We start from the raw sequence: 144,179 nt of genomic DNA on the forward strand, positions 1-144,179 counted from the left end.
TTACCAAAACTGACCATTTTGGGAGGTGATGGGGTGGCAGTGTAATGTATACCAATGTATTTACAGTAGAGGGAGCTGATGTTCAATGAGTATGTGTGTGAGTTTTTACTGCCGTGCCAGGCTTTGTACAGTATGAGCCATTACCAGTGCGTGTGTAAGCACTGCTGAAGAAGTATCTTCTTCTCTCACCAGTTTGAGGTGCAGTACCTCTGCATCCCTTGCCCACTGGCTGCAGTCATGACGGAGCTCTCTGGCAGGGCAAGTGGCCTCAGAGAGCACTTGTTAGAAAGAGGCATCTCCCTGGATATTTTCCATGCATCAGGTTTGACATGAGGGAGAGACTGGCAATAGTGTTAGTGTAACGTTGCAAACACCGAGCCTCAGTGCATCTCCTCCTCTACCTACAGAAGTCTGATGTTTCCATCTCTCCAAATATCATAACTCCCTAATACACTGCAAACAATCTCTTTTGCGCTCTTAGCTTTGCTCTGCTCCCTGGGTTTGGCCTGGTTTCTGCCTGACCCATCTCATGAATAAGTGCTCAAGAAATTCTTTGATTTACAGCACTCTTTTTAGAAGCCAGAGATCTCTAGTTGTCTGTCAGTGCCTGGCTGGAGTATGCGAGTTATTAAAAGTTAATTGATCAAAATTAGTTAAAATAGAGATAAAGTAAGTGTGAAACAACAGAATACGTATGCATTCAAAAATATAAAGAGATACCATTCTTTTAAGTGAATTTCATTGGGTAGTGCAGGCTAAGGGATTGAAGGGTTGGGGTTCCAATTAACTTGAATTCCTGTTCCTGGCTTTGCTTTGTGGGTGAAAGCTGTCCTCCTGGTGAGGCAGCTTTCCTGGCTGCAGTGGTTCAGCTAAGGTGATCACAAAAGAATGAGTTAGGGAAGGGACATTGTCCTGAGACAAATGTAGGATATATACTTAAAAAAGACAGGACTCAGACAATTGCAGACCCATCTAACTTGTATAACCAGAAAGATCCTCAAGCAAGTTGTTAATTTGCCTTTGTTAGCACCTAAAGCCATAGTTCTCAACCTGCATCTGTCTGTGGACAAAACCTCTAAGCACGTAATGTGCTGTAGTACCTTGCTTTTCCAGACAACTTGGATTATACCACTGGTGGCTTTCTTTAGCCGTGAGCAACATTGCTGCTGACCTAGTCATTCTATAAAGTAGTACATTTTGAGAGTACCGACTTCATCCTTGGAACCACACTTAAGAAATGAGGATAGACTGGGAAGAACCAGCAAGAAGAAAGTTAAGATGTTTAGAAAATAAAGGATATGAGTAAAGATTGAAGAAAACTTATTGGCATAGAAAAGTGGAGATTAAGATGGGACATCTTTGCTTAAACATTTTCTATAAATAACGTGACAGTCATTTGTTGGCTATGTAGCCAGCACTGGGGCAAAAAAAAGGGGGTTTAGAAAAGAAATCCAGGAGAACTTTAGCACTATGCAGTTAATGAAGCCCTGAAATCCTTGTAGCTTGTACCATTGTTTTTTTAAAAGAAAATGTTAGATAAACGTTTGCCAAGGCATCTTAGGCGTGTTCATGCTATCTTAGTGACATGGGATGGACCGAGTGATCTCCTGACATTTCTTCCAGCCCTATATTTCTGTGCAAGTGCTTTGAAATCTATTGATGAAAAGCACTCTCTCCAAACTGGGTAGTACTATTCATTATACTTCTTCTTAGCATAGTTACAAAGGAAAACTTATCTCCAGAACTGTTTTTTTTCTGTTCATTCTCTGGTCAGCTTTCCTTCTCAGGCCTTGGTGCTAGGCATTATCATTGCGGGCTGAAATTGTCACTAGCTGTTTAAACAGAGGAGTGTTTGATTAGAAGCATCACTAAAGGAAAAAAGGAGGCTTTTACAATGACATTTCTGTTAGGGAATTCTCCCAATGTTTCAGTATTTCCTAATCACGAGCAATTTTGGTTTTAACTTCCTTAACCAGCCCTCCTCAGAGTGATTGATTTTTGAGCTGTATGCTGTGGTCCATGTTACTGGTTAGTACCTTTATGTTGGACAATGTACTGATGTTATCTCAGCTGATCACAGAGGTAGGATGGGTTTGCCTCTTTTTCAACAGCCTTTTATCAGTTTTCCCTTGTCTTGAAGTATAAATTATTGTAGACTGAGGAACATCTCTCATATTCTGTAAGTGTAGCTTGGCCCTGTGGGAAGATGTATTATATATTCAATCTGTATCTAAAGAAAACTCGCTCCACAACATAAGCGTCTGAAGTTGTGAATACCTTTCACGTACATGAAAAATACAAGGCTGGCATTGCAAAACATAGATAAGCCAAAGCAGCAGCACTCCTCGTTCAGATCCCCTGTATCTGACTGACACAGCTTACCTCTCAGTTCTGCTTTACCACTAAACAGAAGTTCTCTTGCAACTGTGCAAGTCTGTCACTTTATGCTTAGATATTTGGAGCTTGCAATACATCTGGGAAACGAAAAAACACTGGGAAACCTTTCAGATCTTGAAGGAGTTGAACGCTTCAAACAGATGGCTTCTTTCCAGAGAAAGCTCTTCCAGCTTTCAGAAATGCTCCTCATAAAATTTGACCTAGATGTTAGGGGTAGTATATAACTAAGTAAGGGGGGGTGGGGAGAGTGATATTAAACTTGTAGAAAATAGCATTGGGTACCTTGAGCAGTAAAATCCTTTCATCTCATTGCAGCCTCTAATTTCCTGATTGTGGCTGAATGTATGAATGATGGGCAAAGTTTCTGTATTCTCATTCAGGTGGTAAAGGAAGTTTTTTATTTTTAGTTTTCACTGAAATGAGACCTTGTTTGTCTGAATTCAGGTTGAAAATACCAAGAACGTTGTTCCTGTATGTTGTACTTTCTGAATGAGTCTGTTTTATAATACCTGCTTGGCAGACTAGTGCATAAATACAGTATGACAAATGTGATCTAAATCAAGCATTTCGTTAAGGAAGGACGTTTGTTATTGGCTTTCAGTATGGGCCATCAAAGTTCATGGACACCTATTTCCCTGCAATGAAGTTACTATTTTAACACCATTCAAGGTTTTATGCAGTAAAATACAGGACTACATAAATTTTAATGCAGTCTTGGTAAGTACTATAGGGACTTTGGAAGGGGGTACATGGGAAAAGTGCTGTGTTGATAATGATTTGTTCAGTGCAGCAGTAAGGTTTGTTTATATTGATCATCACCATCCAGACATTATCTTCCTATTCAGGATTGTCTGCAGAAAATAATATTGGGTAGATATTTGCACACAGAGCCTCTGTATCGTGATGTTTTCGGGTAGTGTGAAGATACTGGAGACAAGAAAAAGGGTGAAGTGTTTGGTAAATCAGTTCTGGTGGACAGAAGAACCTTCAAGTACTGCAGAGAACTCTAGTTTCTGCCAAATAATCCAAAATCAGTTTCCCTGGACTCCTCCCCAACCCACTCAGCTTTGAGAAGAAACAAAACCTATTTCAAGATGCCTAGAATGGCTAATAGAAGAGAATGCCCTTCATTTATCCAAATAGGCTGGCAAGTCTATTTTGAAGACATTCACTGTCCTAGACATATGACAGAGACTTAAACATATTTAAAAATAATTTACTTTGTATTTGTGTGATGGTCTTAAGAAAACCCTGCTGCTATAAATTAATATCAAGATACCTAGCAAATATATTTTACCATTGTTGTTGCAGAGATACAAATATTTTTCCAGGATATTTTCAGGGAAACTTAATATTCACAAAAAGAAGTAAAAAATAGTCCTGTCATAAATGCCCTTTATTTACCTGCATTTCATGCAGCAGCCCAGGTTTACACTTGTCAACGAGGTGAGTTTGCTTTCATCACTTCAGTGACATGATTCAACATTCTTGGGGACTCGCATGGGCCTGACAAACTTTTACCCTCTTCCCATCCGATTCAGAGTTGCTGTTCAAAAGTTCTGCCAATAGCTGCAACAATTTGGTGCTCAGAGGTGTATGGAGGACACAAGCAATGCTGGAGCGTTTTTACAATTGTTGAGCTGTTGACCTTTGAGGGAAATACTTTGAATGCTGTTACGGCTCTTATGGCCAGGTGGCAGGTATATTGCATAAGCATGGCTAGTAATTTAATAGACAAGCTAATTTCAATAGATAAGTTTCCAGTAACTGAAAATGAGTGAAGAAGCCATTCAGATATTTACATTTCTCTACAAAGTGCAGAAGTTACATGGTGAGAGTGTTTTTGACTTCTGAAGATGGTTGTCCTTCCTGTAGCAATAAGCTCTTCTAAGAAAGAGCTTTTCTTAAGAAAATAATTAGCATTCAATTGGGGTTGGATGTGACTCACTCCTTGTTGTGTCCCACTTGCTGACTATGGGTCAGGGTATGCGTATTGTCACATCATTGCACGTGTTTGCCATGAGTTCTGCACCATGAGCTCCAACAGGTTGCAGCTCTGCTGTCTTTCTTAAATTGCTTTTATTTTTTTGAGCTGCACAAAAAATAAAGAATATACCACTGTTGTCTGAAGGCCTTTTTTCCTTCCTGATTAAAGCTCAAGCTGTATTTTTAGCATTTGTGTTCGGTTTTGTTGCATTTGCAAAGCATGCCAACTGCCCCAGTGAGCTGCGACCTCATGGCAGCTGAGGTGTCCATGTTTGGTCATGCACCCTAAAGCTTTTGGCAATAGCACTTTTCACATCCTAAAGGAGGATATTCAGCTGTCATTTGTACCAGAGAGGGGCTCAACATGCGCTTGGTAATTCAAACTCTGGCAAGCATTAATACCTAGTGTTTGTAGAAATGCACAGGGCCTCAGAGGCCCGAGCGAGGATGACTTCCCTGTTAAATTGTCGTAATGAATGTGAGAAGACATTCAGCAGATACTAATGAACCTCCTAACGGCGCTAGGCTGTGGCAAAGTACTTACTACTGAAAGAGAAAAGCTCATGGAAACCAGATGAAATAAATCACCCTTCTTTGGTGTTCTACCTTGGATTGTGCAAACAAAATCCTATCAAGCCCAACCTACAGCTTCTTGCTATATTCACTCAAATTCCTAACTACAACCATGGTCCTTTGTTGAACTTGGGAGCCCTGTAAGGCTGGGGACCCAGAAGGTCAGTCTGCTGCCCTGAGGCTTCCTGTGCAAACACCAGACCCAGGGAGGAAGGGATGAGGTGATAGCATGGGGAAAAGAAATCAGAACGTGCCTCTCCTCCTCCCTCTAACCCCAAATTAACAACTGAAAAACTAAAAGCCCCGCGTGGTCTGCATGTCAGAGTCTCCTGTTCAAGCCTGATTCAGCTGGACTGCACCTGATTGCCGTTCAGCCCGGAGGGTCTCCCTGGGCTGACCCCTGCAGGGCTTTGCCCTTGGCTGCGGGTCTATCCCCAGGCATGGAGTGTTGTGAGGAGGCTGCCAGCTCTGGAAAGGAAAGCACCAAAGTTAATAGTAACACCAGCCAGGGAAGCAGTGTTCCTCACAAAACAAACCTTTTCTCTCTGTCCCCCAGGAGGTCGTGGAGTGGCTACAAGTGCTTGACCTTAGTCAGAAAAAGAGTCTGTGGCATCCTCATTGGAGTGATTACACCTTGAGCGTTAGCAGGTGGGTGGGGATTTCAAAAGGCAAATTCAGGTTTAATGTCAGAGCACAGGGTTCCAGTTCCAGGCGAGAGACTGATCTCTGGGCTGGTGTCTGCTGGATCAGTCAAGTTGCTCTGAATTCTCCCTGCCGCCTGAGAGATCACAGTTTCTTGTAAATGTTTTTACTAATCGGTCTGGCAAAACCCTAAGATTTCCTCTGTCTTTCTTCAGTGCTTGGAATACTCAGTTCATGACCTATTTGTTAAAAACAATGGAAGTTGGAGTTTCTCAGGAATAGATGTTTTGTTTAGTGAGTAAAAAACCCATTAGGATTTGTATTTCATTTATCTGCTCTGACCTTTTCCTGTGATATAATGTTATGGCTGAATTCCAGAGAAGAAATTTCTAAAGTGAGAGTTTCATGTTTAGGTTTAAAATTATTTTTATGCCCTTTTGCAGTTGCTCACCTGTACTGCTTCTGCCACTGTTAGAAGAATTCAAACGTACCTTTCCTCTTCATTTATTTACATAAGGCGTTTAGGTCCATTCTTCGTGACTGAATTTAACACGAGAGACTGAAGTTTAGCAATATGCAAACCCTTAGCAACCCAATGGTACAGTGTACTGTTTCCCTTGATTTTTAGAAACCTTTAATATTGTTGGATATATTAAAAGTCTTAATATAGGCCAATTATTTAAAATGTTTAATAGTGCGCTAAAAAAAGCGTGTGTGAAATAGACAGGAATTTCTGTGGGGTGAGGCTATCCTTCCCTTTGATTTTTAAACTCTTGGCTTTTGTGTAGGGTGTCTGTTAAGCAATTTTTGACCACGGTCCATGTCCACTGTAAATGTTTGTGCTGGGGGAAGGCTGCCAGGGTAGGTCAGCTGAAGATCTGCTGCAGTGTGTACCTGGTATAAACAAATTTACCAGGATGAAAAACTGAGCATGGGAAGCTTGTGATTCTGTTGACCCTTTCAAAAAGGCGATATATAGCATCCCTTAGAAATCATGAGAAGTAGTCAGAGGAATGTGTTACAAATCTGGTATTTAAGTTCAGACCATCATTTGGCTGTGTATGATGCTGCTTTAGATTGAAGACCCTGGTATTAATAGCAGACTGCAGTAAAACCTTGGAGGTTTTTAACTGATTTTTCAGGGAAATCCTGAAAATGTATTGGAAAATAAATTAGATGTAAATAATTAGAATAAAAAAAGTCATACCTTTTAGCTGGATTGGGCTTGTGACACAATAGAAGAATGTTTTCATCCTTACCTGCTGTTTTTGATGCCTTTTTTCCCCAAAATACACTTTGAGTTGAAACTGAGCATATACATTTTCTGCTAAGAAGTAAATGTGTCTGGGTAAAAGGTGTTTTGATGTTGGTTTGCTTGATATTTTGAAATGAGTGTATAAATGCTGTTTTTAATCAACTGAGACTTTGTGCATTAAAATATTTCTGAGTGTGTTACGTATAAAATGTCCCCCTGACTGGAGAAGCGAGCTTGTTGTGTCTTTTGGCTTAAGAGTGGCACAGGACAGTGTGTGTTGCAGTGTCTGTGGGGTATCTGCTTAAAATACACTTCACAGAAGTGAACTTGTGAATTCAGTGGGAGGCATTTAATGCAACTGGGATGAAATGCATGGCAGAAGAGTGGGGCTGGCTCCTGTTCCCCCAGCAGAACCAAGACCCCTGGGGACTGCAATGTCTTCTCTCTTCAGGTGTCACAGATACAAAGCACCTCAGAGATGAAACGCGTGTTAGATGACCATGAGGGACATGGCTTCAGGTGCTTGAAGTTGCTTGTGGATCATGACTGATTAGGGAGCTTGGATGCTGAACGTAAGCACTGGCATCCTTGTTGGGCCAAGCAGCTACTCTTTACGATGTCCAAATTAGGAGCTTCGAATGTCACCCCCAACACTGAGTGCACGAAGAATTTTAAGGCTCTGCATGGGTGCAGCCTGTGGTTGGGCAAGAGACTTTCTAACCAAACGGGCTATGCCATGGTTGTTCACGACAGAATATTCTGCACTTTTCTCTGAGGCATCTGTTAATGGGTAGGAGGCTGATGAACTCTGTGTGCTTGATTTATTGGTGCACTCTCCATATTTTTATGTTTCTGAGTTGTTTTCTCCCTCTCACACAGTTCCACAGGTTGCTCTTACCATGTTAGTCAGAAAAAGCATACAGACTTTTATCAGCTTAACAGTCAAATGTTAACAGTAATTACAGCACTCGGAACATAAAGTATTACAGTAATTCATTTTAATAACATGTTTATTAGGTCATAACAACAACTATAAACATAAGTACCATTCAGCTCTTTTGCAGATATATGAACTTACTAACATCAAATCTTTATCAGAATCACGTATTCTTACAGGTGTTCCAGACACAACATTAACTTTATTAAGCAAAAGTTCATAAATAGTAAAAATGTCCTCTGTTTCACATTGCAGCGTTCCTCAAGCATGTATGTACAAGTTTTGGAGTATCTTCTCCAAATCTTTGTGTCATAAACTTCCCTAGCTGTTTTAACAACCATAGAGATGATTTTTCTTTTTTTGCCTGCAGCAAAGCCTTTTGTCCTTGAGCAATCTACAATTAGTATTGCTCTCAGCAGACCTGAAAGTTTGTTTCTGAAATGAAAGTGGTGATGAAACACAATACAGTATTATCTGCTCATAGTCTGCCTACACACTCTGCCCTCATTATAAATCTTTCAGTTATAACACTGTCTCCCAAGAACAATATGTCTCCCTTATATCAGTTCTTTATCTGCACTACCTCTCTTTGAAGATCTTAAAATGGTTGGCTTGCAGCAACGGAGATATTATACTTAGGGTGGAGTGTGTTTACAGTCAGTTCTTTTCCTTTTTAATATTTACACAGTATTTTTTTAAGGTTGCTACAACTTATGAATCATGTACGTTGACATACATTTTCTGAAATGTTCACAGTGCAGTATTTTGTGGCCTAACCAAACTTTGTAAATGTCATTAAAAATAAACATTTTTTTTAATATAAAAATAGAATACTTTATGTGTTTACACCAACAAACCCAGTTCAATCCTATACTAAACAAGCTATACAGTAGTATGCACAGAATTCCACAGGAACAGGAATGACATGTGATGCTTGCCCTAAAGCTATAGTACTCTTCTCTAATGAATGAAAGTTTTATTTAATATCTCTTTTCAAAATTGTTTTTCTGGTCATAATTTAGAAATAAAAGTAGGTATCATAATTCACTGGGTTGTGTGATCCAAGAGGAGGCTAGGGGGGCCTAAAGCTGTTTCTTCTTTTGATCGGTCTTCTCAGCTTTTTAGGGCTGGCATGAAGAAGTTATCAACGTTCCTGCTATAGCAGTCTTTTTAGGTCAGGGCTGGCGGCAACACCTCCGCTCCTTACTCCCCTTTGGCGGTAGCTCCACCCAAGGGTAGGTGGCAGAGCTTCAGCTACTTGCCGTGTGACTCACCAGACAGCAGCTCCATAAGGTTGCCAGCCTGCCTGTCTCCTCTTCCTCTAGAGTAATGCAGCCCATATTACTACATCCCAGGGATGAGCCTGGCATTTAACATGTATGCCTTCAAGTTTTTATTCTCAGAGGGTGGTTAATTCTTTATTGAAAGAGATGGCGGCTTTGCATTTTTCAGCAAGAGATCTGTCGATATAGGCTGTTACTCGATGAAGTGGTTAAACGTTGGAATAAAGTTGACACTGGGAATGCTTTAAGCTAGATGATTTTCCCTTCATTTTATGTACCGTCTGACTACATCAAGAGGACTGGCAAGGCTGACATACTTATTTTACCGCACACTGTTTTTGGATGTTGATTTCTGTTAAGACATTTACCATGAAGCTGGCTATGTTCTAAGAAACCTTGTTGATACAGTGCAAAAATCCAAAGTTTGGACTGTGCAGGAGGAAAATACATTTTAAACGCTTGTAACTCTCATTGTTTGTCTTAGCCTTTTGTGTGAAAACCATTTCTGCACTGCTCATTATCCTAAAGTACATGCAACGCTAACAGTCCTTCCAGCCGTACTCATTGGTATTCTACTTTCTCCTTCATGGTATTAATGATGAATCTTTGTTCTTGGGTCTGAGCACGCATTATTGAGAGCTAGTGGGAACTAGCTCTGGATGGTAGCGCACAACATTTCCATTTGGGAAATTGATGAAGTTGTCGAAATACCTGGAAGATGGTTTACAGAATCCCATAGCCTTAAACGATATGATATCATGTCCTTGTACTAGTGCAACTTGGGCAACAATATAAACATGTGCAACAGTGTTCTCACAAAGACCGGGCAGTAAAAACTAGTGGACAAAATGTTTTGCTTTTTGTTCATACAACTAAGAATGAATTTTCCTCTATTTCAGGCATACCCGTCATGTGTCAACATCCATGTCTGTGTTGTTTTGTGATGATAAAAGAGAAGGATAGGGAGCAATGCACTTCACGTTGACATAAGTAGCATTGACATGAACGTAGTGTTCCCCAATAAAAGTGGAGAAGATTGTTGATATTTTTGAAACAAGTTCAGAAAATGCTGGACGCATCTCAGGTTTGGGATGCCAGCACTTCAGCATGACTTCATACCTGCCATTCAGATAAAAGAAGTGTTCAATTACGAAATCATGTAAAAAGGAAAAAAACCCCTCTTTCCTCCCACAGTCTCTCTCACTACAATATCAGAATCAGCAGCATTTGCAGAAGGCTGTGCAAACTATTTACTTACAGTGGGTCGGGGCAGTATTCAGGTTGTAGCAGCCTTCTTCCTTGTAATAAGTAAACAGTTATATCAAAAGAATTTACATCAGGATAAGGTGGTGCCCCTCTTGTCATAAGTTCCCATAACAACACACCGAAGGACCACTAAGAAAACAAAGAAATAAATAATAAGTGATAGGGTTGGAGGGCTTTACATTCTAGTTTTAGAACATGGTTTCACAGATTTAAGCATTCAAATGCATGGATTTTCCCTTTGAAAAGTTACTTTACTGCATTCAGCTTTCTTTTAAGTGGGCTAATAAATGTTGTAGGGACTTGAGGAGCCACTTAAATTAGAGCCAGAGAAACTGAACTAAGTAAATGAAAGAAAATAAAAGCCCATAGGCCTGCTACTTAGCTGGTATAAATTGGCAGACCTCTTTTGAGGTTAATGGAGCTCTGCCAATTTACATGAGCTGATGATCTGACTAACCCTGGGTAAATACATACTGAAGAGAATATACATGGTGAAAATTCTATGCATCACAGGCTAATTTGAATCTGGATTGAAAGGAGAGCTAAAATACAGAGTGATCCAGCCAACTAATGACTTCATCTTATAATTTTTTTCTTCATAAATGGCCAGGTAATACTTGAGATTGCTGTAGGCAGTCAGCAAGTATTTATAAAGCAAATAAAGTCTTTTTGAGAACTGTTAAATTTTCCAAGTGTCAAAGTTAACCTGTTTTGTCAAGCTTTCCAGAGCCTCTCCTACAGCAGGGTTTGGCTCCAACTTGGCTTCTTGGAATGTCCTTAGTTTCCCTTGGAGTGGGATTAAACTCCTAATTTTTTCCTGAGCAGTAACAGATAATCAGGTCAACAACTTGTTGCTTTGTGATTGGGACAAATACCCTTTCTGGATGTACAAACAGTCTCTTATTCTTACATGAACTAAAGTTAGATTCAAATACAAGTTTTGGTTTGGAGTTAGTCCATTCATTAAGTAGTAGAGAGATGCCTCAGGCAGTATAAGAGAAATTAATAAGTGATACAAATATGTTTGTACATTACCACATCTGACTTTGTTGTGAACTTCTGAGTTTGTAAACTTTCTAAAGCCATCCATTTCACTGGCAGTTTAGCTCCTGTTTTATTGTGCACACTGTAGTATTCTTTGTCATAGACATCTCTAGCAAGACCAAAATCAGCAACCTTGACGGTGAATTTTTCATCCAACCTAGAGAAATGACAAAAAGTATTATGTGCAGCTGAGCAGGCGAGATTTACAGTGACAGTGGATTATAATGAGTGACTTGCATTTTTGAGACTGTGAGTTTGGAAGGCAGTACTTTATCTTGAATCTATTAACTAATGTAACAGTGAAACAAAAAGTGCAGCAAAGTATATTTGACACCCATTTAACACAGTGAATGAACTCAGGAAATTACTGATATTGTTTTGATAATATAATTTGAATTACAGTTCTTTTAAAGCAATTGCTCTGTATAAAAAGATTTTTCTAATAGCCTGTACATCCTGATTGAGTGCTACATCATTTCTTCCACAGCTGTTTCTTCTTCCATATCCTTAGAAACCTCTCATTTTTATTTCCAAGTCAAGGCATCACCTTTCCTATTCACTCTCAATTTTGATAAGGAAGGACCCATCATTATCTCAGTGATTGCCCATATGTAATAATGTAGTCCTCTAACTAAGGATGTGTTTGGTGTCTGTACTGGGAAAGAATGGTGACGTAAGGAAAGTTCTGCTGGGGTCACAGCTCAGCCATACCAGAAGATCTTCCTAGCTTTGCTCCTCCTAAGCTTGGCATTTGTCCTGATAAGCAATATCATTGTCAGAAAACAGACAGAGCATGGGTGTTGGCATGCTTAAGCCTATCCTTCATTATATGTGCAGACCTAGCCACAGCAAATGCCTGCTTTTGGGCCTCTTTACAGAATCACACAATCACAGAATGGGTGAGGTTGGAAGGGACCTCTGAAGATCATCGAGTTCACCACTACCTCCCCCACTCAAAGCAGGGTCAGCTACTGCAGGCTGCCCAGGACCACGACCAGTTGGGCTTTGAATATCTGCAAGGATGGAGACTCCACAACCTATCTGGGCAACCTGTGCCAGTGTTCAGTCATCCTTACAATAAAAGCGTTTCTTCCTATGTTTAAATGCAATTTTCCCTATTTCAATTTGTGCCCACTGACTCTTGGCCTGTCCCTGGGCACCACTAAGAAGAATCTGGCTTCACCTTCTGTAGTCCACCATATCACGCAGTTATACACATGAATAAGATCCCCCTGAGACTTCTCCAGACTAAACAATCCCATCTCTCTCAGCCTCTGCACGTGGCATTTCCCTGTCTTGAATTTATGAGGTTTCTGTCTGGAAAACTCTCTGGTCTATTGAAGTCCCTCTAAATGGCATACAACCCTCTGCTGTATTTACTGATATAATAACTAAACCAATACCAATGAAGGGAGTAGGAGGGAACCTTGATGGGTCAAGAGCGGACAGTTTATGCTATAGCAGCTTCCTGCACCCCTACCAGGTTAGGGGAATAGAGTCAAGAGTCCACAGGGACTGTATTTGCATCCTGGCTTCCTTTCTGATGGACATGGCAATTGTGGCAGGGGCTGGGCTTCTGAGTGCTGTATTGCACATGGCCACTGGGGAATGTGGGTCTTCAACCCTACATCTTCCTCTCCCGTGGTAGTGGCTCTCCAGGCTCTGAAGTGCTGAGCCATATAGAAGTACAAAAGCGGCCATTCAGTTGGCAACATGAGACATCCTGATAGCTGTTCCCTCCTCACCTAAGGAATAGACAGTAGGCCAGAGGGAATGTCCTGTTGCCACTATTTGGACTTCGATTAGATTAACCAGGACTTCTATCCAGTAACCCAATTCTTCTTTGGAAACCTGAAAATCATGTTGCTTCTGGCTTTTTTCCTCCCTTAAAAAACCAGCAGCTGTAAGAAAACATTCTCTTTCGGAGGCTGTTCAGCTGCAGAAGTGCGCAGTCTTTGAAAAAGAATAAGAAATCTGATGTCACAGGTAAATAACCTTCTTGCAGCCAGAGTTCCAGATTATGACGTGCTAAAAATAAACTCTAACGTTTAATCCTGTACCTCATTAATTCACAACATAGGTGATGAATCAGCATAGTAGTATCAGCAGCTCCTGTATCAGTTAGTCTTTGTGTGAACTGAACTGTCTGGCTACCCAGACACTAGTAAGATTCTTTGCATGCTCTGATTTTTTAATGTTAATTTGTGTGCGCAACTGAGCCAGAGTAAGCTCATACTCATGTAATGAAAGATTACTGTCAATAACTCTCACTGGTGTTTCTTTATGTTTCTGTTTTTCTCACAAAGTTCCCCTGTGTTCCTCTCCCTCCTGCTAGGTGCGGCAGCAGAGACATGCTGCTTCTGAAGAGGTTGGGTGGAAGCACAGCAAGTTGAGACAACAGCAGTTTAACTTCCCTTAGGAGATGCCTTTTAAACTCTCTAACCAATGGTTTGGAGAGACTACACTTTCACCTCAGCTTTTCTTATTTCCCACACTCAAAAAAAGCTTATGTATAAGAAGTGAGCCCTTAGCAAGCTGAGTAGCTCATCAGTATGCAAGACAAACATCAACATAATTATGGAACAATGAGAAAAACACACATTTTGACTAAAAAGGGAGAATCCTGGAAACTTTCATTTATCTCATCTCACTGTCTTACACAGAAGAGTGTGATAACGTGGCTGGAATTAGTTGTACTTACATACAGTTTCTTGCTGCCAAGTCTCTATGGACAAACTTTTTGCTTGCAAGGTATTTCATCCCTTTTGCGACCTGAAGGCCAAATCCAATTAAATCTTTTACTGTTGGGTTCTGTAAAATACAAACATTTGTGATTTACAATGAATGCAGAAGTCCAAGGAGCAGACTGTTTTTGACACATCTATCCTACGACCAGAATGATGATGACATGAAATGGGTGAAATACTACAGTATAAAGTGGGCTTACACTACCTGAGGCAAGACCTGTGGCCTCATACTTGAGAGAGAGCAGTGAGGCACGCTTGAGAACGCTACAGGCTTTCAAGGAAAACGGGGAAAATCTCTGCTAAGAGAGTACTCATAGTTTGTCTAACAATTGCTGTTTTTCTCTCTTACGATAGGAAGCAAAAATATTGATAATAATGGGACTGTGTCTCTAGCTGGACATAAAGATCCCCTACCTAGGAGTTGGAATAGCAGATGGTGATGACTGGCACAGCTGTGCTGAAGTCAACAGAGATATGCCAGTTTAAACCAGCAGATGGTTGGGCCCCTTGACTTAGATCTCATAAACACATTTGTTTATAAAGAGGCTTACGGATGGGAAATGAGAAATACTTATTGCTGATAATTTCTGGGAAACATTCTAGAGAGGAATTTGAGGGGGAAGGGGAGGAGTGGCAGCACTGTGGTCGGGCTCGGTGCCAGCCTAGGAAAGTGCTAAAGGTTAAGGTGTAGTAACAGCAGCAAGTGATAGACGTAATGTAATTATCAGAGCTTAGAACCTATGGTGCTGGAGCAGGGTGTGGCTAGACTTGCATTACTGTTTGGTAGACCTTGCCATGTACTTACATGAGTCTCATTCCTAATGAAGTTTCGAAGATCTCCGTGTTTCATGTATGGAAGAACGACTAAGGGGGATCCTTCATTGGGCAAACAAATTCCCAGGAGCGACAGAACATTGGGATGAGTGAAATCTTTCATGATTATTCCTTCTTTCAGAAACTGAGCTACTTCTTCCAGGTCTGTAATCCCTGAAAAATCCATTAATAAAATGAATTAATTAAAAGAAACCCAAACAAACTACAGTTCATTTCTGTACAGCATGTCATTGCACAACAAAGTGATAATGAGAAGCTACAAACATGATCCCCACCTCCCACATGACAACTAGGTTATGTGCATTGGTTTTCTTATAATGACCAAATACAATTTGTCAGTGATTTTAATTCTGTTTCTCCTTTTCTTATTATGAATTATTTAGAATTGAATAACAACACTTGAGTAAAGCCTTTAATAAATGTTGTTACAGTCTCTTCCTGTTTTTCCAGCAGCTTTGCCTGCTCTTTAGCAATTTAACTTCCAAAACCAAATCTTCAGTAGTTAGTAGAATAAAAAATGACAGTGCCTTTCCCTCATTTCCCTCTGTCCTTTTCTTTGTAGAGGAAATAAATGGGCATTTCATTGGATGCAGAATATATACCAATGCCTTGTGGTAATCTAAAATCATTGGAATTGCTCCAGCGATAAATCTGATCCAGCTGCAACTAAGAATCTTTATTTGTGAAAGTACACTTCACTCTAATTAATTAGTTCACCCTGGTTATCTTTGGAATTATGGTAATGTCTCACTATTAAATATGTAACTCACTATTCAGTGACTTCACAGCACAATGAATTTGAATTTTCCTGCCATCGTTATCCAGCAGTGTCCCATGGTACACACACCCAAAATGTCCTGTGTAAAAAATGAGCAAGATTAGCTTTAATAAGTAAAATTAGCTTTCTGGCATTTTCTACTGGGTAGCAATTATGCTTTAAGAAAGTGATCACACTCCATTTCTGTCCAATTCCCCAAACTTGTAATGTATACTTCATAAATAACATATAAAACCATCATTACATAAAAACATCATTGCATAAAATCAAAACCCTTATTTGCAGCATAACTGATTATTTCTTGACCTAGATGGAGAGTATAAATAATGACAAGGCTGGCGCCACAACTGCTTCACATTCTTGTGATGACTGTGCACACAAAAACCATGTCTGCCCATTCCCACCATGCTCTCCTGTTAGATACATGTCAAAGGAGGGCACTGGAAGGCACAAGGGAGCAGTTAGAAGGAGGTGACATGTCCACTGGATCGGTGGTTCCCATTGGTCTGTAAGCCCATGCTAAGTGGTCCACTGGATTGTACAGCCTTGATGGCTCTTCAGTGGAAATCTGTATAAGGAGGATCACTCTGGGCTTACAGTCTCTCAGGTCTTGCTATTCCATGGAAAATGCTGAGTGTTAAGAGTTGTGTGTTGGCCATGAAAGGTTTGGGAGTTGCTCTACTGATCACAGACTGACCACTTCACTAGCCGGCAGTCTATGGTCTCTGCTGTGGCCTAGTTCCTAGTGCAGAATATCACTAAAAGATGATGAGTGAAATTTGCCTTCTTGCTGATGGTCTAAGCAGTGAAATAAACTGCCAGTGACACAGAAATCCTTCTTGATCCTGTGCTTTTGGGGTATGTGCAAATGGGGTAGTCTGCAGTGCGGGGAAATGTACTATGAGAAGTCAGCTTGACCTGTTTGGGGCACACAGAGAAATTTGAGCTCCAGCCATATGCATTAATTTATCCAAATGAAATTATGTACATGTAATGGTGGCTTTCCTTCACAGATGTACTATTTACTGGACACTTCTAAAATATTAATATTTGCAGTTAGAAAGCAAAATAGTTTTTTTGTCAAGTGTGAGTTCTGCAGAGAACAAGACTATCTGATTAATTCTACTAGGTTCCAGTCATAAGCTCTGGTCAGAGCCCAGTTGGCTTTGATTTTGGCTTGGGGTAAAATTAATACAAAGTTTGTTTCCTAAAAGCAACTAAAATCCCATCAGACCACAGATTGTTTGGAGCCTGGGCACAAATCCTAAAGCTTGGATTGGGTGTGTCTGAAATATTTTTGGGTTTGGCCCATTTCTAGTTATGGAGGAGAAAATTAAAAAAGGTTAATTGTATCAGTGTCATTCCTGATATTTTTCAACATTTAAAAAATGGGAAATTACTTGGCCTTTTCTGAAGCAAGAAAGAAAAGAAAAAGGCCCACCCTTGCTTTGGGGATAATGAAGTGTAATGCATGGAAGGGAAACACACTGACTGTTTGATTTGTGGCTATTTTCCTGCAGAACAGGCATTAGGAATATCATTTATAGCCAAATTTTTATCAGTATTCTGATACTCAACAAGAAACCTCTCATGCATGATCTGCAGAAGAACTGAAAATCCAGTTTCTACTTGGGTTACTAATAGGTACTCAATAGTACAGAGTTTAATAAATGTCCCTAACAGAAATACTGGCTTGGGCTATGAAAGAAGGAGGGAACCTGCTTACGGAGATGTAGAGGAATAGGAGTGATGGGAGAAAGTCAGAAAAATAGGAGTCTTGCTATATCAGGGATAAAAATAAGGGGAAGTGAATCAGGAGCTACGCATTACTGCAGCTGGGATGAGAGAGGAATGAGGGGGAATGGAGAGACTTCAGCGGGCGGAAACAAGCAGTGAATTCCTCAGAGCTGGGGGAAACTTGAGGAGGGAAGAGGGCTGTGTGCATTTCACCTGGCCCATCGGGACTTCTATTGAATGCACTGCAGGAGTTTTCTTTGTCGTGTAGCAATCCTGCTAGCTCTCAGGCTCTGACTTTAAGGTCTCTGGTGCCCCCGACTCAGCATACCCTGTCATTTAGGTGTGTGCTTTAGGCTCATGCAATATTCTGCAGCAGCCTCACTCCGGCACCACAGCCTCATGGATCAGAAGCCCTGGCTGAGCTTTTCAGTAGCTTGGAAGAGGGTGAGAGTGAGGTAGTTGAGGAGGAACCAGCAAGTCTCTGCGTTCAAAGGAGCCCCATTAATTGGCAGACTCCTTCCTCCCTCTGGTGTCTTTGCCAACTGATCAAATGCACAACCCTTCATCTGACTTCAAAGGAGAGCTCCTTGATTCTCCCCTTGATTCGGTGCATGGGATGCAGTGCTGTAAGAGGTGGAAAGCTTGAAAAACCTCCATGTAGACACCTTATTCAGAATGGTTTATAATGAACGGGTGCACAAAAAGAACAGCAGTTTGAAGGTAAGAGTCGCAGTACCCACCTCTTCCTATTACTTCACTGAAGTGCACAATCAGACTGTCAGCACCAATAACCACATGCTGCACTTCTTTGACCAGGTCAGGGTTTAAGGCACTGATGTCAATGTGGACGTTAGTTTGGAGAAGTGGACTGGCTAAATCTGAGTCCCCGCTGGACAGAATTGGGGAGAGGTCAGAGTGAGGATACTGGGCAGGTCTGCACGATCCATTCTGAGACATGCTTGGAAACTGATCTGCAAGGTGAACAGAAACTGTTATAATACTTTCAGACTTCTCCTTGGAAAATGAAGAGTTTTATTTCATTGGTGAGCAAGGTTTGAGTTTATCAGTTTGGAAGTGGCTTGGCTTTGCAGAAGTTCTGGTCACAAAGGGAAAATGAAAATATGCATTGCTAATCTGCCAAACTTCAGGGAAACCATGTCACTATAAACTTATGCTTGTCTCAGCTCTACTTTTATGAAAGTAAATGGCAAAACTTTCACTTTGCTGAGGGGATGGAATGAAGCCTTGTAACATCATGCCAAGTGTCGGGTTTAGCATTTCTAGTAATTGGGAGTAACAAGAGTAAAATGGAAAAATGACAGAGATACGGGTGGAGGAAGTAGTGAACAATTAAAAACATGAAACCTTTTCTTATTGTCATGTTCTAATTTGGTAGGGAACTTTACATTTCATGAAGGTTTCCAAACTGCTGGTGACTAGCTATATTTATCCAATGGTAAATATTCAACCAGGGAAATGCCTAGAGGTGATTCATATCCTGTAACTGCTGAAGATAATACAGTTGGTGCTACTCATGAAAATAACATGAGCCAGCTGATTTAAAATAGGAGAAATTAAAATGTTTCAGTGAAACAAGCAGCATTTATTTGAGAAAATTATTTTTGTCAACAGCATGTTGTTCAGGTATTTTAAATTGCTGTTGTTTAAAAGAATTTTTTCTAGTATTTCATGTAACAGAATCAAGGAATTAAGTTTAATTTACACCAATTTCAGTCTGGAATGATTCCAGTGGAGTGAATGAGCAGAATTTAGCCCAAGGTCAAAAAGAAAAAAAAAAAGGAATAAATTTAACAACAGAAATTATCAGATATTTTATCACAAAGAGTAAAAGGTGTTGCACAGACATGCTTTATATATTTATGTATAAAACCTGGGAAGTTTTTGTATAGTGCTGTTATCACTCTAGGTGCTGAGAAAAACTCAGTGCTGCTCTACCTAGAAGCAAAAATACTAACTCTTCTATTTACAAAGCCACGTTTATGTTACCAAGGGCAAATATCTATTTAATAATCATGGTAAAATACTCTAGCCGTGGTTGCAAAATAATTTTTACAGCTGCTACATGCAATGCAAACCTGCATATTTTCTAATGCTCCTGTCATTTTATTCTTTGATGGTAATTGAACATTCCTACAGGAACATTAAATGAATGCACATCGTTTTTTGGTGCGTTCTTGGCTGTGCTTTGCCAGTGCACAGTGGCCCCAGGACCACTGCAGATTTACCTTGCACCAAGGATCTTTGCATAGTTTTGTCTTGTGTACCACTTTTCCTTCTAACCAGTGGCACAGGCTTTTCTTTTCCTTTGGGAATCTTTCAATCAAGAAACTTCCTGTGCGAGCTGGTGGCAGCAATTAAAGAATCATAAAGGAAGCTGGGAATGGGCCTGCCTCTCAAACAGCTCCGCTATTGGGGATTACAAAGGTGGAATAAGGATTTGGAGTGATTTCTATTGAGTTGTATGTGACAGCACCTGAAATAGTACAAGACTATGTCTATACCAAGACTAACAAATACCTGTGATACCTCAAATATCACAATATGGTAACTCCTAATAAAGACTCTTTAATGGTAACCACAGAACATGGGCTGCACAGGTCTTAAAGGACACATTCAGCCTAAAGTGGTATGGTAAGTGCAGCAGAGTGCTCTTCTGGAGAATACCCACTCTAAAATGGTGTTATAAGGCACAAAAATGTATTCAGCATAGGCTTATTCTTCCTTCATGCCCACAGCCCTAGAAGTGAAGAGTGTGTTTTTTGAGCCTGGCATCCCAGCACACATGGACCTCCACTCGATCTGTCACAGTTTTCACATCCCTTTAGTGTAATTTTTGAAATTAACATTTCTGCGTCATACAACATGCCATTTTATAGGAAATGCATGAACAAACAAAAGAATATCAGTTTACAAAACTTCATGTCACATGTTGGGCTGACAGAACTGCTTTATAATGACTGCATGAAGTCACTGAGACATACTAAATCTACAGCCACTTGATGCTATCCTTAAAATCACTTTTTCAGAGTGGATTTGTGCATGCTGTGATGAACCCCATGATAACTCAAAATCATGCTATCCACCAGCTCCTAGTTAATTGTGGAGTATACTTAAAGTGATTTTTTACTAATAGTATTTCATCTATTCCTCCAACCTGAGTAAAAATAAAAATCCTTTGCATATTAATCTTGGGAAGCACCTTAGAAGCTCAGTTCAAATAGCAAACCTGTGAACACATGGAAGTCCTAAAATAATGGAAACACAAACAAACCAGATGAAAAAGTGAAATTAAGATATTGATCAAAATACCTATAATCTGAAAACATGAAAAGCAAGATGTATAGAACAGTATCATCCATACAGATTCATAATAGAGGCATACCTTCTAGAAAAGTTGATCTGTAGTCTACAGATTCACTTGAAACCATTTCTGTTGTTGGACTTACACTCCTCGCACTCACCAGCCTGTCTAGGTGAGGAGTGTGCACTCTGCCATCATAGCGCACTAGGTCGCTTCCCAGATCTGAAAAGGAAGGAGAAAAAAATATTGGAAAACCCTCATGTTTACTGTGTGCCAACATTCATTTCGGTATTTATTTACGTTTAAGATGTTCTGCTCTGCTGGGAAGAGGGTCAGGTTGCTGCTGAGACATACACAAGCAGGACCTGAACTTCAGCTACTTAACCAGCACAAGAATTGCTGTAACTTGTGTTAAAGCCCTGCTCTTGGCCACAACGGAAGACCCAAGAGAGCTTTGAAGCCTCTGGGGCCACCTTCATGATCCATCTGTGATGCCACATTGGAACAAGACCTGGTTATACACTAGCTTTCCTCCTCCTTCCCCCTTGTGCAGTGCAGTGGTTCCCACTGGAAGGAAACCCACACGCAGGGGTCGGAGAGGAGGCACACTCTGATCAAGTTTTTGATTTGGGTGAACAGGAGACCGGGACACCGCAGCGGTCTGTGTCTTGCACAACCTAGGCACAGCCTGGAGGACTACAAGGCAACTGGATGAAGCTGAAGTACTTCTGATTCCACACATGTCATTTACTTGTCTCCTCTTCCAAGGCTGATTGGGGAAGGGACTTTACTAAGTTTTCCTAATAGCTCAGAGTTCCTCCGAAATCATTCTCCTTTAGGCATAGTGTGGCCCTTCACTCAGTTCAGGCAAGAGCCAAGGGCTGAAATGCAGCTAAACATTGGACTTAATTGTGAAATGTCTGCTGACAGGTTACAACAGGGCATGGCACGGCAGTTAAGCAAAGCATAAATTGATGTCAGTTTTAAAAATCTAAGATATAATAATGGAATTATTTGATGGAATTGACTATGATGGACCTTTAATTTGTTTCTTCTTCCTTCTCCAGAAGAAAAACACCAAAAAGATCAAAATTAAAACTGATATTGAAACAACTCCAGCAATTAGTCCTGTGAAATTCTGATCTTGCCGGATCATCACTTTTCCTATAACTGTTGACAAAACTTCTTGCTTCCACTGAAAAACACAAAGAAAAAAAATTGTGTGATGATTTCAAAAGACAAGTTAAGAAGTAGATAATTAGTACTGAAGTATGAGCTGATATGTCCCATATGTATTAAATCTTGATTTTGTGATGCCATACTGCGGTAAGACACTGGGAGTGGAGAAATTATTATATCGGTGTACATGAAAGCAGATCTATGTTTTTATGATTCATTACATGCCTTCAAGAGCTCTGGTAGTGACTCAGCTATGTATGTGCTACACCACACACACGGCACGCACTCACACACGCACTCTGGATAACAGGGTCCCACTGCTACCAGATGTTAATTCAAAATGCTAAATTCATACTTTTACTCAAATGGGGCAGGGAAATGTATGGGCCTATAGACATATGGGCTGAGACATATGTTAAAAAACCTAGCCCAAATGTCTTTAATATGTGTCCTTCTGGCATAAATAAGCTGTAACATCAAACTCTCTCTCTGTTGACAGCGTGCCTGCATTTTAGTTCCCAAGGTCACGTGAGCCTGTCCCTTGCCAGCTTCTAGCTTGTCAACAGTTTAAAGAAACAAAACAAAACAAAAAACAACCCCAAAAATCAACAACTAAACAAACACCAAGCAGCTAACAGGGAAAAACTGTTTTAGGTCACACGGCACTAGCTCAGTCAGTTGGAATGCATTTGGCCATCTTTTCTCTTCCTTCTGTGGAATTCATTCCTCTGGGTACTGTAATGATGGATTTGCCCGTCAAAAGAACAAATTTTCTTCTTCGCTGGCAGGCTGCAATTTCTGAGGCTCCTTGCCAGTAAACAAGCAGAAACCTTATTTAACCCCTTTATGTTGTGTTCTTTTCTATGTATGAAATACATGTCACGCGTATTTGTTTCTTAGAGGTTCAGGAAACATCACATAGTAGAACTGATTGAATGTAGTGCCAGTCCCGGGTGCATATGTAAAAATATGAACAGGTACAGAATGCAACATATGCAGAAGTATTATATGAAACTAGGCATTTACAGGTCTGGGAAACAGATTTGCCAAAAGGAGAGCTGCATCTAATTTTATAGTTCCCCTGATACATCCATGAAATTTAATTTGTACTTTTCAAAGTATATTAAAATCAAAATAAATTAATATTTACTGTATCAATAAATCAAATCAGTTATTACTATTTACTTGGATTGCAGTAGCACATAGAAATACCATTCATGGCCCAGGATCCTGTTGAGATGAATGCCATAAAGACATAGAAAAAATATATGCTCCCTGCTCCAAAGAGCTTACAGAGACTTTGATCCTAGTCACACTTACATGACTGGCAAAGTTTCCACTGTTTTCAGTGAATCAGAGTCCATGATCATCAAATTTCATAGTTTAAAGGTAATTCCCTTCCACTGCGATTTTCCTTTTTTTATATTTTACAAAAATACAAAGATACTGAAAGATTTGTCTTACTTGATGAATCAGTAGGTCAAAACTGTCTACAATTTAAATTTTCAGTAGCACTCTGAATGACTCTAGTGAGATCACCTTTAGAACAATAATTTTAGAACTCACACATTTGTCCCAAGTGTACGCATCTTACAAAAAGAATTGAAAGGAAATCATAAAAAGCAGACAAAAAATGCTTTCAGAAAGGATCTGATCCTATTCACTGCAGCAGAATTTTTTGCTGAAAAAAGGACTTGTGAGCTCCACAGTCAACCTACTCCATTATAGCTTCCCATTCTTCCCCATATGTTTCCTCTTGTGTTTGGATTAGTAACTATCATTTTATTTCTGTGCTTAGTTTAGGTCCTACTTTGTGCCTGAGGCTCCAGAAAGTCTCTGTACAAACACGTAATAACAATAATGATGATAATTTTTTCAAATAGTCGATATTATTTGAATTTCCATCCCAAACAAACAGGGTAGAGATATCTTGGTAAACACAGGCTTAGGCTTAAATTTAAAGTTTATAGGTTCAATAGTGACATTGTGAATGATAATAAAAATGGCATTAATATCTTATATGTGGTGTAGCTGCCTCACCTCTATATTTAGCTCGCTGTTGGATTTCAGGAGATCGCTGGGAACTGTACACAAAATTGATTCCGACTGTAGGAGAAGGTTTTCGCAGCTTTTATTTCCAACTTTTAGCACTTCTCCTTTAACGGCTTCTGAATCAATATAATTTCCCTTGGAAAAAAAAAATCAATTTCATATTACATAACCATCTCATAAAAGTTAAGGAGAAGTCTTTTTATTACCTTGGAAAATGTTTTTAATGGAAAAACAATTGTGAAATAAAAGACTAATGCAAATTTATATTGCCCTGTCAATATGAATGTATCAGATTTTTTAATGTAAATCAGAGTTTGACAGACAGGCCAGAGGGGGATGATAAAGTTTACAGATAAAATTTGCTGTCACTAATACTCATACAGCCCATGCATCTAAAAATGTAAATGTCTGAGGGATAATTTCTGTTGGTCCTGTTTAGATTTTTGCATAATTTGCACAAGAAAGGAAGCATTATGTGACCCTGTTGCATTATATTATCCACAAACTAAAGGCATCTCAAACATTTTCTTTTGCAAGTGGTTATGGTAGCAGGAGTGAAGCTTTCAAAAAGAAAGCTTTCAGAAAGAACTAATTAATTATAGTAATAAAAATGCACAAATCTGTTAAAATCACGTTCCACAGACCAAGGAACAAACCCTGGTAAAGATGACAGCATGAAAAGTGCATTCCCTACTCAGAAAACATGCTTTCACATCCCAGACTTGGATGAAATATTATTCCTTCTGGTATAGTGATATTAGTGTCCAAAGACCAAGTTCAGGATCTTCTGTGCTCAGAAGAGCATCAGTATTTAAGAAGCTGCTGTACCTCATGTACAGCCCAGCTTAAGATAAGATGAAAGAACAGGCATATTAAGAGGGAGTAAAAGGGGAGAAGGGAGGATGGGGAGTAACACTAATACAGGCTATTTATGTGGGTTGGATCTGGGAGTTTCTCACAAGAAGGGAGGAAGGCATCATGGCTGACACTGCTATGAGACCTCATACACTGGAAAGAAAACAAGAAGCCTATTCTGAGGAGCAGAAAAATCTTACTTGGCAATATGTTTTGGGTCTGCTGCAGAATCAGACTGAGCCCTGGGAAAATGTTAATAAAAACATAGAAGAGACAGTTTAAAGTCCTTTTTTGACTGGCAAAGCCACACCCCAGGTGAGTGCTTTTTAATTGCTGGCCAAGGAAGTCCATTTTGCACTCTTACCTTCTGTCTACTTGTCTACAACCATTCTGTTCAGTGTTAATTGAGTAAATATTCAATGTTTATTGCTCATTAGTATGAAGGCTTGCTGCAGATTGTGAGCTATTCATGTTCAAATCTTCCCTTTGAATGATGTACCTCAGAAGACTTCAATGTTGGTCTTCCATCTCCAGGATAAATGCACTATCCTGGAGAATGTCAGTGAGTGGCCTCTCTTTTTCTTTTACACCAAATCTTAGAATTTTTTCTCCGCCACACCTGACACTTACCCAAAGGAAAAAAAATTATCCTGTCATTTCCTAAGGTGGTCCTTAGCCAGTTATAACGAAGACAGCAGTTTTTACTTATAAACATTACCATATTACCTTTAATATATTATAGTTTCAAATACATTCAGTATCCTATCTCAATATATTAAGAGTTTCAATACTCTTTCAGCAGTGGTTTCGCTCTTCTAAGGACCACAGAATTTGCCTATTGTCGTGGTTTAACCCCAGCCAGCAACTAAGCACCTTCAAGAAAAGGAGGAAACTGACTCCTCTGAGAACTGGGAAACAATATTTTCTATTTTAAAACGCATATTACCCTCTTCTTACTAAGCAATGACCTTGCACGCAAGCTGGAGAAGCTAGTTACTGGACTGGGTAGCTGTTAAAAACCAATCTTATTGACCAACTACCTCACAGCTTTAGAGAGATAGGAATAATTTGGGTGAAGGTCTAGAAACAATAGAAGGACCACAAACCAAGGCGTGGCAATTTTGAGATTGGTGTCAGAGTATTTTTTGAGGCTCCTAAGCAGTGCAAGTTGATTTGGGAAGAATGAGGAGTTACTGCAGCTGCAGAGCTTCCATTTCAGCTTGCTCAGAAATACCAGGGTTTCCATATTGCACTTCTTGGACCAGACATTGAGAAAAACATAGTTTTCTATGTGATCTGGAATAAGACTGAAAATAGAGTGCCCTATAAATAGACAAGAAGAGTTACTTAAGATTGTCTCATAAAGAATGTGTTGTACTGGCTTAGGAATAGACAATTGACTAAGTCTTGTCGTACTCTTAAGTTTTAGGGGAGATGTGCCAGAGGACAGCCAAGATCTCAGATGTAATGTGCAACATGAAATGACAGTTGTGCTACTGTGGAAGATTTCTATTTATAAATACAACTTAGTCACCTGGCAGCCCATTGCTAGGCCTCCTCTGGAAGCACGCAGAGTCCCCTCACTAGCTTGGTGCACAAGCACAACCCCAGACCAGGCCAAGCCTCTGGGCAGACTGAGGTAAGAAGCTGTTTCTTTCCTTATTTATTTGTTGGTTGGTTTTTTTTTCACACCTAGGACACACCAGCAGGCCAGCTTGCAGGTCTGGGTCAGTGGCTCCCACAGGAGGCAGCAAGTAGACTCTGTCCTCCTTAGCAGGTCTTCGGTCATCCGGTCATCATTCGGTAACAGCGAAACACCAGAATTTCTCCTGCTCTGAGAGCTTCCCGTGTTGGTAGGAGATGGGAGCACTTCTGAAGTGGTGTCTTCATGGTGTTGAAGCAGAGAAGTACCTCAAGCCACTCTGTCATGACCCCTTTGACTGGGCATGGTGGGCACCGAGAGACTTCAAAGAGCCACATACTTGGCAGAGGAAGACAGTGATGATGTGGGACCTTGAGAGGCTCAGTAGTGGGGAAGACAAAAGGGCTGGCACTGAAGACAAGAAGGGCTGGCATTCATGGCACACAGTGCCCTGACTGTGTTTTAGATTAGATTTAATGTTTTCTCGCGTGTAACATTTTCTTACAAAAACATCTTAGGGTCATCAGGGGAAACCAAACAGAACCTTTCAATCGGTACCCACCGTCATTTGATGAAAGACAAATATGTCACACTAGATTAGTTTGATTGAAAAACTTGTGATAAAAGCTCCCTCCACCCCTCTGAAACTAATTAAGAAAAAGATAAAAGAACTTTGGTTTGGTAGAACAGGCTGTTCACTGAAGCAAGCTGCCATTTAATTTCATGCTGAACTTGCTTAATTACTGCACAAAATATGACCATGAGGCATGTAAACTTGTGTGTGTGTATTTTTGAATGCGGGTACGGGGCGAGGGAAAAGTGTTGCCAATATGGCTTGTAATGATCTTTTGGCTCCTGACTATAATTTCTGAAAGTCGCCTCAGTGTTTTGATAGAAGCATCCCATTATAACTAATTCTATTTAGAGGAAGATGTTAAATTGGTGCTTGTTCATGCTTTGTTCTAGGAGACCAGCTTTCACTAATGTTATTCCCCAGTCGGTTGCCAGGAAATAACCAGAGCATTAGGCTTAGGTAGACATCTGCCTTGGGTGCCATGACTACAGGTGACATCAATACTACAACATTATGACTTTGGTCAGTTGTCAGTGGGACAGTCCTCAGCCAGCCTTTCTCATCTGAATGGCTTCTTCCCAGTGATAAACAGCACTAGGAACTTCTCCTTCAGGGAGAATAAAAGGTTCAGGAGTAAAAGAAAGAAGAGAGTTAAAAAAACAACTAATTTTTAACCCTCAGTCTCAGGGAAAATCGTGGAGCAAGACCTCATGGAAGCACTTCCAGGAAGAGGAAGGACAAGAATGCTATTGGGATCAGCCATTCCCAAGTGTGGGTTTTGCCTGAGCAGCCTGATTGCCTTCTATGCAGAGATGACTGACTCTGTAGATGAAGGGAGAGCACTGAACAATGCTTACCTTGATTTTTGCAAGGTTTGGAACACAATCTCTCCTAGCAATGAAAACAAATCGGGATGATATGGACTGAATGGGTGGACTATAAGGTGGGTGGAAAACTGACTGGCCATCAGCTCAGATCTTAGAAGTCAAACAAGCAGCATTCATCAATAGCTAATACTGAGACCAATACTGCTTAAAATCTTTATCCACAGCCTGGACAAAGGGACAGGATGCGCTGTCCTTGTGCTTTCAGATGACATCAGATTTAGGAAAATGACTGATATACTGGACCACAAGGTGAAATGAGACAGCAGTGTGCCATTGTAGTGATGAAGGCTCAGCACATACTTTAGCAGCAGCAAAGCCAGTAGATTGAAGGTGATTGTTCTCCTCTGCTCAGCACTTGCGAGGCCACACCTGAAGAAGTGTAGTAAGTTTTGAACCCCACAGAACAACAGAGATACTGACAAACTGTATGAAGGACAGCAGAGGGCTGCTGAGCTAGGAAGGGAGCTGAAGCACAGGATGCACAATGCAGGTCTAGTGGAGCTGGGCTTTTTAAAGCTGTAAAATCTGCATTCTTGGAGATTTTCAAAACTCATCTAGACAAGGCCATAGGCAACCTGACCTAATTTTTAACTTAGCCCTGTTTTGAGCAAGGGGGTTAGACTACGAAGACCTCCAGAGGTTCCTTGCAATCTAAGTTATTCTATGATTCTACTCAAATTAGTCTTCTTTCCAATTGGTTGATATGCATGACCTGGAAAATACTGGAAAACACTGCTGTTACTGCACAGAGGCACTGAGCCATGCAGCAGCTCTCCGTTGACCCGCACACCAGAACTCTCTCTAGCGCTTCTCCATAACTGAACAGAATTGCTCTGCATTGAGGAAGGCATGATTGTAACGGCCACAAGTACCAAGTAGAAAAACTAAACAAACAAACAAACAAATCAGACGGATTAGTCTTTGGAATTTTCCCAAAACACTTTGTGGAGACAGATCAATATTCACAGAATTTGACTGGAACCTAGCATTGCTGACAGAGGCTCTGAGGTAACTCCCTCTGATTTCCTGCAGCTCAGGAGCTGGCGCAGTGGACCATCTTGGAGTCAAAGACCTCAGAGCTTTCAGATTTCATGGCTGTCATAGGGAAAAAGAGTTTTGGCTTACAGAGCTACAGAGCAGCTACACAAAGAGATGACCCCAGCATTAAGGCTCATTCTCTTCTGTAAAGCATTTTTTATAGAGTATATTCTATGTAAATTATAGATATGCTATATAAATTACATGTACATAATAATAAATTTTCATAAACATTTACTGTAAATCAGAAATACCTGTATTTACACTGTTTCTATTTGAGACCCTAACTCAGAAAAGCACTGGATTTCAAAATTGATTTAACTTTCTCTGCAGCACTCTAGTAGAGAGCAGCCTGTGCCTGTGAGGGCTCCGAATTCCTAACAGATGTTTCTCAGTGCTTTGTAGGCTATTCTCAGTGCTCTTTTAACAGGCACTCAGCATCACCTTTGCATTTTTCATGGATCCATAAATATTTAAGCTACAGTGATGACTGATCCTCATGAGTGACTTTGTGCACAGGCCAGAGTTTCCCTCACGTCTGCAGAGCCAAAGCCGCTAGGCCACTTTCTAAAGGCAACTCCAGGTCTTCTGTAAGGAAGGACACAAAACCATGTGATAGTAAGAGCCAGGACTTGCGCGCAGACCACACACTTCACGTTCTGGGCTGCTGGCCATGTTTAATCCTGAACTGGTGATGCAGCTCATTGCAATTGGAAGCTGACGCCATGCGGTCCTCCCACGAGGACGAGGAAAGCCCCTGTCCTAGCCCACCTGATGCCAACAACCACCCTGGTATATCTTTATTTTCAGCTCTGCATCTTTTAAGTTTTGACAGCTGGGGGCTCGGCTGAATGCAGTACTGAACACACTGCTCTCTCTGCCCTTGCTTCCTTGGGGCTTCCTTTATTTTGTCAAAATATCTGTTCCACACTATGCCGCTGATGTGCGCTTGCAAATAATTGAAAAACTTACTTCAACAGTTCTTACCTTAATTTCCAGAACGTTTTGGTTGCCTCTTGAGATGAACACTGGCTTTTCAAAGCGCTTAAATACAGGATTATTTACATAATCGAAATCGAAGTACAAAGAGCTGACACCATCAAAAATAAAGAACACTTTGGTTACAAAGGGTGGTTGAAGATCGAAGGCTTTCAGTGAAGGAGTTGTACAGCAGATTATCTCTGAGCTAGAGCGGTGGCTACATGCCTATAGGAAAGAAAGAAAGAGGTAATTGGAGTAAGTACGTGCATAGGAAGTCACTGGTGAACGTAACCATTCTTTAAAAATACGCATATATTGAAAAAATAAGCACCAGAGGTCTTGTTCTTCTTTAACCAAAGCAAAATCCCGATCAGTCCTACACAGCGTTTATTTAGAGCTGGGAGAAAAGTATAAAAACTTCATGTCAATGGTGTTTGCACTCTTGTTGAGGAAATGTTCAAGTAAACAAGCTTCCTGGCCTGATTGTTCACAGCACTTTTAAAGTAAATATTTTGCAGATAATTAATGGAAAATTATTTCCAAAGCCAAAGACCATCAGGAGGCTATCCTGATGTACTGAGCTGTACTGGAACACAAAGCAGCCGTAATTCAGTTTATCCAGCCTATGCCAGAGTGACTGCCACATGGATTTCTCTTCCTTTTACACTACCAAAGCATTAGCAAGGGACCAGAGAAGGTAAAAATAGGGCCAATGAATCTGACTGAAATAGTGGAAAACAAAAATAAAGCACCATTTATTCATAGCGTAGCTAAGCTGCTGTTTCCAGAAAGGCATTACAGATGCTGTGAGAAAGCGCTTTAAAGCCAAAGCCACTGTGGGATTCTGGGCCACGAAAGCTCAGCAAAGCATATCTTCTTTCTCAAAACGTATGTGTAAGACCCCAGATGTGCGGCATTTGGTGCTTAGGTACACAGGTGTCATGCAAGTCCCTCTTGGGAGGGGCTTGGGAGGACTGCGGGATGTGCTTCACGCTGTACCTCCTTGGAGCAGTGGGGATGAGATGTTTGTCCCCCACTGCAGTGCAAGAGCTGCCTGACAACAGGCACGAAGCCACGCTTGCCCCTACTCTGCTGTTATTCCTCGTGAGGGCCTGCTCTAGAGGTTCTTCCTGGGGGAAAGCTGCTGGTGCACCCTACACTCCAGAAGACCTGCCAGAGCATGTTTTGTGCTGTGGGGGTGCAATCCAGTGTGAAATGTCTGGCCAGGGTGCTTCCCTCTATCCCATACCACCTTGACGCAGGACTCGTGAGACAGACAAAATGGACCCAGGTCCTTCCTAAAAGGATTGCTGTGTTGCAAGCTAGGACAGCAGGGATTTGCAGGCAGCCTGATCTGAAGCTAAGTTTAGGCAGTTTGCAGGGATAATATGAATCCTTGCAGATGGGATTCATCCAGCCTGCATCCAGAAACCTGAGTTGGAGTTAATTGTCTAAACTGCCTTTATAGTCAACAGAGGGAAACAGGCTCACCTAGAGTGGGATTCATCTGGTCCATTTTAGACAACAGCTTTAATTAGATTAACAGTGCTCTAGAAGGGTCAGCTTCTCTCTCTTGACTGTGAAGGTTTCTACATGACTAATTAGATTATAATGTCAACAGCACATCTACAAGCGTCGATGGGAGGCACAGTGGGTGCTGGGCAGCATCACGCAAACTGCAGAGTGGCTTGTTTGTGACTGTATCATGTACTCCCTTCACTGTGCCTCCCTTTCATGCTGCCTACCATGGATATGGTTGAAGGACTTCTGGCACAAACAGAGTTGCTTCAGCTCCACAGAAGGATTTCTTTTCCTACTGTATAAACCTTCTGTAAGTAGTTCCCTGTACACTGTGCCCTGACAGCAGAGATTACACTTTTTTTTTTTTTTTTATAAATAGAGTGGCTGACATGTGGCCTGCTAAGAATGGAGCTTAGGTCCTAGTCATCATAAATCTTACATCTGTTCTCAAGAAATTTCCCTGGAAAACCAACAGTGCTGTTGAATACCTTTGCACATCTAGAGAAGGCCAAAAAATATATATTTTTCTGTTTTGTTTTTCAAATTAAATTGGTTCTCATTATAAAATGCTGCCTGAAGGAGCTGTGAAATTAGTTTACATTTGTCTCTAATATGCTAAATTAATGCAATGTAATTTTGCTGTTTCAAATCAGTGACATAACCAAGCTATGTCAGTTGTATACTCACATTAGCTTGAAAAGTGGGATTAAATTAGCTATCTACAAATCAGCACTTTTTCTTATCACCACAGCAATTCATGTTTCTGTGCATAATATTGTGAAATCTTGAATCTGCCAAGGGAAACATTTTCAAGGCTCTGAAAGTGAGCACTAGAGTTTTAGAGGTCTACTAGAAGGGTTACATTTCTTTAAGATGTGAGTTTGGCACTCAATTAAATAACTTGGTGCAGCTCTCAGTGATGCTAATGGGACTTGCACCTCTGTAACTAACAGCCCATTTAGATTCCTAGCACAAATTTAAAATATTTGTGCATCCTCCATGACAACAAGGTAATGTGTGGGACACAAGTCAAGGCAGAATTTCGCTCCATTTGCTTACAGTATTAGACTGTTCTTCCTCTTTTGAATACCTTGTTATACACCATTTACCATATCTCAAGCTTCTCACATGGATCTAGAAATTCATTTGAATCAGTATGGTAATAATAAGATGCATCACTAGTATAATGTATGATCAAACCATACTTTTCCATGATATATGAATATTCTTAAAGATATCTATCATATTGTATCGATTCTAAAAAGGGATTACTAAAATATATATAATTATAAAACCAAATATACCCCAGGTAATCATTATATTTATTTGATTAATGTAAATTCATTAGACTTTTTATCTACTGTAGAGTAGTGATGTCCTTTAAATGAATAGCAGTGGTATTCATAACTTTGTTTGTGGCTATCTATTAGAATCAGATACTTTACTTTATCAGGCTGGTCTCTGAAGAGGAAGCTTTCAGAAAATGATAAAAATCTAATAATACTCTTTGGAGGGGATGCAATGTGACTGATTGGTAAGGTCAAGAAAAATCTTATTTGCAATGCCCTTATTGGTACATGATTTGACATGACATTTTTACCTTGAAATTGGTTTTAGCAATTGAAGAATATGACGGTTTAGTTTTCAAGAAATATTGGATTGAGGATCTATAAGAAAAAAACTCTAATTCAATCTGTTGCCTTCTCAATTAAGATACTGCCTATCACCCAGCACCTTTAACTTTTATTAGGCCTTAAAGTACATTCACTTTAAAAGCTAAACCTACATTCTTCTTGTGACTCTAATCTACATCTGAAGACAATATGGAAGAAAAGATGTAAAATTATGGAGCATTTCACAAGCATAAGTAAATACTATACCCCAAAGGGAATAATAATCCATTGCGCAATGCATATGACTCATCACTTAAAGGTATATGTATTCTTGTTTCATTTGTAAAATGTGACCCTTGAGGCAATTAATTCAAACCTGACCTACAGAATCTGAACTTCAGTGCCCAATTCAATTTTTTTTCATCTGATTGATAGAACAACAAGGAAAGTATGAAGGAGGATCTCTGAGCTCCAGAGATCTCTGAGCAGCTGACCCAGGTAAGAGAGGGGCAGTTGGATGTGTATTACAGGATCTGTAGCAGTCAGAAGGGAGAAAAGGGCCAATTTGTCCTTTCATAAAAAGTAAACTTTTGGAGTTCCAGTGAGGAATGAAAGATGAATGAGGTTAAAGTGAGACTGGATGACTCTCCAACCGTCTTTGCCAAAGGATGATTTCTCAATAGAAAGAGGTGAGAATTCAAGTCTGACTTGAGGAAAACCTATTCAGAAGGCTTTTCTGTGTAGGTGAGAAACTGAGCAGTGACACTCAAGCAGGGTATCTTGAAGATTTTTTCAGAGAACTCATTGGTTTTTGCTGCCATTTCAGGTAGTGAACTGAATGGCCCTGATGGATTGGTAACATTTTTATGCTAGTTGTCTTCTTGGATGAAGGCATGGGAGATGATACTTCCAATCTATCAGATCGTTGGACCAGAAGGTAGAGTAAAACCTCTCTGGCTCCCGTGTCTGAAAGCCAGCCCTTCACACAACACAACCAATACTGACTGGGAGTCTAAATTCCTCCTTGGGTTTGGGATGGTCAATGTACCTGCTAGCACCACATCCCTGGCACCCTGGTGATTTTACAGCATGGGCTTTTCCTTGACACCCCCTGCTGCACTCTTTCTTTGCCAGAGATGTGCGTGAGATGCAGACTCGGCAGAGAAAGAAAGGCCAATGGTTTCTCTATGTGAGGGAAACTCTTTGCTGGGCTTCTGTAGCAGCTTTATGCCTCAGAATCAACACAGCTAGAGGCTCCAACCCTGAGTGTCTTTGGATAGATAGTCAGGAATGTCTTCAATAATCACATGCTCACCATCCACAGTTTCCAGGGAATTTCTTCTATCATTGTTTAATAAATTGAAGGTAGACACTTGCAGGTGAAGTCTAGGCATTTTGATGAGTATTACGAGTATGGATTGTTCACAGACTTGTAAACATTGAAGGACCTTTAGGGTATTTTAACATTCTCCTGTAATACGGCAGGAAATGGCATCTAGCAGGGAGCAATCAAGAAATGCTAGAGATCATTCAAGAGACTACTTACTGAAGAGACAATTAAAAGTCTGTGGAAAGACATGATCTTGCATAGCTATAGGGTCAGTTGTTGAAGGTCATTCATTAAAAGGTGCTTCTGCCTAATTTTGCAGCCTTGCATATCTTCGGACATTCATGGTTAGAAGGGATTAAGCAGTGGGAATATATATCCAAATTAGTTAATGGATGTAATATTAAAAATGCTACAGCAAAGGATCCCCGAATGACCACTTGTTCATAATGGGGGAATCAATGTAAAGTACAGGTTTTCAAAGAGAAGATATTGGCTTCAAGTGCTTCAGAAGCAGAAGAATCATCTAACATGACTTATAGCTGAGGTTGGAAGACACTTATTTTGTAAACGGGTTCCTGACCAAACACCATTCCAAACTGTGCAAAGCTATTTTACAGGCACAATACAAAATGAAATGAAGGAATGAGCTGCTTCCCTCCATGTACACCTCACACAGGAACTGGATGTGTGAGCAGAAGTGAGAGGGTTTATGCATCCTTACATGTTATCTAGAGCTGTTGGGAATTTATGCAGCACTGCCTGAATTCATATTTTTTGCTCTGAGTCAGAACAAATGGTCAAAAGAACTCATGAAATAGAAATTGAAAGGAAACACATTGCAAGTATTGAAACATATGGTTCGATAACTCTAGAACATTTTTTTCACTCATTGAAATACCAAATTCAAAGAAGGCAAAATGTATTATTTTGATAGTGTTAACATAGAATGTAATATAAACACAACTAGTGTGAACACAGTATTGAATAATTTTAAGGAAATTTAAATAAATATGACATGAAAATGATAAAGTTGAAGCAAGGCATTTTTGCCTTATACAAGAAAAAGTTTCAGAAAAATTGAACTTCAAACACAAAAGCTGAAAAGCTCAACTTAAATGTTTCTTCTATAGGGGGCTGGCATATTGTCCCCAAAACCTTGCAGTCTCAGTGAAACTGCATTTCTTATGGGGAGTTGTTCAGAAGAACTCTTTTACCAGTTGTACCACTCATCTCTTCCACCGGGATGGAAAGAAACAGGCAGAGAAGAGCAAACGCCCCAGGGTGCGTCAGCTGGCTCTGGTCCCTGAGGCTTTGGGATGCAGAGCATCCCCAACAGCTCCTGCTGCTTACAAAAGTGACCCTCCACTCACACTGCAACTCCATCAGGGCTCTAGGCCACAATTAAGCCTGAGGGAGTGAATTAAGGGTCTGGGGACAGACAGCTGACAGGAAAAGGTGAGATCTCTTTAAAATTGGGCACCACCGGTTTTAGGCAAACGGGAGAGGGTATGGGAGGTGGCAGAAAGAATGAGCAGAGCTCTAGGAAACAACACTTACCAGGAGAATTTAGAGCGGTTTGGTTTGGTTTAACTGGAAAAGAGAAAGGCTGAATCATAATGTAGTGGAAATATGTAAAATTAGCAGGAGACACTGGTAATATGTTGTTTGTGTCCACTGAGGGTTAAACAAGAAGATAGCTAATTAGCAGCTAGGATTTGGGTTAATTATTAGAAAGAAGTCTTTCCAAACCACTAGGTAAGCAGGTAGAGCAGCTCTCTCCAAAGCTTGTTTAAGCAAGGTTGTGAAATTTCTTTCACAAGGAGCTTTAATAACAGCCTAGACAAATATCTGTCAGCCAGTGGTCTGGGTATGTTTGCTCCTGCCGCAGGGAAGCAAGCCAGGCTAGGTCTTTGTGGTCCCTCCCAGCTGTACTTTACTTTGATGCTTTGGGATGTGTTTCAGTGCTGGCTTTGGTTTTCCCAAGAGCCAGAGTTTCTGAATGCTGACAAAAGCAGCTTCTTGGAGGAGGCTGGTGAGAGAAAACTTAAAAGAAAAAGGGCTTAAATAACAATTAAAAAAAAGGACTCAGTTAGCTCTCCTCTTCCAAACTAAAAAGCAAAAAGACATATAACTTCAGCAATAGGACTTCTTGATCATTTTTGGTTTGTATTGTACTGTTTGTCTGCGTTTGGACTATTCAGGACCACAACCTGTTTTCTCCTTCATAAATGGGATAGCTGGTCATTGCAGTGCTCTGGATCCCTGCTGGAAATAGTTCCTCATTGTTATTTATTTTTGTAATGACTGTCTGAACGTTTGGTTTTTTGGCATATTGCTCATGCATAGGACCCAGAATCTCCAGCGCAGGATGGGGCAGGTTGCAGCCATTGGTGTCCTCTGCCAGCACTTTCCTTGGTTACACACTGCAATCTTGTTTTGTCATTTACAAATCTTCCCCTTCTCCCTGACAACTAATATCCTTCCTTGAGAAACAAGCTCGAGGTAAAGACTAGTGGCAGAACAAATGGCAACCAGAGCTGGGCTGCCACAGAGGCAGGGAAAGCCACTGAGTGCCAGAAGCCTTTAATTTCAATAGAGCAAAATGTATTACTTGGGCAGTGTCAAAGTATAAAACACTCTGGCTTATAATCTGTTTGAGGTTATATTCCACCCTTTGTGCAGGGAGAATGAACTTGTGTACACCTGCTTTTACACTGGGGCAGATTCTTAGAGATCAGCAGTGGTAGGGGACAGACATCCTTATGGAAAAGGAGGGTCAGATCTGCCTCTTCTTGTGTGTTGGCAAATATCATGCACACTGCAAAGTACGAAAAGGAAAAGAATAAGGGAGGTTATTCTGACTGTCTATGTCCACGTCTTTTTTCAATAGCAGGTTAAAAGGCAGGATGGCAGCAAACCATTGCTCAAAGGAAAGGTTGCTCCCCAGTATTTGTGGGAGAGAGTAAACTCTACAGTGTTCATTGCCTGGAGTTGCCAGTCACTTTTGGATAGTGGATTTAGTTATTTAAAACTTCAGATCCTTTCAAATCTGTTCAAATACTGAGGAAGTCCCAAATATTTGACATGCAAGGTATGCAGAATCAGGGCCTGAAGAGAAGCAATATTGCATATTCTCACAGGTGAACAGAGAAAGCAAGTGAATGATCTTTACTTCAAAAGAAAGACTGCTCAAATCCAAACAAAGCAAAATCTAAAAAGCTGATTTCAGCAATGATCTTTTCTTTGGAAATCTTTTGTACTTAGAAATAATCATGCCCACATTACTCAAAAGCTAATAAATTTTGAGTTTGGTTGATTTCACTGAGATGTTTTGCTTTCCAACTCATGGGTAAATTGTCTTTTTGATAATATTGAAGACCATGTTTCATTGCAGGGGCACTGATTTTCAGATTAAGATCTGAACCCATTAAATTACAAGCCACGATTACATCCAGCTGAAATTCAGGTCCGGACACTCATAATATTATACAAATTAGGATCATGAAGAATATTATGACCTTGAAGCTATAAAAGACTGCAAATTTGCAGACATACAGTTTAAAATGCTTTGAGCAAATCTAGGTCTAATACTTAGAATTCAATAGAGGAAATAGTGTCTGATGATCATTAGAAATAAGCTGAGAATATGAGCAGTAACGTAGCATGTCATAAAGAGTGTAGGTCAAATTATCTCCAGTTAAGCTAAACAGACCTTACAGGATAAGAAAATGTTGGAGGTGCAAGACAAATATGTAGGCAAAACAGAAAACAGTTCCAGTACAACTAGCCAATAAATCTTTGCCTTATAAAAATTAAAGTACATGACAAGGACATATCTGAACACCTTATTTAGATTTAGACATTGTGTATTATCAACTCAGGTAACAAAAGAAGGCTCAGATGCCCGAATGACCCTCTGTTCATGCCAACTGCAAAAGCCCAAACCTCTCTTAAAACTCTGTTGCTGAACTTAGAAAAGTTAGGAAAGATTTGCCCCAATAGGTAATTTGGCAATCAGAAATTCTTCAAAATAATACTTACTTTTGATTTTACACATTTACTTTTCCTCTTTCTTTGACGCTTATTTCATTTTCCTTTTATATCCACAGTCTACCATTTGAATTTATTTCCTACCTATCAATCATAGTAGCGCTTGAACTTGCCATGTAATCTGACATACCTGTATTGCATTTTTCTGTGTTTAGTCACTGAATTTGCATTGTTAAATTGCATTACAAAAATCTTGTTATCAGATACTATAAAAGCCTTATTTCTTTGGAAGAGGTTCCTTGGAAACTTTTGTTCTACCCCCAGCTTAATTTCAAATTTGTTGTTGAGTTTTGCCTATCTAGTGGAAACAGTCTGTGCAGAAAACACCAAATTGTCAGTGGAAGTCCTGAAGTTTCAAGGCAAAAATCAAAGTATTTTGACTGAAAATTCTATGCCATTTACCACACGAAGATGACAAGATAACAGATTGTCTTCTCCAAGACTGACTCACCACAGAGAAGTTCATTCCCAGTTTAGGTACGGTAATCACCATCTGAGGAAAGCACACTGAGTTCAAGTTGATTCCTTGAGCTGTGATTGTACTTCCACCACTAGGCAAAATTAAAAAAAAAAAAAAAGAAAAAGAAAAAGAAGATGAGTAGGATAATGATACATCTGCTATTATAATCTTCATTATAAATTATATTTTAGAGTAAAGGACAACATAAAACCAGAGTTAGGGATATATGGGGTGAATGCAAATACATAGCTCTGAGCAGTGAGATTATTTTTCTGGGAAACAAATTTTACACTTGCTATAACAACTAATCAAATATGAGAAAAGAAAAATAATTTTTAAAATTGTGGTATGCCAAGATATAAAACAAATGTGTACATTTTAAAGGAGGGTGTATACTTGTACTTAGCATTTGCTAACTTAACTTACTGCTTTCAGTGGTGCTGAAAAAGGTGTCTTTTTTACTGCTGACATTTTTTTGGCAAAGGCAGATGGCTTGGATTAGATCTACTGAGACCATAAATATGTCACTTAAAAACACACACATACTACCATACATATATATTCATAATATTTATGTAGCGCTGGATTTAGACTTTTTTAAAATCCATTTGCTCTCCTGAGTACTGCTGACTTGTCACATTAAATGATTTTCCTCACTAATCAGTGTAATGTCCAGATGCAGTATAGGAGACACATTTAGCTGTACAGTAGGTATCTCAGCAGGACGTCACAGGTACGCTCAGCAGCGGCTAGGAGTTAAATCACATAAAGAAAAGAGGCGCCCTTCCCCCTTCTCCTTCACCTCTGAAAGGAAATGATCTGCCCTCTGCAACTGCACCATAATACAAGCAATTGGCATGGCAGATAGAGATAAAAATGCAATTTCTTTTCATAGATTGCTGCGCAGCGTAGCCATTCTTCTTTCATTCATTACTTTTCTTATTTCTATAAGAAACTTTTACTCACCTAAGAAAAGACTTGGCCGGATGAATTTTTAAAACAACAGGGTCTTCTCTGTATGTGAAATGACCACTCGCATCTCGAATAGCTTCGTCGATTCCCACCCTCACACGATATTCCTGGGGAATTTGTTGTGCTGGAGTGTAGCACTCCGCAATGCTCACTGATACACTGGAAGGACAGAAAAAGGCTTGCTTGTCAGCATTATAAAACATGTACTCAGTTTAAAACACTGTCCTTTAGTGAGCCCCAACCCCGCCTAAGGATCTGCTTGTAAAAAAATGTAATTGATTCCCACATTGGATGATTATATTGCAACAAATAAGCATGGTGTGAGGCAGAAACAGCAACACCACTGCTTAGGCTCAAGATACATCCTAATTTGGTTGACTTGCACCTTGCCTGCAGGAAGGTGTTTCCCCAGTGCTGGCGACAGCCACGTCAGCCCCTGCACCCTGCCAAAGCAGCTTCCGCCTGGAAAACGACAGCATGCTCCAGGTTTAAGGAGAATGACTTGTTCTGCTGTAACCAAGGAGTAACATCTTTCTCTTTCCAATCCACGCAGTTTACCCTGTGTTAAAAACCTCTAGAAAAGGTGCTGGTGGGGGATGTACCAGCATGTCAGAGATGTCCTGCCCGGAGGGCACCTGCTGACTCCAGGCACTGCTGAGGGGCAGGCAGAGGGCAAGGAGAAGGTGAAAATTCAGGAAGAGCTGGCTGAATTCAGCACAGCAGCAGAGCCTCTGGCATATTCACCTTTACCTTGCTCTCTCATTCTTGGCCCTGGAAGTCCTCCTCCTACACCAACCTCAGTGGGTGACTGGGCAGTGCAGGGGTGAAGGATCCTGAAGCTTGAAGCATAGGAAGTGTGGCCGCAGGGAGAAGAGCACATCAGAGGTCAGCGTAACAACTGACTGGAAAAGCAAATGTAACTCTACCAGCTGGTTTCAGTGATTTGGGCCCAACCACATCCAGGAGCCCTACAAGTGAGGCCATTCTCAAAGGAAGTGAGCGATTGTCTCCAAATTAGACAAAAGGGCCATTTGCTACCAGTTCTGAAGCTTTCTAGGAAGGTGGGGTTCACCATGTGCTGTAGGGGTTAGTGATTTTCTCATATGTATCTGGAAGCTTTTTACCATCTTTTAAAGGAAAAAATAAACCCTTGATCTAGCTGCCCTCAGAACCGGGGAAAGCTGCCAGTTTAGATAAACACCTGCCCTGAGAAACTGGCTAAGACCTGAGTAGAAGTGTCCAGACAACTTGGCTGGTGCAAAAGAGGGGTGCTGGGGATGCTTACTGGATAAGCCCAGTTCGATACCTAAAGGTCCACCTGACCAAAGCAGATGCTGCCTCTGAGCTGGCTGTCATCTCACCCCCCCAGCAGATGTCTCAAATGGATCAGATGAATCATTCCCAAAAGTTTATGCATTAGCTGACCAGCTGAGATGATGACATCAATAAATGCCACCCTAAACTATTAAGTAGCCACTGAACAGAGGTGCTGAAGATCTTGGTAGTGATTAAATATCAGACTTGAATACCTAAATCCCTTTCTTGATTTAGTCAGACTTAGCTGATTTGATCAAGAGCATACAATAAATCATTTAGCAGCAAAGAATAAAATTTAGGTCTCCTGACTTTGAGTCTGACATTAACTAATAGGCTATTGCTTCCCCACGTTCTCTGCAAGTGTGATGTTTCAGCACTACGACTTTCCATAATCATGAGGAGAGCCTCAAAATTTAGAAGAATTGCTGGACATCCTGTTCCTGGAACACAGTGGGCCATATTCTGCCCTTGGCTGCAGAGGTGACAATTCTGGAGCCACCCTGCTATACCTGAAAACAGGACCAAACAGGATTTGCGCCATGGTAGAATGGCTACCAAATTCAGCATGCTTGTCTGACCATAGCAGAGAAGCATTGCTTGGTATTTAACATTTATATTCAGCCAGGACTGAAGGCATTTCCCCACAGAGCATGTCAAAGATTTTTGGTTGAGCTCCTAATGGATCCAGTACAGAGCCACAAAAAAATTCTGGCTTAATCCTCAAAACAAGTTTATATATACCAGAAAAAGTCCCAAACTGATGCTGCCTCTGGTTTGGAGGCTGTTCACTGATAGTGCCGCAGAAATAGCTGTTCCACTGTACGGGATACACATTCCCACACTGGTCGGATTTCCACCAAACAAACCAGTAGGAAATGGTAACCTGCACCCACTGGACACTCACTGGGAGCTGCTGCATGAACAGCAGCTTTTGCTAATACAAGAGAGAGGGCTGAGTGTGTGGGAGTTGGGGTGACAAAAATGATGGGAAATGGGCAGTTTCTAGTCCATTAGAAGCTGATCTGTTGCTTCTCCAGGCAACCTTTTAATGAGGTTAATGAAGGCATTACAGAAAAAACAAGTCTTCTAGGGAACCGTAGTCCCTTCTAAGAACCTTTCAGACATCCTGAGCTCAGGATATAATCCAGAACTGAATGGCTATTACAGTTATCAATTCTCCGATATATAACACGAGGAGAGGAGGGCAACGCACGTTAGTGGTTTTTTTAGTCCCAAGACATTTTAATCAAGCCATTTCAATATTAAAGGCATCACTTTTTAGTAAGTATATTACCTTTTCAAGGTGCATGGTTTCTCACCAACGAAAATCCTTCTGGATTTTCCACTGTTTAGGTATTTTCCAGCTACAGTTAGCAATGTTCCTCCAGATTTAGGGCCATAGGTGGGAGAGATACTTGTTATTACAGGATTCTGAGGTGAGGTAAAAATAAGAACAGTATATTGTTAAATTATTTTCAAAATCTGAAGAGAAGGAAGCTTAAAACATTTATTAGCATTTCCATGAAGTAATAATAAAGCAAACAGCAATATAGAATTACCATACTGGATTGGACTCATGAGGAGTCTCCTTCCAGTTAATATTGAAGCTAATTTTGACAATAAGGTTTTAGTCACAGTGCTTACCACGTATGAAAATGTATTGAATGGTGTTTTGCCATGTCCAACAGAAACACTACTGGATATATTAAAACTTGGATTTTTTGCAGCAGGAACTGTGCATTCCAGCCTTTGGAAAACAAATAAAAAAATGGGATTACATTTTTTTCTGGCTTGGTTTTTGTATTAAAATAGAACCACTTCAAACTTGTCATAATGGAGGATCCATACTAAACAAATCATCAATCTATGCGCGTCAGGGACATTTCAGAAATAAAAGCTAAAAGAACTGTGGTCATCTTCTTTAACACTAAATACAAACACTGTGGTGTTTATACTTGGCCAGAGAAAATAATTCTAGTATATCAAATAAATTTCAGAAAAAAAAAGCGTGCTAGAGAAAACAAATACCTCCTGTTCAATGTCTGAATTGGTTTTTGGAATTTTCCTTTACTGCCAAATTTTGGCAGACAAAAGGATTAGAAAAAATGCAGCATATACACAAATGTGTTATATAAATTTAATATTACCAAAAAAATGAAACTTGACCTTTTGTGGCAGTATGTGTCAATGTATTACATTACATTTACAGTCTCATATATGAGCTAGTCCCGTTAAATCATGTTGTTGGCATTAAGACTGTTCAGAATAGCAGTTAGGATAGTGCTCAGTACTTCTGGAGGGTGATCTTTTTGCTGCTATATATATGAATAGGGAAGCCGTGCCATGATTTGCACATTGCTTTGGTAGTAGATAGTCATATGCTTTGAACTGAGAGAGGATATTCATTGAACTTGCCATTTCTTCAAGATAACAACTGGAATAACCTCTGTCTTAAACTTAAGCCATTATCCCACTGTCTCAAAAACTTATTTCTGAGGAGGAAGAGGAGAGGTGCAGCTGAGGGCCATAAGCCTCTGTATGACGAAATACCTGCATCTTCTCACATTTCTCTCCAGGAGCTTCACAGATCAGGAAGATGGAGGTGACATAACTGAGCCCAGCAGGGTCCTGGCAAAAGGAACCTGCCCCCTTTTCAAACCTTTGAATAGTTTCATTCTTGCCAGCTCCCACAGATGTTGAACAGCATTTCGCAGACAAACCAGAAAAAGCTGCTGCAGGAGCTATCAGCATTAACTGGATTTATTTGATCTCCATTTCAAGCACTTTTTTCTTGGGGAGCTTATCAAACCAAGGGATGGTTTCCTGTTTGAAATTTCAGAATCGGAAATGACACTTACAAACTGAATGTTTATATCGTAAAGAAATCCATACCACATAAAGAATGTCTGTATAAAAGGAAATTAATATTTTAGGTTTCTTACTTGTTTTTGTTGCTAGATTTCACTTCCAGAGCACAAATTTGTCCTCCGATATGGACTACTGTATTTTTTAATTCAAATCTATTGTTTTTGCTGAATCCAAAGTCCCATCCACACAGTGTCAGTTTTGTCCTGCCTTCTAAGGGTGCGCTGCTTGGGACAATCTGTTAAAAAAATATTGTGTTAGTTACATCAGGTTTTCTTGAACTTCAAATGGAGTTAAAGAATGTGCAAAGGAATAATTTTAGAAAAGCATTTCTTCTGGTAGACTATGTCCTACCATTCATCTTAATTGTTCTTCACCTTTCATTTGTCACATTATGAGCTTTCTCTGACAGTAGCAATAAATAACAAAACCTATACTAGAAAGCTTTGAAGGATAGTGTTTAGGGGCACTGAACAAGCTGTGCATTGTAATGGTCTTTTAAATCCTGTAGTTCTTGTCTTTCACATCTTATTTCTGGCATGTTAAACATACAATGTACTTATTTTGTTAGAAGCTGAATGCTGAACACAAAAGAGCCCCAAAATGACCATTTTTTGTCAGCTTGATGAAAGTCACGTTCAGAGTGAAGTAGCTTCAAAGACGCCATAATCTGATACTGCGTTGGCTGTGATAAAGTTAACGTGACTTCTGCTATTCTTTCCTTAAATCTTTTACATTTGGTCACCTCTAATTCCAAGTTAAAAATAAACTACCTCTCAGAAACACAGAGACAATCTACAAAGGAAATGCTTTTTTTCTGTATATTGTAAATTGTCCTGTAAAATATAACAATGGTGGGAAAAATGTAGGAACACTATAGAAGTCTTACAAAAGTCAGTAAAAGTACTGGTCAGTACTGCCAGTAAAGAAAAAAAACCAAACCAAAAGACATTGGTTCAGGATTTATGGGGACTTTTAACAATAAATACTGCATAATTTTGCAAACATACCAGTACCACTGGCCAAATGACAGAATGAAAGACTGAATTTATACTTGTAGTCATAGTGCCTAAATGTCTTAGACAATGCTTTAGTGATAGTACTTTTGCCCCTAAAATGCAATATAGCTGTGCTTTTCAAAGGACCCGACTTCATTTTCAAGCTGAAAGGAAAGTGTTTGAGAGATACTTGGCTATTATTTCGTCTGGAAATCCAGTAAGACAGCACATTCTTTTCAACTCTCTTGTAGCTATACTTCAAGACCATCACAAATGAACTATTGTAGATAGAAAGGCAGCTGAAGAATACTTCAAAAGAATTATACTATATATTCTATATGAGGAAATTTACTGCCCCCATTAGAAACCAGACAAAGAGTCTGCTCTAAAATGCACTGAAGCCAGTAGGAATCTTTCCTATTTTAATGAGCTTTGAGTCAGCTCTCAATGAACAAAGAAGAGGGAACCTATGCAGGAACAGTACCTTTGCACAAATCCCATAAAAAAGGAGTGATGCTTGCACAGCCCCCTGACAAAAAACACTGCAGCTAAGAGCATGGAGCAGTACTGTATCCTGTGGAGTCTGTGCTATTCCCAAGTTTAACTCTCCCTTATATCTTTGGTTTTTTCTTCGCAATCTGGATTGACTTCAGATCCTAGTTTTCCACTCTACTTAATATCTCAGCACACTATCTATTTTTGGAGTAACAAAACCCTAGCAGAAACTGAAATTGCTCTGTGGGGCTACAGGATGTCTCAATGTTTCCAACCTTAGTGATTCTGTGATTCTGTGAATGTTTTGTACAATAATGCATTGACGTGTGGCATTTGAAGACTTTGAAATGTAATCCATAAGTTAGCAAAATAAGGGTGTTAAAATCAGGCTTCACAAAGCCATACAGAATAAAAACTGAAGGCACTTAACTGGTTTTGAGTGATCTTATCTGCCAAGAGAGACTTGTGATAGCAGCCCATGTGCCTTAACTGAGGGAGAGTGAAAGTATTTACTACATTCTGCCAGCAAATTTAGGAGGCAAGACTTCTAAGTAGATAGCAAAAAATACACCAAATCTTATACTTTTTTAAGTTCTGCAGAAATTCCCCCAGAGTGTTTTTATTGTTTTCTTTAATTTTATTCCCCTTGTTCTGTACGACGAAACCACTGAAAGTCAAATGTAGTTTCACAGACTTTTTCTTGGGACAGTAAACAGGAATGAATTGTGAACCTCCTGGACTTTCAGCTGAGGCATATGTAGGCATCTTCTGTGTGCTTACATCACGCCGGTAGTAACAGAAAGTAAGCAAAGCCCAAATGCTGTGAAATTTAGGATTTGAAAGTTCTCTATAGCCAGGAAACTCCACTGGTAACATGGAGCAAGTCCTCCTGCAAGACCTGATGTTCTGCTTCTCCCTGCTGCTCTCTGGACATTGGGTTAAGGGAGAGAAAGTTAACTTTTCTTTTTCTTTTTGGAAAAATTTAAAGCATTGTGTTTTCCTTTTGTTTATGTTGACAGCCATTATGCTAATGTCCACTCACATACTTTATAAATTGTTGGAAGAAAGTATCTATTGAAGTTTCAACAGCTCATTAATTTTAATTAAGAGACAAGAACATGTACAGGCTACATGTGAAATTTCCAGCAAAACCTGCAACCTAAACAGGCAGCAGAAGGCCTGATGTTCTTGATACATCTGAGACGAAAGCCAGCTAAAATGTCTCACTTTAAAAACAACAACAAACCATGTCAGGTTTTTAACCACAACAAAGAATCAAAAGGGAGACCAATTTATTTCTTCTTTTACGCCGTTCACCTTTCAGTGCAACCTGAACGCCGCACGCAGATGCCTGCAATTTGTTCCAGCACCAAGTGATCTCCAAGGAGACTCCCTCAAGTCCCCCGGCTTTTCTCTAGCACTGCTTGTCCAGGCTGACAAAACATGCCTCGTTGCTGGCAGAGGCAGTGGACGGGAGTGGGGTACGGTGCTGAGGTGCGGGGTGAGAGCCGGGCTGTGGTGGGGACGTGTCCTGGTGCCAGCCCTGCTGCGCTGTCTGTAGCAGGGGGGATGCCTGGGCAGAGCTGGAGCTCTGTGCTCCCTGCAGGTCTGAGGTGCAGGCCTGCTCCCTGCCACCCACAGCTCCAATGAAAAGTGCTTGAAGCAGGGCAGAGAGCCGAAGGATCTGCAGGACTCCATGGGAAAATGCTGGGCTTCTTCCCTGCCATCCTTCACGAGGGGAAAGTCTTTTTTTTCATTGTGCACCACTCTGTGTAATAACCTGGGAAAACTCTGTTGAAGACTTAGCTAATGTCCGTTGGACCAGACCCTTGGAGAAGCTGTGTTCCCCTCAGGTTAAAGTGATCATATGACATATCTCAAGCAATCTGTCCCTCTAAAGGCTGCAAAATATTAGGGCGGGTTCGGACTGAATTTCAGATACTATGCAAAGCAGGTCATCCTCTCTTTGTTAGGAACAAAACAAGCTTGTTTCTCATACTTTATGCATATGGGTTTAAAGACAGATCAGAAGATGATGAATAATCTGTTTTATATTTTTTTCAGTAATAATGTTAAATGTCATGGTCCAGTAGAGCATGAAATCTGTCTTAACAGCTAGCAATCCAAAGGGATTTAAGTACTCAGCTGCATTTTTTTCCTTACAAGCCTTCTAGACGCAACTTCTACCAACGTGGGCATGCTGTAATTCGAGATTCACTTTAAGATCCATCAGTGCCACAGATCCATATTCATTACAGGGGTAGACTGGGCTTGTGCTGAGCAGGCAGGGCTGAGCCACATGGGGAAGGGGAGCACCCGGCTGTCCCCACGTCTGCTCCCACTGCCCCACGTCCAAGGAGCGCTCCCTGGGATGAGCCCTCCCCGCAACTTCACAGGGACTGCAGAGGTGCCCGTGGGGATGCACCTCTTGGTCTAAGCATCCCTGCATGGGCTCCAGGCGCTTGCTTCTTAAAACTGCTGAGTGCACACACTCATAATTGAAATTAAAGAGGGCTATATGAGCTCAGCACCTCCAAAAATTGGAAACTAAGCAGTTCAGAGCCTTAGAAATCTTTCTGGAGGTGTGGCAATATATAGCCACTACTGGAAAGTTTTGCCAAGAAAAAAATATTAAGGGATGCTACTTGTGCTTGAGGAAAGACAAAACAAGCTGTGCAGTATAGGTGTGAGTAGCTTGGTCCTGCAGAGGTAAATAAAAATGTATCAGAACTAATTCTCAGTGTATCCCTTTGAATTTGTGATTCATGGTCTCATACAAATTAAGGCCAGAAAGGACTATTTGATCACCTAATACAGCCTTTTTGAAATAAATGTGTTCTTGCATAATGGGAAAGTAAACTATTCACATTCTGCATTAGCAAAGTTTTTACATCTCCTTTGCCCAAAGGTAAATGGCAATAGAAGGCAAGACAAACACCTCCCGTCCCCCCTTTACATCCATTTCGGGTTTGATTCCTATAATGCTTCATTTTTTGTTCATTGAGTTTTGCCTGTGTTAGTCCTAAATTTTGTATCTGAAAGGTGAACATGGAAAAGAAAAAAAAAACCCTGTAAACATGTGTTTCTCCGTTTGTTTCTACATTATTAGCAGTACTCTTTAAAAAGTTGTTTTACATGAAATCATCTGCCTGGTTGAAAGAAATACAATATTTACTTAAAAAAACCTTGTGTCTCCCTTTCTCTCTGAGAGTTTAGCATGTCAAATTTTCATCTCCGTTTATAAGCTGTATGCCCATAAAGGAAAATGTATTTTAACTACATGGTGTACTTTAAATGCACTAACAAAAATAAGTGGGTATAAATGCTACCAGAAAGTTTTATGCTTGTCCTTCCCTCAGTTTTCTAGTCTGTTAACTGCCCTATAAACCTCCGCCTTCACAGCTATGTCACACTTCACACGGGATGATTCGGTTACACGTACAGCCGGCCAGTAAGAATCCTGTGTTAACCATAGCTAAATCAAAACAGGAATGCACCAGTGCGGCTCTCTGCTTGTCCATGAGGTTTCGTTCTCTCACACCCTTGATGGACCTTGGCTGGCTGACAGCAGCCTCCGGCTGTCCCCTGTCCCAGGGAGGGGCGCAGCGACAGGCTTGTCCCCCTCCGTGGCAAGTGGACCCATGGGAACAGGGAGCCAGGGAGGGATGTTAGGAAAAAAACACCTCCCCCAGGGTGGCGTTTTGGTTGACAGCTCTGTCGCAGAGCTTAGGTAGGGGAGAGAGGGACTTTTCCCCACAGGGAAACACCACCCTTTCCTCCAGTGCTGGAGCCAGTGTGGGGACGGATGAGGGGTGGGGGCCAGAGACTCCTGCGTTGAGTCAGGTTGTGGCAGCTGTGGGCGGGAAGTGCTTTCCTCCACCTCCTCCCTTTGAGAGGGGTCTGAGAGGAAGGGTGCTCCTTTTTGCCACTGGCCTTTCCCGTCAGACCCCTGGCAGGCTGGCTCAGACCCATGTTGTTTCCTCACCACGAGTGCTTTGCGGGGCTGAGGCTCTCCGGTGGCAAGCCAGGATGATCAGACAGACCTGTCCGCTGTGAGCACCAGAGCCCACAGCACTCAGGAGGAGTATGTGCCTCCAGCCAGAGGCTCTGGACACTGAGGCCGAGGGGAAGTTGAGGAGAGCAGACACTTCATTTATCATAATGGCATAAAAATAAACAGAAAATGCCCGCAGAGCGCAGACCACGCTCTTCCCTCAGGGATAAATGTGAGAAATCCACCGTTTTACCTCATAAACCCTAGGCAAGCAGCTCTCCTGGGTCCAGGTGCCGCCGGGGCACTCGGGAGACCTGAGGCACTGCTGGCCGCACCAGCCGCACTGCATGAAGGGAGGCGCCAGCAGGCACTGGCTGCAGGACCTGAAGTGATGGCAGCCCGGCCCCTTCAGCGGGATCTGCGTTATCTGTCGATGGAAAGACATGATGCACAGAGCCGTTTAATACATATGCTAAGCGGCAAGGAGAGTCTCTATTTATGCAATGCGCTGTGGTGCTACTCAGATTTCAGATGTGCAAGCTGCGCTTCGACTTCTCTTTAGCTCAGTAATTATACGATCTTATAAGTAATTTAACTGACATGATTTTAAATTCGCTTGGGAGAAACCCTAAAGGCATCTTAATGTTATATACAGTTACTACCAGCATCTGGTGTTTACAGCAAGATAGCAGTTTTTTGCTGATGGAGAAAGAAAACAGCAGCGTGCTCCTCCCAATTCTGCACTAGTTCTTGGAAAAAACAGTGTCTCTCAGTATGTCTTAGTTCGTGCATTTGTAAAAATAGGGATGATAGCTATTTCAACTTTGGCAAGGCTGTATGAATATCTGTGACACACTTACAGCACGTGACTGCCCATGTACTTGTTTTTTAACACCTATCATCAAAAAACCTGTGCTATACCTAAAACATGGATTAAAATTTACATTACTTAAAATATCAGGATAGTTATGATAATAGTCACTCTAAATGTATAAAAATTCTTTTTAGTCAAAATATTAAAATTAGTATATAATTACATTACTGTATAAGTACATGATACTTCCTTACACTTCCGTACCTTCCTTAAACTTATTTTGGACATTTTCTTGAAGATTATTCTTACAAATACCTCATACTTTTCTAGTAAATGATTAATAACCATCTTTACTAATGGTTGATGTATTTCTGTAAATTCTTGTAGAACTCAAGGGGTCAAATTATTGCTTATGATTATGGCTTAGGATTATCTGTAATATTATCTGCTGATGTTTTAAACCCATTCTACAATGCGTATCTACTTATGACAATAGCATATTTATGACAGCTCTTCATCTTTTGTTAACCCTTTGTAGACTACATGCTAAAGCAATATTCAAACCTTACTATGAACACTGACTCCCAATTTTAAACACGCCCACACAACTCCTGAACACACACCCCTCCTTAAAAAGTTATAATGTTATGACACAAACCAACAAAAGCCAGGAAACTGTGAGTACCATTCTTTCCTTAAGCCATTGTGTGGTTTTTCTTTGCAAGCACTTGAATTAAGGACAGGGTTTCAACCTTAAAATTTGCATTTCCTGGCTTTTGTTGGTTTATATCACAGCTTTTACATTATTTAAACATTTCTCAATATTAGGCTGTCGGTTTGTTTAGGAGGGAAAAACAAATCATGCCGGAAACTTGCCCCTTCAATGTTCCCAAGGGAATGGCAAGGCTGGGAGGATGCAGAGCATAAAGCAGCAGTGTGAATAGTTGCTCTTACTGAAAGTTGCTGCTCTGACGGCAGGTTTATACAGTTCACAGAAGGATTAGATTAGGAACCACTCACCTTTTTCCCAGTCACTACCAGGGTATAGCCATCATCGGCTAATGAATTCTCGACAACAACTTGGGGAGAGACGGGGTGGGAGTCTAGCTGAAAGCTGACATGTGGAGCTGTGGGTTCTGAACGGGAAACCACTATCTAAAAAAGAAAGAAATTGGGAAAATCAGCAGGCAGTGAGTGACACAAATGCATGCTGCTCAGCGGTCTCACGTTCCTACCACTTCTCTGCTTGCATACATTACTTTGCATTACATTGTATAATATTTTGCATAATGTTCCATCATGCTCTGATTAAAGCGCTATAAAATCTACTTTATTTAACACAGCAAAATCATGGCTGTTGGAGGATCTTCAAAATACATCGTATTTATTAAAATATGAAGGAGTCATTGCATGTTTTCTAGTCCTTTAATTTCAGGTATTTAGAAATCAACTGTAAAAAATGAAGATGGGTCATTTAGTCAGCCCTGTACATTTAAGAAAGAAGAATTTTATCTACAACGTCTATTTAAAAGAATCTTAAAAACTCCAGGCCTTTAAAAGTCAAAGATATTTCCATTTATTTTCACTTTGGTCCTTCAGTTTGAAAAGTGAACTTTACCCTGTGTCAATAGTATCTGGTCTTGATGCACATGGGGCCATTAGAGCTATGGCAGCGCAGGTTGCGCTGTGAGCAGCTCTACAGAACTGCAGGTACATGGGCATCGATTCCCAGAGCTGGTGAGGTGGCTATTGCTACGGACAGGCTCTTTGCAAGACCTGGCTAGTCGCCTCAAGATCTGGCTCCTGCTGATGTCTGGGGGAGCTAGGTGTCCAGGACAGAGCACACAAAGCACCTCTTAAATGACAGGGAGAGCTGGAGGGTTTTCTGGAAGATGTTCCAAAACAGGAGCCTAATTTAGTTGTCCTGAAGTCCCTTTGCAAGAGCCCCCTCTCTCTGTATTGATTTTAGGAGATCTTAGGGAGATTAGTCACACCAGGATGAAATTCCCCCACTAGTCATGTCTCTGCATCTTGAGTTACCTAAATACTTCTGAGAATTTGGGCCTATTCCTGCAAACACACGCTTAACTTTACTACTGTAACTTTGTTGACTTTAATGGGATGAGTCATGGCTGTTAAGCGCAGGCATAAAGCATCTGCAGATTGGGGTGGATATTCGATAGCGAGATTTTATAGGCTTGGGCCTGCAATCCAGAAGGATGTGCGCCCAAATGGGAGAGCATCAGGCAACAAAGGCAGAGGATTGTTTACGTGAGGGAAGATCACATGTTCATTTTTCAAAAGCTGCATCACGTGTAGTTTACTTAAGGAATTTAGATAATCAACATTTGCTGAGAAGCTGAGATTCAATGGGGTTTATTATTTAAAAAGATTGAAGCCATTCTGGAAATAACTTGTATGTCAAGTGTTTAATTTTTCACTATAATGAAGCTTTTCTTTTGACTCTGAAGGCAGCATCAGAACAGCTAGGATGTTGACTTACATGATTTCACTGGCTTTTTGCACTGCCAAGGTCTTTCAACAAGATGGCTGACTCCAAAACTAGACTTAGAGAAGCTGTAATTACAGCTGATGTTTTGTTGTAATTCAAGACTTAAATAAAATATATGAGCAGTTAATTCATGGCGATAAGTGCTTCACATCCCAGAGGTATTTACAGTTTGGGGTTACAAAGAGGCTTTTTTTTCTTTAAAATGAAACTGGCTTTGTTAAAGACTTTGCTATGGCTTTGTTTCACAGTACAGAAAGTGCAGCTTTTAGAAATCAATAAGGTCTGATCATTTTCAGTGACACAGAAGTATGGTCTCTGACTCAGTGTACTAGGGCATGAGCTCTGTTTTTATATTCAGGACAATGAAAAATAGAATGGACTGCAAAGCTGCATGAAAAAGCTTGATTAATGTTGGCATTATGGGGAGAGGTAGCACCACAGCTGCAAATACCTTTTTAGTTGATCATTAGCCGTGTCTCATCTTGAATACCCACTGCTATAAAATGCTAAGAATTCTTTTCTATCATTAATCCAGGCTTCCTCTTATTGCCAAGCATTCTTTCTGATTGAGCCACAGTGTTAACCCTTTAAACACATCTGCGTTGCAAAATCAGAACGATACATGAAAATTTGGATCCCATCTCTACAATCTTGGAAAAATTATTCAGTACTTTAAGCACTGACTGACCTTTATTTTACTGAGACTGATAGTCAAATCACCTGCTCAAAGCCCAAGTGAATAGACTTTAACCTAATGACATACAGGGAGCTCAAATTACACTTCCTAACTCATTTGGGACTATGCAATAAAAGTTTGCAGTTTGCTTAGAACTAATCTACCACCCTACAGTGCTGCCGTAACAGATACTAGATTCAAAAATGATCTTTTTTGTCTATGGAACTGTGCAGTTTTTGCACGCATCAGCCCAGTCCTTGAAATTCTATCTTACCCTTATCCAACATAATCCTGAAGAAAAAGGCAATTTGAAGACAGCTTCTACAGCAGGAAGAAGAGGCTACTTAGGACTCCAGTGTCACTCTCAGAAACCTCTGATTTTTATTGCTTGGGACTGGGCTGGTATGCATACAGTGTGGCTTTAATCTACTGTGGACACACCACCATACAGGGGCTACTTCTACCCTGGAAATGGTTCAGTACTACAGAAGGATTTCTCTTTACAAAGACTATAAAGTGCTGGTTTGTTTTGGGGTTTTTTTTGGGTGGTGTTGGTGGTTTTTTACGTTTTAATAATTAATTTAATAACCAAGCGTTTCTCCAGAGCCTAAAAGAAATGAAAGTGTATCTGTGTGCCTGCACTCAAGCAGTTAGGAGAGAGGGAAGGTCTTGAACAGACAAATAATTGACGAAAAGAGAACGGACAGACGTTAGCAGTAAATGGTCAGTCCTTGCAATAGTGAGAAGTCACCACAGGTGTTCTGCAAGTTGTCTGTCCTGGGATCCGTACTGGTCAACATACCCATAAATGAGTTGGAAAAGTGGTTGAGCAGTCCAGTGACAAAGTTTTCTGATGAGCTGAAGGTATTCAAGGTGATAAGGATGAGGACAGACTATGAAGGATGGCAGAAGGTCTTTACAAGACAGCATGTCAAGGCAATAAAATGGCAGGTGAAATACAACAGAGAAGATGAATTTAAAGCAGTATATGATAGATAGTTCCATGAAAACATCATCTCACTGCTCAGCAGCAGTCAAAAAAACAAATAAAAACTTAGGAATTGTTGGAAAAAGATTAGAGAACAAATCAGAAAACATCCTGATGTCATACAAATTCATGGCTTGCCCGAACCTTGAATTTTCTGTGCAGTTCTGGTTGCCTTATGACAAAAAGATGTTAAAATGGGAAAGGGTTCAGAGAAGGGTAACAAAGATGATCAAAAGGCTGTAATGAACAATGACTGAGTAGGGTAGGTGTGGAAACACTATGAAAAAGACATACAGAACATTGAGTGCATAGAGACTGACCATTTACTCTCTTCTAATAAAAGCGCTAAACACCATCAAAAGACAAAAGTGAGAGTCAGGTTCAAAGCAAACAAAAGAGTAAGACACCTTAGCAATATGTGATGACCTATGGGACTCCTTGCCGAAGGATGCGAATGCAAGAGGGATACGCATTCAAAGGGAAACTCCGCACGTAGCTGGAAAGAGCTAAACAGACAAAACTCAATAGCCCAGGAAATCCCCAGAATGCAAAATAGTTGGAGGCTTGAAGCAGAAGGTATGACATATGCTGCCTGGGTCCCTAGGCATCCACTTCTCACCACCGCTGGAGACAGAGCACTGAACTAGATGGACTGTTCGTTTAAACCCATGTGGCCCTTCTGACGTTCTTACAATCAACCCTTCTGAGAATCACATTCATTATCAGTAACTACAACCCCAGACATCCTTCTCAAAGCAAACACAATATTTATGTCCCTCTATTTAAAAGAAAACCAAAAAAGTATGTGATCTTTCAGCATAGCTCAAAGTACTTCCATGAAGGTAACAGACAACAGTTAATTAATTAATGAATATATTAATTTATATGCCCTTTATACTGGAAGTCAGTGATCACGTAGGTCCATGAACATTAAAATAATTCATTTAAATATTCTTTCATTGCCATCAGCTAGTATTAATGTTAAGTAAGAAGACTTGACTCTAGGTTCATTTATGCATAATATAGCCAATTAAGACTGTAATAACTTGAGTTGAAAACCAGCATGCAATGGCTTCTTTTAAAAATAATTCTGATGCTCAGTTCTGCTAGTCAGCAGGATTGAATTACAAATGTTACTGTCTGCATGTTGAAATATCTTCTGCAAAAATGAGAGGCCTTCTAAAAGCAATCCCATCTAAGTATCATATTGTTATTTTTTCCCTAGATGTCTGGCAGGTGTAGGCCATTACCCAGCAGAGATAGGCTCAGGGTTAACTTTATTGTGTAATGCCTCAAATGCCCTAGGATATGCAGCATAGCCTTGCAAAGGGCACATATGTAGCTCTCTAAATGCTGTATATCATTCTAATCCATGGAGAGTATAATGGATCTCCTCTGAAGGGTGTAAGCTTTTCTACTCAAACTGAATATTAAAACATGTGTGCTCTCAAAACAGTTATTTGGCACCACATGTTAATTTTAATTTGACTGTATGGATTTTGCATTATGCAATATTTGATATTTTTTCTGGGACCATCAAGATACATTCTTTACCACAGGAAGAACTGCTATTATAAAACTGCTAAAAGTTGAGCTATAGATATGAAAATGTTACTTATCTAGAGTTTCCCACAGTTTTCTGTTGGTTTAAAAATGATAAATTGGGAAAGATTGCAACTATTCGCATTCTTGCAAATACATGAGTGCATAGTTTGCATTTAGCTTTAAACAGGTCAGACCACCAGTATTGAAAAGCCAGGTGAACTGCTGGACCACAGAGGCAGGACAGCAGCGGGCACTGAGGACAGCCTTTGCAATGACTCCACTGGCATCCCATCACTCTTTCCTCCTTCTGGCTCTGTAAGGTTTAAGGTCAGTGCTCATGTATTTCTTGACCTCCTCACACTTGTTTCCGTGGCTTGTGACTTGCACTGCTGGGTTTTGTTCCGACTATATTTGTCTAGTGGGACAGGAACTAGATCAAAAGATGTTTGATAAATATGAAGGTGGAAATGGCTTCCAGTATGCTGTGGTATAAACTGGATTTGAATGAGCATGCTGAAAGGTGCAAAGCTCTGTACTTCCTTGGTCTGCATCAACTCATTTTGCTGATAGACACCATGGCTTTGAGCCTCGATTCCTGGAGAGGCGAGGCCTTGCCACTTTGCTGTTTGCAAGAAGACAGCAATGCTGAAGGCTTGGCTCTCTTCTTGTTGAATTCTGGGACAAATTTTTCCAAGCCTTGACTGCAGTTACAAATAAAAAGCAGATGTGATTATTTTTGTCTATACTAATTTCTGTAGCATACATTATGTTCCCTGGCATGTAATCTGTGAAAGCAGCTATGACACATGCTAATTTCTCTCTTTTCAGGGAAATGAGATGTCTGTGTGTGTTAAAGTTTGGTTGTGGTGGTGGTGTTTGTTTTTAATCATATGTATTGCTGGGAAATGAGTGTGACTATAAAGTGTTCTGTCTACTTGGATGTGAAAGACAACAGGTTTGTGTTCAGCGTGTGAAAATTTCCCAGACCATTGATCTGTGCGAGCCCGGTCCCTATTCCTCATCAGATAGAATCAGGGGCACCAAACGAAATGATAAGGCAGGAGGTTAAGGAAACCCCAAAGGAAGCTCTTCATCATTCAAAGCAGAATGAAATTATGGAAGTCATTGTCACAGAATACTGTAGAGGATAAAACAACAAATAATTTCAAAAACAACAAGCAAAATTGATGGAAAAGAAGTCCATCAAGACCTATTAAACACCAGATATGGGTGCAGTGTCCAGCTCAGGGAATCTCTGGGCCACTGATTGCCAGAAGCAGGAGGGTACTGGGAGAAGTATCACTGTGCACTTTTACTTGCCTCATACCTCTCCCTTATCCATCTTAGCCCCTGAAAGAAATAGGAGACTGTGCTCCTTGAACCTTTATTCTGACCCCATATATCCTTTATGAGCTAAAAATATGGTTAAAAATACTGGCATAACATGGGTTCCTAGAATAAGGCTTATTATTATTCTGTATTGTTTCGTGTCTAACAAGTGCGGAGAGGCCCTGAGGAGGGTGAGTGGCCTGTTGTGTGATGTGCTCTTCTCCAACGAGGCCTATCTGTGCCATCATGCTTTGGTTCTTGTGCCCTAAGCCATTTTCAGTCCAGACTCTGCTCAGACATGACAGTGCGTGACCATGTTTTGCTAACATTTGGCTTCTCAGCTAGAGCTGGCTCATGTCCAGCTAGATTGGACAGGACTGCAGCCAGCATGTAGCTGACTGCAGCTCAGGGTGTATGTATATCCATGGGAAGACCCTTTCCTTACCTCCAGGAGCAACAAGATGGATGTCCTACTGCCCCATGAAGATAAGAGGGAGTATGCGGGAGCTCCTCACTCTGCACACAGCTCAGTGCTGCCCCATTCTGCACTGAGTTTCACTGGTATAGTCAGAAGGATGAGATGGCCCTGCTGCCAAAATTGCATCTAAAGACAGTGGTTGCCCATAGTAGTTGTAAAACATACAGTGAAAACTTCTCTATTCCTCTTTTCCTCAAGAAGGTCACAACAAGCAGTGCATTTGCTTGGGCTTTACCTCAGTGAGGCCAGCTTCAAGTGTAGGGAGCAGATGCAGTATTCTGCTTCCAAACATAGCGTTATGCTGAAAACCAGCCTCTGCATACGTCAAGGGCATCGGTCTCTTGCTCATTGTTAAGGCCAGACCAAATGTGAGCTTTTCAGAATAAAACTTGTAGAACTTTCCCATATCCCACTCTCCCCAGAGCTATCAGAAAGATTTCTCCTTCCTGAAGAGCTTTGCTCTTTTCTTCATCACTCAGAAGTCACTCTCTGAAATAATACCAAGCTCCAACAAAAAAAAAAAACAAACCCCAAAAAAACCAACAACAAAAAAAAGCCACCTTGGAACTGAGCAAAACTAGAAGATATTTTATCTCAATATATCACGGGGTTTTTTTTCTGACAAACTAGAATTTCCCAAAATACTGGTTGGTAATGAAAGTGTCTTTTCCAGTTGTGAGTCGTATTCTTAGCGTAGCTTCTTTGGCTTGAGCAGAGTAGGGCTGCTTAACACCAGCTGAAAATCTGATTCCCCAACTACAGCAGTGTGACTGGGTGCTGTTTTCTAATCAAATAACCACTGTGAAATACCTGATTCACTTTGCAACCAGCAGCTGTACTTTCAGCCTGTGTTCCCAGTCACACTCTGAAAACAAGCACAATAAGAAAGGCCGAAACAGCTGCAACTTCTCAACAGAAAAAAAAGAAGGGGGAAAAAAAAGCTTGTTGTCAGGCTCCAGCTTAGGAAGGAAGTAAACCCATTTTTCTTTTCCGTCTCATGCATGTCAGCTGTCTTAGAAAAATTATTACTGCTCTGTTTTGTAACAGAAACTCCACAATATTTGGTAAACTACAAACTCCAATCTATTCATGGCCAAATACAGATTTAACATTTCTTATGCAGCCAAAACATGCTCAGTATGTCAATGGGCTGCAATTACTCTCCAGGAGAGCTTTGAAATTCACCTCCTGGCCCCAATTATCCTCCTTAGAAGAACTCATGAATCTTCTGTATTTGGACCATTCTGATTGATTTGATTTTAGTTTTAGATTTTGGCTGAAAACAATAAACATTTAGTGAAGGAAGCTGTATTCCCTTTCCAGTATTGGTGGTTTCCAGAGCTGTTTACATGAATAATTCTATTTAATTGAACTAAAAGCACAAGCAGAAAACAACAGGTGACTATTCCTTGGTTGGATAAAACACGCCTGCTTTTGCATTCTGAATATTACAGGCTCTTCTGATGACTTTTTTTAAATAGGCAAAATACAGACTATATTCTGAGTTGGGTCATTAGCACTGTTTTGATGGGTGATGCCGTAAGTTTCAGTGGAATCACTTGTAAAGATAGGAACAATTCATTGTGATACGTCCCTAAATACATCAAAACTCCAGAATCAGTTAGCCATCATCTACAGAAGGAAAAACCTTGTTCTCAGAAACTACATGTTAAACATTCTGTTGACTTTTGCAGCAATGCTGTGCTATAGTTGTGTGGTAAAGAGAGAAAAATGGATGGAGATGGAAACAGAGTTAGAGATGAGGCACCACTAGGAAGGCAGAAAGTCATGAGCAGAAGAAAGTGCAAAAGGAAATGAAAGACAGCAAGATGAAAGGAAAGAAAGAAAAGGAGAATCAAGCAGTTGGCTGCTGATCAAGTATAACGGGAGAATATGAGAAACATTTTCAAATAAATTTCTCTCAGGTTGAGTACCAGTAGCTTGCTGCTGCACCTACTGGCTTCCACAGTGCAGGCTGGGTGCTTCAATTCAATTTAGGTGGCATGATCACTATGTTTTAAACATCTTTTTTTCCCCCTCAAAATGTTTCATAGCAATTAAAGGAAACCCTAGTTTAATACAGCAAAAATGTGAATTAAATGTTCATTACTTTCACCAAGCTGTGAAAGCAATTGGGCACTTCAGGGTGCAGTTGTCAGAGACAGAGGTACTGTACTACTATTTCTTTTAATCTCATGGATGACTGCTAGTGCTGAAATTTATGCCACAAACTAAATTGTCTAAATATGGTAAGGTTTGGTATTTCAAAGAGGACACAAGATGAACTGGATTCACTGGAAAGGCTGAGCTGATTTTCTAATTTTAGAAACCTATATATGAATATTTTTTTCTTTTGCTTTCAAATAGTTGGCAAGAAAGTATGTTCGCAAAATATTAATACAATACAACCAGTTTTAAGGCAGGTTCCCTGATAGGTAGAATTTTGCAACTAATTTCTCTGAAAGCTTACCTACCTCTGAAGGGATATAGTCAACTCTGAATAGCTACAAGTTACAAGGGGATTGCACAAGAAAATTCAATATTTGCATGTACGAAGAGCTAAAAATATGAGTGCAAATGACTGTGCAAAAGTGAGGTGCATAATAAGCGAAAAACTGAAGATTCTTTGCAATATGTTCCAGCAGATTTGTGAATGAAACAAAAAAGAACATCATTACATTTCTTTGCTAAAAAATGTGGGGAAGTATTTGGGGGTATCTTTTTGATAAATTAAGTCATTGTGAGATTATCCTGCTTTTTTTTAACCCATTGTACTTCAGTAATGGTCATTTAGTAGCTCAATTTTTAATGATCACCATCGCATTGCAGTTAATAGCTATATTTCCATAGAAACACTGCAAATCTGCTTTAGTTGGGCATTTGCTAATGAACATGTTTGAAAGCACTTCCTAGATAACCATTAGTGAAAAAAAAAAAAGATTTAATGTAAGCGAACATTAAATTCTGCAAAAAGCTGTGTCTTCTGTATCCTACAGAGCTACTATCCCTTTCAAGATCATTTAAAGGCAAAATAAATACTAACCTTTTAATTTGGAGGTAGCGTCATTAAAGGTAGTCAGTATGCTTATTCTCCTGCTGGTTGCACCAAACCCTCAAAGAAAGAGCTCCTGCTTATTACAATATGAACCCAATGCTGACTTCCCCCTGTAGCTCAAACCAATCTAATTCAATGATGAGAATATTTCTGGTAATGGCAATGTGCAGTTTACACAATAGCCTTTCTTTTTTATCTGTAACTGAACCTAGAATGGGAAATGTATTCTGGAAATATTTTAATTGTTCCTTGAGTTGGGCAAACGTCTGAATGAAGTGTGTGGTGCAGGACTTGAATGAATAATTTAAAGAATGTTACAAATGAAAATAATGCTGCCTTGCACTTTCCACCAAACGTCCCTAAAAGCTTTGTGACAGCCCAGAAGAAATGCCACTAATAAGACAGTAGTTGTTATTAACTGTATTTTGTAGATAAGGAAATGGCTTCAGAAAGGTTAAACAAACTGCTCATGTTTGCTATGTGAAACAGTATCTACATTTAAGAACAGAGCATGGGTTGCTCCTGTGCTCAGTACATAGCTCTTAGCATTTGCCTTTCCCGTGCTGAAGACAAACTGCAGCTTAAAGTTAACAAGGTCATCATGGGAATTTCAGGTAAAACTGGCAGAGTTGTCACTAAAAGTTTTGTTAAACTCCTGTCTTTCAGGGGGAAAGAGAAACATGATTTTCTCCAGTTTTTCATCTGTGCTTTGTGGTAAATCACTCTGACCTCCCTCCCCATAGGCGCATTGCGGATTTTGCATAATGGGGCAGGTTCTGTGTCCAGTCTGTGCAGAAGATGGAAGGGGAGGTATAGGATTCCCTTTGTCCAAAAAGGGTGCATATACAGGGGACAACATGTAACCCTACTTACTGCATGTGGTAAGGACAGAGAATGAGGGCAAGGGAGAGAAGAAAGGGAAGACTTATTTTTATGAAAAGTTACATATGCCCAAGTATTTTCTAATGGAAGGTCATGGAAAATGGGGAAACTGGAAGGGCACAGCAACAGGCCTTCTCATCAGGTTTCAGTTAATGATGGTTGGGGGACAACACTACTAACTTTGATGACTCTCTGCAGCTTACAGAGCAAGAAGGACCAAAGACTGCCAATAGTTCAGGAAGCCCACTAGAAGACAAGTAATACCAGCAGAGTAAAAGGACACAGGTCCTTAGGTGCAAGAGCCATCCAGGCTGACATGCACATCCAGGCTGGACTCTTGTGACAGCTGGAGAAGCCAAGCTCTCCAAGGTGGTCATTGCAGGATGACAGTGCTTGAAATCAGATGGGTGAATAGAGGAAGCCCTTGGTCCTTGGTGCTTTCAAAGTATTTTGGCTTCTGATGTTTGATTTTGACTGCCAAGTTTTTAAAGACTGTTGGCTCTGTGGGTTAGATTTATTTCATTAGTCACCTACAACGAAGTCATTTAGTATAATCTACATGTCTAGATTAGTTATGTACTCAGTGGAGGGAGACAAACTTCTCAGGAGGGTGATTTACCACTTATTGTGGAAAACCTGTTTTAGGACAGGAAGAATTGCTGTCCAAAAGAACAGAGTGAGATGGGAACGAGCAAGAGCCCGAAAATCTAAGATGCACTCAGAGAAACTTGAAAGTAGGTGGAGGAGGAGCTAATCTCAATTCTACAGTTGTGAGTCATAGGCTATGGGTACATTACCAAGTAATTTGGTGCCAGAGGAGTGGATCAGTATGTAGAAACAACTAATGCTGAGGCTCCTGCTTCTACATTATAAGCTGTCTTGGCATTTTACATTGAACCAGGTTTAATGTGATCCTCTAGACCAAATGATGATATGAAGTGTGTAGCTGAGGCTGTTTGAAGAATCAGCCACTGTTTTGGACCTTTCTGCCCCAGCTGGGGTTGGAGCATATTGGATGTGTATCCAAGACAGAGCTTTCAGTTTAGTTTCCTTTGAAAGAAATCTAGTTTGTGTGGATCAAAACTGCTCTGTGAACTGAGCCAGACGGACTAAGTGGAGATCATGGTAGAATTTGCTCCAAAACCATTGCTCCAAACCACAAAGCCCACGTAAACACTTAGAATGCTGAATGCTCTATTAGGCACTTTGTTTCTATTCCAGAAGCTCTATTTTACTCAGCAATTTCAATTTTCTAATGCCCTGTTAAACTGGGGTAATACTGCTCCTCACTTTTCACCACCCTGCTAAACTCCAGCATGTTTTTGTATTGTGAAGGTGTCGTAATAATATTTACCTGCATGAAGCGGCCCTCCGAAGTTCCCAGATTAGCAACGGTAAGGTTCCCTTTGGTGAAGACAGATATTGAAGTTAACAGGACACTGTTGAACTGGCCCATGAACAAGTCAACCCTCTGCAAAGGAGTCGTAACTTCTAAGCGATACTCATCATCTTGTGCTCTGCAGTATGAAGCATTTCTTGAAAAAGCCTGTTTGAAAATGAAGTACAGATGAGTACTGTCTTTACGAGTAGGAATAGATCTTTGTCAGAATGAAGTAATTTAGCACAAATGCATTTGACCAAAAGTATTTTAAAATGTTTCAAACTTAATTGCTTCATCAGTTATGATGTTCCATGAGGAAGGCAACGACTTCTTAGTGTTACCAGAATGTTTAACTTTTTTTTATCCTATCTGTTGGGAATAAGGGTCTTTATTTAACCAGATGATATGTGTATAAGCACATATATCAAGGTATCCTTTCTCTTAGTGACTTCTGTAATGCTGCTTCTCCAAGGGTCTCAGAATTCCTTGACTGCAGAGTCTGCCCAGTGACACACCTGCTTCTAAAACAGTGATTCCTAGAAAATGATTCTCTAAAAACGTAAATTTTTTTAACCTTTTGTTGCATTAATATAACAATTTCCAGTACTCTTCTCTTGCTAATCTCTTTTTACCACCTTTTTCAGTGATAAGACGGAAAAGGGGAGAAAAAGATGGAGAAAGAGAAAAGGAAGATAAGCCAGGAAAAATATGTTTCTGATTGTATATGTAAATGAAACTATGGAGAAGCCAGGTTTTTATATTTACTTAGGCTATTGTATTGATCATCTATTGCTCATGCACTATTTTGTCCAATGTCTATATGTCTTGAGTGTACTATAATAGTTGCTGCATTTACAGGATTTTCTATTTCAGTTTGGGAATAGAGATTACATGTTTTTAATTTTCATTGGAAAAATTCTTGAACAATACACTTTACATTATCTCTCAAGAAGACTATAACCTGTTGTCCTGACAATTCAATAGTAATCTATTAACTGATAATTCCATTACTATTGATACTACATCATCTGTTTTGGTGAAATAGTACAGATAATAACCAGGAACCCCCTAAAGGATCTCTAACCAGTTTAAATTTGGAGGTCATCTAGCACGTTCCCACTGTGACATACTTTATGAATAAACATGTGGGGAGACTATGAGGGATCATATGATGGTTCCCTCTGTGGAAATCAATAGAGAGAGTGCTTCGTTTTTCCTGATTTTTTTATTGATTTGTTGTTGTTACAAACATTTTTTAAAAAATCTTTTTAAAAGCTTGAATTAAACCTTTTATGGGCAGTCAGAGTCTTTCCACTAAATCCATTAGATCTGGATCATACCCTTAAAGAGCAAGTAGGAGTAAAATTTTATTTTCTTATTTTCTAGATTCATATGTTTTTCCTTCAAAGTACTATGAGAAAGCAAGCAATGAACCAAGAATTTCTTGCTGGCTTAACTCTGGTGAATTCGAGAAAAAAATCAAGGCATTGAAAATGGTGTTAACAAAATGCTCAACCTAGTATCTCAGTCCTTTGCTGTTGAATTATAACGTTTCTGAACTGTGCACAGCAACAGCACTAGTGGGTGAAGTTTTCTATGATCCTTAGGAGTTGCAGTCAGCAGTGGTGCCAACTTTTCTCCAGGTACCCTGTCAATTTACTGTATCATTTAGGTAAAAACCTGCTTAAGACCAAACAAGAGCAACTGAAATCTCTGTGCACTGCCTAAAGAAGGCTTCCAGATTAGATCTGATACAGACTTAACAGTTCAGTTAGCCACATACTAAAGTGTTTGCTGGATTAGTTTTGGTATTAACTATTAAAGTATGGCATATTTTGCTCAGCAGGAACTGAACTCATACATTGCACTAGACACACTGAGCATTCATTGAATACACTTTAAATACTTTAACCCAGTATTTGACTGGGTTAAATCATCAACAAGGGACAAATTTAGCTTTTCTTTGCTTTGGCCACCAAACAAGCTGAAAGCTTTATTCTTTTGCACTCATATCCTATCCAGTCTAAAAGTATTTCTGAAACATCTGTGCAAAGATTACTCATACAATGAGTATGAATAGTTCAAGTGCAGAAAGATGTACAGTTTTCATGCTTTTTGAAATAAGGCAGATTTCTAAAACTTACCCTCCCCCAACTTGGGATCTCTGCTCTTTACTGTAACTCCTTTCTTCCCATAAGCAAATGACTTTGGGGAGAGATGTATCTGTGCTAACCTTAAAAAAGTACTTCCTCCCATGTAGTCATCTCAACACAATTTGAACATCCTGAGATGCCTCCTGAAACCCTGTTCAAGCTCTTTTTAAAAAGTGGCTAGATTTTCCTGCTTGCCCTGACACCTTTCCTAGCTTCCCCGAAGTCAGTTCAGCCACAAAGTCAGCTCAGCCTTCCTCAGAGATGTCGTAATTTTGGGTATCTGCCCAAGAACCTGCAGATTGTTCCACATATGGCTCTCTCACAAAACCTGGCGCTTCATGGATTAACCATAATGTAAGGTTAGCTGTTTAAGAAATAGGAAGGCTTTGATCTTTGAGTAGAAATGCAGAGATTAAAAGGCTACTTAGAAAACTAAAGGAAGATTGATAACACGGAAAACCTCGACAAAGAAGCTGCTTTAAATTAACTCTTTGAAGCCTGAATCTCTCCCTCCCTCTCTCTCAGTATGCACATAAGTATCCATTTGGCTGTCAATGTGGAAAAATAACTGATGTCAGATGATGCACTCTGGATATTATGCCAAGTTCCAGTGACAAATCACACAACTATTGAAATGGACGATTAGAGAGCGGGTAAGTGCTTGGGTTGGGCTATATTGCTTCTCTTGTAGGATGAGAGGTGTCAATTGTGCGTGTGATTCATAGCGAGGGCTTTGTGAAGCTGGTGTACGTGTGCCACTGGAATGCAATGCGGTGTGAGCAAGCCCTGCCTTTCGGCTGTATCCAGAAGGGTGGGAGATAACCAACACTATCTTGTTTGTTCATAGGCGAAGTTGTGGTGTTTTGGAATTTACCCTGGATTCGGTCCACAAAAGATGAATGTGCCAAAAAAGTCTCTAGATATCGTTGAGCTGGGCTATCAGGAGCTGTTGCTGCTTGGCAGTTAACTGATGATTTATATATCATATTCAGTGAGCATAAAAATAATATTTCGGACAGAGTTGCACATTTGAAGGCAAAAGTGCGAAGTGGGGAGGAAATTTTAAAGCCACTAATGAAAATCTCAAAAAAAATACTGTTAGGTCGGTGTCAGAACTGATCACAGAGTCTAGTCTCTAGTCTGAATAGCTAGACTCGGGAAAAAAAAAAATCAAAATTTTAAGCAAAGACTTTTTGGGAGCTTTTCTATTATCTGCAACAACTGCAGTTTGGAGAAACACTCCTCCAGGCTCATCCTTCTAGAGCTGGCCAAACCCTGTTCTTCTTAGTTAACTGCAATGCTCAATTAGAAAGTGATATTATGTGTAATGTCTTGATATTACGTTTAATGTCTTGAATAAACTAGAAATTAATGACTTAATGACTGCAGAACATCTAATAGTGTCTTGTGAGCAATTTGGAGGAAATCATTAAAATTAAAATTTAATTTGACAAGTTGGAGAAATAGTCTGAAAGTAACTTGCTAAAATTTCCTAGTGTCACTTGTAAAATACTACAGTTACGAAGGACAACTCAAGTGAAAGTAGGAATAAGCAGGAGTCTTATTTCCTGCTGGTTTCTTTATATGACTTTTAACTTGTTGGCTGTCAGGAATCAAATTCCTAAGTATCAACTTTTGTTTTCTGCTGTGGATCCTGGGAGTCTCCCTCAAGAGAAGTGGGCACCCACAAGTGCCGATGTCTCTCCTTTGAGCATTTCTATGGCATAACATGGAGCAGAGGGAACTGAGCTACTGCTAAATGAGCTGAATCCTGATATCTGCAAATGGCAAAAATCCTTTTTCAAAGCAACTGCTGCAGAGTGAATGAATAGATGATTCTACGTAACAAATTGATTCCCAAGCTGATTAAAAGTGGAGGTGGTGTATGAGTTGCTTATCTCTTCTGTTGTGGAGGTCAGTGAATTAAGATGAATAATAAAACTACAGTTTTCAGGAGTGTGTCCTACTGGAATCAAGCACATAATTATGAAGAATTTACGTGAACAGCAGACTCTGAACAGGAAGAGTAACTGTGAGGAACACAAAAGAACCTTATCAGATTTTCCTCTAAATTTTCTTGTGTATTTTCGGCCAACACGGTTCTGCTGTTCTGTAATACATTTGAATTTTCTGGGTAGTTTGCAGTATTTCTCTTCAGGTGAGAAATGCATTTGACCACTGCTTCTCTCCACGTGAAATACAAGAAGTGAAATTCTGGACCGAATAACTCAGTGAAGTCAGGGTGTTGCCTGAAGAGGATGAGTGACTTGATCAGCATCACATTGGAGGCCTGTTAGAGGGCTGGAGTTAGAACCTGTATTGTCTGTTTCCCAGTCCCAGGTAAATAAAAGTGAGGGACATTATAAATTTGGCCTGTCTATCATTGTTGTCTTTGAAAGGAATTACTCCTTAAATTTCACAAACCTCATAAATTTTCCCAGCTGTCACATACTGGTCTTTTTAATTATGGACTCAGTTAGAGATGACTACTAAGATCCTTGTACTTCTAGCTCTTTGACAAAATGGGGAGAGGAGAAAAATAACAAAGACAAACTTTCGGGCTTCTGGCACATTTACAGACTCTATTCACTTCATGCCTTCTTCTGTCAGTTCCCTTGGCAAAGGGACTATCTCCCTTCTTCTTTCCCACATGGTTTTATGCCATAGCTGGTCAGAGTCAATAAAGCATAATGGAGAAGAGGAGAAATACATAAATAGCTTTCTACTATGCTATCACAAAGGAATATTTTTTCCTCTGCAATTTGCAAGACAGAAAGTTTGTGAAATGGAAATATCTTACTACTAGCAATTCTAAAAAGTCATAGTCACATTTACTGTTCTCACTATACATAACTGTCCTGGGGTGTCTGAAATCTTTATGGTTATGAGCACATTCAATGATGATACATGGAAAAAATATGGGCACATTTATTTTTTGGAAGTAATTGACCAGAAAAGAATCTCTTGTGAACTCCAGCGCTGTACAACACGCAGAAGAGAAGCCAGCCAGAATTGAGGAACATGAGAAACAGAAATTCTTCGGGTGTAGTATGTTGGTTTTTGCCAACATGATCAACTGCAAGTCCACAGTGAGACTCCTCACCCACTGGGTCAGCGTAACGGCAGTGTGAGTTCCCAAAACTTGCTGCTGCATTTCCAAGAGAAGCAGCTGTGGGAAACTAAACAGGGGTGGTCATACATCAGTACTAGTCACAGGTACTGTTTAATAGCAGGCGAAATGCATGTGAATAGTGTTCCTTATTGGCACCAAGATTACATTACGTTCATATTCTCCCATTTCACTTCCTTTATCAAGTATTATCAATTAAGAGATTGGGTCTTTCGTATTGAACTATTGCACATATTCCTATTGATAGGGTCAGTAAGTCCTCAGAAAGAGGTATCCCAAATGGATAAGTCAGCTATTATTTGCCATAGAGACTACATAGACCAGAGCAATCTGCTGGGGATACACACTGTGTACCCCACCTGCTGCTCTCACAGCAAAGACAGCTAATTTCCATGTTAATGTGGCCATGATAGGTACTAGGTATGCTGTTATTTCTCTTTCTTCTTCAAGCACTATTTTGTCAAACAACTAATTTGTTCTTCCCAAGGACTCCATGTTTTTGGGAAGTGGAACAGAAATCGCTCAGAAGTCACATCACAAGAGAAGAGTATTTGAAAACACAGTATTCAAAATGCTATGTGCTTTGTAAAACAGATTTCTGCACAGTAGCACCAGACATCATTACCAAGCACTTCTTATAATCCTAAGGAAGGGAAAGAAGAATAATAAATGGAACAGCTTAATGTTGCAAATGGGTACACATTTATGTGCTAAACAATTCCCATAGAAGCAGATCCACTGTGCTTCTGGTTTCTTCTTGACCAGTGAAAGACACCTCGAGGGTGTAGGTGCTGTGAACTCAGTCCAGCATTCACAGAGAACTGAACATGCCTAGGACAGGGGACTGGGTTCTCCCATTTCTGAGAACTTCTCCTGAGGCACTGAAGCTCTACTTTTAAAGAGTTTTTTCCTCTTTCTGTTTTAAACAAAGAATTGTTTCCCTCTTCCTTCCTTCTCTTCCCATTATTCCTCGTGTATTTGAAAGCAATTCAAAGATTTTTTTATAAAATACAGGAGAAGTATGTTCCCTTTCTGAGAATAAACTTTTCAAATCTCAACTGCAAAGTAGGAGACTTGAAGAAAAAGCAAGCAATTGGAAACAGTCCTTTAAGACAGGAACAATCAAACAATCCTAACTATACAGTGGCCACTAGTGTGTGTTGCTGCTGCCCATGGTCTGAGTTACACAGGAAACCAACCCTTCAAAATACTACTTGTTGCAAAATAAGGAACAATTTAGAGGGAATTACTGAAGGATTAATTACCTTTAAGCTACACTTTCAACTTCAAGGACTTGATCTACAACTCACTGAAGTCAGTGGAAAGATTACACAAATTGTTATGACCCCTAGAGAAAGAGAAATTTTTTAAAGAACTCCATTGATGTAAAATTTGACATAGTATCATCCCACTAACTCTTAATACTTCTTACCTTGATCTACTTCACTGCTAAAATGAGAGGGGGGAAGGAAGTTACTGTACTGATGCTCCACTTAAGGTAATAAGTAAAAAGACATCCATGTTAAATGTAATTAGTTAATACAAATTAGGATGATTACATGTTCTATTGTCAAGATCATTCAAAGAGTTATTTGCTTTTGTCATTGAACAGCGCTGCATTAGTTCTCATAATCTGGTTAGTGCATTAGCACTAAGTAAATCCTATTGATTCAGCAGATAAAATGGACCTAAGTAATCTTTGTATTTTGCTGATTTCCCTTATATTAATTTAACATTTAACTCAGTATACAGATTATCAAAGGAGAGGTGTTGACTAATTACACATTTTGAAGAAATAAAAGAATGCATCAGAGATGTTCTGTTGATAAAAGCAGTTTTGCTGTACATTTGTAGTGTACATCAGATGCATTTTTCATAGATGTCCTTATTTAAATGGAAGCTGTGTTGAAATAGAAAAGCTGTGGATTCCAAGTAGTCCAGTTATCCTAAGACAACGCTGAGTGTGGAGACTCTTATTCCAAGATAACATTACACAACAACTGCATGTCTAGCCAAAACAGTGGTGCAAGAGATGTGTGGGATAGAAAGGTGTCCAGAAAGTAGGAGAAAATAATGCAATTTGCCCTAATTTCCACAAGCTGTGTATAAAAGCAGGGTAATATGTGCCTTAAGAAAATGAAGCTCTCATTATCACTTCCCCCAAGATTCCTCCTCTAACATTTCATTGTTTTCACCCACTCCATAGGCAGTGCAAGTAATATTTCTTTGTGACCTACACTCACTTTCTGAACCATTTATGCCATGGATCTTCTTCCTTAGCAGTAATTTTTTAATTTACTGTGGGATTTGACTCTGGTTTTACTTGTATTTATGGAAATGAGGAGTAATTCCATTCTGATGCAAAAGCTGTCTGAGATCAGAAACCCACATGCCACCTAGAAAGTCCGAGTAACACAACAGCCTCCTGGATAATAACTACCTACTGTTGCTTTAGTGAGCAATAATGATGGCAATATGTGCTCCTGAGTCAGATCAAGTGGAGTAAGTAGAGAAACTGCTGAGGTAAGGTTGGTGCTGAGTGAGCTGAAAGGCAGATGTCTGCTTTGTCAGGATTTATGTGTCTCTCCGTCATTTGGCAGCAGAACCCGAGGAAAATTTATTGCTTGCTTAGATGTCTCAACTACCTACCAAAGCCAGGTGGGATGAATCCAGGACTTAGATCTGCACGCAGTGCACTGCAGAATCAGCTTCTCTGTCTCTGGAACATGGAATTGGTTATAAAGAAATCCAAGCAGCTCTTTCAGGAGGGCTGACATGGTCCCATTGCAGAATAGCCATCAGCAGACTATACAGGAACTTAATCTGTGGCAAAGGAGCCTTAGAATTTGGTCTGAACCCAGGAAAAGAGGCTTAGATCTGAATATTACACATCTCTAGTGAGTGTCCTTAATGCTGCATACCTGCTAGTCTACATTTTAGACATTTCTTCTTGTGGGACTGTAAAGGTTTTCTAATTTGCAAAGTTACATAGGATAAAAAAAATTATTCTGTGTTCAGTTGTAGTCTTTAGTGTTATTTAAGGGCCTTCTGAAACTCTGAGACATAAAAACCACATGACCAGAGAATTTAGGTATCCATGTTAAAAAAAAAAAATAAAAATTACTTTCTGCCTGAAATTATTTCTGTGCAATTCCAGAGAAAGGCAGCAGAGTCACTCTTCCACACTAATAACCAACAGGGAATGCTGCCTTCAGTGGAAGAATTTGATTAAAAAGTCTGGAAATGGAATATTATTACTAACTCTGGCTGATAAAGCAGTGCCCTTTGCAGAAAATGGTGGTTTAATGGATATCACTTTTTCACAGAGAAATCCAGCTTTCGTCGAGAAGATGATAAAACACCAAGCAGCATCACTGGGAGGCAAACAGAGACAGGCCTCTAACAGGAGATCAGGAGAAGGAAGCTCTCTGTAGTTTTTGCAGCACTCGGGGACTAACAGGTCAGCCCCCAGACCCCATAGCTCCTGGGTCTCAGAGAGTCTGCAAAGATACCTACCACTCAGGGCACTGTGGTATTTTCCAAAGAAACTCCCTGACCCGCCTTTTTCTTTGCCTTGCCTTTTTCTTGGGAACTCCCTTGTGACGGTGTCCACGTGGCCAATCCCAGGGACAGAACAGCCCTTACCTTTATAGTTACACCTCTGCTGAATCTGGCCCAGCCTGAGATAACCATATGCATACCTACACTTATACCATATCCCCTACACATTGATACCCATATCTGTACCTGTATCCATACCCATGCCTCCCTCATATGCAAGTTACTGGAGTTCAGACTCTTCCTGCAATCCCTTGGGCCATCCTATTTGCCCCAGTCAGGTCTTGCATGGCCAGGTGGGTAGATAGCCTTGTACCTAACTCTGGAGGGGAGCTGGGTGGTGAGCACACCCTGCCTTGCACGGTATCGTACAGGGCACAACGGGGACCCTTGGGGTACCACCTGGGCTTTGTTTATTCTTCTGAGACGCCAGAATCCATAGAAAAGCTCGCAAAAAATCTGTACGGATGGGAGCAGGCTTTGTGCCAGGCAAAGAGCTGTATGCCATTTGATACAGCATTTCCAGAGGAATAAATGACTGAACCAATCCGATGGATTCTGGTGCCTGACTTTTAGGGAAAATATTCAGGCACATTCTACTTGCCATACAAAAAACATTTCCCCCATGCTGTGAGATTATGTAAACAAGCCGCATCAACCCTTCCTAATCAGAGAGATGTGGTGTTATTTCTAAACCTGCCAAAAAATTTTAAGCCAAATGGTGTGGGATATTACGGTTACAGGGCCTCAAAAGAGTTATTTGTCTCTGTTTATTTTATTAAATATTCCTAGACATATCCTTAGGATGACAGATCAATAAGTGCCTTTGTGGTTTCCTGATAGAAGGCAGCAATTATTTTCTTCCATTACAATATAAGCATAACCCAATTTTACTCATCTATCATGTGTGTAATGGTAATAAAGAAGCATCACCATGTGTTTATTTTACTGTCACTTTATCTTTTGTTTTGGTGATCTTCTGTTTTCATTTCACGTTCTTCCAACTGTTTGTGCCTTTCATTTGATGGGAGTGGCGACCAGTTTGTCTTGCTTTAGGACACTTGTTGGGAACATGGTGGCAAAAGCCTGTCTGTGGTTTCTCTTTTCCTGTAAGGTGAATGGACTACTTCAGGTTTTCACCTGAACTTACCTGTAGAAGAAACAAAACCACAGGAACTTTACAGAGCTGAATTTGAATTTCATTTTTAGAGGTGCTTTTCCATGGAAGCCAATAGTGATGGAAGTTAGGTATCAGAGGAGAATTGAGCTCACAATTATTTAGCACATAAGAGATGAATAAAGGCTAAACAAAGCCCATACGATCATGATCTAACTAATGTCAATTGAAATGTATAGTTGAGATTGTCAAAGCTAAACTCAACCCATCTTCCTCACTTGGAGAATCACATTTAATCCACGATAGAGGTGCACACTACTGGACCATGTCTGCAAATGAAGTAAGCACCATTTGTCTTCTCATTTAAGTACTCCTCTGTTTTGAGGAGTACCACACTAGGGCTGATAGTGACTAATTGTGACCAAATAAACTCTGCTAAAAGCCTACATCCAGTTTTCTCTTCATTGTGGGTGAAGGGATTCCTGAACAGTGATTCAAAACCCTCCGCAGCAGCTACCTCTCAGATATCCTTGTCCTGACTCGGGCAATAAAACCCCTTTACTATGACTCCAATTTTTTCTTTTAATTCAAAGCCAGTTCTGTTTCCTCCTTGCTGTCATTGAAGTGACATCCAGCTCTTCACTGAAGGAAATCATTAGGAAGTGCTAACTGGTCACAGCTCAGCTGAGGTACATCTGATATCAGTCAGATGCACCATCCGATTCACTTTTCCTAACCCTGGCTTCTGTGATTCCAGGTTTTGGCTTCTTATGTATTTCACTTAAACACAACTGGAAATATTTTATTTTGATTTTATAAAGTTTTCCATGAGCATTGGAATAAGTGAAGCACAGTTGTGTCTGGATTTATGTGGTTGGTTGACTTTGCTGTCCAACTAAGCTCTGACGAGACTTTTCCCATGGGTGAGCAATACCTGCTTTGGTCCCTGTGAGTCTTTCTGGTGTTTATAAAGGGGGTCCTTACACTTCATCGGTTTCCACGGCCCGAGCATATATTGGATCTGTCTCTGGATTCACACCTGGCTTCACATCTTTAAGATTTCTTATTGTTGAGGTTGTCAGGACAGCTAACAGAAAGACAGGCATACAATAGCATGACCACATAAACGTCATTCCTTTAGGAAAGAAGACTAAAACTAACAAATTTTGTCAATCACATCAAGATGAGTTGAAGTATTTTTTTTTAAATGCTTAAAATCTGAGAAGAATGGGTTGAAGAAATGTTTTGGATATTTTATTATGGTTTATTTTGGTCTAATTCTACCTTTAGCAGCCTCAGACTAAACAGTCCTGAGGGACAGCCACTTAAAAAGATGGACTACCCAAAGTCCAACAAAATTATGTACAATTGTCTTGTGGGACTTTTTTTGATAACATGAAATGGCCTTCATCAATCAGACTCTAACTGTAAATTATCAGATAGCACTCCCTTGCAAACATTGCTAAAGGCTCATTTTTCTTTTTAATGTTGAAGTTAGTGGTATACCATATTCACTGCTGTACTGTTTTCACTGTCCTATGACTTAATCTCACAGTGGTCAGTGCCTTTCACTTGCATCAGTAGTCTGTGGTTTCATTCTCTCAACATCAAAGAGAAAGATCATCTTGGCTACATTACAAAAAGCAAGTTTTGAATTTTGCCAAAATAAACTGTGACAAACTCTTACAGTTTATAAAAGCTTTCTTTTAAGTTGAAGATGACTTAGGAAAGGGGAAAAATGGGTTGTGCCCTCACGTACGTTTTTATAGTGTACAAAAAAGGACCTAAGAAGAGTTGTTGGGTTTGGGACTCTTTTTTTTATTATTTTATCTCCAGCAAAATCAAGGAAGACCAGATTTGACATTCCTGACACAAGCATAAGAAATAATGTGCTTTCCTTCTTCTGCCTGCTCCTTCTCTTCCTTCACCTTCCAACCTTGCAGGTCTGTTTTACACACCTGAGAAAAACACGTGTACAAAGGATGCTTGACAAATTCTTGCCAATCCTTTTGGCCAATTGAAACCTGAAAAAGCTCACAGGACACTTTTTATTGGAGCCTTAATGAGTCCTCTGGAACAAAGCAAAGGAAACGGAATGGCAAAGCTTGGCAGTCTTGATACTCCAGTGTTAAGCAAACAATCAGGACAAAAATTTCTGACTGCCTTTATGCCATTTAAAGGAACCACAAGAAATCACAGAAACATTTTTCCCTTTATCAATTTAATGTAGCAGAAATCAGAGTTCTGATGACATTTCTTAAAAATGGGCAACTATAATAAACCGTCTGCAGTATAAGACATTCAGTTCTGATATGCAAAGCAGCAGCAGACTCTGGAGAAGCTTTTGAAACAGAAAAGTACTTCCCAGCATGTGGAAAGTGACAAATTATTCTGTCAATATTTTAATGGTATACTTTGCAATGAAAAGATCACCTTATGAAACGGGTGTATAGGCAAGTACAGAATGAGATAAGTTAAAGGCCACAAGCTTTAAAGACAGCCACTCACAAATAAAATACCCCAGGAATAAGGAAAAAAAGTACTTTTAGAGAAGTACAATGTTCATTGTTAAAAGCAAACTGAAAAATGAAAAAAAAATATATATTAAGACCTGAAATGAAAAATTAGGACAGCAATTACACAGCGAAGAAAGAGAAGAAGTTACTGTGCTGAATGTTTGCTAACTTTATTTCCTGAAAATTGCCTTTCCCCCCCAAAAAAGGGAATACAATACTACGTCTGTTGTGGTTGCTGTATCAGCATCCACCGGCAATGCCGACATCTGTGTTGAACACCTGGAGCCTGCAATAAGCAGTCATCCCCCGAATGCCGAGGCTGTTGTGACGACGCTCAGACTGGGTCGGACCCTACCTCTGAGCACATTCCCGGCCACTGGGGAGAAGCCACAGCAGCTCTGTGATGGATGCTTCTCCCCAGACCCCCCTGTCTCACCCCTGGCAGTGAAGAGCAGCCCTTCTCTTTCATGCAAGAGGCTCCCAGCTCCAACTGGGGCATGTGCCACCGCCCCGTCCTGATGCCCTGTGCTGGGCAGCTGGGCTGAGGAGGACTCTGGTGGTATAGGGGTGACGAAGGCCTGTGGTTCCCACTCTCACCAGGAGCCATTCCAACAACGGGGCATGATACATCTCATCCAGCCCCGAACGCAGGTTGAGCTGTTGCTCCGTCCTGACACAGGCCTCATCCTGGCTCGCGAGGCTGAGCAGAGACCCATCATAACAGCTCTGGACCTGCCCTCTGGTAGAGGACAGTGTGCCACTTCTGAGCTCCAATTTTCTTGCATTTGAGAAAAGAAAGCTCCCTAGAGAGGACAGTTAAGGCCCTGCTGCACAAGCATGTACAACTGAAAGCTCTAATGTTCCATGTGTCAAAATAAATGTTAAAAGTACCCGATTCCCAGATTCTGTGTTTCCTGTACAAGAACTGACACCGGCACAGACACTAGCCAGAAGGGAAGAAATAACTTCTGTGCTTCCTTCACATACAATATTTCAGATGGCTGGAAAGCAGCAACCACCTGAACACATGGTGTACAGAGAGGCAACCCTCCCATCTGAGACTACCGGTATCCTCATTCAGATATACTTTCCATAGACACTTCTTTCATTAAGAAAACTGTTTTCAGTGGGACCATTTATGTATCCAGCATGAGTAACTGTATTACAATCTGGCTCTTCATGGCATGTTCCAAACCAGCTCTTTCATTTTTTTCTAAAGAGGGCAGTGATTCAGCATTTACATAGTTTAAAATATGAGTTGTATTTTCAGGGACTCAGTGCACATGGATACTAATGTTTATGAATACTTTTTTGAGATATTAAAAGACATTGCTTCCTAATGTTCCATTTATCTGCATCACAGCCTCTCAAGCAATTACTTACAAATTAAAAAAAAGAGGATTTTTTTCCCCAGTTCCACTAATACTTTTTTAGCACCATAAGGACGTCAGTCCTTTTCATACTCAATTTACAGGAACTGATCCTTACAGAGATGAATCATCAGCAATGCCAAGTAATCTGAAATGATCAGGGACTTACGTTTTGTGACTGAAACTGAGAGGATGGCTACCTGGCAATGGAGTAGCAAAGAGAGAACAAGAGTTCCAAAATGTAACAAATTAATTGTCACTTACCCTGTTCAAGCAGTATTTGCTCTCTTTCCCGTAAAAGTGCTGGAGACATTTCATGTTCTGCTTGTCGACAATCTTGTTGAAGAACTCGTTGATGGTTCGCACGGAGACGGCACAGACAGCAGATCTGTTGGTTGGTTCGGAAGAGTCTGGTTTGCTTTGTGCAAAAACGCCATAGAGAATGTCATCGTTCAATCCAAGGCCCATTTCGTGGGCTAGAGCTGCACCTGGCTTGCTTACGTAGGCAGCTTGCAAAATGTTGAATACCTCCTTTCGGATGGACCTCTTCCTCCGCTTTTCGGTAAAAATACACTCAAGAGGCATTTCCATGTAAGAACGCATCTCTGAGTCTAAAGTGCAGAAGCGGATGATTCTAGTGTGAAAAGCCTGGGAGTCAAGAGATTCTCTCTGGACAGTCAGAAAATAGACAAAGTGATTATTTTCAAAGGCATGGACATACCTAATGGGATATGAGTCGCGGAACTCAGGGAGGATATCTATGTAAGACTGATCTGTGAGAAATTCAAAACCATCCTGTGTTTCTTTTAACCTTCTAACCGATATTGAATGCAGCACATGAGGAGGCTGAAACGTAGATGTCACAGTATTTCCAACAAAGAAGTTGACAAACCTGTCCTTTTCAGTCACCAAAACTTTGGTTCCTAAAGTGCTTACAACACAGTCAGGACAATTATCTGCTTCTCCATCCACCCGGGGTGAATACATGCAGTGCACCTCGCTTTCGATGTCAGCAGGGTTGTCAGGGTGAATGATGTGACGGTGGCAGATGCCTCCGGACACGCTACCACAGCTGATGAGCTGATCATCATAATAAGTTTCTAAGAGCAGTGCCATGTTGACATTATCCTTCCATACACTGTTAGATAAATTGGCTTTATCTTTGCAGTCTTCGCATGGGGCACAGTCAGGGTTCTCCAAAATGGGCCCAGTCTTGTACACAGAAATGTTCTGGAGAGTTTCATTTAGTACATAAATCTTGTTGACTGCTCCAATATAAACATGATGCTTGTATAAAACTACATTCTGAATCGGTGTTTCTGCGATGAAGTTAGGAAGATCATATTTTACACTCAAATTCATCTCTGATTTTTTAGCTGCTTCTTTGCATTGTCCATGGCTCCGTTGCAGCAAGGCAAACAGGAATATGATAAACCCAGAAGAAGATGCAGTAAAAGGCTTCATTGTCAGAGATTTAATCTGTCAAAATATATTTAAAGGAAAGAGTGGTTATATTTCATATACTAAAACACCAGTTTATCAGTCAACAGAAATCCGTTTCTAGGCTGCATGTATTAGCTGAACTATTTCAGTTTAAGAAGTGTCGTAATCTTGCTTAGGGTCATTAATAATCTTGTGCTAGATACTGCTACGATTACTATTGTTCATGGGTACCCATTTCACTGCTTTCAGAACAATTCACAGGGGCATTTTCTGATGATGAATTTTGCAAGACCCTTTGGTGTGTTGTACAGCAGCAGGAGAGAGATGACTACTTCCACATGGGCATTGAACCAGCTGACTGATACGGTTTAGAAGAAGATGGTGCAGGTAGCTGAAAGCAAACCTGCTCAGGCCACTCAGGACACAACTGCACATGAAGCACTTGTAGCGCTTCAGTGTGTGGATACAAGATATTTGTCAAGTTTCTCAAGGGGCTGAGCTGGTTCTTAGCACAGCTGCTCAAGAATGAGAAATAGGAAAGACATGAAATAATGTGAAGATTTGAGCTGGAAGTGGGCTTCTCTTTTATTCTGTTGACATTTTTGATTAACGAAGGAAAAGACTTTTCTCCACCAGACCAAAAGAAGAAACCCCTCTCTCTCTCCCTGCAGGTCCTCAAATCACTGTCTTTCATAAGGGCCAGGTCTGGAAAAAAGAATGTTTTTCTCATCCAGCTCCACTTCTTGGAATAGTCATTTTCCCTAGTGTTGACAAGGTTTTGTAATATATTGTTAAAATATTTTATGCATCATGTGGTGCCTGGCATGTGCAAGTTTTATTTTAGGCCCCGTACCACAGCAGTAAGTCACTCTGGTGAACTTTTACAAGATACAGGCATATCACTGTGTTGTAAACAAAGGGGTATCAAGTGACCTACAGCCATTAACTGATGAAATCAAAAAACCTAGCAGTTTTCTTTTTTTTACTTCTCCACACAATTGTTTGATGTGGCTTGAAAAACCAAAGGCAGATGACTAGTGTGATATTTCACCCCCTCGGAAGATCAATTAAATGAACTGTGGTTATGAGCGTTTCGGTGCAGTGTCCACGCTATGCCCTGTCACACCAGACATTTTCGGTTAACGCCATGACACAGTTGTTAAGCCAAATTTAGCTTCTTCATGGAGAAAGCAATCATGCATTCTAACAGCAATATGATCACATACTTTGGGAAAATACTTATAGTTCGGTTATAGTTAAGTGATTGTTGCTAATAGAGAAATGCTTATGACCACTGAAAGGATTTTATATAGACAACCTTGAAAATTACGAACTAATAATAGGAACCAGGAGCTCTGTATTGACTTCTTATTTCATTAAGACTTTAAGCAAAATGGAAAGATGACTACAGACCCGAACTGCTTCAGCTGTGTATAAATTCAGTGTTTTCATGATATTGGTTAAAACAATCCACCAATAATTCTCCTGCATTCCTTATGACATTTTATTTCAGCATCCACTGAACTCTTTCTGTGGCTTACCTCATTGATTACACAAAATGATAAGTTTTGGAAACAAAGTCTTGTTCTTCCTCCCTGTTATCTGATAAGAATCACAATCGAGAGCTGGGGATAACAATCAGAAACACGGGCTGTTTGCAAGTATTAGCTTGTAAGAACAAGTCACACTTCTGGTATTGAGAAATTAAGATCTTCCTTCAAATCAACAACATTTTCTGATATTCATTAGTGATAACAGAATCCTGGAAACAAATCAAACATAGATTTAAGTTTAAAAGAAAAAGAAAAGAAAAAAGAGCATAATTAGAAAATAGCCCCAGTACACAGAGTGCTGACTTCTATATTGTATAGGGCAGGAAGCCATTTTCTCATCCTCTGAAACTTCTTGCTATTACCGAATTTTTCCTGCTCTGTGCTGGGATGAAACCAAGAGCTTTCAAAGTTTGTGTGAAACACCCAGAAGTCACACCCAATCCAAGAACAACCGTGTTCACGTCCCTGCCTCGCCAGCGCCAAGCGAAGGTCCCCGCAATGGGAGGAGTGGGAGCCTGGTCTGACTGTCTGCCTTTCAGCTGGCACTTCCACCCAAGAAGCTGCTAAAACTGATACATTCCTGCAGATTCACTTCTGACGAGTCAACATGTTCTGACAAATACTAGATTAAGCAGAAAATTCCAAAAGTGCTCTATTTATGACACAACACAGAGGCAGGTATATTGTTCACTGCAACAAGTTTAAACCCACATAACAGAGGTGGCACTGCAGTGGAGAGAGAAAACAATAGGCAGGACAGTAGTTAGATGAGGATGATCGACCACCAATACAGGAAAACAGATGCAAGGTTACTGGACAGGCACCTACTTTGTTGCAGTATATTCTGTGCTATGTTTTTGTTTCCAAAGTATGCATGTTCCCAAATAGATTTCCCACCCAGTATGCCCCTCAGTCTTCAGTTTACAATCCTCCCCATTCTCCCAGTGTCTGAAAAAGAGGATCCCTAGCTGTTCAACAGTAAATACCAGCGTGCACTGCAGAGGGATTTAGAGCCATAAATACTGTCTGACTTATTCTTCCCCTCAAACCACATCTTGGGATGTGAGGCCAGTATCCTCGGATAGGCTACTCTGCCTACACGCAGTTGGTGAAACAGTGCTGGTTTGAATCTGTGCTCTAGAGACAGAAAATTCCTCCTTAGACTCCTTTAGCAAATGAGATCCGAAGCAAAGAGCTTAACAGCAAGAGCAAGGGTGGGATTCAGTGTAATGCAAAGGATGCCAGGAATAACAGGTACTGTAATTCACCGTTACAGGAAGGAAAACATGACCAATAAATGAAAATGAAGTCATCTTTGCTCTCATATCTGAGCTCCATCATTGTGTCTTCCTTTGTATGCTTTTGAGGTGTTTCAAGCATCCTCCCAGACAGAAATGTGCTGATTCGCATCTATGGACAGCTGTAGGGAAGATGGTTCCCCACAATGCACGTCTCCAGCACACTGTGTATCGTTCCTCAAGGTGCCTGAAATCAGAAGACACGTGCTCTACTGTGAGACATTTATAGCTTAGGGAGGACATAGGAGTTATGTCAAGAGCACAGCGTGCAACTTTTTTTTAGGCATTTGTTTTTTCACAGTCCTCACATCATATACCCTCCACTGTTCCTCAGCGGGACTCCCATGATGTTTGGTGCCTCTTTTTATCTGTGTTTGACCCAGGGTCTTTCTCTATTCCACTGCTGCAGCCTGCAGCACAGAGTTGCTTTTTTGTAACCTCCAGACCAGGTCATTGCAAACACACTTCACTTGAATGCGTCCTGAAGAAGCAGGAAAACTTTGGAGAATTAAAAATTCAGTCCCACCTCTCTTCAAAGGTCCAGTAAAGCCAGCTCTCCTTAGCACATACTCAAATGTAATTTCAGTTGAACTTAAGCACTTCAAGAATTTTGCTGAATTAGAACCAAAATACTTAGGCTATAGATACACTTTTTGAATACAGGTCAAAGAACTAGTTGCTGCCTATCAGTTACAAAAGGAAAACAAGTAATCCCTTTGTTTCTCTACTTGGTTTGAATGATGGATGCTGTTCATTCTTTTGTGACCTTCCCGTGACTTGTGTGTCAGTGTGTCTTTCATGTGTCCACAGAAGACTTGTAAGCTTTGGCCCGCGATAACTATCAGCAAGCAATAGCTGTGGATGGATTATTTCTTTTCTAAGAGATATTTTCAAAGCCTGTGTCATGATGTGTTCATTTTTCCATCCCTCAGCAGACACTAGCTTGTATAACTGATGAGAAAATGGATTCTGGTCAACCGTTGCAAGTGGCTAGTAATGATGTGTCATACTAATGTGCCTGGCAACCTCAAGTGCTATGGCTGATGCTTCCCATCAGGCTTGGTCTTGAGTGTTTGTGTACCATTAACGGCTACCCAATGGCAATCTTTTTCCTACAAGTTTCATTCTCCCTAATTATGGCCTGGGTGATAATTTGTAAACATTGAACATCATGTCTCTTCTTCACAGTTTGCCACCGTACTGACAAGTCAGGCCTGGCCTTATTGTGGAATAGTGTTCAAGCTGTCATACGCAAGGAAGCCAGAAAACACAGTCATGCTTGTTTTCCTAGCCCTTATTTCAATAATTCGGGTCCCATTTAACTCTGATCACAAAGCGCTCCATGGATCTTCACAAGCTAAGACAACATGCTGACATGAAAGCAAGCTTTTTGTAGGTTGGTTGGTGCATCTCATTTTTCCTTGCTGTATTACAGAAAAGGAAATGACAGGGTCCTGCGTATCCCACATAGAGCATGTTTGTATAAGAACACATTTAGTCTTCGACTAAGTCATTTCACGTTAGGTAACAGCAGAGCCTGTTAATTCATATTTCACAAACGCTATTGTCAGCAAATGGTAGCCTATTTCCTTCTTTAAGGAAATATTTGATAGCATAGTTTTATATTTTTTCCAGTGGGATAGTACATCTTGTTACTATCGGCTTTAACAGACTTGTGACAAATTTATATAGGATAACCCTGGTGATTACTGCTCCTGAAGAGTTCAGTTCGCTTTACTATCCTGGACCAAAATCTGTGCCAGCTCACGATCTGATTCCCTGTGGATCAGACGCCATGCCATGGAGACAGCAGCATCATTTAACAGGACAAGGCAACTGAGAGGGGGAGATGATAACAGCTCCATCCATCCAACTTTAATCCGTTGTTGCAAATCTGTCGCAGCACTGGCATCAGCTTCAACAGGCTAAGCTCACAGTAGATGGGTCTTCATCAGACTTTTCAACTAACCCATTCCATCTATAGACAAGATTGGTTATAAGTAAAACACTTACTGAGGTTAACCTATTCTCTATGTCCACAGATTAAAAATGTTCTTAAGTCAGAATTGCTAACCTGAATTAGCTACCTGGAGTTAAAATAACAGAGAGAACAAGGAAATTTGAGAGAGTAAGTCAGCAACAAACATACAAACAATCCCTGAGTTTAATTCAAATGGCTAATCTGAGTTAAAATCCATGTTCCCTTGTCTTCAGCACTATTTTAACTCTAGTTTAGGTTATTCATCCTGACTAGGATGGGAACATAACTCGCCTGCAGTGCGATACGTACACTAGTGCATAGAGTCACAGGACTTAGTAGCAGTGACTTAGGTCATAAATTCATTCATAACAGAGCTTGGAGGTTTCTATGGTACTCCCAAGAGTTGTGCGTGCATGCAGATGGCTGGTGGTGAAGAACTAGTGGGCAGGGCACACAATTGCTGGAGGATCTACCATTAACTAAATCCTCTACACATGCAGTGCAGTCGGGTGTGTCAGAAGAAATTGCTTTCATTAGCATGTTCAACTGATCTAAGCCTTTTCTTACAACATTCAAATACAAAAAAAGAATCTAAATTCTCCCTGCATAAAATATACTCTTTAATATACATGGTCCATTACTGGGTCCAATATACCATTGTAAATCACAGCAACTATCAATAGAAGCATTTTTGTTGTCTGCCAGGTTTATTTTTAACAGGCATTAAAACACAAGAACACTAATCTATCCTTTGCAGTGGAGAAAATGTTATTCTTAGACCGATTTAGCATTATTTTTTTGTAGGTGCCCTGCATTGCAATGAAGTGTAGAGTGTTTTCTTTGAAACTTGCTTCAGATCTTAACAGCCTAAAGCCAAGTCATGTCTTGGGTCTGTAGCACAACTGGATTTATTTAATCATTTTTTGTTGTGATGGGCTGCAACAGGACTACAGGTTCTTTCGGAACAAACTGCAGCAAACATTCACTGGTATATTACAAATGAGTGGAGCAGATCAAGAGCTGTACATTGCTCAAAAAGACTAATTTAAAAGGTCGTATACAGCATTTGTTGGGATTCAGGGAAATTTCTCATGTAAGGAAGTGGTGCTCATTCTAAGGCCTGAGGAATCAATTCCACAAAGAACAGGAACTAGAAAAGAAGTTCAAAATATACAAAGAATAATTGAAAAATGGGGAGGAAATACCCACAATAATGTAGGTCCTTCGTTGTTCGGTTATGCTTGTATTTCCAGATGGATTTGGATCTTTAAATACAGGAGGACAACTTTCCACATCTGGATATATAAGGATAGGAGGATTTTTAAAAAAATTATTATATTGCTTGGTGATAGCAGGAAAATAGAAAGTAAACTTCGAACAACACAACACTATTGATCCATCCCATTCATCTGAAATGCAAGTCAGCAATTGTGAAGCTTCAGTAAGAAAATACCTGTGATGCTATCGTGGCTCTTTACTGCTACACTGGCAGTAAAATAAATCCAGTTCTAGCACAGACTTAAGCTTGGCATCTACCGCAAATAATTCAGCCTGACAACTGATACGTGAACATCTTATTCAGTCCGAGTGTTCAGTCCAAGTAGAAAAGGAGCTCTGTGTGCGATTGAATAACGTTACGCTTGTTATTGTACATGTCATGACCAATAACACAGGGTAAGGTTGGTCTTCTGTTTCAGGTGAGAGAATATGGAAGTATTTGGGTTTCACTCCCAATTTTTCATGTGTTTGGACAGACTAATTCATCTCTTAATGTATTTTCACTGCATACGCAAAGCAAAGGCCTTTACTGACTCTAGCCAGTTGAGATAAATGCAGATGTGTGCCCTGGTTCACCAAGGAAGTCACACAAGCTCAGGTAAAGATGTAAGTCCTTTTTGGGGTGTATAAAAACACCTTACGTTAGGAGAAAGCAGTTTTCTTGTATTTCTAAGCTGATCCTGTTGATCAACTTTTTGCATGAGTCTGAGCATTTTGTGGTTGTCTGTACAGAACGGGGACAGTATAATTTCCTCGGAATGTAGTTCTTCCTTTCTTAAGAGCCAAGTTGGCAAACCTGGCTGCAAGCACAGTTTTAGCTCGATTCCCTTAACTACTCTCAGCACTTACTTAGATTTTCTACTCTATGCTTTATAACATCTGCCTACCTGAATTCTCATATTGAAATGCAGATCAGATTTTGGAAGACTTTCCTGTCTTGTAAAGCTAACAGCCTTCCACACTGTGATAATTAAAGGAATGGCACGGGTCGTAAAATGAAAAAGATTAAAAGGCAGATAGCCTTGAGTAACCAAGACAGCATACAGATTTGATCTAAATGTTCTAACAGCAATTATGAATTATCTTGATGCAGGGCATTTCCTGCAGTTTAATTGTCATTTGGTGCTAATGGTTCTTAGGAGTCCCTGAGACAATAACCCTTCATAGCCAAACATTAATTTCTTTAAGAGAAAAAAATAAAGTTCTGTACATCAATAGATAGTGATGATAAAGTATATTATATGAAAACTGTACCAAAGGATCTACATGCACACCAAATTATTTGGTTTCCTTTTGATGCCATAGTAAATATAATAAGTACAATAATAACAGCAACTAAAACCCAACAAGTCCCTGAATTCCTCCAAGGTGTGGTACAAATACCCAGGATACCAAGCAAAAGGAATTGTGCTGGCTCTGTTCTTTTCTCTGAAAGAGCTGGCAGGATGGTGTCAGGCAGCAGCTTTTCTGCTCCGTGGCCACACATAAAGCATGCCACTGGGTGCCATGACTTCACCCTTCTCAGTCAATGTGTCTCCCAGAGCCACAAGGCAAATTAGGGACAAAACTAGGGTCAAGGATTTCCAATAGGTTGCTGACGCCTTGCTTGATACATAGCTCGTCAAGCTGAGATGTCATGGTCAAACTTCATGCAGGGTCCCAGTGAGATCAGCACATCTGTAAGAGTGAGCTGATTCGGAGAGCTCGCCCACAGGCTGGAATGAGACTGTCAGCTCTCCTTTACTCAGCCTGCTGGGGATTGCCTTATGCAGGTACAGGAGAAACTAGGAAAAAGCTCTGCTTGTGGACCTGTGCCGGCACTGCAGAGGCCTTTAGGGTGCCTCCAAGCCCGCTCCTTCCATCTGGGAGCTTTTGTGAGGCTGCTGAACCAGTCTGGCCTGGCACAGCCTGTTGGGCTGATACTGTGATTTGTCCACACGTGTTATATTTAGTGCTGGAAAGTAGACTGCACTCCTTCATGCCCAAGCTGGCTCCGCAAGCAGTATAACCATGATCATGTAATGTTGTATCTGAGATAACTAGCCCTGCCAAACACGAACTGCCTCTATGCAAAACTAACTCAGTGATCTTTGCCCCATGAAAAAATGCGGTACAGACCCTCAGAATGGCTACAGAGAAAACTGAATTGGCTGTGTTTATAAACCACCTAGTGAAAGTAATGAAGTCTATATTTATGTCTCAGCTTAGCAGAACACATCCTTTATCTGGTACCAAAGTTAATAACCTGATGGTCTACTTAGCTTCATAGCAGCTTTTTGATAATCAAACAGGAGCAATGTCAAGGAGAGTGTTCATTTCCCATCTGTGTTTGGTTAGGAGGTTATGACCTTTTCTTTTTAATGCTGACCTCGCTTTTGTCACTGCAAGTTTATGTTATTGCAATGCACTTTAACTGATGCCCTACTTTCACTCAGTTTAGAAACTGAGTTAATGATGGCTCATTGGCATGACTGCTGCCTTGCTGTGAACCTGTGATTCATGATCTGCTTCCAAGGACTTTACACTCTTGGTGTTCATAAATCCCAAAATGGCCTGGGACCAGCCTATCTGACATCCCGGCTCTCACCAGAGGCAACGGTGTCACAGCTGCAATCAGTAGAGTGGCTGATCTGGAGCAGCCTCAGCTCCTGTTTTTTGGCAGATCTCCCTCAGCGAAGGTCTGTCAGCCACAGCTTTTATTCTGAAATATTGTGCTGACCTTCAGAAGATGCTGAAAAGCTCAATAGTTTGAAGAAGGTGTTCAGGGATGGCTGAGCGGTCTGAGTTTTTTTATGCTAATGAGGTCTTTTTTTTTTCCTGACCAGATTTTTCAGCTGCTTCATTTACTTTCTTTCAGCCTTTCCCCTCCCCTCATTTTGGGGAGATCTGCAGAGCTTAAATGGGCAACTGCTGCTGTCTGGGGTTCTTGTTTATACAGGATCTGGTACCAGGTTTTGGACTTGTTCAGATGCCAGAGTGTCTCCTTTGGAAATCTGGAGCCAGATTCAAGGAGTTTGTGAGATAAGCAAAGAGGCTCTTTCCAAACTTCAGAGTATTTACCTTTCTCATAGGGGTGACATGAGGATAAACTAGCTCATTCTTACAAAACACCTCCAAAATATAAAGGGCTTAGTGCTGGTGTTTACAACAGGCACAGAACAACAAGGCTGAGCTGTAGGATAGTGCCTGCCATAAAGGAGATGATTTAAAACCATGGTCTTCATCCCTGCACGAACAGGTTGGACAAAGGTCTAAACCTGGGACTAGGGCTTGGCTCTGCCCCTCTCTGCCACCTGCCCTCCCCTGGGTGCAGGCAGCCCCCGCCTGCGCCCTCCTGCCCTTCTGCCATGAGAGATCCAGCATCCCACCCCGATGGCTGCTCCTTGCTCTCCTCCTCGCGTCCTGGTGGGAAGACGCAGACAGTGGAAGGCGTGGGTGTGAATCCTCCTAGGCAAAGCAGCCCTCACGCTTCAGAGCCAAGCGGGCCAGGAGGAAGAGCAAGGATTTAGCATGGGACTGGAGGCTGCCTGTCAGCAGCAGGACCTGTCTCCGGTGCCCGGCTCCATCCTGTCTGGGGACTGCAAACGAGCTTAGCTGGGAGCTGTAACCCGGCCAGGACCGAGGGCCTCTTACGGCTCCACGTGATTTCTTCTCCTGCAGAGCTGAAGCTCAGGTGAGATCCAGGGAATATTCAGCACAAAGTGCAGGCACCAGTTAATCTAAGCGCCCAAGAGCTTTGTGGCCAGTGAGTGTTAGCTTTCTGGATCCCTTTCTTGGACTTATGCCCTGAACTCACTCTAAACCCCATCTTAGATGCCAAAGTAACCTCTTTGGATCTTACCCTTAATTTGAAGCTTGGTCTGCTTATCCAAAAGGAAAATAAAATGGCAGTGGTAAAATTGGAAATGTCAGTTAATATATGCTTTTAATTTAGGACTTCATACTACAACAATTGTTCCTGAGCATGAGGTTTTGTTAAGTAGTTGACAGCACTGAATTCAATACTTCAGGCATTGAGCAAAGGTCACTGTCATTTAACAAGAACATTTGTCTTTTACATCCCTGCTCCTACTTAAAATATTCAAATTATACTCTATTGCTTATTAGCACCATGTATGTAATTTTCAAATTAAAAAAATGGACTACTTGTGTGATTAATAGTTACTCACCTGAGCAATTTAAATTTGAACAAGATACAGCTGTTGGGGGTGATGATGGGAGAGATCTAAATTCTTACACATCTGGATTTTCAGACCTACGGTTTGTCAGAATCAGTTACATTCCTTTACTGTGAAGCCACCACCTTTTCCAAGACTTGACTCCACAGTCTTTATACAAACCATATTCTCATCGATTCCTGTGATAGTTGAGCTGACTAAGGACTAGAAAACGGGGTGCTTAAAACAGGCTGAAAGGCAGAAGTTCTGTTGACATGACAGAATCTCAATATTACCTCATTTAAAATGAGCAATAGATGATACAGGGTAAATACTGAGATATAGAAGGCATAATTTAACAGGGATGATAGGTGCAGAAGAGTAAATCTTTAAAAATCTTATATATTGTTAATGAAGATAATCATTACTCTTTAAAGAAAGACTGAATTAACCTACATTGCATTTCCAAGTAACTAGCTAATGGACGGGGGCATTATCTTTTCATATGTCTTTGAAATCCCTATAAACCATGCCTAGTCAAATATTTGACTGATGAGCTTTTACCCCTATTAATAGCATGCAATGGAGGTCTCGGTAAATAACCTACGTTCAGATTTGGCTTTTCCAGAAGGGAAAGGGGTACTTTCTTATCCTTTGGCCACCTCTTAGTGCTCCTTGCTGCTTCCTGAAAGGCTTTTTGTACTGTGAAAACAATTCACTAGTTGTTACCTTACTTTTGTGCCCTGCAGGGATTTCAGGCGCGTACTCTCCGCAGATAAGCAGGAAGCCCTCCCGCTGCAGTCAGGGGAACTTTGGAAGCCATGTGTGCTTATCTGCAGGCAGAGGTTGGCCCAGCCTGTGTTTAGTTTACGAGAGAAATGTGGTATTATTTGCATAAAAGGAGTTCTTTCAAAGCATGTTATATGAAAACCTCTCAATTTGAAAACAAACAAAAAAAACACGCAGCAATTTTCAGGAAGCAGCAAAGATGTCTCTGAGCTCTCCCCAAGCTGATTGTATCATGGCAGCTTACATCTGAAGAAGAACAAACACATACTTATTTTTGTAAATGTGTTTTCAGAAGGAAAGAAAACTCCAGAGAACTGGCAAACGGTCTTCCTGATTGATAATGACCATGCGTGGTGTTTTCCCTTTTTAGCCCTGCAGAAAAAAACATGGGATTCAGTTCTGCAATTAGAAGGTCATTAATGATTTCTGTGATTTCATGCACCCTGTGCTGACTTCACCTACATCCTGGCAGGCTCTCATCTCTCCCACCTTCTGTTAGGACGCTCTGCATTCAGAGCTCCTCCTCTCATGTAGCCTGCCACAGTTATCCAGGAAAGAAGATAACTGTTGTTGGTCAGGTCTTTCTGAATATAGCCAGGAGAGGGAGGGAATCATCCCCTTCTCACAAATGGACATGCCTTGCAATCCATCTCTTCTGTATACATACGGTCGGGATAGTAAGGACAAAAATCCAATGGAATTTGATACAAAGAAGAGTAACTGAATTCTATGGGATTTAATGGGAGATAAAAGCTAATGGGGTTTTAACATATTACAGTTCTGAAGCACAAACAGAACTGATAATAAATTTCATAGGATAGTTCAAAACCTTATAGTAAGGTTCCCATGTTGGGTAGATTCAATAGGATTTTCCCATTGTGGAAATCTGACTGGTGAGCCAAGGTGGAGAACTGGCAAGATCTGGAGAATGTCACAGGAGAGGACATCCCCATACAAGGAGCTATTTAATCCTCTGAGAAGGCAAAACGACACAGTGAAATGTTGCCACCGTGCCACATTCTCTGGCGACTCATATGTAAGGCCGGTGTTTGCAATACCAGGAAAAACCAGACATTTCGAAATTTCAGATTCTGACTACAATATACTTAAAAAACACTAAATGCTAGGAAATGGGGAAAACAAAGCAAACCAGAGAAATAAAGCCATAGTACAAGTGTGGGTCCTCTACTTGTTCTCAGCACTTCCATAGTTTCCACTGAAGGTCACAGAATTTACTTGTATCCAGACATCCCGAGTTTAACTAAAGGCACCTACATCCTGGCTGGGGCAAGATCCCCATTTACTATTTGGAAGTGCTGCAAATACAAACAAGGATAAAACTCATTATCATACAGCACTCCATCCTTGTACACGTACGGGAAGACAACAGCCAAGTGGATGCCAAAGTTTTCCTTCATCAGAAGGGTTAAACAACGGTTAAGACAAAGTTTTCAATCAGCTACTGTGGGCTAAATTGCATCCTCAAACACGCAGAACATTTTCCACCGATTTGAATGGATGGTAAACACATTTTTCAGGGTGAAATTTGAATTACATTCTCTGATGCAGAAGCTCTTAATCACATAGGGAGCTTCACATTGGCTCACTGCTTCACTGGAGTCCAATACTGTTTGCATTCTACCTACTTTTTAAAGCATTATTAATATTGCAATTGTATTTTTTTACTGCAGCGTTAGGCATTTCTGAGAATGATATCAAATACCAAGTATTAACAAGAAACATTTTTCCCCAGGAAAAATATTAGCCTCTAATCCAAAGAGCAAAAGCAATAAACCTAAAGAGTTTAAGCAAAGGTTTTGCAGGACAGTAATTTATAACATTTAAAATTACTACCCACTTTCTAGAAGTAGACAGGAAAACTGAATATAACTCCAGTAATTCATTTAACATTTTCAATGACATTAGGAAAGTGGAATTAATCAACTTTTGACATGAATTCAACTACCAACACCTTTCATTGTCTTCAGTGAAGCTGCCCCTCTCTGCTTTATCCTGCTTTCTCAGACCTAACCAATAGAATCTGGTAGTTTTGGGTGAGAAGACACATGTCATGAGGACACATGAAAATGATATAATAATACCTATAACCGATACGGGCATATATAATAACAGATAAAAGGATATATAATTCTCCTAACAGAAATCCTAATACAATTTTGGCTGTATAACACTCTTAGAGAGAAATCCAAGCCTCGGTTACCCCAGCATATATTGGAAGACAGATGAAGCTTGTGAAGTTATGTCAGTTTTACGGAGCAAAACATATTCTTTTCTAGTCAGGCATTTGGGACAACCCACAGATTTGGGAATTTTCTCAAAGGCTGGGGTTACTTGGAAACCTGCTGCCTTTATCCTGATAGGATCATCCATGGGGTGGGTGTGAGGGAGGAGAAGCAAACCCCAATGTCTTAATAAATATCTCTAATGGTCCTGAAATTTTGGTGATTTAGTTTGGACCAACTAATCAAAAAACTATTCTTATTCATGATAATGCTAAAGACAAAACAATAAAAAAAGTATGTCTCTAGGTACTCACATGGCACAATAGACCTCTCCCAAGCTTGAAACCATACTCACTAGAACAGTTTCAGTATGGAAAAAACAATGTAAATGAACGGTGAGGTTCAGCACCCAGGTCAAACAAACTGAAAAATAAACAAAAAAACCCAAAAGAAATAATATCTCCTAAAATAAGGGGGAAATAAGTAAGTTTGGAATTCTAACTGTAGCTGGTAATTGTTTTCATCTGCTCATTAGACATGCTCGGAAAGGATTTCTGTTTCCACAAAATTTAGACAAAAAGAAATAGTTCCTGCAGGAATTATCAATTTGTACAAACAAATTTCATGTGGAAAAAGATACCTCAATCTTCTATTAAAGTTGAAGGAGAGGAAATCCATTTTGCAAATACTGTGCAAACACACACAAAGGCAGAGCAAAACCCAGTGTCCATGAAGAGTCAGTGGCAAAACTCCCAGGGACAACCACGAGGCTACAGTCTTGCTCATGCTTCCTACCCGGCAAGTAGCACAACAAAAGGAGGTATAAAAAGCAAGTTGCTTAAGAGCCACATGTGTTGTAGGTCTGAGCCCCCGTGGTGGGTGACAGAGGGACTGGAATTCAGCTGAGGGCACTGTTCTGCCAGATGTGGGCAGGGGCAGCAGCTGGCACAGCTGGGGCTGGGAGGTGGACATCCCACACTGGGGCCATGTGGCTCTCAGCCCTAACAAACGCTCGGCGTAATCAGTCCATTAGTCCAGGTTTCTCCCAGTCCCAGACAGTTGTTTAAAATGAGCATCATTTGAAGCAAACCAGAAACCTTAACACTGTATTTAATAAATAACTATAACTTTACTGCCTAAATTCAGGGTGGTCCAGCCTTGTTACTGTTACAGGCAAAATGCCTTTTCAAGTTTCCTGACACCAACTCTCCCCTCTGAAGGGGGTTCAGCTATGGCATGTAGGGTGCAGAGGCAAGGTCACAAACCTAGGCACCCCAGATAGCAAGAGGCAGGAGTGCTATATATGCTTTATTTTCTGGTCACCTGCCCGTGTCTACACAGCTGAAAGCCCTTCAGGTACTGCACGCAATCCTCCTCCAGTTGGGCTCTCGCCTGGAGGCCACCTGTTGGGCTACTCTTAACTCTATAAAGAGAATCAGAAGATTTTATGGGCCTCTTCTCAGTCACAACCGAAGCTATGATTCCAACCATTTTATAAAATAAATTATACATTTGGCAAATTTCATATACTTATGCTGAAAGAACATCTGCCTGAAGCCAAAAACTTCCTGTGTGGGAAGTGAACAACTCACTATGTATAAAATTGTCAATAAAAGTTAATTACTTATTGCCTAAATCTAGCTGTCTTTATAACTGTGCCGCCTCAATTAACTGAGCCTGCTTGTAGAAGTGTAACTGAGAGGCCCCTATGCTTCATCAACTCCAGAGCCATGCTATTTTGAAAATAAAAGACCTGTATCCTGTCCAAAAAATAAACTCTGGAGGTGACTTGCCACGTTGCCATTTTGGATTACAAAAAAAAATACCCAGCCAACACACACGGGAAGGCTTAATTCCAGCAAACACACATATAAACAGGAAATCTCTCTCCAGTCAGAAGGTATTTTTCCTTCGTACAATGGGGTTCAAAGATGTGTCATCATATAGTTTAAAACAATTGCTAAGGAACCTTACCATTTCCAATAGCTTAGGAGTAGAGTCGGCTTCCACGGTGGAAAGCCTGTCCGAACTTGCATGGGAAGCACACAAACACTAACAAATCCATGCTGGCTTAGGCCAGCGCAGAATTTTTAATCAATAAGCATGTCAAGCTGGGGGATGGGGAGGGGAAGGAATCAATTTTCAGAAGGCAAATGGTAACAACTGTAGATTTAATCAAATTGCAGCTGCAATCCCTTACTATTCTCAATATTTTTGAAAGAAAGTAGCTCCATGGCAAAGAATGAATTTCAATAAATGTCATATATTTAGTTATATTGCTGATTTTTTAAATTTATCAAGCTAGGTCACTGATCCTTCGCAGAAATGATACCCATACATGTCAAAAAGATTCTGATACTGTTTATTTGGATAAACATCAAAATCAAAGAGCTACGGTAGAGGACAGCAACTTACATAGTAATTGTTATTTCTCTGTGACTACAGGAAAAAAGATATGCCAATGTGACCCTTCAAAGCTGCAATGTACAAACCAAAATGGATAGCTATCAAATACCATGGTGATGGCCGTGGTGTGAACACTTGAGCAAAATGAAAATCTTCTGAAAGCATTCAGCAATTTTCCTTTCGCATGCATTTACAACCAAATTTATCATGAATTCAAACAAGATCCCTTCCATTGCCTTCCATACAAAAGGACAACTGCATGTTCATTTTCTTGGGATAAGCAGAAGAGACTATCATGGAGCTGTAGGATGCACAAAACCCAGCATTTTGTTTAAGTATTTTGAGCTTATTAATCTCCTCGGCATTACAGAAACTCTTCCGGTTTTGATACCTGCTTGAAAAATGAAATGCTCCGAGCCATTTGCTTCCCTGGAGACTGGTGTGCTGGGGGGAGAGGCAGAGGAGAGGGATTTCAGGGCATCCACCGCCTCCCTGTTTGCACCACATGCACCCTGCGCCTGGGTTATGCACTCAGCCTCTCCTTAAAATATGAGGCTTATAAAACCCTTGAAATGTAAGGGTTGTAAAACCCTCAAATTCTTTGTCTCCATTTCTGTTTTCCACTCTGATATTCGGTGTACTCAATCGCAACTAATTCATGGAAGGTCCATCCGTGCCAAGGGGACTCAGTCACCATCCAGCCACATTAAGTGACTGAAAAAGACCACAGCACAACTAAGGAGTCTCAGAACAGATCAAAAAAAAAAAGGCAATCTACTTGGTAATGCTGTTTCCTTCAAAGGGGTTATATCCTAGACCAATCTGGTCTGATAACTTCACCTTTCCTTTATTTTTCTGATGTTTAAAATTGGCGGAAAAAAATACTTTATCTTCTTGTACAACATCATAGTTTTCCTGAAGGCAAATAGCTTGGCAATTTGCTAGATTTGTTAATGCTAGAGGAAACAAGTTAGCACACATACCATGTGTTTGAATGCCTTTGGAAATTAGATTGAAACACTGATTTGATTTCCTAAAAGGTATCTTAAACAAGGCAAGGTTAGAGATTTGGAGAGTAATGAGAATTTGTGTGACTTCAAACAGCTCTACATAAAACAGACCTGATATTCTAGGGGGAAAAAGGTCACCTAATTATTCGTTTCCTGAAGGCCCTGTCTATACTACATTTCCCCTGGGTAAGGAAACTGATTTAAAAATGGCTTCTGCTAACGTGCTCGCATCAGTTGCTATGTATGAAATACAGATTTGTTAAAACCATTGCCAAGAAAAACGCAACATTTTTACAAGGAGAGAACAGCAGAATCCTTCCTGGCTTGGCTGCGTGGGGAGGGACAAGCAAAGAGGTGCCATCCGTGGAGACCTCTGTGGAGCCGTGGTCCTGCCTCCTCGGTGACAGCGTGCTGCTCAGGGCCACGTGGCGTGACCATCGGTGGTGAGTTGCATGGGTTTAATTACCGGCTACAAACTTTGTGTGGGAGGCAAAGTCACAGGCTGTGGCCACGGCAGACAAGATGCACAGGTTGATGGCTCGGCTGAGGGTAACAGCCTAATGAAACGTGAAATTGTGTCACTGGCTCGAAGACCAGCCAGTGAGGCAGCAACGGGGAGGTGGGAAGCCCGGGCACAAGGGTTTCACTGGAACCAGCCACAAAGCTGTGGTTGCCACCCAAAATCTTAGGAAGGTTTGTTTGAAGTACCACACTGCAACCCGTTCCTTCTCTTTTGCACCGAACTCCCTTCTGGATTTCATGTTCGTGTAGTTTCAGAGCGCACTATTCAGCTACTCTACCGCTTTCTCGTTCGAGAAATGATGTGTGTTTCTGTCGTGCTGAGAGAGCCTAAGCAGGATTTCCCTTACACTAGATATTCCACAAAGACACACGGAGATACAGAAGCTCTCCTTGCTTTCTGCCTGAAGTGAATAAAGTCTAGGCACATCACCACCACAAAGCAATCGTGGTACAAAGCAGATCACCCAGAGGTCTGGGACTCCTACTGCTGCAGCTCAGGCTCTCTGGCTACCCCAGCGCAGCATGTTGCCGGCATCAGGTTCCCTTTGCAGCTGTGAAGGCCAGGCTGCTGCTCTTGCACTGCAGCCAGTTGTGCCAGCTACTCTCTCTGGAGTCCTGGAAGCCAGATTTGGGAGGCAGCAGGCTTTGAATTTCTCCTCTGAGTTGAAAAATACAGAGCAGTCACTTGCAGATCATGGAAGAATGAGAGTAGGTGGGTTGGCCCCTTCAGTTGCATTGGACCGGCACAAGGAGGTTACGGGTCATCAGCTAAGGTACCAGAAAACTATAAATGCAGGAAGATCAGGATGGGAAAGGCAGTCCTGGGAGGACAACATTTGCCACTCAGTTTTGCATTCATGAGCTGCTCATTGAACCTCTGCTGAGTTTGGGCTTTCTGGCTGGCTTGCCCTGACTCAGTGTGCTCCTGTCCATCTATAGGATGCACTGCCATCTCCCCTCAGCAAACGACACCTCCACAAACCACTCTCCAGCCACAACATGTGCGATGTAGTTTACCAGTAAAGAACTGCTATGCAGTGGTTGTCCTTTGGAGAAAAAAAAGAAAAAGCCCTATAGGATAATAAAGACAATTCATTCCCTCCCTCCCCACCGAAAAGGCAAAGAAGGTGACTCTCTTTTCTGTAAATAGAGGGATGAATGTTTTAGAAAATATTTCTTTTTCCACATGATTCAGTTTGTATTAGAATACAGTCAGAAAAAGAATCATACAGTGCTGAAGAAGGATTAGGGCACACAAAGAACAAGCAATACAGTCATTCTCTAACTTACTTTGTTTTCAACATGCAGCTCCTGCCAAAGACTAGCTTTTTGCTCTCACAGCGTATGATCTGTAAACATTTAACCAGCTCTTAGAGAAACATGTGAGACACTTTATCTTGCCTGATTATGAATCCAAAGCTCTCAGATCTCAAAAAAAAAAAAAAAAAGACACCATGCTTTTTTTGCTGGTGGACAATGCAAAAAGCACCTGTAGGATGAAAGCAAATGAACTACCACACATGGCATAGGTTCTTTGGGAAAAGCATGCATTGCAGCCTGAATAACCTCCTAGAGGTTACAAACACAGTTTGTTAAACATCTCTGTTACTCGATTATTAATCCCTATTTTAAGATGTATGTGAGAAACTTCCAATTTCTAAGGAGTGCGTTTAGTATTTATAAAGCCAGAGACCACCTAATGTAATGCTGACATGGAAACAGTGGTGGAATGCCATTATATGGCGCGAATTATTTACCACTTGAAGCAAATCCTGCTTTTTAAAAATGGAAAGAAAAATCCCGAACCGCACGCATTACGAGTGCAAGGAAGACTGCGAAGGCGGTACAGCCATAAAGTACAAATCCCCAACTTGGGGAATCCTACAGGCGCACCCCGAGACCTCAGCCTCACGGGAGGCGGCCGGAGTGGCCACCGCAACGCACACCTCGGAGCCACCGCTTCCGAGTTGGAACTTCCCCGTTGCGCTTGCGGACAGCCCCGCCGCAAGCAGCCGCGGCCGCTGCTGCCGCCAGCTCCGCGCCCGCGGAGCGGGAAGCGGGGGGGGGGGGCGGGTGTCAGCGCGCTCAGCCTGCGCGGCCGCCGCAAGCCGCCTACCGCGGGGCCGCTGCGGAGAGCCGCCCGCGGAGCGCTGCCCGCCCTGCCCTGCCCGCCGAGCCCTGCCCGCGGCGGCCACTTCGCGGGCGTCCTCCGGTCCGGGCGCCCTGCGCAGCCCGGCCGGGCAGGGGCGAGCCGCTGCCGGCGGCCCTGCACCGCGGCTCACCTGCTCCCGCGGCGCCCGCCCGGCGCGGAGGCTGCCTGCCCCGGGGAGGGCAGCGGCGGCCCCGGGCACCGCGCTCCCGCGAAGTTCCCGGGCGGGGCACGGCGCGGCAGAGCGCAGCTGCCGGGCCGCTCCCCGTCCTTCCTCGGCTCCTGCCTCATCCCGCTCTCCGCGTCCCCCGGCGCGCCCCGTCCTCCCCGCGCTTGCCGGTCCTTACCGGAGCGGAGCGGGCTGCGCGCCGGCACCGCCGCCGGAGGGGCGAGCGCGGCACCCCGGCGGGCTGGCTCCGCGGTCCTCGCCCAGGCACCCGGCACAGCCCGGCCCAGCCCGGGCGGGGCGGGGCGCAGCTGGGCGCACCTCCGCGACCCCGCGCCGCTCTGCCCGCTCCCTGCCGCCCCGCAGCCCCCTCCGCTCCCGCGGGCTCAGCCTCCCCGGCCCCGCGCTGCCGTCCCTACCTGGGGGCGGCGGGGGCTGCGCGCCCCGGCGGGCAGGGGCCTCCCGCCCGGCACCTGGGCTGCGGGGCGGCTCTGCGCGCCCTTCCCTCCGGCGCCTCCGCCGCGCTGGTGGCGGCTCCCAGCGGTAAATCAGCCGGTCCCCTCGGCTCCCTCCGCCCCTCCGGCGCGGTCCTGACCTGCCGGTGACTCACCACATCGCAGGAGCCCGGGTGCGCGGCGGGGGGAAGGAGGGAGGGGGCGCCTCCTTCCCTCCCTCCCTCCCTCCCTCCCTCCCTCCCTCTCCCTCCGTCCCTCCTTCCCCCCCATCCCTCCCGGCCAGGCTTCCCCAGCCTGGGGGCAGGAGGGGTGGCGGTCGCTCCCCAGACGGGCAGAGCCGCGGGGAGACCGGCCGCGGCCGCTCTTGGTGGCCCTTATCCTGCAGCCGGGCGTTTTCAGGCCGAGCGGGTACCGGCGGTGTGCAGGCACAGCCTCCCTCTGTGCTCTTGGCCGCCGGGCACCCTCAGGTGTCCGCGCCTGAGTGATGCTAAAGCCTTACCCTGAGAGGGCACCTCCAGACTTCTCCCCAGACCCCACACGCTGTGTAGCAGCAAACAAATACTGCCCCTGTCATAGTGCCAGTGCTGGCTGTGCTCTGAACGTCCGTCCGTGTGTGATTCAGAGTAAATGACCTCGATTCATACAGATCATCAAACAGCTATCTCCCCCCGTATGTGCTTCCTACAGGGTACTAAACGGCACGGGTTGGGGTCTCTCCCGTGCAAGGTTTGCAAGGCAGGTGGTGTCTTCATCTTTCAGAGGTGCTGAGAAACTGAGACACTGAGCAATGCCATGTACACTTGTCGAGCTGCTGAGAGACCGCAAATCTCAACACCGGGGCCTGCACCGGAGGACCCATCTTTTTTGTGGTAATGAGTTTCAGCAGCTACTGATTTAAACCAGATTTTAAGTGAAAGGCTCCATATTCCAATAGAAGTTATTGGAGCCATCTATTTTCCCTTTGCATGCTTCCTTTTTTGGCCCCAACTCTGCTCCCCTTAATCATACCATTTAAACCGATGAATGTTTTGCATGAGTAAAGTACAAGGAACTGTAGGAAACATTGCCCGGTTTCATGATTAACCATGGGAAAAATCTCAGACCTTACATCAAAACATTTTGAAAGGAAGATGAAATAAAGTATTGTATGTATTTGGTTTAGGCCTGGGATGTCACCGTGATGTGTATATAGACAAAGCCGTACATCAGAACAAAATGCTTTTAAACAGCAGTTAGCCAGCCTTCCACTAATCTGCATCAGCAGCACTTTCACAATTTGTTTATGTCTCCTCTTTCCTATGTGCTTTTTGGCACTAGTGATAAAGACATCTAACCTAGCTATAAACCAATTCTCCGCAAAAACAAATGCGTGGTCGAGGCAGCGTGTAACCTTTAATGTGTTTAACTTGTGAAATTCTTACTCTGCAGTATCTTTTACTGACAAGAAATAGCAAGAAAGACAGCCTATTTCAGTAAGAAAAGTGTACGATGGCTACAGGTGGGGTTATAGTTATTGCCTCCTCATTTCATGTATGTTAGCAACACACTAAAAATTGCACCAAGTGAAAATAAAACCAGCACCTTCTCCTAGTTCCTGAAAGATGAAATTGCGAAAAACTAACCAGCAATACAGATGTTCTGACTGATCCGATCTCATTTGTTTGAAGTCCCTGAAAATCTGTCCATTTACTTCAATGACCTTTACTTCAATTAATACTCGGCAGTAGTTAGAAAAGGAAGATTGAGAAGCAACACACACAGCGCCAGCCCCTAGAGGGAAAAGCGTGGTTACAATTAGATCGTACTACTCACAGGGCTTCAATTAGTGATCAGTTAATCAGCGTGCATCCACACAGTTACACCAGATTTGGAAGAATCTTCCTCATTAGTTTTGAAAGAAAGCGATAAAGATTTCCGTCCAATGTTCATCCTCTTAAGGACAGCCCCATGTGTTATCTGTTCTTAGTCTGCTCCTGAGCTCCCCATGCACCTGCCTGGGCTGAACAGCCAGCGCCCGAGCTGTTATCAGTGGGACAGCCTGTGCTATTCTAAAGCTAACAAATGGATTGTCACTAACATAAAAAGGAGAAACAGATGTTTCCTTTCTGTTTTGACTGTGCCCGATGCCGTGTTATTTTGGGTTAGCTGTATGACACAGCTACACTGCAGCAGGGCTTTGGTAATCCTTGGATACTCCCTTCACTATGCTTGCAATGATGTCTGTGCACCATAAACAGCTTCTCAGAGGCTTGAAGCACCTTTAAGGTGCAGGAACTGGTGAAAAAGAAACTACGACCTTCTTATTTGTCATCCTCTTTTTCCTATAACTTTTCCTCTCTTCTGCCTCCTCTCCAAAAGGAGCTGGTCCTTTGCACTCGGTTAAGGTGTCTGGCGTAAGTATCATAGTGTGGCACATTTTAGAAAGCTGACGGCATTGGAAAAAACAATTCAAAAGTGTAAAGGAGAGTTTGTTGGGGTGATCTATTCAGCAAGAGAACTGGAACATGCTGGGGAGAGTATTGGCACGTGCTTCCCAGCCTTGACATGTTTCAAGATAGGGAGCTGATGAGCAAACACTATCACTTGTCCAAGAATACAAACATACAGTTAGAAAAATGAATTGCGAGGCTATGTTTAAGTTAAACTTTCAAATGTAACAATGAGGAATGAAAACACAGGACGATTTATATTTCGATGCATTGGCAGTAGCGCACCCCCAACACACTAAGGGGCCCAGTTCAGTCCTGTGGATTTAATTGTGACTTGTGTTCAGAGCTTAAGAAATTATTGATCATAACTACAGGTAGCCAAATCGAGTCCAAAGACCAGATTCACCTCGGTACCCAACTTCTACTTAATTTCTATAAGGAGAAGATATTTAAATATCTCTCTAAATCTGGATCTAACCACCTTTTTTAAACTTGCAGAATCAAACATGGGTCTACTATGCATTTCTGCAGGACCACGCTATACTATATGGCACCACAGCTATATGGTACCATCCTCCGCTGCAGTCATTCACACCTTTGGGAGTGGATATAAAATGCAGATTTCACTGTGAGACTCCAGAGACTTCTGACGTAGCGGGGCTTACTCATGAGTAAATGATTTCACAAGGAGCAAGACAGTGGAAAGAAATTAATTTAATGCTTAAGAACACGTGCGACAAAGATCTCTAGACCTGAGCTTAGTAGTGATGGGTATCAGGTACCCTCTTGCCACAGCACCCTGCAAGACAGACTGACAGTATCTCAGTCTGAGTCTCCCCAGAGGGTGATATACAAAAAAAGAGCCTTAGATGACTCCACCCAACCCAACTGCCTTACAGACCAGTGATCCAAAGGTAAAACACCAGTGCAATAGCCTGCTGGGGTAACGCGTAACTGTAATTCCTGCAGACCCTTGTTTACTGGAAGGCAGCCGGGCTGCAAATGCCAGGGGCAGCAAAGGGAAGGGGCTGTGCCTGAGACACATTTCCCTGTGACTACCTTGTCCCTTCAAGTCGCTCTGACATAATCTGTCTTTCACTGTCTTCCCTGGGCTCAAAAAGCACACGGTGGGCAGGGACAGACAGTGTTGACTGGGGACTGGGCTCTGGAGAAGGCATGCCCGTGACAGTTGTTCTGCCTCTCTGGAAACCAGGCTAAATATCACAATTGCTACTTAGAACTGTAGGCTCCAAAGATTTGATCATCACTGTGCTTTATGGCTATTTATTAATTATCTAGGCATTTATTAACTAAGCCCGTAGATTCTGCATGCTAAATAAGTATTTTCTGTTTGTTTGCAAGTGTGTCAACAATGGCACCAGCAGAAATTTCAGCCTGTGGCTGAAGGTTGCAAAAGTCCCTTGCAAAGCCAGAAATAGAAGTCCCCAGCTAGAAAATACGGACAGAGTTAGTGCATCTGAAGCCTGGATTGCCATGGGTCTGTGCCCCTGTTGTGCCAGGCCCAGAGGCTCGGTGACCACGTGGGAAGCTGGTACATGAAGTTCAGGAATCCAGCAAAAATTAATCACTCAAAAAGAACAGGGATTAGTTTACAGACAGATCAGCTCTTCAAATCCATCTGCTATGCAGTAACATGAGTGCTAGTGCCTGCAAAAGGATGAGGTCAGAGACCGAGGAGGAGGGTAGGCTTGCAGTAGCCGAGATTTACGTTAGTTTAAACCGAGGAGGCACCTCAACCTCTGGAAAGCAGCAGGGGAACTGGGAGGAGATCACAGAATCACAAAATCACGGAATCATTCAGGTTGGAAAAGACCTGTAAGATCATCAAGTCCAACCATCAACCCAACACCACCATGACCACTAAACCGTGTCCCATAATTGCTAATCCACACGTTCCTTGAATACCTCCAGGGAGGGTGACTCCACCACCTCCCTGGGCAGCCTGTTCCAGTGCTTCACCACTCTCTCCGTAAAGAAATCTTTCCTAATATCCAGCCTGAACCTCCCCTGGCGCAACTTGAGGCCATTTCCTCTCGTTCTATCACTAGCCACTTGGGAGAAGAGACCAACACCCACCTCTCTGCAACCTCCTTTCAGGTAGTTGTAGAGAGCGATGAGGTCTCCCCTCAGCCTCCTCTTCTCCAGACTGAACAACCCCAGTTCCCTCAGCCGCTCCTCATCAGACTTGTGCTCCAGACCCCTCACCAGCTTTGTTGCCCTTCTCTGGACACGCTCCAGCACCTCAATGTCTTTCTTGTAGTGAGGGGCCCAAAACTGAACACAGCATTCGAGGTGCGGCCTCACCAGAGCCGAGTACCGGGGCACGATCACCTCCCTACTCCTGCTGGCCACACTGTTTCTGATACAGGCCAGGATGCCGTTGGCCTTCTTGGCCACCTGGGCACACTGCTGGCTCATATTCATCCAGCTGTCGATCAACACCCCCAGGTCCTTTTCTGCGGGGCAGCTTTCCAGCCACCGATATTGCACATTTAGTTATCTTAAAATGGTCTGATAAGTATAACTGTGTCTTGACATTCTTTTCAGTACATTTTAAATGCATTTCCCCCCCTTATTTTGACTGCAAACATGTTGCATTTTTCTTGTAGTAAAATCACTCTGAATATGGTATTTCCAGCGTTGCAGGATTAGCTTTGGACCAACAGTTAGGAAGTTTCCAGAAGTCTCTTTTTAGTCCAGTTCCTGTGACTTAGGTGCAGCCTTTTTTTCCCTTCAGTTTGCTGGTTGTGTTTACAAAGGTCATAGCAGCCAGATCATTGGAAGTAGAAAATCTGCCTATTTAAAAGCACAGGGACAAATCCTGCCTCCAGCTATGTGTGCACCTGGTGAGCAGGGGAAGGGTGTGACTGCACTAACACACGTGTGAGCACGCGTGAACAAACACAGTCCTGATTCAGCCTGCTTTTGAAGGACATAAGCTTCACTAGAGATAATTGGATGCCTAAAGTTAAGCACATACCTATGTTTGGTGATGCCGAGTGCCACGGGCATTTGCAGCCTGGTTTCTGCGGTTGTGCTCATCATTGTAGGTCATGATGCAGGTCTGCAGTGTGCCATTTGCACAAGTATTACTGTTGGTGAGCTCCTGCAAGTTGAAAGAACCGTCACCTTCAGATGTTTCCTTTGTCTGAAAGCATCTCAGAATGCTATTGCCTAAGGTAATGCTGCTGTAAGCAGTATCTCAGAGGAGTGAAATTGGGAGAGATTTGAGAAAAAAAAATCCCATTATTTTCTGCTTACTTCTTGCATTTATAGCACTTGGTTATCAGATTAGCTCAAAGATATTTCCTCAATAATTTTTTCAACATGTGAGAGAGGGGAAAGCACTTTAAAACCAGACATTATCTTTGTAAAACTTCCATAAAACGCCAGGGAATACAAGAAAAAGTAGATCTGTATTGACCTCTATTTTCTTGGCATAATGTTGACCAGGCATCAAGTGTAAAGAAAGGAGAGGCATCACAGAATGTGTTTGGTAATGAAATCAATTGCGTACATAAGTGTTTGCAGACTTGGGAGCTTGCATCCTAGCTATCTGTAACTACCAAAGTGGAGGTCTCTGGGAAAACCTCAGACTGATGCAGTTTATAGTGGGAATTTGCCTGGGATGCTTAGTTTTGGAGAACTGTGTCTAGGTTTCACCATCATCTTTTCACCACCTCTAAGGGCTTATACACAGAATTATTTGTTGACTTGGAAAATCTGGTCCTTTATGCACATATGACTGTATCAATCAGATTTGTCTTCTACGTGGCCCTGAAGAAGACCACAGTTCTAAAAACTCATAGTGGCTTTTTACTTAATATCATTAAATATGAGCTGTTTCCCAGATGTGGTTTAGAATGTGTTGCATTTTATGTACAATACCTATTTTGATACATTTTTAAAGATAAAGAAATATATTCTGTGACCAAGCCAATTTATTGTACGTCAGGCCTGGATTTGGTTCATTATCATTAAAGAAACTGCATTTTTAAGTTAACTTTAGAGTAACATTGTTGATTCTGTAATGATGTAAGTATATGGTATTTGCCAAAAGCTGTATTTCACAAGGCTGATTTAGGATACAGCCCAACTCATAAGAATCTTGATAGGAGACTATTCCTTTCAATAACTTTCATAATTTAATTAGACACATATGCTGATTATGAATCTAATACTATGGAGAATGAAGTCAACGTTAAAATCCCATTATTTTAAATTAGGCAGGAGCACACCCATAATGTGTAGCCAGGAAATATTTGTGCCCTTAACAATACATCTATACTGATAGCAATATGTTTCTTCACCAAAAAAAAAAGTAAAAATCAGAGTGTCCTTGTACTATTATTAAAATTTTACCTTTTGTATTCCTTCGGCAGCTAGTAACACTGCTGCGTAACATCAAGAGAGAAGGCACATTTAACACGCCATCAAGGACTCAGGTGAGTTTAAAGTTTAACTTTGAGTTTGGGAACATTTTCAAATCAAATGAAACAAGGAGTTTCTAGGTAATACTGAGCCAAACCAGAAATGATTACTTCAGCATTGTAATTTTATGTTTCACTTTCCTCTATTTGCTATCTGAGAGCTTTTTCACAAATGCAAAATTCAAGGCTAAAATGTGGATTTTGTAAGAACACCTTCCTGATTTTGGTCACTTTCATAGGTTTAGTTTTATCTCTAAGAAGGAACAAAAGCACCCCACCAAGAACTGGGCAGCAGGAAAGAGGAGAACAGTAGGGCAAAACTGATCCAGCTCAGAAGATCTAGCCATATAATGAGTACATCAGAGGTGAGGGACTGGAAGATGATGCTTTTTTCCAAATTAAATTGTGGTACTCACCCTGCCTACCCGCCCAGCCCGCTGGAGAGGGCCAGGGAAGACTCAGGTGTCATGTGCTGCTCTTTACCCGGCTCAGTGGTAGCTGCACATCTGTGCCAGTCCTCATAGATATGGTGACTGTGTCTGCCCTCAGTTTGGCAGGGGTGTTTTTAATAGCATGCTCATTATACAGAAATATTTTCACTTGACAGACAATTTAAATGATCCTATAAAAGCTGCAATTACCATCAGGACAAATCCAGCTCTGATTGACTCCCACATTAGCTCCCAAAGTTTGACTCCCAACTATGAGACAAGAAAGATTTTACCCTTTCTTTCTTCTTTCTTACATACGTTCTTCCCCTTTACAGCTGTCTCCCATGTTAATGTATTGAAGAACATCTCAAATACCTGCTGTCTTAATCTTCCCCAAAAACCACTGCTGAGAAGTGCTATTAGCTTCATTTTACTGACAAGGGACTAAAGAACAGAGAAAACCACTGTCTTGTCTAAGGTAAGACAGGAAGGAAACCTCCAGAGAAGCAGAGGGAGGAAAGTAGATCTAACATAGAATTATCTTTCTGAAGGTCCAAAAATCCTAAAGGAAACATTTTTTTTTTGATGCCTAAATAGGTCAGAGAGGTAAGCCTCATGTGAAAATAAAATTTAAAAGACAGCTTTGAAATTGGGACCTTGAGTTATGAAGTTAATTCTGAAAATATTATTTTTGCCACTGTTGTGTTGTTAATCTATATGTTAGTAAATTATTTGCATAGCCAGCTGCTCACATAACTGCTTGTTTGTGAAATCTAGGGATTGTTGTACGCAGCCATTTCTTGAGAAACAGGGAAGAAATCAGAGTTATTTGGATCATCTGCCTTGAGCATCCTGGTCACCAGATGAAGGAGGTCACCTCGGTTGCCTTGGTCAAGTCAGCTTGTGAGGTCAGTTGGCCACTTTGAAGCATCCAGGTCACTTCAGCCTGTCCTCTCAGTCCCTTGAGAAGTACAGGATCAGTTCTGCGAAACTCTCAGAAGTTACAGTTGGGGGTTTTCAATTTCCTCTGAACGTGCAAGCCTAGACAGATCTTTTACATCTTAAAGTAGTTTTTAATGCTTTTCTCGGAGCTAAAATGTACTGCAAACACTTTGCTGGTATGTGTTAGTGCTCTTTAATGACAATAATGATGTCATAACTGTTAACATTATCTTAGAAGGCTGCGCTGTGTCTCATTGCACACATCCTATTGGCATTAATCAGGGAAGAGGCCTAATCTCAACCCAAACATGTCAGGGGAGTGGCTTGGATGGAGGTGTGGCTGGAGATAAAAAGGAAAGGCTGCTCCTTTATAGGAAGGAAAGGAAGGTCTCCAGCCCCTCACCCTGCCATGGGGTGACCTCTGTGTTAGGGGTGGGTTCGCCTCTGCTCCCAGTCTCTACCCTCACCTGGGCAAGACCCATCTCACTTCATGTGCCTTTTGAGATGCCCAAAGTAGGGATCTTGTCAGTCTGGTCTCCTTTTATAGTAAACAGCAGCACAGAGAAAAATGTCTGAGAATGTAATTCAGTGCATCTAAAATATGGATCGCTTCATTTTTCTTCATATACTACATTCAAGATGCAGGACTTCTAATGCTTCCTATCTGAGTCTCAGTTATAGACGGGTAGTCAGACAAGGAGAGCCCAGCTTTTTTGCCTGGGGTGTTATGATGGAAGCACCTAGGCCAATGCAAGAGGTGTTTCAAAGTTTCAAAACCAATTAATTCAGATCAAGTCTCAATGGAAATATTCCTGCGAAGTTTTGTTATCTCCAGTGTTGTCCAAGAGGTTTTGAAGCAGGTCATTTTGGTTTCAAGGAAGAAAGCAAACAAAATCCACAGATAAAAACATAAAACCCCAACACTTACACAGCTCTAAATTTCTCCTAAATTTCTTGGCTCAAGACTGCTGATGTTTTTTCTCATTATGAAAGGTAACATTAGACATCACTGTAGGGTCCTGTCTCTTTTTTTTTTAAGATTAAAGATGCAGCAAAGTATACAGGGATAATTTCGCTAGTTGTGATAATTAACAGTTTGATTAAAGTTTCATTAAAGGTATGGCTAATGAGATACCCTTGGACTACTGATCTACTTCTGCCACAGTAGTTTTGGAGATAGTTCTCAAATGGACACCAAGAGATGGCAGAGATTTTGGCTCACGAGCCACATTGTTTCTCTTCTGCTTTTCATATCCTGGCAGTTCCAATAGTCTGATCAACATCCACTTTATGTGGAGCAGGTTGCCATTTTCAAATTTGAAAGTTTCCAGAAAGGGATTTCCTAATCAAACCTTAATGTGTTTTCACCAGCTTGAATGTGAACCTCACATGCCTCTTTCCTGGATGGGAAGCAGCCTCGGTGCCTTTTGCAAGGATTCAAGGCTGTATCTGCCGGTCCTGATACCCCTGCCTGGTCTTAGAGCTGAGCACCACTTCCCTGAATACCTACGGATGGGTCTGAAAGGCTACAGAGATCTCGCTTAGACAGAACCTGCGATTTAGAGACAGGCCGGGTGGGAGCATCTGGAGGTAGGTCTGAGGTGGTGGCATGCCTCGGGCTTGCAACAGGACACGGTGACAAAGCTTTGAGGAGAGCTGAAAGCTGTGTCTTAACCAGGTTTGACCTGAGCTGCTGGAGATGGGAGATGTTCACAGAGAAGCTGAAAGGTTGACTCGGACAGAGGTGTGAAGTGTGTCTTGCAGATGATGAGACTCATTTTAGATGTCTGCGTGTTTCCTGAAATAGCTGACGGTACCAATTACACCTCCATGCAGCGTGGCCTGAGCACCCAGCTCACATGCAGACACCTGCAAGTAGGCACCTCCGGGCGAGCGCTTTTGTCACCGAGCTGAGCTCTACCCGCCAACTCTGGAATGGGAAGAGAGCTGGGACCGCGTCTGAGATGTTACGTGCGGGCGAGATTACGCCAGGAGAGAGGCCAGAGACGGGGATTAAGAGGCAGAGCCATGTGGAGAGCTGGAAAAGGGAAGAGGAGAAGATCACACTGAGGAGTGGTCAGGAGAGAAGGAAGAGGTACATTCACAGACGTGAGTTTTCAAGAAGAGGACCGGAGGTGCCACGGAGCCTAACTGGTAATTTCGGAAGAAGCTGACAGGTCAAGCTAGCTGATGGTGCAGATCTTGCTCCGAGAGGTGGCTAGGAAATCCCAGCACCGGCTCTGCTGAGAACAGCCCCATTTGCATGTCCACGGCTTCACATCCCTGGCATTTATTGAAGGGCTTGCTAGAATGAGGGAGGAAAGCCCACACTGGATGTACAGAAGTTTGGAATTGATACACTGCGTTTAAATAAGGTTACATTAATTAGTCATCCTCCTGGGAATCTGACAGATGCGATCTATCCAACTGCATTAATCTTCTCAACGTGACAGCAACTCTGCGTGGGCCACCCGGCTCCACCTCGGCACAGAGCCAGCAGCGGGGCGCTGGCCACAACCCCAGCGCCCGGGACAGAGGGAAAACAGCCCGTGAGCACTCTTACAGCGGGTGCAAAGGCAACAGCAGCCAAGGAATTCAAATGAAACCACTTGTTAAATTCTGCATGACCTTTTCCTTCATTTGCAATAGGGATGTTGTGCTTCCTGGGGAAGACTAGAATAGGACAAGGGTATCTCTCCCTTCAGATATTCTTAGTAGTTCTGCGTTCTTAGTGTTTTTAAAAATATGAAGATATGAACATAGGGACATATTTTGTGTTCCACTTTCTAAATAAGGAGCTTTTTATTAAAGAGATCTGATAAAAGCTAACATAGGCCTAACATTCAGTATTTTTGCGAAATAACAAAGTCAAAGCTTTCTAAATAAAACTGAAATAGGGACAAATTGTCATTGATTTTTTTATTTTACTTTGACTACTGTAAATGAAAGTAGGCTTTGAGGACTGGCTGATTTCAGGGTGTGATGTTCTGATTTCTGTGCAGGATACGATCACGTCTGAATTCAGCATCCTTCATAAGCCTCCATCGGCACCCCAGCACTGAACACCCAGGAACGTGACAGATGCCTCGCAGGAAGCCAGCTCCTCATCTTTACACAACAGTTTCTGCCTTTTCTCAGGAAAATAATTTTTTCATTGTCAGGTTTTGGAAATGAGGGAGATGTCTCAAATACTTCCCCAAATTTTTCAAAACATCGAAACAAAATATCACAATGACATTTAGATATTTTAAAAGAAAATTAAAGTTTCAGGGCATGACACTAATAAAACTATGACACTGCCACCTCGTGGATTCTGACATAATATCTAGATCATATTTTACCTTTACTATTTACATAGTGGCATAAATGTGTGTCTCACTTCATCGCCAAATAATAGCTCATTCCTTCTTAGATTTTTTGTAAATATTTAGGCTTCTAATGATATAGATGAGCATCTTACTGTGATTTATGCAAGCAACTCCATAAGTTAAGTTCCTAACACTTCCTTTCTGTTTGAAAGTTAGGAGGCATATTCTCACATAAGCCATGCTTTCAAAGCAATATTAGTCTAAACTTGCCACTTACTCAATTCCTCAATAGCGTCCACAAAAGCTAATGTTACATTGAGATGAAGTGATTCTTGCAAATGGTGCCTGGGATTTAATTCTTCTAAAATTGTTGAAGGCTGCTGATATAAGGAATAAAAGACTTGTCTGTGTGTAATTGTTCATTGTAATAGAAACTGAATTTCATAATTCACCTCTGAGAAAGTCTGGGGCATGTGCATCTGAGGATTCCTTTCACCTCTGGTATTCTGGTGTATAAATAACGTGGTCTGAGAAGTGCTCTATTCTATTGGACCCAATGAATCAAGAAAAAGGGAAAAAAGCAAAGGAATCTCTTTTTTTTCTGAAGGATCTGAACCTTTCCTTCAGCACATCATCAGTGACTGCCTAATGAATTAAGGTATGAGGAAAAAAAACATATTATGGCAACTTCAGTGATGTTTTTGCTTTTTGAGTTTACCAAGAACAGCACAAGGATGCCCAGGTCCCATATGTGTGGGAGCCAACACCTGAAGCAGAGCTTCTTGTAAAACATCATTGCTGCACCTTGATGTGCAGCACAAATCCATTCTGAGACCAAACTATTGACAGCGGTAATAAACCAGTGATATAAATATTTATATCAAGACAGCTCTCCCCTTTAGGGGAATGAAAAATAGCACTTCTGCATATTTAAAAGTCAGCTACGAAGACGTTTGTGAAAGAAGACAAAGACAAACCAGAAAAAGACAAACCAGTACAAAGACAAACCAGAAGCTAGGGGAAGGGCCTTAAACCCTTTAAATAAATGATGCCTGAAGACTGCTTTAGTACAAAAATGGGAAAACAGACATCACCACTGAAATAAACTCCATTATGCTTAATATTTAAGGCTAGACAGTGATTCATACTGTTTCACTAGACTCAGCTTGCTGCAAAAGGCACTTGAAATAATTAACACTTAGAATTAAACTACTTAGATTTCACATCATCAAACATTTAACTTTCTGTAATTCCCTCTGCAGCTGTGATTTATTTGCATTTATTATTTTCTCTATTTACCAGTTCTCAGTTGCTTTTTAAGTTGCTCATACTTCCTTCTTCTGTAAATCTGAACACTGGCTTATTGTTTTGGGTTTAGCTTTTGCATCTTACTCATACTCACACTTTTGCCGGCTAGTTAAAAAAATTCATTGCATCAAATATGGTCCTCAAATTGCTGAAAGGAGTTTTCTGTTTATTTATTTTAATCATTGCTTTCGCCTTACTTGTTATTCATAACATGCTTACTCATTACTGCAGTTTGATTGTTTAATATTGGCAAGAATATCACTAAATATATTTTTCCTATTTCTCTCACAAACAAATATTCATTTTGTTTTGATGAGGTTTAAGAAAGAACACATGTGAAGAGGAAGTGTCATTATATCCCAAAGCTTGTATCAAGAAATATAGATCAGAGTCCTCAATGTGACAAAGTTAGTGAATTTGTGGAGACAAAGGCCCGATAGATAACTTGAGAAGAATGGACCTGGGAAGTGTTAGAAAATTCACCAGCTTTGACAAAATGCACTTTGAAGGTATGGTGACACTGGGAAACTTCAGAAAATATTTATAACCATAGCAATGAAGGAGAGGTCCAGGGAGAGACACCGATTACCTAAGGATATAAAAATTGCTATATTGGACCAGGACAAAGGTCCAAAAAGCCCATTAAACTTCTGACAGTCACCCACAGCATATGTTTGGGGAAGAAGCATAAGACAAGGCAAACATACAGGGATGTTTTCCCCAGTTTTCCTGCTCAGTTTTCAACACTCCGTGACTGGAGGACTTCCTGAGCCAGCTGCTGATTCCTCAGGCTTTTGTTTAACTGTTCTTGATGAACATTTCTTCCATCAATTTTTCCTATCATATTTTGTACTTGTATATATACTTCTGGCTTTCAGTGCCCTCTGCCAATGAGTTCCACTGTTTAACTAGAATCGGTGTGGAAAAAAACCCCAACACTAACCCCTCTGCCTTGTAATTTCATTTGATCTCTTCCGATTCCTGTATTTTTAGAAATAATTTTTCCTGAGTAATTCTTCCTTACATTTTTTTCTCTGCGATGCTTTAATTTCTTTGTACCTCTTACATTTTCCCCTCGTTGTCTCTTTCCCAGGCTGGTAAATCCTAATCAATTTAGTCTCTTTTTTGAACACCATCCTTGCCACTGTATTCAAAACCTTTTCTAGTTCTACCATGTTTTAATGACAGTCCCAGAAGCCTATGAAAACAAATCTTTTCAGAACCAATAAACTTTCCTTAGTAACAATATAACGCTTCAGATTTTGAGAATATACAGGTTTCTTTTGCAGTATGTTTTCATTCAAAGTTAGCCCAAGAGTTCGTCACTCAGGTCTCAGAAGCCAAATTAATGCAAGCTGGGTGTGAACTGCACACCCACATGTGCACAGTTGTTTCTTCATTGTTTTTACAATTTGTTGCATGTATCTGGCTGCGTAATTCCTAGCCCTTGTGCTTTCTCAGTCAATTTGGGGAGAATCTGTTTACCCCTCAAGGGAAATTATGGGAAAGTACTGGCAGACTATCAGCTTTCGACTGAGTTAGTCAGCATCCTTGCTGCAAAATACCAGGTTAAAAAAAAATACGGGTGTAACTGTAGTCTGCAGTGGGATAATTCACTTGCTCTCAAGGTACTTCCAAAGGCGGGTAAAATGTTTTGTTTGTGTGTGTAGGCGGACTTTAGGGTTAAAATTTGAATAAGAGCTTTGGTTTATACTGCTGCGTCTTCACAGGCTATTTTGGTGAAGATTTTTACTAACCTTTTGAAAACACTTCTATTATTGCCCTTCCTGTGCTTGGTATTTGCTGAAATAGTTATAGTGAGAAGGTTGCCCAGAGCACGCTAGGATTAAAACCTGGAGTAAAGACAAAAAGTGCTGGTCAACACCTGTGAACAGAGCAGGGGGCTTGGAAGAAACCACGTGCTTGGATCTGCCTCCTGTTGATACCCACCAGAGCTGTTAAGCTGACACAGGCCCCCAGATTTCGTTGATGAGCTGCTTTTCACAGAGCTCATCACCTCAGAATTCAAAACATAAAGCTCCAACTCCTGTAATTGCTGAAAATGAGATTCACCTCACCTAATTTTGAAAGTGCAAAAGCCTGGTATGTAATGTAAACTAGTCAAATCCTATCTGCAGTCAATGAAGAGAGATGGATCCATCTGGAGAGCAACCATTCTGCCTACTTCAGACTTCACTTTTTAGCATGCCCTCAGCAGCCCAGACAGCAAGTGTAGACCTGACTTCTTAGAAAGTTAGCATTGATGTTAGGTCAATCCCATCCTGAGAGCCATCGTGGACTGATACTCAAATGGAAAACAAACTTACTTGTAAATGGACAAGCCTACAGCAAATGAGAAACCTAAGGGGAAATGTGAGATATAACCTAGCCGGTCCCATTATTCTTCTCAAAGCAGCTGGAGTCAGCTCCTAACTGCAATCCTCACTCGAAGTGCAAAGACTAGGAGTGGAAGGATGGTCATAACTCAGTCTTACAAAAAGGTACAACCCAGAAAGATGTAAATTAAAAAGATAAGTCAGTAATGATTTTCAGAGAGCAGATATCAGACATTTTACATAGCTCTACTGTCTTGTAGCTTCAGCTTTCCTTTGGCATTTCTCAGAACCAGTACGTATTAACTTCCCGGCAGATCTGTGGGTGGATGTGCGGACATCTGCTCCGACGTGGCTGAGTTCAGAGGTAGGATGAAGTGAGCTGCTGCTAGCAGCATCCTCAGAAGGCTCCAACTCTTCACCTTCATTACCTTCCCCCAGGGGCACACCTTACCTCTCAATGAGCAGGTTTGGTCCAGGGTGCTTAGAGGCTGCTCAGCTGTGCTGCAAGGCGAGAGGCTTCATGATAAGTACAACAGTCTTTGTGGGGCTAACTTCTCCTTAGGGCAGTGGCTCTTGTCTCAAGGCTGACTCCCAGCACTGCAGGAGAGAAACACACTGGTTAAAGCAATGCTCCACTTAAACTGAAGAAAGTACCATAATACTTCAGAGAGTGGAAAGATACTAAAAAATTCTGTTTGGAGGCAAGATGACACCATAAATTCCAGAAAGAACCTTGCGGGGCAAAAAATACAGAAACTAAGAAAATAAATAAAACACTGCAGGCAACAGTGAAAGCCAAACCAAACTGTAATAACTGTGAGAATATTTTGAATCTTACAACTGTAATTATTTGAAGAGGCACAATGTTTTTGATGAAAGCAGTGAGGACTTATATGATTAGGCAACCATAAAACTAGTTTGTTGCAGACTTTGATAACAAATACAGTTTTTCATGATCAGTAACTGGGCTTTAAACAGTATTTTTGAGAAATCTGAGAGTTGGAAATAATTTTGGAAGTGCATTAGAAAGAGATTTCATCGTTTTGCTTCATGGAAGTCAGCTGCATGGTTTTTTTGTTATATATTGTAATACTTCATTTTTGAAAGGAAGGTTTGTAAATCTGAATGAACAGAATCTTTTTTAAAAGTCAGTTTTGAGGAATGATTTAGCAATTTTTTGTGAATTACCTTTTCATATAGAAATAACTGTTTTCTGGAGGAAAATATAGTGTCTCCCAAGTAAAATTCCCTGATTTCCTAAAAAGAGCATTGCTTTCTGCAAGGATGATGGAAATAGTATAAAGATGGATACCTTGAGCTTATCACTGCACATTTTTTAATTAGCCTATATATCAGTAGATTTTTTATTAGTTGAAATAAACATTAGAGCATGAGAACAGGAGTGATTACTGTCATCTCAAGCTTGATCTTGCCATTTTGATGTTCTCTTTTAGAAAGAAGTTCCACGTAATAATTATGCATTTATAACTGACACCGTCCATGATACATCCTAACTTGTGCTTCAGAAAACACAGGAAAACATACGCAGAATAAAATGATACAGTATGAGTTGTAACCCGTCTATACAATCAGTCAGAAGTACCCGCAGGTCTTCTCTTTCAAGGCACCTGCATGAAGAGCCACCATTATACTCACCACTGAATCCAAACTTTATCACAGGAAAGGCATCCCACTTTATAAAGAACGGCTTTTTTTCTGAGTTCCTCTGAAACAGCACCGAGAGAACTGTACACAGGTATTCCATAAAAAGGTTCACAGGGGGTGTGGTAAGACACAGCTTGGGACTAGAGGGATTGTCATCAGCACGTTTACGTGTCAGAGTTTCTTTATTTGAAATTACCTTTATGCTTAATTGTCCGGCTGTGTGTATACACACACAGACACACACATATATATATACATACACTTTTTTTTTCCCCGATGAAGTGAATGGGTTTCACCAGATGGCTGCTTAAGTAATCTGGTTTTGTTTGAATGTGAAGACTAGAGAACCTGTTATGTTATATAGGTACATAATCTAACCTTGCCATTATTATTTGTTGGCTTTTTGTATAGCTAAAGTTCTGATTACATTTCAGCTGTGAGGATGCAATTAAGTTCATGGAGAAGACTTTGCTACTGACTATCCTGTCTGGCTTTTCACAGAAGCATTGTTCTTGTTACTTTAAGAAATACGGGAGGTGAACATGTATTATTTCAGGCAATCGTAGCATAAAAAGTTTAGAGATTTGAGTTATTTATAGTCTTGAAACAGGGAGAGGTTGTTAAAAATTTTACTCCCTGAAGCAATGTCACTGTTAGTATGAATTTTTCTTTCTTTCTGAAGAACATAATTACATTCTCCCTAACACTGTTGCGCCAATGAACTGCAATGCTCTGACAGAAGAACTATTTCTCAGAGCAAAAGGATGGCCCGTCTGGGACTGCTCAAGGGAGATGTGAGAAAGTACAAGATGTGACAGTATTTCTGTGATCTGAACATGTTCACTTGCAACTGGGCTAAGACTCTTGAAATGGTTTCAGAAGACAGCCGTTGATGGATGGTTATACCCAAGACTGAATCTCTTCTTCAGGTTTTACACAACACAACTTAATGATCAGTGTTCTCGGCAATAAGGAACTGCCCTTCTTGTAATGAGCTTTGTTATGAACTGTAAAATTGCCAGGAACCTTAAGTATTTTGACCTGTTATAGTCCTGGCCTCTTTAGCTCTGTTGTTGTCAGTACTCAGTATAACTAAGCTAAAACTAGCTTGGAAACATCTCTTAGGACTGGAAACACTCACAGGGAGTGTAGTGGGGACGTATCCTGTGATTATAGCATCCACAAGACATTCAGAATTCAAATCATCTCCTTTCTCAGGATGTTTTTTTTTTTAGCTTGATCGCATGCATATCCAAGGAGTTTTAGAAGGACAGCACAGTTTGGTTTTCTACTGTGACAGTGAAAATATATATTTCTGTGTCATATCCATCATAACATGATCCTCCATTCTTGCTGGTATAGCTCTGCTTTGGATAATTCTCAAGAGAAAGGGTAAGACAATAATCAGTTGTATCATCAGAAGAAGGTGGATTGTAGATAATCCTCCACAGACTCCTGGCACAGGAGTTGGCAGAGACCTAGCCAGTGCTGTACAACCACTTTCCAGATTGTCCCATTCCTGGCTGCCAGGCTTCTTGCCTGCCTCTCTGAACTTCTGCAATGCACCCAAGGCTGAGTTACAAGCCATGCACACTCACTGCTTCCCTGCTTTCTGGGAGTAGGGAATGGAGAGTGTAGATGGCTGGGCCATCACACCTGCTCTTTAAAAGTGGCCCTCACACCTGGTTGGGGGTGTTACACACTGCCAGTGCATCTCTGCATAGGGGAAGCGAAAGTCAGTTGACTACCATTGTTGAGATGGTTTGACTTTTCTACTATAACCTCTACCTACAATGCACATGAATGGCAGGGTTTTTTTTTTTTGTAGGATGTGCATTATATTCAAAAGGTATTAGCTTGATTTCAAACACATATGAAAACACAAGTTCTACTGCTCTAGAACTTACTATTTGTCTGATAAAAACACCCCAAATGTGCTGAAATGAAATCAAATGGAAGAGTGCAGCTGTTCAGTAGTATGTAGGAAACCTATAGCATACTTAGAGTTTACGTTCTAAGCTGGGAGACGGCTTGAAGATGGATAAAACAATACCGTGACATATTCCTGTTTATTCCAGTCAAGACAGTTTCTTCTGCCTATCCATGGCCTATTTTAAATTGCAGCTTTATTTTTTTCTCTACTACCAGCCTTATTCAAATGTAAATCTATTGACTTTAGCAGAGTTCTGATATTTATCTCATTTCCTCAGTGTATTTTCCAGTCTTACGCATGACTTCGCTCTCCTGAAAAACCCAAGGAAGAAAAACTCACCATGGTCTATTATATGCAAACTGAAGCTCAGCATCTGCAAATTGTTGGAGGCTGAGGGGGTATTACTGAATGCTGACCCTGTTTTAATACCCTTTCATAGGCCTCTGAGGTTTGCTTGCTGTCAGAGTACTGGGCTGGGTGGACTTATCTGTCTGACATGGTACAGCCTTTATTATATTCTTCTGATTGCTACTCTGCTGTTAAATTATTTGAATCCTCTCTTAGGGACACTAATCTAAGTAAGCTATTTTTTAGAGTTTGAAAATAGTAACATCAATAACAAAACCCAACATGATTAATAATTATGGGGTTTTCCCCTAGTAAAAGAGCAATGACCAAAATAGAAAAAAACCCCACCAAACTCCCTTCCTCCTTACTCTGCAATGATATATGGCTAAACACAAGAAAGAGAAATGGTCAGTCTTTTTACATGTGACAAGAGAGTTCCTACTGGATTTATCACAGCAATACTCCTTTGACGAGCCAGAAATCATGGAGGCATCCTAGGGAAGAATTTTTGTTTCTAGAGAGAATGGTTAAGGTCACTGGGAAAACAAAGAAGAAAGCTTGTATTCATGCTGCTGCTACTAGAGCCTCGGATTAACATTTGGGGCTTTAATTTGAGCAGTGTCAAATACCATAGTGCTTAGAAGCAGAAGTACAAATATTTGCACTTAGAATTAAGGCTTTTATTCTTTTACCAAAGCGTATGCACTTGTATGTTTTTAAATATAGAATCACATGTGAGATAAACTTGGCAGCCTAGGATGCTAAAAGATACCACTTCCAGGGTACTACCCTGTGGGCTGGGAGCCTGGAAACCTTGGCTAAGTTAGGAGCTGGTGTCACCCCATCTCACTTCTCGTAACCAATCTGTGGAGCTTTCCTTCTCTTTCTGTTAGGTAGCTTGGCAGTCTGGGGACTCACCTGGGATGAGGGGGATCAGCACTCGGATCCTTCCACTGCCTGGTGGGATAGGATTCCAGATCTCCTATTTCCAAGGTGTTTCTGGCTGTTCTCTCTTGTGCTTTTGCTTCTGTTCAGCACTGCATAAATATTTAGCATTGTGAGAGCAGCAATTAGAGTTTTCACATATGCTGTAGGAGATGCAGTCTCTGCCTCCTCTGAACATTTTATGCATGTGATCAGAAGCATCCTCAGATGGGAAGAACTGAGAGCGTCTTTATTTAGGTGACCAGCAGTCCAGTTGACAGAGTTGGAAGGTCAGAGGCTGCCACTGCTGGGGAGAATGCTGGTGGTGACGGACCATTGGTCTGGCTGCATATGGCTTTCTTGCAGTTTTACTTCTGTTGACAGAAAAGCACATCTGCCATCCCAAATAGGTACTTAATCAGAACATTAATTAGGATACCAGCATCTTCATCACAGCATGGTTTCTACAGGATTAAATGCATTCCTAGTTATCACGTCAGTTCTCAACTGATGGGCAAAGACCACAATATTGTAGTGCTAGGTATGGAGCAGTGCTACTAGGATTTAAATGAACTAAGTGTGCTCAACCAGTTCAGCGTTGCCAAAATGTAGGTGGTTCTGCTATACTCATCTGCAGAAATGTAGCAAGGCAGGAGGTTTTTTTGTGTGTATGTCTAGTGTTAAATGGAGGTTTGAAGGACGTTAGTTTGGGACTTCAGCAGTCAGTTAGGAAACTCAATCCCTGTTGTGAAGATACTAATTGCAGGCAAAGAGCTTTCCCACACAGCAGAAGTCAGATTAAGCACCCAGTTGCTTGGACTGTGTGCACGCCTGTTTCACATAATGCAAAGTGTCCTTGCAATTGTACCTGTTCAGTTGTGGGCACCAAATGATAAAGAATAGCTGTCTGACAGCCTGCTTGGCCTTCAGCTATTTTTCTAAGCCTACAAGGCAAATTTGGCCAGCACAGCAGGAGAGCAGCTACACCCAAGTAAACCGTCTGATTCAGAGTTTCTTTCCTTTGGCTAAATCAAGTGTGCATAGGAGGGACTCGGCAACCCCCAGTTTGGAAAGCACAGGATTCACAAACAGCAGCTTACTGAAGAAATACACTGTGCTGGTGAGAAAGGCTTTTATTTTTTGCTTTTTTTTTTTCATCCAAGCTATGATGATCTTTCCCAAAGCATGATGTTTGTTCACCCTTTCTGGGCTGGCAATGCTGGTGCTCCTGGTTTCCAAAGCGCTTCCAAGAAATAGCTCTCTCATCGCCCCGATGGCTGTGGCCTCTCCCAAATCCTACGGATTATCCAGGGTACACAGCACAACAGGGTCTCCCAGGGAACACAGCGCAACATCCTGCAAACTGCCCCCATCGCCACCGGCCCGGGCCGAGGTTACTTCTGCAGAACAATAGGCTGAGCCGTATTTCACTGTCAGCGCGGTGACAAATGGTGGCCCGCTGAGACTCTAAGATGTATGTACCTTGGCTGGCAATCAATGGCAAAGGTCACGGGTTGTCGTCTTACATCTTAAAGCTCAATGAGACGGTTTTGTGCCGTATTAGTCTCTGTGTATTAAGTTTCAGCAAAGAGAGGGCAGGGGAGGAGGAAAGAGATCTTTATCTGGAGTTAGGTGATGTTAAATGTTCTGAATAATTAGATAAGATTGTGTGTGTCAAACTCCGTAAAGAACAGATCATGTTTTCTGATACAGTGTCTCTGATTGCCTCTGCCTCCCTGCCCTACAGTACATACGTGCATGCACGTAACACATGCACTTTTTAAGTGGTTTCAGGGCTCATTAAATAAGCTGGGCTGATAGCTCTAGAAAATGTCATTCTTTCTCAACGGGGCAATGAATCCATGCTCTGCACATTTTTTGAAGTCTCAAAAAGTAGCCAAAGTAGGTGAAAATTCACTTTCCATGGCCGATCCTTTTTTTCTCAGCATGGAGATTTTAAAGCCTGACTAAACCCTCATTGCCTGGGCAGTGTCCCAGAGCTTACACCACAAATGACTGCTGCTTCAGCTCAGCTTACTTTCAAAACTCTTATTGAATTTCCAGAGAGGTGTGCAAAGCTTACCAGGAACAGGCGTATAAGGATATCCACAATGTAGTCCTGGCCCCATTTGAAAGGAACCTTGACAAAATCTGAGCCATGCTGGAAAAAACCGATGCGAGGATGTGATTATGCAGAGGTGTCCCCATGGGCTGCAGCTCCTTCTGAGACTGGAGGAGAAGCCAAGAGGAGGACTGGCCTTACCCCTTCTGCCTGAAGCCACGTTCGCCCTCATCCCAGTACTTAGCTCCTCCTAATGGAAAGAAGACGTCTTCCTGAGCAAAGTGGCATTTTGAACATTTCTTTTATTCATACCCTTTCACTCCCTGGCTGCTGTCACATCAGTGTCATTAAATTCGGATCTATGGTAGTTTATCAGGCAGAATGCCTGAAAGCTCTGGGAAGCAAACATATGATAGAGGTAGAAACACCAGGGAAATCACAAGAAAATCATTAAGATGAAGAGTCTTTTAAAGACAGTGCCACCACTCAAGAGGTCTACCAGCCTGGGAGGGCCGCAGCTTAGCTTTTTTAGTTCATTACAAGCCAGTAAATCTGGTGTCAGCAGAAAGTATATCTAGAGATGGACTTGCTGTCACTCTTCCCAGACAGATACCTTCTACAGCTGAAAAAGTTTGTCTTCTGCACCCCACCCCCTGCAGAGGGAAACATGGGGAGCATCAGTTCCCATCTGTGGATTGCAGAGGAGCTGTTGTGTGGAATGGTAACCTGAGCATCCTTCTTCCATGACATGGGTGATAGGAACAAGCAGGGAGGCTGTATACTCCTTTCCTGCAGATGTGTTGGCTAATGGCTCCCACATGTGATGGGGTTACAAAGTCTCTTGTGCAGTCTCACTGCAGTTTCACACAGAATCACTAAGGCTGGAAAAGACCTGTAAGATCACCAAGTCCAACCATAAAAAAAAAAGAAAAACAAAACAAAACAAACAAAAAAAACCCACCAAAACCACCCACAAACCACAAAACACACCACAACCCACACCAAAACAACCCACCCACACCAGTTTACTCCTTATGTATGCTTGGCAGTATTTTTTCTTGCTCTGGGACCTGATTACTGTGGAGAAAGGGGGGATGTGGGACTTCGGCTTGGCTGCATGGTGCAGTGGGGCTGTGGCAGGAGCCCCAGGTGGCATGTGAACAAGTGCTCCTCATGGTCAGTGCTCCCTCGTGGCCAACCCAGGGCACCCACAGGGCAGCCAGACTACAGCTGGTCGTAATACATTCTGAGAGCTGAGACCACCACACTCAGCCAAAAACTGAGGAAGAAGGGAAAAAGTGAAAGCAGCCATCAAAATTCCCTTCCACATTTGTTTTTCCACTGCGAATACTTTATGAGTACAAATAGATGAATGTTAGGTATGACATTGCTGTTCATTCCTTCGAGCTCATACTTGTCTGTGAATCACCAAACTATTAGATGAAGAGCTATATAGGCTGAACAAATCCTGCGCCCGATGGATGTGAGTGGGTATGCAAGGTCCCGGGTCAGGGCAGGACTCCGCAGGGTGCGTGGCAAAGGCTGTGAGCCCTCGGGTGAGACAAGGCTCACTTACGGCGCTCGTCTGTAAGCAATTCTTGTAATAGATGCTGAACAGGAATAATGTCAACCCCTGCTCTTTCCTGATGGGAATTTTACACTTTGTATTGATGCACTCTTGAGGAATTAAATACTGCTTGAAAATATCTGTAGGACACGCTCGGCACTGCCAGGGGAGCAGAGGGAGGACGCGGAGGCACGTGTGTGCTCTCCCTTCCCCCAGCTGCTGCGCAATGAGACGATGGGAACGAACAAAGCCGGTGCTTACAGCCTTACCCAAGGATAGTTTAAAATAAAGAGAAAGATAATACTTTTGAAACCAGGGCCATAATTACTATTTATTTCAACAGCAATTTGCCTTATTATGGTGCACAGCATTTGTTACCTAGGCAACAGGTTTCTGCAGAGGCCCGGCTCAAATTAAAGTAAATCAGGCAAGATCTAAAGTCAATATCAATATTATATTTTAAAACCAAAAGACTCGGGAGTCAGCAATTTCACCTAAGTGTTGTATTTTTTTATTGTTGTCATAGGCAGATGCAAGAAGCACAGTTTGCATCCAAGTAATACTTTTCTCTACTGTTCATGACTGATCTTCTTCGTACACATTTGCAAATAAAGTGAATTTTACAGGGGCCTGCTCTTTCCTGAGGAAATAAATGTGGGCATGGACAAGTGACATGCAGCACACTGCTGCAGCTGTGTGTAGAAGAAGCACCATTGATGCATCTAACCTGCTATTTTACTTTCAAGCCCTTGCTCAAGCCCAGCTTCCACATCGTTTATGAGCAGGTATATGCTTTGCTGTGGGCTCAGATGGATATACCTGGCGAGGAAAGCTTGGGTCTGGTCACCACCTTGGTACCTGTGCCCTCTTGGGTGACCTGAACAGATGAGCATGGGGAAGGTCGGGCTCCCTGGACCAGTCTACGACCAGAGCTTATTCATGGTTGCCTTGAGCATGAGTGCTTTGAGTGAAACTAATAGGCAGGGATGTGTATGGAAAGCATCCATCCATGGATGGAGAGCATGACATGAGGCTCAATGTCCTCATGCTTGTCTGCAAGCCTATCTTAATCTCACGGTGTAAGCAGAGGCCAAACATTAGTTTATGAATTCAAAAACAGTGTGCGGTTTGATGTTTTTCTCACCTATCAGCAAATAATTAAATTAAAGGACTGAACGCTTACAAGTGGGATTTAGGGAACGGTGTGCAGATATACTTTCAAATGTAGCTTTTGGGGAAGAGAGGGTTGCATTTTAGGACTTTCTCTTACCTGAAGGAACACTTGAAACGTAAATCAGTGAAGAAACAAAAACTTTAGAAAAGGAGTCTGATTCCAACAAATCTTTTAGAGTCCAAGGCAGAATGAATATAGAAAGATAGACCTAAACACTATGAACTATAAATACAGTCTCTTCATAAAAATGCAACTCAGCAAACACTAGACAGCTTGGAAATGAACCATTGATCATTCTAACCTTTTTTTTGCACCTTTTCTCATTTTATTTTTGCTTTTTTTGTTTCTGCAAGTACAGAACTTCTGTAAAAAATCTGTCTTGAAAGTTTGAATGGGCCAGAAAATGTAATAGGAAGTTTATAGTGAATGGCAATGTAGGAAGGCTCAAATATTCCCCTCTTTTAGACAGCTCTGCAACTATAATCCTTTAATGGGGGATTTTCCCTGCAGATTTTTGACCTGTTATATAGGTTTGACCAGCTATTACAGGCTTTCCTCTTCAGATTGGGCTTCTACTCTTAGCAAGCCACCGTCTTTCTTATCTAAGCCTTCCTTAATGTACCTCGGTCAGCCTTTCTCCATCCCAGGGCTGCTGAAACATTAGGACTGTTGTAGCAATTACGGGCAGACTCCCTGGCTGCTTTGTGCCTGCCTGTATGTCCCAGTGCCTGTCCTTTGCACCCCTCTGCCAAAGGCAGTGGTCGGGCAGGGTGCCAGCCCTCGGGGCTGGAGGTTGCTTTTGAGACAGTCACCCACCTTCTGGTGATGCTCTTCAGGGCTCTGCCCTTTCCTTTTACCCTGCCTCTCACATAGTCTCTGAGAGTGCTGAAAAATCATTGAGAGAAAAGAAAGGTCCTGACTGTTAGAGCCATTGGGCAGCAAATATTTTGCTGGAAAAACTTCATGAAGGTGCTGCAATATGACCCTAAGGTAGTGCCCACTTTCTGGGGGTGTTTACAAGTTCACGGCTGCCAATAAATCCCAAATTACCAGCAATAAAATATTGGTAAATAACCCCAGCTGCCTGATGTTGAGGGAACAAGAGCTTTTTAGTAATCTTAAAGCACTTTGACTTGCTGTGTCACACTCAGTTGGGTTTTCAAATGTGCACTTGGGGAATTTGCTTCAGTTTGTGCTGAAAATGTCGGATGCTTTTCTTGCTAATATGCATCTTGTCTGTTGATTCTGTATTTCTGATAATACCAGCAATCAAACATAGGAAAGACTGTTCCATCTTCATACAGGCGGAGAAAGAGGTACACATGTTGAATCATTTGCTTGTTGGCAAAAGAAAGGAGTTTTACTCAGCTTTGGCAAAAATAGGCATTTATTAGTTGCTAAGTTTCCCCTGAATCCTTCCTGATCACCTCCTTCACAGGGTCTTAGGGAGGTGCAGGACTTTGGAGGTAACAGGTTTTGGACGAGGTGTTATCACTGGCATCCGTGACTGTTAATGATTAGCAAAGGTCCCCTGGTTCTTTTTTTCCGAGAATATCCTGGCCATGCCCCAATTTCATAACATGCAAATTCCTCACTGCAGTTTTAATAAGCCATTGAACTGTGTATGCCACTGCACTGTTGTTTTTGGAGCTGCTCAGAAATTATTTTTCTTAATGAAAATTATGCCTTATGATGAAAAATGAAGATCATGTTTTCAGCTGAAAATGGTTTTGTTTTGATACCTCAAGCGTCTCATGGGAGCAGTAGTCTGCATGCTTCATACTGCAAAGCCTTCAGCTGTGTGGGCTTCTTAAACAAACTGCTCCTCCCTTGACCTGCTGTATGAATTCCCGGCTGTAGGACTCGTTATATGATATCTAGTCCAGCTAGAAAACCTGGGCAACAGAAGGGACTGGAGACAGCTACAGCTTTCATGAACCACCACAGGGATAATCCTGAAATGTTTTGGGTTTTTAAGGGGGAAAAAAAAAAAAAAAAGATTATTTCGATTTCTGGTAATCTGCTTTAAGAAAGAAGAAAAAAAAAGCTAATTTAGATTTCTGGTCATCTGCTTTTAGAAAAACATGAAATTTTGTCTGTTAAATGGCTAGTTCTCACCAAGAAGTTAATTTAGCTGAAAACTTGTCAGAAAACCATGTGCTAAAAAGAATTTGCGTATCATTAACTGGTTTTCTTTTATAAGGAATAATGCTAATTCTGTCAGAGAGCTGGTCTGTGCTGCATCAGAGGAAGGTTTATAAGATTTATGCACGATGAAATTATAAATGGCTGCACTTGACATATACATACACAAAGTACTGAACACAATGGAAACTGGGAAACGTGAACTGACCACCTGCACTTGGGTGATGAAACTCTTCTGCTGCATAACGAAGCTGTAGGATAAGCACTTTACCACCTGAAAATACTGAGCATTTTACATTGCCCACAACTGCTTTCAAACAATTTCAGGCTGATTTTCAAGGTATTTGCACCAGAAGGTCTTGCATGGGAGGTTTTTTAACTTCCTTGGGTACTAGTTTGTTAAGGCTTGGCATGACAGCCTCTTGAACATCATCTATTTTCCTGTCTCTGTTCTCATTCTTTCTATGTGGTCTTAGATTTTTTTAAAATAAACATATTGTCTTTTTAACTCAGAACAACTGGCGTGTTGCTTGGGCTTCCCTATGGCAGCAGCAGGTCCTGATGTTACGTTCTCAGACACCTTCCTCTCCCCGTTTCAGCTGGCTCTTCAGATCCCTCACGTTGCTGTTTGCACAAGTGGGTCTTTCTCATGATTTTATGCACTTTGTCACAGGCCTCTGAAATTGCCTGAGTTAATCTCTGAGGATTTTCCTTCTCTTTTTATTGCAACAGACTACCTCAGCCAGCTTTTGCAATGCTAAAAAGAACAAACTGGGGAGAAGTTTTCTTCTGTCCACACTGTGGTTTTAAAATACATTATTTTATGGTACCTTTAGTTCCAACTTTGCTTTCTTTGTGAGAATCAAAGACTTCTCACCTGTAATAAAATGATTTGCTGGACCTTCTGGCTTTGTCTAAAATGCTTGGTGCATTTATGATCTCTGTTAAATTTGTGGTTTTCATGTCAACTGAACTGCCGGGTGAGGTATTCTCATTTCCTAGCTTCCCTGTGTTCATTTCTTCCTACCCCTATTCCCCCTCCACCTTTTAACCACACAGCAGCAAAAAAGGAGTTCTTTGGTTAGTGGAAGTCAAGCATAAAATTTTCAAAGTTTCAGGTCAATTAAGGACTTTTGTACCACTTTAATAGCAACAAGCACCGAGGAACAGCAAATTCACAGAAAATTGATGGGATTTAGGCATTTAGTTGATTTTATCCTAAAACCAAACCATTGTGTCTTCCAAGATGCCTTACATCTTTTGTCTCTCCCGTCTCCTGCTCCTGTGAGACTGATGGAGCAGCCACGATTCACTGACTGACTCTGATGTCAATGGGATGAAAGCCACGGCCAAATTGGGCTATGGGCTTTCAAGATGACTTGGTGTATTGTTTTCTGATTGCCTTAATAAAGCTACTGTAGCAAATCTACATCTGCCAGGGTAATTTTAATACAATGATTGTCTTTATCATAGTGGTATTATGTAATTATATTGTGCCCAGGAAAAATTATCCTGCCATGCCTTCAGGATATTTCTGGAGGCTGCTCTTCTACAATATTCATTCTGATTGCTAATCTGATAGGTAAACCTGTTAGTTTACCTATCACACAGTCAGTCTGGCTTCCTTTGTTATATGTGACTATATCATGTAAGATCTACCTTTGACACAAAGAGCTCAAATTGGCTGAAGGGGTATAACCGAACTGGTAGTTCTACTCTGAAATGTGAGCTCCTGAACTGCAGCATTAGCTCCCATGTTTGCTAACTCTTTGGGATATGATCAAATCTCAACTTCAAAGACACTATTTTTTTTAAAGACCTAGAGGTGTTTCATCTGCATGGGCAACTCAAGTTTGGTTCTCCCTGACTCATGTCAGCTGTATGGATTCTGCCTGTGTAACCTGCTTGGCAATGCTGCAGCTCCTGCGTCACCAGGAGCAGATGCAGCTGGGTGTCCCTGTAGGCGCCTATAACGGTTCTGCAGAACCACGTAGAGTAGAGTCGTAAATGTGTATTGTGATTAGAAAATAAGCAGGTATCCATCCACTAAAGGGACCATGGCTCCTTCTGAATAAAAAAAGTAGTTTCTGTGCAGACACAGTTTGGAGACAAATGAACCTTTTGGATGGTTTTCATTTATTAGTCCCTGTGTCCAACATAAATACGAATGTTGATTTTTGCTTCCCAGAGAAGAGGACTGCAGTGATTGCAAACCTCTAGGTATTTTACATGTTTATTTCATCTTCTCCAAACAATTACCTAAAGCTTCTTGAAGATTAAAATTAATCAATTTATGTTTCATTGAACTGTGTTTTAAAAATCATGACATGTATCGTCAATCCTAAGGTAGATTTAAAAATAACCAGAAAACATTACTACTGAGACTATAATTGAACAGTATTTATCTTTTTAATCACTTGCTGGTTATGTTCTAGGTTTAGCATCTACAACTGAATATTCAACCAAATATCAGCAAGATTTTCTTACTAGACCCCTACTTTAGTGCCCAAAGCATAAATTAATTCTTACTTTCAGCTGCTAGTAATCCAGCCAGTACTCAGTATTTAGTATGCTGGATCTGTGATAGAAACATGTCCCTGCACAGGCAAGTGTCTTTGACTTCAGTACAGTATTAAATAACTAATGTTGTGACAATCTTTCAGAAATATCATCACTCCTTGTCAAACGGTTTTTCAACACATTTACAAGCCGGCCGATAGCAACACGGCTTGTTAGCTCAGCTTAAATAGTGGCTCCAAAGATAAAACTTTATTTACAGATCAGAAGAGACTTCACATTTCTGTCAGGTTGGTTTTACAAACCATTAAACAAGCTGCCAGGCACAGCAATGCTCTCAGAAAAATCAGGAGGAGCAGTGGTGCCTCTCCGCAGAGGACCCCGTGCGACTCCCCCACCACAGCCCCTCCGTGTCCCTGCCGTGAGTGACAGCGCTCTGATGAGCTGCTCCTCAGGGAGCGTTTCTTCCAGTTAGGTAAATACATAGGCATCCACACACTCTGCCTCTTCGTATTTATTAAAAAAATAATAATCTGAAAAGCCTTTCTACCCATATTGTTGTACAACAGAGAAATGGGATAACTGCCCATAGCTCTGATTTATAATCAGGTTCCAGATGCAATAGATTGGGCAGCAGATTATCACTAACCCACTCCCATTTAAGCACGGGTGACAGACTATTCTTTTCCATTAATATGTTGGGGTCTTTTTATACAAACAACAAAAGGAGGAATATAGGATGAAATAAGCAGGTGGATGTGGAACTGAAGTTTCTTTTTATCACCAGCTAATTCACCTTTCCGCTTTAAAACCTATGTCTCTTCTCCAGTGGCTCTGAAGATGGACTTCTTACAGCATCATGATGCCTGCCTCGTATTTTGCCTGTTTGAATGTATTCATATTTAATCAGGGTATTATTGTGTATTTTTCCAGATACTACCTTGCCTGCAGCTATGGCAGCAGCCTTTTAGAAGAGTCTTTTAAACTGTAATTAAATAAAATAAATATACACAGAAAGAGTGCGGAAGCTGTTCGTTGAGGACAAGAGCATTCGGGATGCAAGAGGTGCTATTTTGCTGTGTTGACTTCTAATAATTTGCATAAACCACCTGCCTTAGTTTATCCAACTGTTAATTTGTTATGAGAGCATGATTCTCCCCCCAAGGGTTGTGGACAGAACTCATTAATGTTTCATAAACACTTTCAAATGCTTTTGCAAGATCATCCTATTCATAGTGGGTCACACTAATGAGATCTACTGATAAAAGGTAAAAAACAGGTATTATTATAATATTATTCACTTTCAAACACAAATATTTTGATGGAGTATAACAATCACAGCACCTTTACAACAAGAAATTTATCATAACTTTTAATTAAAGCATTACTTCTAATTAAAACAGCATCAATTTTACAGCAATAACATTAATTTTTCCATTGAAAAGCCAATCAAAGTTCTGACATTGATAGTCAGAGGTTTTGTAATTAAGTGCTTTATGACATATCCCAGCTCTGACTCTGATTTTTATCCGTCTCAGTACACAGCGCTGCTAGCAGCTTTCCACAATAATTTAATAATTTCTGAGAGACCAGCCACTCATTTATAAGCCACCGTCCCCACCCCCCATCATAGAAACCTTTCTAACAATAAAGCCTGGATTTTCTTCTCTCTTCAGCCTCAGTTAAGGGGGTTATTGCCTGTTTCCAGCGACTTCTGAAACGGGCCAGATGCATCTATATGAGCCAGGTGTTGACTAGAAGCGTTTAGCATCAGGCCTTATTCTCACCTCCCATAGTATCTCTGGGTGGCTCAGCTGGGACCGGGGGAGTGTGGGACACCAGACAGCGGTGTGCCTCCAGCGAAGGCGTGCGGGCAGGGTGCAGCATGGCAGATGTGCTCTGAGACACAATAACTCCCTCACAAGGCAATGAAAAGCCAGTCTGATTACTAATGCACAGAAACAGACAGGAGCTAGAGTTTGTCCTCTTCTGAAGCATGGAGGTTTAAAACAGTTTCTACGTTACTTAAGTTTTCCAAAGAAATATCGGCATTTTCAAAGGTGAGGTCTCTCCCAGACAGGTCCAAGCATTTTTTCCAGGATGCCCTCAACTTCTCTTGAAAAGGACCCCTGAGGATAGCACTTAGCATCTCGTGGAGGATGCTCAGTTCCCCAAAGCTGGACATGAGGTATGGACTGCATATGCTCAGATAAAGTTTAAACGTGCTCCATCCAAAGTCGGTGGAATTATGGCAACCAGGATTTCATAAATGCATAAAACATATTATTATATACTGTCTTCCAGGTCTTTTTTCTCTGTTTTCAGTCCTGGGACTGCCTAATAGATGTTAGCTTTGTTTACACAAGGTTCCCCAAAGAAGTGCCTTCTAGAGAGAGATCTCTGCAGACATTTCGTCTCTATCCTACACATCTTCAGAGCCAGCTCTAAAGCAGGCTGGAAAAGGGAAGTCCTGCTCTGCAGGAATTCCTATATTTTTAGTTAACTGATCATAATGAAACATTTGAGAATGCATGTTATATGAAGCAGAAAAGCTGAAATGGTAACAGTGAATTATTTCAACACTGCAGAAATTAATTTGCAGCTAGCTTTTTAATTTACAATTCCAATGAAATTAAAAAGTTGCTGCAGAATATTTTGATTTATCTGAAACTCTGCTTCCAATGGAAAAAATACAATAGCAATTGAAATACAGAATCCTGCTAGTGATTCTTGCGGCTATCTGACTTTGAACCCCCTTTCTTAAAAGTACCTTTTTTGAGGAGGCTTTGTTGGGTGCAGGTAATGAACCCAGCAGTTCAGAAGGCAAGTTCAGCTTGGACACCTTGCATTGTCCTCCAGTGGAGCCTTTCTCCCCTTGGCAGGGTGCCTAGGAAAGACAGCCTGCAAACACAGGCGCCTAATTTAGGAACTCCAAGGCTCCTGTTTAGATGTAAATAAAACATTTCACTATGGATTTTCCTCAACTCCACATAATCAGTTTTTGCAGTAGGAAGGAGCTGATCAGCAAGGTAGCGGAGGATATTGTGTGGCAGAAAGAACATCTTGACTGCTAAGTGATGTTTCCTTCATTAATTGCTTGGGAAAAAACCCAACTTGGCTCTTTAAGAAGGCAAGCAGGCCCAGATTTACAGGGTAACCATACAGCCACAAGGTATACATGCTTAAAAGATAAAAAGTCAGTTTTAAACATAGGTGCCTGATATCCACTGGAAGTGAGCTGATAAAAGGTTACCCTGTCCAGAATGAAGTGAAGACTACATTTGCCAGGAGTCTGTATGTGGAGCGCTGCTGAAAAACTGTAGTTTTTCTAACTTAATGTACAAATATGTTACCTGTTAACCTGAAATAGCTTTCAAGAATTATGAAGGTAATAAGTAACATTGATGTTGCTGCTTCATGAAAAGTACTGAGGTCCTAAGGCGGCCACTTTCTTTGCTACTGACCTACTGAATGCTATGAAATTTAAAAATGTGGGCCAAAACTGGCCTAGAAATACCTTTTTCCTGGAGAGATCGAAAACTGTCGATCTCTACTAAAATGACCAGAAGAAGGTAACTGACCATAAGGGACATCTACACACTTATAAACTGTAGAGTATTAGGGATCAAACAGCCCACTCCTCCCCAGTCAGCTATGGGGATACAGCTGGTAGGTAACTCAGAGAGTGTCCCTTCTTCTCAAGAGTTCTCCTGCTCTTGTCTCTAAAGTGCATAAGGCTTTCCCCAGCTATTTTATCCAGCTACTTTCTGGACCTTTCTCTTTTAATGAAACAGAGAAGCAAAATGTTCCTTTGCAAGCCTTATGAACATGGAAAGAAACTTTTCTTGCAAGCTTTCCATTTTGCACAACACTTTTTGAAGGTCTGCCAACTGTATCAACAGCAAAACAACACTGGATTGTGTATAACAGAAGTTAAAAATATGATGTGCATGTCCCAGAAACTACGATCACGTTGTTGACCCTTGTAACACAGACATGGCACAACTGCAATGAAACATACTCACTTTGGCTACAGCAGTTCCCACTGACACCTGGAGGTGGAAGCACCCTTAAAAGTATGTGAATGTTGATCCAGATGCAGCAAAATCTCCACTAGAGCAGCTGAACCCTGCTCTACTGAAGAGATGGAATGAGACAGCGAAAGGCCTCGACTTTGCCCACGGCACCCGCAGAGCCTGAGTGCTCCCCCGTGAGCCGGAAGGCGCTGACCTGGCAAAGCACTGTCAACCGAAAGCGACAGCCGCTTCTGTCACCTCTTATCTTCTCTGCAGCTTATGAACCAAAAGTAAAAAGCTCATTGTAGAGAAGATCTGGAGAGGATGTCCTCTGAGTGTCTGACAAAGCCTGGCCATTTCAATGCTATTCCTCCTATATGCTGTAGAGGATACAAACAATGCCTTTATGTCATTGAGACAAGACTTTAGGGCTCACTTCTTCAAAAAATGGAAGCTGTAGTGTGAATTTGTCTGATAGATGCATTCACTGCTAGAAGATGCTAGATCTTTCTCACTGGTATACTCAAAAAGGGCAGGGATTTTCGTTCTTCTCAAACATGGAAAGCCACCAAGTGATACTACTTCTATTAATAGCTTTCCTGTTGGCAATCTGAAAGCTCATGGAGGATGTTTTTCTGGCTGGTCCTGCCAGCAAGATCAGAACCATTTTGCTGATGGAACAGGTCTGTTCCATACGGGGTTAAAATTGTACAGGCAAGATTTTGTTTTTATTAGACACATTGTACTCCCTTAACAACCAGAATAGCACTGGTGGATTCAGCTGCATGGAGGAACACGGAGCTGCGCAGCTTCCAGCATCACCCAGCGCTATCATACACTGCTGGCTACGCTGGTGAGCAGCCGTCTAAACTGCAGCCTTGTGAACGAGCATGCACACTTGGATGTGCTAGAGAAGGCTTACCACAGGCCCATGCCTGCTCCTTCACTCTTCAACATCTGTATTTTTGTGTTAAGTTCTTCTGTGATGATTATATTTTTATAGTATAAGCCCCCACTTTCGCTTAGTTGAAAAGAGTCATTACATACCTGATGATTTGGAAGCTCCACTGTAACATTTCCAAACTGGTAACTAATTAACGAAAGAGCAAACCCAGCGCAGAACTACTTACTGTCACTTTTTGCTACCAGCAAGTCCAAAATTAATCTCATCTGAAGCGTACAGGCACAGCTTTGAACTGAAGATTGGCTTTAAAATTCGTCTGAAAAATATGTAAGAAGACATTAAAACTGATATCTAGCCATATGTGAGAATACTGATGCCAATTCACACACACCTAGAAATGTGCGTGCTGAATGTACAGTGTTTGCACTGAACAGATCTCTGGTTGCGTAACTGAATGCAACATTTAAAAGAAAACCTTCAGGATCAGAATCAACATTAGGTCAGGGTTTACCCTTGGTAGTACTAATTTTTTAAGTCTTTTTAGGATTACCAGGCTCTTAAAGCACCTGCAGAATCTCCATCCAGTCTTCGGGCCCCAGATGCTGGTGTCCCAAGCAGACCTCTTACAGACAACATGAGTGAAAAGCCTCTAAGCATGAACCCATCCTGGAAACTACAATTTACATCAAACTGTTTCTGGATATTGCAGAACATCTTATACTTTGGGAAGATGAGGATGATATGAGCAAAAGGGCTGGCTGCAAGCTGCGGACTGCATCATGAATCAGTGCTGATGACAACTATTTGTCAAATGTGTTTTACACGTAACAGCAAGTGACTTCCAAAACTGTTGATAACTCACTGATCTGAATTTAATTAGCCAAACGTTTCCTATAATTTCTTTCAACATGGGAATCACAGCCTTTAGCACAATTCTTATCAATAGAATCAGGCTTTTATTTCTTCCCAGTAGACTGAGCTATCTGCTGTGTTAACTCTGCGATCCCTCCATTACATCATATTAATAGCTCCAAAGTCCAGGCAACCAGGTTACCTAAATCCAGTAAATGGCATACTAAATGGCAATGTTAACAATTTAACAATCTAGTTACAAGCAGTAAGTTACAAAAAAAGTCAAGTTGTCTCTGTCTTTCCTTAGTTTTCCCCTTAACAGTCTCATTCGTTTTTGTAGTTGGGCATAGCAGTTAATGGCCTCAGCAATAAATCCAGCAAAGTGAGGATTTAAATCATCAAGGGAGATATGTGCTACTGGTTTGTCTTGTTATTTTCCATGTTGACCTCTGCTACCTTTATTTAGGTCATGCTCCCTTAACTTTAACTGTTTTGGAATCTAACAGGTGATATCTAACTCCAAAATATTAAATCTTGACCACATACATGCCAGGTCAGTGAGTGCTCCAGGCTCTATAAAATGATGTATCAAGACCTTCAGGATTACAGTAGTTTAGAATCAGAACCATTTGAAAACAGTGACAATAAAACCATGGTTTCTTTTTATTTGTCTCCTGCAGTTCTGAACTTCATTATTCAGGTTTTGCCAGCATCCCTATGAGGGCCAGAGAGTCCCTTTTAAAAAACAACTCCATAAACCCACCAGTTTTTATTTAATCATACGACTCAAGGACCAGGGAGCTTAAGGAAGAACGGCAAGGAAAACAAAAATCGGAATCAAATCTCAAGACTGGTAGCAATGTACATGACACAAATATCCTTCATCGCGATTTCAGGATCTGCGTACTATGATAATAGTCAGATTAGTGATAAAGATCATTGCATTTTGTGTTTCCTTTCTCTTGACAGCTTTCATGTCTGATGCACTCCGGTGTTTATTGAGTCCAGGGATGTTTAGCCGGTGTACAACTGGAGTAAACCAGCCATGAATCATGCCCTTGACGTGCTCTTTACTGTAGCCACTAACACTTTATAACATTGTCTAGAAATCCAAAAGAATGATTTAGTCAAACCATGGCTTCTATTTCATTTTTATTAAACCTGGCTCTCTGCCTAAACTCTTGGCATTTTGAACAGTGAACTTAGGTTAGAATATATTGCTTTATCTGGAACATTTGTAACCTTTATTGATCTGCTCAGGTAAAAGCACAGAGTAAAAGGTCTTTATTATTGATGTGGAAAATATTACTTCTCCATTGCTTTTCAGTCCACAAACATCTGTCAGTTTTTCTTGATAAATCCCCTTAAGCATTCCTTGTTCTGGGCCTAGAAATCCCATCCATGATTATTTTGTGGCATCCAGGTGGTTTTGGGTTGGAAGGGACCTTTAAAGGTCACCTAATCCAACCCTCCTGCAAGGAGCCGGGACATACTCAACCAGATCAGGTTGCTCAGAGCCCCGTCCAACCTGACCTGGAACATTTCCAGGGATGGGGCATCTACCACCTCTCTGGGCAACCTGTTCCAGTGTTTCACCACCCTCAAATAGTTGAATTAACACTGGCTCACAGCACTTCCTCCACAGATAACTTTTGAATGCAATCATTTTGCATGAATACAGCTTACTGTGGTCACCCATCTTCTCAGACCGATGTGGTCTTTTCCTGCAGCTTTGGTGACAGCCCCATCAGGGACCCCGCTGCGTTCCCTGCAGCAGTACCGCCCCAGGGTGAGCATCCTTCTGGAGAGCACAGCAGCTCTGCCATCTGCTCCTCCCCACACATGCATATTTTCCAGGGGAAAGTCAATTGGCAGCAGAGATTGTTGTGCACAGGTACAGCTTTGCTTTCTGATTTTACCACCCCTGATTTTACCATCCCAGCCCCTGCCCTCCTGGGGCTGTGAGAGCCGAGCTCCCCCCAGCAGTCGGGAATGGTGCGGGGGGACCCAACACCTGCACCTGCCTCAGAAGTTGTGGGTATATTATCACGGCTAATGATTTTTCAATTTTGTTTTTCTGCCTGATACGTGATGTCTCTAGTCCCCGTATCTGACAGTTCCAGCAGTGTAAGTAATAATTTTCATACCTGTTCCAAGCCCCGTGACCCGGCCACAGCCCAGAGAAACTTACTTGGTGCCTTCACCCTGCCAGGGCTGCCATTCCAGCGCCCTTTTTACTCTTACGGCTTCTGAGGCAGAAGAAGCCACCCAAGGTTTTCGGTCAGTGCATGGCTGTCATGTCTCATTTTGCCTGATACACATCAAAGCGATACCTTCGACAAATACATTTTCCTATGCCATTTGTTGATTTCTCCATTCTAATTCCACCTGCTGAGACCCAAACTGTCACCACGTCGGTCACCGGGGCACAGAAAATTTCACTGGCTATTTTCTGTGTCTGAGGACAGGTTTTCTAGTTATTAGCATTTGAAAGGTTTATAGATTATTCTTTTTCTATGTGTGTTCTGTTTGTATAAGTATGCATTCAGGCCATTTACATTAATTGGTCATTCCTGTCTGGGCCATATGTAATTTTGTGTATTTGTTTGCATATTGAGGGTAATATCATTTATTCTTGTACAAACAAGGTGTGTATGTCTTTGTGCATGCAAGCAGGTTAATGTATTTGTCTCTTCATATATGTGCAGCATGCTCCTGTCTGTGTTACATAAAGATGAGCTAATGTTGTGGTACGTTCTTCTGCACGCAGTATGTCTCTATCTGCATGTTAATACTTCTCAGCAACCTGCTGCTTGAACCATACATTAGGTAAGGAAGGCAGCACTGCTTCCCAATGGAGAACATTTATTTTAGATTTCCATTTTCAGAAATGAATTCAAGATGATGTTCCACCATTATGAAAGAAAAAAAAAGCGTTTCACCTGACCGAACTCTTTACTTGGATTGGGAGCAATGTCATGCTCCCAATGCACTGAAGAACATCTCTGGATCCAGTGGGTGGGATCCATTTCACCTGTTGTTGGCCATTGTAAAGTCAGGCTAGTCCAAGCTCATCATCTTGGCTCTTTCTGTAGTCAGTGAAAAAAATACAGGTCCCTCTGTAGACAACCCATCCTACAATAGCTGCCTAAAGCAGTTGGGAGGACAGCTGTCTAGGGACAGATGTTTGTAGTAGGCCATTGAAGCTTGCTGGCTTTTGCTTTGCTAACATAGGAGGGGAGCTTTACTTACCTCTTTATCTGATAAGGTGAGTCCTGGGACTTTGCAGAAAACCGAAAATAGCTGAACTGAACTTAGCAGTCTTTCTCTTTACGTTTCATGACCGCAATTTTCCTTGCAAACAGGTTTTTCAAGTCTAGACGTGGCCCGCACTGGATGAAAGGCATTAAAGGGAGTGGACTAGAATATGTGAACTATAAACAGCACAGGCATTTAATAGCATAGATCCTGGAGGGAAGCTTCAACAGAGGAACTGTGGACACAAGACTAACCCCAAAGCCAATGAAATACAATCCCCTTGAATTTATGGGCTTGTGTCTGATCCGACAGGTGAATGATGATTATCTTGCAAATGATAAAACAATTTTTAGTACAGGGGCAAGGCCAACAGCTAATGTTTGTATTGCGCTGAAACTTCTGGGTGGATAAACAGGATGTCAGTGCTACAGCCTGACACAGAATTTAAAGCAGCTATCCCCAATGAAGTATGAAGATGCTGAGTAAAAACAATAGGGTCCAGGCAATGAACAATTAATACTCAATTTTTGATTATTTCCCCCACAGTGTTTGTGAAAGGAAAGATAGAAATCCAGGGCAAAACCTGGTGCATTTTGGCCATTTTGTAGTTATTAAGACATAAAACAGACACAGATTTGGACTAAGCAAACCTGCAAGATGTTTATTATCCAGTAGAACTGGTTTCACCCTCACCAAAAGGGTCTTGGAAGTCTAATAGGATACTCAAATTCAAGCAAAAGGGAAAGAGATGAGCTTTCCTTTTTTTGGCTCTGATATGCTTGAAACAATCAGTAACTTGATGTTTCTGGGGAAGCACACTTACTTATAGGACAGAAAGGTTATTTATGAGTATCAAGTTGCTGATATACATAAAAATTTATAGAAGTGGACTCTTACTATGTTCTAAACCTCTCTGTTTAAGCTGGATTTTTTACATATGATGAACTATAGTTTACCCTTGTTCAGGGTACCAAAATGATACAATTTGGGGGAAATAACTGCCAATACTTATTTTTAAGGGCTGAGAAATTTTGTTTGTTTGTTTGTAAGAATTTCACTGGACTTTGGGTGGAGCTGAATTCAGCTCCATGTTTTACTAAGAATGTTTTGGATTTGGCTGATTTTACTATTCTAAATATGGAAATGCTTTGGATTAATACTTTTTTTAGGGCAGTAATGCCCGATCTGTCTTAGGCATGCCTCATAGCTGTAGCTTTTCATTATCCTCTGTTTTCCTCCTCTCCTCCATCACCCCATGACCCATGAGCCCTCTGTGTCCCTGCCTTCTGAGATCTATAGCACTATATTTCCTTACCACCAAGCAGCACGTTCTTTTTCTCTGAGATTTGAACCTGGGAGTGGAAAAGAGAATGAAGAAACATGATAAACTTAACAGTTCTCTCTGTTCTTCAGTCTCAGCAGTACCTCTGCTCTCTCTTCTGTATCTTATCTTTAATGCTGTCATGCCTCACTAAGGCAGCTTGACTCACGGGTTGGGAACTACTGCTTTTGGTGATGACTTGTTACTTTTTTTTTTCTTCTGTTTATCACGTCTGAGCTAACTCGACAGCTTTCAGTTGCTGCCAGATTGTCAACACTGGACCCAGACGGTCCCTGTGTATAGAATGAATGTGGTCATAGCTTTCCAAGCGCGGCATCTAATAGCCCACCGCTCACTACTCCTCTCCTCTCCACACCAAATATGCCTCTGTCCTTTCCTGGAGGGATGGCATTGGCAGTGTGGGGGAGATTTGGCTCCTTTGCCCACATGTCCCGCTGCCTTTCGGTTGAGATGCCAGCCTGGGAGTCTGCGGTGATGCTGCTGTTGGGATGTGGCTTAGAGGAGAACTGGAATGGCTATTTCCCATCTGGTTCAGAGCAGCTGTCAGATGGTAACGAATGCCAGTATCCAACGGCAGGAGCCTGTTTTTCTTGTGTGTACGCGTTTGTGTCGTGCATGTGTAACTTCTGAATTGTCCCTGCGCCGGGAAGCAGCTTTCTTCTTTTTGCTAATGAATGCACGGAACGGCTCATGTAAAGGTGCATATTACCCTGTGCTGTGGTTTGCAAACCATAGTTTGCATTGCTCTGGCATAGCTAAAAGGCCCAGTTAATGTGCATGTGTCAAAGTAATTTAATGAACTATTAACTAAAAATCTATTTTATTTATATTTTGCAAAGGTATCTGGGAGAGATGCTGGCTTGACATCTTGACTAAGAATCAGAAATTACTGTGGTAAGTCCTTTGCTTAACATATAATGTGACCCAATGTCTAAAACATCAGCTATAATGTTTATACATGGTGTTTACATACAAGGCATGCATGTGAAGCAGGCTACCTGCAAGGATGCCATGTTTCCAAGAGCTGTAGAAGTATCCGAAAGCCTGTAGCAATGCCGCAAAATGGAAACAACTTCAAAACTTTCCCCAACAGGACATTTTCAAATAAAAAGGAGCATTTCTTCCCTGCAGCAGGTCAGTTTGGATCCCTGCCTATGGAAAAGTGAGGACTATTTCAAAACTGAGTATGGGGAAGCAAAAGAACTAAATAAAAGGCAGGTCAAGTTAAAAAATAACTCTGCTTGTTTGCGATTCTGGACAAATCTTCTGTGAAGTTTTAGTTACCTCAAGAACTGACTGGGTAATGGAACCAGCTTTCCAACACTTGCTCTTGCCCATCTGGCTAAGGGGCTTTGTGTGCTTGGCCAGGACCTGACAAGTTTCGGGACTGCTGGCGTGTGGCATTTAACCAGGGAGAGCAGCTGTTGCTTTTTGTAGAGCCAAGATCTTGCCCAGTCCCTGACTGTGAGCTTGTCATATAGCCTAGCCCCATAATGGAGATAATAATGTTTGCCCTTCTTTAGAAATTACTTTGAGATCTGCCAAAGAAAAGGGCCTATTCAAATGCAAAGCCTGATGCTTTTATTTATTAATAGTTATTGTGCCAGAGTCACCAATCTGCTCCTGATGCCTTGTGCTGCTCCAAAAACAGAGGATCTGCTTGCTTGATTTAACCCAGCCGGTAAGCTGAGGCCTAGGGCTGCTTCGTGATATTGGAAGCAGCACGAAACAGCCAGATGTTAACCAGCAACAACTCAAGTTCACTGTTATTCTGCCTGTTACTCCTCTAAAACTTGAGCAACCGCGGTGCTGCCTAAGCTCGCCTGCTGGCAGCACTGCTGCTTCTGACGCAGAGGACTGGGCTTCTCGGAACACTCTTGTTCCCTTTGAGGATCACATATTCTTGTAAAAAGTAGCGGTTACAGGTAAAGCTATCATTCCCCTTGAGGAATTTATTTTATCCACTCCACAGGACTCATAAGGGTGGCTGCTTTATGCTGCGCTGGTGAGCACAGCACAGGACTAACGCGGGTTCATTGCCACTACTACAGCACTACCTGGCTTTTCTAGAGCCTCTGGCTCAGCTCAATCCCAGCCAAAATTTCCAGGGAAGACAGGCAGGAAAAAAAACCCCAACTTCTTTTCAAGCTTGCTCTGGCTTGATCCCTCTGCTGTCAATGATTAGCAGGTGGGAGGTCTGCTTGTCTAACTTTGTGCTTTTCTTGTTTTCTTTTTGACTGCACCTTCCTCGTGCGGAAAGCCTGGTGCTGATTTCAGTCAAAGCAGAATTCTGCTGGATCCGTTTTTGCTGTCCTCAAGGGAGGGTTTTATTCAATTACTCTCCCCTCCACACTTACAATAACAGATGACTTTTTGAAACACTTCTATTAGAATGAAAGCAGTGGGTACATTTCCACTGGTAAAGTGGTTGACAAACATTTGTTTTCCCCAATGAAATGTAAGTGGGAGTAACTTCACTAACGTGCTTTTACAAAGTTGGTTCCCGGAGCTGGTGTTTTACAGTCTGTTTATTTCGATTTCTCATATTTAGAACTGATTTCTCGTATTAGAATATTGCCTCTAGCCACTGAAGCATTTTTATCCCAGCCATCACGTAAGCTGATGCATAATTTTACGCGCATCCTTAACCCCCCCGTAAGTCCGAGGGAGCACAGCAGAGCCCTGTTGCTAGATGTACATCGCGGGGGGTTGATAAATAAACGCCGGGCTCAAGCAGGATGAAGTCAATCTCCTTCCTGCGCCCCAAACCAGCGTTGTCGGGCCCTTCGTCCCACCAGGCGGAGGAGCCGCAGCCCGCAGCCCCGCCGGCCGGGGCGGGCAGGAGGAGCCGCCAGCAGATGGCAGCCTCGGCTTTGCGATGCGCGGCGCGCCGGGGCGGCTTCGCCCGCCGCGGTTTTTAGGGCGTTTTCCGAGCGGGCATTCCCCCTCACTAAGCATAAAACTAAAATATCGTGTCTCGTGTGCTGTCACGGATTTAAAGAAAGACGAAAGGGGTATTTTGAGGGGAAGGCTTTACCTTGCCTCTGAAGCGCTGCCCGGGGCTGCGCCTGCCGCCGCTTTCGGGGGCGAAATGTAGTGCGTAGAGAAAGCGAGATGGCAGCGAGGTGAACGCGGTGGCAGGCGTGTTAGGTTTGGTGAGCTCGTTTTGGCTGACGAGGGCCTAATTTTCAGCTGGCTTCGATCGTTGTCATTCAGAAACGTTAGAAGAAGAGGGTCACTGGCGCAAATCAGGAGAGAAAAAAAGCAAGCGGTAAAATAAGTCCCGTTTGCCTTGCCTGATTACTAATACCTTTTAATGATGTTCTCCCTCACTGTGGGGTGGGATTTTCCTTGGCTTGCTTCAGTTTCCATTGAAGTAACTCGGAAAATTCCAACAGCTTTGGTGGAAACAAACTCCAATAATCTGGGATTCTCGGAAGTGTTCTTCCTTTCCAAGAAATATCGTACTTCTGCGATCGAGAGAGCTCGATCTTTCACAGAAGTTTAATGCTTCTTCACTTTTGATGCTGAAAATGTATTGCATCAGAAATAAAGCCCAGTGCAAATGAGATTGTACACTGAGCTCCCTACTCAAACAGATTAAACTGCACGGCATTTTAAATATCTTGCATTAATATTATTTGGTCCTTCGTTTCATTTCTTTGTCTGACATTTGGAATTTATTGAACAGTCCGAGTTACCCTCGGTTTAATTCATTGTCTTCAAGAAGTTGACATATATAGTGAAGTTGGCTGGCTGGCTTTAAACAGAGATTTCTACTTCTTATTAGCAAATTCCTGGAGCTGTAATGCCTGTAAGTGCTTCTTTGGTTTTCATACCTCCACAGCATTGCCGTGAATTGACAGAATCACTCAGAAAGCAAAGCTATTTTCGGGTGTCTCCCTGGTCAATAAGGAAAAATGTTCCTCTCGCAAAAGAAAACTGTTTCTCTTCTGCGTGAGTCATGACTTGCTTGTATGCACAGAGCGAAAGATTTCCAGCTTCTCAGGCTTCACTGGCATTCGGGGTGGGTTTCAGCCAGCCAAGATTCACATGTGGAAACTAAATATGGTCATAGGGTTACACTCCCATTTTTTGCCCATTACTCAGGCTCCTGCATGGTGTATTTCAGTGCCTACTCCCTTTCTGCCGCTGTGCACCTCCCTCTACAGTGATAGTTTACGCTGTGGTTAAAGCTAGCAAGATCCTAGACAACAGCAGTTACAATCAAGTAGTGTGTTTCATCTTCTGCTTGGGAGTACTATATAAGTAAAAAAGACCCAGTATTAATCCTGGGAGGGAAGCTAAAGGCTAGATACCTTTATAAAGCTCCACACTAGAGGGTGTAATCTTAAACCTTACTCCGGCTTTCAGCTGTAGTAATCACCACAGTTTTCATGGTAGAACCTGCCAAAAATAGAAAAACAAGAGCGAGAGAACATGTTGTTTTTTTGAAAACAAAACAGCTCGTGTATTTTCAGCAACAAGAAGTCAGAGGGACATTTTTATAATTATATTCAACAGCAGAAGGGCTCTGATGTCATGGGAGCCAGAAAAATACATCCTAAATTATACTACATTTCACCACAGAGGTTAATCAGTGAGCCAGGGGCATTTTTAGGTTTCTGTGAGGGTGTTCAGCCGCTGCTTGGGACTGGTCAACACGTGTGGCTGTGGAAGAGCAGTGATGAACACAAACTACCGGGGTCTATCAGCTGTGTACCGCTCTGACATGGCGGCACAGCTCTCAGCAAGGCGCTGGCTCTCTTCCCATCAGCTCTCCCGGGGAGCCCTCGTCCCCTCCTCAGGTGCTTTATAGAGCTGTGTGGGAGCAGCAAGGGGCCTGATCTCGTACTCTGGGATCGGCTTTGACTTCCTCAAGAGCTCTGTGTTCTCCATTTGTCTCAAAGCTTTTGTGGAGACACAAACCTCAAGGCATCCAACAGTGGAGCGGTGACATTTGCTCTGGTCCCAGTTTTCACCTTCAACCTCCATGCAGAATTCATTACAGAATGATAGTGACACCATGACCAAACATTTCTATGAATCAGGCCCATTTTCAGCAAGGCTTTTACATAGTGTCAAATGCACAAGTCTTCCCAGCAAATTATATGAGACCATATTTGATTAAGACAGACTTATGGTCAGGCTGGATCACCATTTTGGTCGGGAGATACTTTGTTAGCTGATGATTTACTCTGGCACTGTCAACATCTATGTTACTTTGTGGCTTGCTGCGATATGTCTATTAGAAACCAAACCCAAGATTTTAATACAATAGCTGTGGTGACTACATGGATTAGCAGCCTTGAACCAGAAGTATCTTATACAGATTCTTCAGCCAAACTTTTTAGATTACTTTTATTCTTTTCTGCATTTTTTGTGTTTAACTGTAAATAAGTTGCGAGTAAAAGAAATGCAAAATAAATCAATCTAACTTTAATTAGATAAACAGGCTTATTGCTGTGAGAAGTGCCACACACTAGAGAACCACAGAGTAGAGAGTTTAAATTCACATCAGATTCACCGTGATCGCATCACTACTCTCTGGCTATGGAAGGGTTTGCATGGCAGAAATGGTTCCAGTTTCAATCCTAGGTCCACACAACACAGAAATTACCAGAACAATGGTATCAGTGTTGGAAGAGGTCAGAACCAAAAATCCTGCAGCTTATTTCTTTACTACAAG

At 41.5% G+C, this 144,179-nt stretch overlaps 1 protein-coding gene across 1 annotated transcript; it reads right to left on the reverse strand.

Annotated features, from left to right (window-relative positions):
• Positions 1–9,981: 9,981 nt before the first annotated feature.
• On the reverse strand, positions 9,982–96,047 carry MET (MET proto-oncogene, receptor tyrosine kinase). Its single transcript, XM_009817862.2, has 22 exons — positions 95,995–96,047; positions 93,845–93,899; positions 77,393–78,607; positions 63,258–63,449; positions 51,459–51,593; positions 49,878–50,051; positions 44,215–44,375; positions 42,917–43,019; positions 42,567–42,703; positions 39,950–40,114; positions 38,975–39,074; positions 30,016–30,234; positions 24,021–24,167; positions 21,840–21,996; positions 20,883–21,023; positions 18,220–18,450; positions 15,735–15,821; positions 14,936–15,117; positions 14,085–14,194; positions 11,375–11,540; positions 10,332–10,468; positions 9,982–10,192 (listed from the first exon to the last, which is right to left on the reverse strand). The coding sequence occupies exons 1-22, from the start codon at positions 96,045–96,047 to the stop codon at positions 9,982–9,984; spliced, it is 4,278 nt and encodes a 1,425-aa protein (XP_009816164.2).
• Positions 96,048–144,179: the final 48,132 nt, after the last annotated feature.

The sequence above is a fragment of the Gavia stellata genome, chromosome 4, assembly GCF_030936135.1.
Source record: "Gavia stellata isolate bGavSte3 chromosome 4, bGavSte3.hap2, whole genome shotgun sequence".
Taxonomy (NCBI): domain Eukaryota; kingdom Metazoa; phylum Chordata; class Aves; order Gaviiformes; family Gaviidae; genus Gavia; species Gavia stellata.

What these genes read in the sequence shown, in the direction of transcription:
- MET (XM_009817862.2), bottom strand. Translation starts at nt 96,047, where the DNA reads ATGAAATCCAGAAGGGAGTTCGGTGCAAAAGAGAAGGAACGGGTTGCA. An exon ending in CCGGCCAAGTCTTTTCTTAG is followed by an intron (nt 39,075 to 39,949) that starts GTGAGTAAAAGT and finishes AATTTTGCCTAG; the next exon opens with TGGTGGAAGTACAATCACAG. An exon ending in AAAACGTTCTGGAAATTAAG is followed by an intron (nt 24,168 to 30,015) that starts GTAAGAACTGTT and finishes TTTTTTTCCAAG; the next exon opens with GGAAATTATATTGATTCAGA.